The 105,520-nt window shown below is 33.6% G+C and overlaps 7 protein-coding genes across 13 annotated transcripts; 3 read left to right on the top strand and 4 right to left on the bottom strand.

Moving 5' to 3' along the window:
• The first annotated feature begins 1,953 nt into the window (after positions 1-1,953).
• On the top strand, positions 1,954-2,958 carry LOC140435440 (uncharacterized). The gene has a single exon (XM_072524174.1). The coding sequence runs from the start codon at positions 1,954-1,956 to the stop codon at positions 2,956-2,958; it is 1,005 nt and encodes a 334-aa protein (XP_072380275.1).
• Positions 2,959-5,080: 2,122 nt separating this feature from the next.
• LOC140436387 (uncharacterized) lies at positions 5,081-14,125 on the bottom strand. Its single transcript, XM_072525146.1, has 2 exons — positions 13,762-14,125; positions 5,081-7,585 (listed from the first exon to the last, which is right to left on the bottom strand). Exons 1-2 carry the CDS (start codon positions 13,979-13,981, stop codon positions 6,183-6,185), a joined length of 1,623 nt encoding a protein of 540 aa, XP_072381247.1. The 5' UTR covers positions 13,982-14,125; the 3' UTR covers positions 5,081-6,182.
• Positions 14,126-17,054: 2,929 nt separating this feature from the next.
• LOC140436386 (uncharacterized) lies at positions 17,055-56,641 on the bottom strand. 5 transcript variants are annotated; one of them, XR_011950277.1, is made up of 8 exons: positions 56,474-56,641; positions 55,638-55,736; positions 46,272-46,441; positions 43,285-43,491; positions 42,514-42,683; positions 40,286-40,543; positions 28,453-31,552; positions 17,055-28,404 (listed from the first exon to the last, which is right to left on the bottom strand). XR_011950277.1 is itself a non-coding variant. In XM_072525144.1 (8 exons), the coding sequence occupies exons 4-8, from the start codon at positions 46,424-46,426 to the stop codon at positions 31,362-31,364; spliced, it is 981 nt and encodes a 326-aa protein (XP_072381245.1). In that variant the 5' UTR covers positions 46,427-46,488; positions 51,668-51,728; positions 55,638-55,736; positions 56,474-56,509; the 3' UTR covers positions 17,055-31,361. The 5 variants fall into 5 exon arrangements, 4 of the variants coding, with proteins under 4 accessions (XP_072381245.1, XP_072381243.1, XP_072381244.1 ...); XM_072525144.1 differs by adding an exon at positions 51,668-51,728 and having other exon boundaries at positions 17,055-31,552; positions 46,272-46,488; positions 56,474-56,509; XM_072525142.1 differs by having other exon boundaries at positions 17,055-31,552.
• A 333-nt stretch (positions 56,642-56,974) lies between these two features.
• LOC140435462 (uncharacterized) lies at positions 56,975-58,523 on the top strand. Its single transcript, XM_072524195.1, has one exon. It carries the CDS (start codon positions 57,041-57,043, stop codon positions 58,352-58,354), a length of 1,314 nt encoding a protein of 437 aa, XP_072380296.1. The 5' UTR covers positions 56,975-57,040; the 3' UTR covers positions 58,355-58,523.
• Positions 58,524-64,414: 5,891 nt separating this feature from the next.
• Positions 64,415-67,880, bottom strand: LOC140435461 (uncharacterized). Of its 2 annotated transcripts, none has more exons than XM_072524193.1 (4): positions 67,446-67,880; positions 66,621-66,991; positions 66,049-66,140; positions 64,415-64,788 (listed from the first exon to the last, which is right to left on the bottom strand). In XM_072524193.1, exons 1-4 carry the CDS (start codon positions 67,723-67,725, stop codon positions 64,440-64,442), a joined length of 1,092 nt encoding a protein of 363 aa, XP_072380294.1. In that variant the 5' UTR covers positions 67,726-67,880; the 3' UTR covers positions 64,415-64,439. The 2 variants fall into 2 exon arrangements, with proteins under 2 accessions (XP_072380294.1, XP_072380295.1); XM_072524194.1 differs by lacking the exon at positions 67,446-67,880 and adding an exon at positions 67,255-67,416.
• A 5,217-nt stretch (positions 67,881-73,097) lies between these two features.
• LOC140436385 (uncharacterized) lies at positions 73,098-86,105 on the bottom strand. Of its 2 annotated transcripts, XM_072525141.1 has the most exons (5): positions 85,712-86,105; positions 83,897-84,261; positions 79,371-79,462; positions 73,633-74,034; positions 73,098-73,576 (listed from the first exon to the last, which is right to left on the bottom strand). In XM_072525141.1, the coding sequence occupies exons 1-4, from the start codon at positions 86,001-86,003 to the stop codon at positions 73,641-73,643; spliced, it is 1,143 nt and encodes a 380-aa protein (XP_072381242.1). In that variant the 5' UTR covers positions 86,004-86,105; the 3' UTR covers positions 73,098-73,576; positions 73,633-73,640. The 2 variants fall into 2 exon arrangements, with proteins under 2 accessions (XP_072381242.1, XP_072381241.1); XM_072525140.1 differs by lacking the exon at positions 73,098-73,576 and having other exon boundaries at positions 73,629-74,034.
• Positions 86,106-89,034: 2,929 nt separating this feature from the next.
• On the top strand, positions 89,035-103,644 carry LOC140436384 (beta-galactosidase-1-like protein 2). Its single transcript, XM_072525139.1, has 3 exons — positions 89,035-89,371; positions 93,633-94,286; positions 102,593-103,644. Exons 1-3 carry the CDS (start codon positions 89,125-89,127, stop codon positions 103,606-103,608), a joined length of 1,917 nt encoding a protein of 638 aa, XP_072381240.1. The 5' UTR covers positions 89,035-89,124; the 3' UTR covers positions 103,609-103,644.
• Positions 103,645-105,520: the final 1,876 nt, after the last annotated feature.

Here is a 105,520-nt window from a genome sequence, read left to right as displayed (position 1 = left end):
GAATATTGCAGATATGATTAAGTTAAGCTATGAAACGGAAGACATTTGACCAATGCGTTCTTCCTATTATGACACACGGAGCAGAAACTCTCACGCTCACAAAAAACAACAGCACAAAAAATGCAAGTGGCACAAAGGCGCATGGAAAGATCAATTCTCGGCGTGACAAAAAAAGACAAAATAAGGAATCAAGACTTAAGGAAAAAAACAGGTATCAGTGATGTCATCGAACGTTTAGCCAAGCTGAAATGGAATTGGGCAGGTCACATAGCGAGACTGAAAGACACAAGATGGACTAGAAAACTAATTGACTGGAGCCCACGAGAAGACAAACACAGCAGAGGACGACCACCAACACGCTGGATGGACGACATTAGACGAATATCCAAGAAGTGGCAACAAGAAGCACAGAACCGTGAAGAGTGGCGAAAAATGGGAGAGACCTATGTCCAGCAGTGGACAGAAGAGGTTGCATGATGATAATGATGATTAAGGTAAAAAAAATGTTCGGCATTATTATTCCTATTAATATTTAAGCAAAATGTTCGGTATTATTATTCCTATTAATATTTAGGCAAAATGTAGGATATTATTATTCCTGTTAATATTTAAGAAAAATGTTCTGTATTATTATTCCTATTAGTATCGAGTTTAATCCATCATTATTTCTTATTTAGATAATTGCTCTTTTTCGTTCTTTTTTAGTTTAAGTTGTATTTTGCACAAAAATAAAAAAATTAAACTTAAAAAAAGAGAAAATTAATTAAAATAACATAGAAAAACCGTATCCCATTTTACCCCCACGGGTTATCCCGTTTTATCCATACAGTGGGGGTAAAATGGGATTGTATTGGTGTCAAATTTTTGCATATAACTTTTTTATACATTTATAAAAAAAAATCTTTTTTTGTGCTTTTGATACAAAAATAATGAGTTTTCACTGTACCAAAATATGTGTAGCCTCCAATACAATTTCGGTGTTATACAGCCTCAAACGTTAAGTATCCCATTTTACCTCACCTTCCCCTATAGGGGAGAGGGGGGTTAGTGTGGACATGGGGTTAGTGTGGACATAGTTAATTATTTAAAAACTCGCATTTAAATCTGCCGCCCAGTCTGTTCAGGAAGTGACTATTAACGCCACCGAACACCACGTAAAAGTTGGTTGAAATATTTTCTATAATATGGCCGCCAGTGACAGAAAGTGATTTTGTGTGTTGTATCCATTTATTTCACACGGTAAGTAAAATTATACTAAAATTGAAGTTATTGAACTAATTGTATATCTAAGTTAGTGTATGGCTTCTGGAATATTTAATTACTAAATTTGATATGGAATGAGATAAAATTATCATTTTTCGAAACGTCATTCCATTGTTACTGTCAAACATGGCGTTCGGGGTTAGTGTGGACAAATCATCAGCTGTCCACACTAACCCCACAAATGATTATATTTCCAAAAATCATGTGATAAAAATCGCTTTTTTGTTTCAGATGAGGACTTACAGTAGAAAAACGGCGAGAGCTGATATTGATGAAAAAGTTGTAGAGCGTGCAATAAAGGATATCCTAAGAAAAAAAGGAAGCTTGAGAAATATTGCAGAGAAATATGAATTGAAAAAAAGTATGCTTCACAAAAGAGTCATTTTGGCTAAGAGGAACCTTCAAGATGCTAATATACCCTCTGGTGATGATTCAGGTAACGAAGATGAGTTAGAAATTGTTAGCTTGAATGTTTCTGGCGTCAATAAATTTCGAGGTCGCCAAATATTTTCTGATGAACAAGAACAACACATTGTCAATTATCTTAAGAAGGCGTCTCGATTACATTATGGCTTGACTTACAAGCAGGCTTGTACCCTAGCTTTTGAGTATGGTAGTGCTCTACAAATAGAAATTCCTTCGAATTAGACTAAAAATAAGATAGCAGGAAAGGACTGGATATATTCATTTATGAAACGACATGGAGATTTATCTCTTAGAAAACCTAAAAATACAAGCATAGCACGAGATGCAGCCTTTAACAAATCCAACGTGGATTTATTTTTTGATAATTACATTGGAGTTTTAGATAAATTTAAAGGAAGGCCAGAAAGGATAATAAATTTAGATGAGACAGGTATACCCACGGTCTTACCACCACCCAAACGTATAGCTGAAAAGGGAAAAAAACAAATAGGAGCTGTGGCCTCTCAAGAACGCGGTGAAAATGTTACAATGTGCGGAATTATAACAGCCACTGGACAAGCAATACCTCCAGTTTTCATATTCCCCAGGAAGAATATGAAAGACCGGTTCTTAGATGGTGCACCAATAGGGAGCATTGGTCTGGCTCATCAGTCTGGCTATATGACTGCGGAATTATTTTTAGAAGTACTAAAGCACATAAAAATGCACTTAAGTGCTTCTAAAGAAAACCCTCTACTGATATTAATGGATAATCATTCAAGTCATATAAGTTTGGAAGCTATAAACTTAGCTAGAGAATCTGGAATTACTCTTTTATCGTTTACGCCACATTGTAGCCACAAACTACAGCCGCTAGATGTTGCAGTATATGGTTCTTATAAAGCTGCATTACGGGTTGCAATGGGAGACTGGCTTCAAAATCATCCAGGCAGACCTATACAAATATATGATGTTGCTCAACTGTGTGGTATTGCTTTTCCTGTGGCATTTACAATGAAGAATATAACATCTGGATTCAGATCTGCTGGTTTATGGCCAATAAATCGTCTTGTATTCACCGATGAGGATTATGAAGCTGCCGAAACAACAGATAGGAATCAAGAACCACCAACAGCAATGAACCCAAGAAATCCTGAAGATCCTGAGCGAATATTAGAAGTTGCTTCAATCTCCACAAGACTGCTACCTGTAGCTCCCATTACGCTTTCACCATCAGTAGCAACTACATCAACAGCTGTAATTACTCCTGAGAGCTGCCGCCCTTTCTAAAAGCAGATCGCTCATCAAACTCCAAAGCAAGAAAAAATAAAAAGTCGACTATTTACACGAGCACACCAGTGAAAGATCAGTTGGAAGCTGAAAAAGAGGCTAAAGATTTGAAGGAAAGACGTGCGCAAGAAAGAGCTGAAATGCGAGAAAAGAATAGAGTGAAGAAATCTCTTTCCTATGAACCAAAAAGGAGTAGGAAAGAATCTTCCTCTTCCAATTCTTCTACAGAAGTAATACTTGAATCAGAGGATGAAGGCTGGATGGAAGATGATGGTCAGGACAACGATATTTTTATGGACAAACAAATGGAGAAAAGTGATTTCGTACTTGTAAAATTTATGGGTAAAAAATCGGTAACACACTATGTTGGCCAAATCGTAGATATTCGAGATGTGGAGGTACAAATTAATTTTTTAAGGAAAAAAGTGAATAATTTCGTATTTCCCGAAGTTGAAGATGTCTCAGTTGTCGACAAGAACGATATTGTCGGAATTTTGGAGCACCCAGTAGACACTGGCACGAAAAGGCAAGGAAGATTATTTTCATTTAATATTAATTTCAGTTCTTATAATGTATCGTAGTTTCTTTTTGTTAACATAAAGTTTTCAGTATTCCTGTATATGTTTTACTATGCGTCCACTATAACCCCATACTCTGTCCACTTTAACCCCACCACGGGGTCATTGTGGACAAATTATTGATTCCGATTTGAATCAAAATATTTGTTCTATTAAGAAAGATACAAATAAAATATTCACATCGAAAGTTGAGTTGATGTTTACAGTAAATATGTGAGGTAAGTTCAGCAATAAGAATCTTATACATATTTTTTAATTTGCTAATAAGTAAAAATGGACCACAGTAACCCCCTTCTCCCCCAATATAAAATAGAAATGGATTGAAAGTAAAAGTTACTGAAGCTTGGGACACAATTTCTCAATAGTACGCTAGAAAGTTGATCGAATCAATGCTTAGACGACTGTAGGCTATAATTGATAATGATGGAAGACCTACAAATTATAAGCAACCGTTTTTTAATGCGTAGTTGGTTTTCTTTGTTAATTTTCTTGTTTGAAAGTTTTCATATTTTAACTGTGACATCAAAATCGTACATAAAATAATTACATATTTATTGTTATTTAAGTCTGGTATATTGGAAACCCAAAAAATAGCTTATACTATTTTAAAAGACTTGTAATTTAATTTCAATATGTAATTTTTTTCTAATAAATATTTATCCATTAAAATAAGCTAGTTTTATTAAGTAGCTACTGCATCATTTAAGCTGTGAGTCACTGTATGTTTGATCTATTTTAAAGTCAATACTTCCTATCGCTCGGTATGATTTTTTTGCACGGGCCCGAAATCATATTTAGCGTGACTCGAAAAATCGAGACGCGTACAGTAATATACTTATAAAAATATCGTGACATTTAACAAGCGTCATATTATATTAGTTTTCTATGACAGCTCGAGAACGACTGCAGAAACCTTTCATGCAGCAGTTTCCAAAGCTACAATTACCATTTGGATCACCAACCTTCGAAATTATACGGCGTAATAGCCGTAATAGCGCTGCACCGTTAAAAGTTCTTTTTGGCTTACTGGGCAGCATTCCCTTACCCAGCTAAGGCTTTTTTTTTTCGCGAGGGCACCGTTCGGGGCTACTTCCGCGTAGCTATTCATCCCCTGGTAACGGTGCCTCACGAACTGAGATTGCGAATTTTTTATTAAAGTTAACTCATCTTGATTTGCGACGGTTTTTTGTGGTAATAGAGACAGCAATGCTCGTAGGCCACCTGTTATTCCTTAGTGCAGCTGCTAAGAGTATAGGGGTAATGTGGCAGCTGCTTACCCTACACTGTGTGGTGGTGAAAGGGAGGAAAGGTTTTTGATTGTACTTGGAGTTCAGGTATGGAAATTGGCAGTGGGGATCTTCAAATTTTCCACAGGGATTGGTACATCAGATGATGAGTTTTTTGAGGAATTTTTCAATTGACAGCAGTGTTATGAACAGTTTTTTAATTTAATGCTTGAATTCGTTTTTATCAAAACATCTATTTTATGTTATATATTCTTTCAGTTAATTTAACAAAAAAAATCAACTCTTTGAAAAGCAAATGCTCCCTCCTGAGCTTTTATATATTTTAAACTGACATTAGTTATAATTCCTTGTATAATTAAAACTCGAAAAACTATTATTTATTTTCAACTAAAATCAATTTACAATAGTTTATACGTGTATCTATCATTATTTGATATTATATGATTTTACACTCCGCTTCCAAGACTAAAAGTTCCAAAGTTCATCTGTCACAAACCACTGAATAGAAAAATAAATTTTGATTTATACTATATCAATATCCAAATTTCTTCTTCTCTAAATACCGTCTGTAATGGAGGTTTACGATGACTTAATTAGATCAAATTTTGAGTGATGAAAAACTGTGTCATTTTTAGAAATGTGTTTCTGGCCAGTTCTATTCTACATTTCACTTTTTGTTCTGAGCCCAAGGTCTCATTTATGCAGCATCCTAGATCAATTATTTTGTCATTTAATAAAATATGTGTATGTTTGTAGTATTCCTTTTCCATATCTCAAAAAAAGTTTTTTTCAAAACGAAACAAGTGTGAAATAACACAATTCAAATATATAAATTCAATTAACTTGAGTTTTTTCATGATGTCACGTTGGCGGTAGAGTCAATAGTCAAACGTAGAGCCAAACAGTTAAATGTAGAGTGAAGCAACCACCGATGATGGCAGTAAGAGAAAAAGAAATGTAGATAAAGACGAAATGGAATCTTTTCCAAGAAATAAAAAAGATGCCTGCAATACCAGTAAAAATAAGAAGTAAGGATCAGTCAGACAGGTTACTAGCAATGGTAAAAGATATAAATTAAGTAAATTGGAAGCTAGAAGAATTAAGAAATTAGCAAAAAGAATTTAAGGTTTGCGTCCATGTAAGTTGTTTCAAATTATAGACTGCAACAAATTATTTAAAAGAAATTTCTCCAGTATTTAATCTTATACGAAGATTCATATTAAATGGGAAGAAAACTGCTTAAAACAAATGTTACATTTATTTTTTCTTCACTGCATTTTCAAAATGTTTGCCAGAAAACGGCCTAAAACAAATTTTACAGTTTTTCTCCAGTATGCACTATCAAATGTGTTTTCAAATGAACTGCTTGACTAAACTGCTTAAAACAAATTTCACACTTTTAAGATTTTTCTCCAGTGTGCGATCTTATATGTTGTTTCAAATTACCTGCTTGATTAAATTGCTTAGAACAAATTTCACACTTGTATGGTTTTTCGTCAGTGTGCAATCTCATATGTGTTTTCAAATTATCTACTCTAGTAAACTGCTTAAAACAAATTTCACACTTGTATGGTTTTTCGCCAGTGTGCAATCTCATATGTGTTTTCAATTTATCTGCTTGACTTAACTGCTTAAAACAAATTTCACACTTGTAAGGTTTTTCACCAGTGTGCAATCTCATATGTCTTTTCAAACTAGCTGTATCACTAAACTGCTTAAAACAAATTTCACACTTGTATGGTTTTTTGCCAGTGTGCAATCTCATATGTGTTTTCAAATGATCTGCTTGACTAAACTGCTTAAAACAAATTTCACACTTATATGGTTTTTCACCAGTGTGCAATCTCAAATGTCTTTTCAAAGTACATGTTTGACTAAACTGCTTAAAACAAATTTCACACTTGTAAGGATTTTCACTAGTGTGCTCTCTCAAATGTGTTTTCAACTGATCTACTCTAGTAAACTGCTTAAAACAAATTTCACACTTGTATGGTTTTTCGCCAGTGTGCAATCTCAAATGTCTTTTCAAACTAGCTGTATCACTAAACTGCTTAAAACAAATTTCACACTTGTATGGTTTTTCACCACTGTGCGATCTTATATGTTGTTTCAAATTACCTGCTTGATTAAATTGCTTAGAACAAATTTCACACTTGTATGGTTTTTCGTCAGTGTGCAATCTCATATGTGTTTTCAAATGATCTACTCTAGTAAACTGCTTAAAACAAATTTCACACTTGTAAGGATTTTCACTAGTGTGCTCTCTCAAATGTGTTTTCAACTGATCTGCTCTAGTAAACTGCTTAAAACAAATTTCACACTTGTATGGTTTTTCGCCAGTGTGCAATCTCAAATGTCTTTTCAAACTAGCTGTATCACTAAACTGCTTAAAACAAATTTCACACTTGTATGGTTTTTCACCACTGTGCAATCTCAAATGTCTTTTCAAAGTACCTGCTTGACTAAACTGCTTAAAACAAATTTCACACTTGTAAGGTTTTTCACCAGTGTGCAATCTCAAATGTCCTTTCAAATGATCTGCTTTACTAAACTGCTTAAAACAAATTTCACACTTGTACGGTTTTTCCCCAGTGTGTATGCTCAAATGTGTTTTCAAAAAACATTCATAGGAAAACTGTTTAAAACAAATTTCGCACTTGTAAGATCTTTGTCCAGTTGCAACTTTCATATTTTTATTTAATGTTTTTCCTTCAGAGAGTTGACTCATATAATTTCCTTCGTAAAATGAATCTTCAGTTAGTCTCTCCATAATTTCCATTTTCTGATCTTCTTGGATGTAACCTAAAATATAAACCAGCTATAATATAAATATTTGAGTATTATAAGTAAAAATGAGTTCAATAAGCAAATTAAAGCATAATAAAATTGAAGACAGTTGAAATAGTATGAAATGTTTTAGAAACCTGTGTTAATATGTGTAATAGTCAGCCCTATTGTCTTTTACCAGAAGGACTGTGAGAATACATAGAATTCATTCCAGTAAGGGCCCATAAAGGTATTCATATTTGACATATAGTAGGCAGATGGTGGGGGAAATTTTTTTTTCCAAGATTTATTAATTCTTTGGCACTTTTAACTGACATTATATTACTGACAAAACCACATTATATAAAATACAGTTCTGACTGGTACTTTCAGTACCTCAAAAAATGTATCAATAGATATGAAATACATCTTCTTTTATTTACTACATTAAAAACCATGGTTTAATTTGTACCAGTGTTTTGGTCTGACTGTGTATAGATGTGGACCATTTCTCACTTTACACTTAAATTGTTCTTTAATTAATCCAACATTTTGCAAATATTTGATTAATTCCGCATCGAAAATAAAGTTCTGATGGGTAAAAAATGCACAGATAAATTAAACCCGGAGTGTGCAGTGAAAAAATGTACAGATACATATAGGATACATCTTCTTACATTTACTGCACCAAAAACCATGATTTTAATTTCAAATTTTAAAACAATTTCGAATTTTCTATTATATTGTTCATTAATTAATTAAACCTTTTGCAAATATTACAAATATTCTGTATCATATTTGTGTAATAATTGTTATATCAATAATAGAAAACACTGCCATTTTGTCAGACTTAAAATGCAAAACATAAACTATTACTAAACTTTTTTAAACTGTCAAAAAACTTGTTTCACATTGTGAAAAAGCTGATTTACATCATTTAAAATGTTTTGAAACAGAGAAACCTGCTACAAAAATTGGCAACCTGGCAAGTGGCAAAACACTGTCATCTTCAATTTCTTCAACGCAAATGTCACCTTAACCCTTAACTGGAGACGTGCCGTCTAACAGATTACAGCATAAAGAATTTTTAACACCCTGTACAAATAACTCCAGTTAACAGTTAACTTTAACAAGTTAACAACTGTTCTAGCCACAATTAATAAGAAGAAAGAAATTTGGATCTTAGGTGATCTTAATGCAAGAACCGGAAAGAGCTCCAACAGTGAAATAATAGGGAGATATGGAGAAGACATTCTGAACGACAATGGTCAAAGATTAATAGATTTTTGCGAGGCACATTCTTTGAAAATATTAAATGGTTTCTTCCCCCATAAGAATATACATAAATTTACATGGACGCAGCCTACCAGGAATTTAAAATCAATAATTGACTATTTCATTCATCGTAAAGATTCTAAACTAAAAACGAAGGACGTGAAGGTGTTTAGAGGGCCAGAATGTGGAAGTGACCACCATATGATTATTGCAAAAGTAATGGTGACATTTAAGAGAGAACAATCAAGTCACAAAAATGATGAAGTAACAGACATAGGAACAACCATAGAAAACATAAAATATAATCTGGAAAGCTTTAAACAAGATTCGACAAAGTTCTTATATAAAATTAGAATAGCTCAGAAAATAAAAAATATAGAAACAAAGGACTTAGACCCTGAAAGTCTGTATGAGGTAATTAAAAAATATATTCATGAAGCGGCAAATGAAGCACTGGGAAAAGTTGAAAATCGGAAAAAAGAAAAACCTGAATGGTTGTCAACGGAACTAGAAGAGAAAGTTCTCAAGAAAAAACAAGCATATCACATATGGCTTCAATCCAAAGATCTTCAAGACAGAGAAATATAAGCTAAATGGAATAGAGAAGTTAAAAAAGACGTGGATAAGGCGAAAAATATAAACTGGGAGGCTAAGTGTGATGAACTGGACAGATTTATGGGTGGAACAAAAGTGGCGCAAGCTTGAAAAACATTAAAACAGTTTAGGAAAAATGAAGACAACATTTCTCTCATAAAGTTAAATGAATAGGAAGAATATTATACGAAACTGCTGAAAGAGGATCGAGTAGAGTACAGATGGGAAAAGATAAGGGAATTAATAGACAACAGAGACGAAAGACAGGAAATCCCTATATGTAATAACATTATCTGAATTGACGGAAACCTTAAAAGAGGTTAAAAACGGAAAAGCCGCAGGGCCTGGAGACATTCCCATAGAGCTGGTTAAATATGAGCCGACTGCACTTTTAGAATTAATAGTAGACCTTTTCAATAAATGTATGTGTGGAGACCAGGAAATTTCTAAAGATTGGAATAAATCTTATATAAGCTCCATATATAAGAGAGGGAATAAAAGAAACTGTTCCAATTATAGAGGTATTAGTGTGACGAGCTCTGTGGGCCGGTTGTACGGCAGAAAAAAAAAGAAGAGGGTTGAAAGGCAGATACAAGATATTGAAGAACAAAGCGGCTTTCGTACCGGGAGATCCTGCCTTGATAATATATTTATCCTACGACAAATAATTGAAAAGCGTGTCGAAAGAAGTAGAGAGACCCATTTGGTATTTATAGACCTTGAGAAAGCATATGATAGTGTCCCGTTAAAGAAAATGTTTGAGGTCCTCAAAAGGTCCGGATTGGATTCGACGTATATCCGAGCGATATATAAATTGTACGAAAATGCAGTTAGTTGTGTAAAAATTGGAACCAGAACCTCAAATGAATTTAAAGTCACTAAAGGCCTAAAGCAAGGATGCTGTTTGTCACCGACACTCTTTAAAATATACGTCCAAGAAGCATTGAGGAATTGGAGAAATAAATGTAGATTTATGGGCATCGAAGTGGGACAAGAAACTCTGTATACATTGTTGTTTGCAGATGATCAGGTGGTGGTTGTAACCGATGAGGAAGATATAAATTATATGAATCGAAAATTATTTGAGGAATATACCAAATGGGGGCTTACTGTAAACATAAGCAAAACAGAATATTTAAAAATTGGAGGAAATACCACAGATCTGAGGCTTGAAAACGCAGTCATAAAAGGCTACAACCAGTATAAATATCTAGGAAGCATCATATCAGCAGATGGCAGAGTTAAGATAGATGTACAAAACCGAATAACCCAAGGGAAAAAATGCATCCGAATACTGAATTCATTACTGTGGTCTAATAAAATAAAGATGCATACCAAACTTCGCGTATACAGAGCAATTGTAGAACCAATTACCACATATGGTGCCGAATGTTGGACGATGACAAAGAATGAACGAGATAAAGTAGACGTTGTGGAAATGGATTATCTTAGAAGTTCATGTCGAGTATCGAGAATGGAAAGAGTCAGGAATGAGGAAATACGAAACCGTACAGGAATTAGGGATACTCTTTCAGATAGAATACAATGAATTCAATTACAATGGTATGGTCACGTGATGAGAATGGAGGAGGAGCGGTGGCCAAAGAAAGCCTTAATGTATGTTCCGCCAGAAAGAAGGAAAAGGGGAAGACCACCAAATTCCTGGAGAATAGAAATTACAAAAACAATGCAATCTAGAGGCTTAGAAGAGAGAGATTGGAGAGATAGGAAAAGATGGAGGCTGAAATGCGGGAAGCGGCAATCGCCGTAGGACCCCCGTTATATGATGATGATGATGACAAATAACTCCGCCCATCGGCACATCACTTCATCTATTCTTTATATTATTCGTTGACTATTAGTGACCCGACTTAGGTAAAGAAAAACGCATATTTGGAAAAGTTATAACCGAAAATCAATTTTAGTTAGTCTGTTAGACGGCACGTCTCGGTTCAGGTTACATTTTGTTTCATTGAAAACGTCGATTATTTGTTACAATCATGGCCGGTCCATAAAAAAAAATCGGTTTTACTCATGCTGATTTTGAAAATACAGCTTTGAAGTGGTTCGACGAATTAGATAGTGATGTTGATCAAGTACAAGATGATGTTTATTTGGAATCTGATAGCCAGACGGATTCAGACATTTCTACGGAGTGATGAAGAAAATATTTCGGAAGAAAATATAGTTGAGACTAATAATCAAACATATTTCTACGGAAAAAAAACGATTCAGGTGCTGTAAATCTGAAGTTTGACCAGTATCTCGTACAAGGAAACATAATTTAGTAACAAAAATTCCCGTCCTAAAAACAAAAGCACGAAGTCTTGAAGAGGAAGCTGATCCTCTAAAGGTATGGCAGTTATTACTTGATGAAAATATATTATGTGTTATTCAGTGGACCAATCATAAATTGAATTTAATGAAAATAAAGTATAATGAGCCAAATAAACATGACCTCAAGGATATTGACATAATGGAGATGAAAGCTTTCATAGGACTCATTGTATATTCTGCGGTATTCAAATCGAAGGATGAGAATATAAAAACGCTTTTTGCAACACATGGAGTTGACAGGGAAATTTTTAGAACTGTCATGAATCAAAAGCGTTTTGCAGTCATTTTATCAGCTCTTCGTTTTGATAATCCAGATTATTGAAAAGAAAGAAAAAAAACATGATCCAGTAGCAGCAGTTTCTTATATATTCAATTCTTTTATTGAAAATTGTCAAAACGCATATGGTCTAGGTCAATTGGCAACTCTTGATGAAATGCTTGCCAGTTTTAGGGGAAGGTGCTGTTTTAAAATGTGTATGCCTAATAAGCCATGTAAGTATGGCATCAAAATAATGGCTTTGTATACTGTGGCAAAGACTCGGACGGCTTAAGTCTTTTACCCGAAAAAAAAAATATTCAAAACCAACACAAGCAGTATTGCGGTTAACTAAACCTTTAATTGGCAGCAACAGAAACATAACTGCGGACAACCGGTTTTCGTCATTAGAGCAAATAGATGTTTTACAGAAAAATAATCTTATGTATGTAGGAACTTTGAAAAAGAACAAACGTGAAATACCTCCGTCATTTTTGGTCAATAAAACCAGAGAACCTGGTTCTAGTGTTTATGGATTTAGAGAAGAGTGTACAATGGTATCTTATTTGGTCAGAAAAAACAAAGCTACAATTTTAATATCATCAATGCATGATAGAACTTGTAATGATTCTTCAATAGAAAAACCAGAAATAATTCCATATTATAATGCCAAGAAAGGAGGTGTAGACTGCATGGACGAAAAATGTGCTAAAAGTTCATGTAGTCGAAGAACTTGCAGATGAACTCTTGCTGTTTTTTTTTTTCGAATAATAGATATTGCTATTGTAAATGCATACATACTGCACCAAAGTTACAAAAACAATTCTAAAATTCAAGAAAAATCTGCTTTTGCTAAAATATTAGCAAAACAATTAGTATAAGATCATATGAAGCGAAGAATGGGTAATTTTCGTGTACCGCGGCTAATTCATACTAGTATAGAGAGTATTTTTGTAATTCCTGAGAATAACTAAGTAGATAATAACGAGCCATTAGTACTAGAGAAGCGAAAAATATGTTATTTGTGCCCTCGCAAGAAGAAACATATGACAAAATACCTTTGTGGCCGATGTAGAAAACCTGTGTGTCTTTAGTGTACGAAACCAATTTGTACCAATTGTATGTAACTTTTACAGTTGCTGGATATTTTGTTCAACATCAAAATAATTTCGAGAGTTAATTTTTATGTAATCCAGTATGTGTTAGTGCCTTTCATATAAAAAAACTTACTTGATGTATATTTATTTTTTCACTGTAATGAAAAGTAAAAAATGTGACTGTCACGAACTGTAAATGATTAGCTGTTAGAAAGTCGTACTTATTTTTTAATTCTCTGACAATATTTTGAGTTTCTTTACTGTGTTCAATTGCAAATAGAAACAGCTTTTAGAGTACTATTAAATATATTAAAAAAGTTTGTAAGTTTAGTTCTTATCCCCTCTCCTACATTGTAGTCTGTCAGGCGGCATGTCTCTCTGTGTGTATTAAAATAGGGTCTCTCCAGTTAAGGGTTAAAAACAACAAAATTTTAATGAGCAAAATTTATGATTTTGTGTATATCAACCACTATTCTGTTATAATCCATTATTCTAATAAAAATTGGTAAATAGACCTATTATAGAAATATAATTCTAGTAGTAATATATGTTTGTTTTATAAAAATATTTCTCAAATTAGAATGGCTAATAAAGGGGCCAAAGTTGGCTAGGCTTGGGAAAGTTATTCCCATTAAAATATTCCCATTACTAACCTTTTTCAGTTTTTTGGTTTTCTTCAAATGAGTTAAGTTTATAACCATGTTGTTCTATTTCAGTATCTATGGGACATTTATTTAAGTTTAAATAATCATATGTGTAATGTGTACTTTGAATATTGGATTCTTCCTGAATTTCAAATTTAAAGCCATCCAATTCTTTATACTCTATTTCTATTTTACACGTTTCCTCGCTAATTTTTTGTTTTCCTTCCATTTTATTACACTTGATTTTAACCTATTAATTTTTAAATTTTTTATTGCTTGGATTTGAATTACATGTGTTTCAGTAAACACATGACACATAGATAAGAAGAAGGTTAGGTGTTCGGTGGTTAGGTGTAAACAAACACCAGAGATATGTAATGCAGACTTTACATTTACGAGTACTCGGATCCGAGTAGCTCGGATTTGAATTACGGTTACGAGCACAGACCACTAATAACGTTACGAGTAGAACTGCGATCGTTCACATTAAATCCGAGCGATCAGAGTTGTTTCAAAGAGAATTTAAAAATGGCGCCATCAAGAAAGAAACGAGCTGCTGTTGCATTAGTGGTATTAAACATTTTAAAGGAGAAAAATAAATGTGGTAAGTGGTATTGGTCATGATATCCGCAATAGTCTCGTACGCCTTATTTCTTTTGATAATGTCCCGATGCTCGTTCAGATTCACATTCCATAAACATTCAAAAGAACGGTAAAGATCGATAAATTGATCCATTTGATCTGCAGAAAATATTAGTTCCGCCATTTTTAATTTGGAATTTCCACCACTTTGGCCACAGTATATTGCTTAAAAAGAATTCTTTTTAAGCAATATACTGTGCTTTGGCGCTCGCTCGTACTGCTACTCGGTTTGCGTTCAACTTCAATCCGAGCTCGGATCCGAGTGACAAGAGGCTCCGAGTAGACGTTTATACTTCCGAGTTGCACTCCGAGTAGAGTAACTCGGATCCGAGTACTCGTAAATGTAAAGCGGACTTAACACTCTCTTATATATCTCTGACAAACACCAACATTTCGGACAACGCCACAAACCATACATGGTCTGTGGACAACGCAACAACTTTCGGTCTCTCAAACCCATTTAAGGCTATCTTCATAGGGCGGTACCAATGAGATATTTTACACGTTATTGGGCGGGACCAAATGTGAAAAATGTGAAAAATGTCCAATTTAGAACCAACACGATACATGATATCCAGAGAACAGACGAACACTGTGTTCGTCCACGGTTCGTAGACTTATTATGGTTGCCTCTTCCGCCTAACCAATGAACATTAAGCCCGAAACTGTACCCTCATGACGTAATTTTTCCCCTTCAACCAATCAACACTGCAATCGACCTGCCCTCTACCATAGTATAAAAAAGAAAATAAAAATCGGTTGCCTGTAAAGTCGGTTTTACGGGCGAAGATTTTACGTGACAACGTCTTTTTCTCGGTAGAATATTTATTGATATGAATATTATTAAATTGCACAATAGGAACAAGGAATTGAATGAAAATAAGAATTGCACAAATTTTAACTATAGAAATATATTTTGTTTACTAAAACATTGTACATGTAAACTTAAACTTAACTAATTTCTATTTGAGTGATTTTGTTGAGGATAGGACGATGATAGGAGAAATATGAAATCATGTTTGAGTGGGAGAGAGACGCAAGGCATTCGCCGGTCCGGCAGGCCTCTCTCTCGTTCGGTGACTCATCGTAACAGACGTGAGCGGGCGTTACACTTTTTCATGAGTGACTCCGAGCCACAATCTAATTTAAGACATTGTCACGTCAAAATGATTTGTGGGTAAACTGTGACGAACCGTGGATGAGAATCACATTTGGTGTCATATACCAGCATTTATAAACTTTCGGTTGGCGTTGGCGTTAAAGATCATTTCTAACCTTACATTTTTTATTTGGTATTATTAATTTTTGCTTGAAAATTAATACAATGAAAATGCTCGGGCCTTTGTTTGTTTGTAAATGCAGTATTTGAAAAATTACTGCAAATGGTAAAACCAAAAATAAATGTAAACTATCGCTCTGACGGAATTTGTAATATATAGGGAACATAAATTAAATTATCTAAACTATTTCACTTTATAAACAAGTGGAAATACAAACATAAACACATAATTTAGTTTGATTTGTCTGACAAACCTTGTCACTTTTTCGGTATTACCAAAGAATATAGACGCTTAAGCGTCTATATTCTTTGGTATTACCTGCGATGACAAAGATACAGTTTTTTATGTTCTGTGATCGTGACTACAATCACAGACGGGTTGGTGTATTCTGTGCTACAACGGCCAACGGCAAAAGATAAAGTTGGTTCATCTTGAACGGAACCGAACGCCAACGCCGAACGATGTTTATAAATAGACAAACGAGTTTCCCATTTGACCATGTTTTAACGCGAACGTCAGCGCCAACGTAAATTTTATAAATCAGCCTTTATGTTCATGTTGCTAATCTGATTGTGTGCTTATTTTTCCTTTTCTTTGCGTGGTTCGTCATTTTAGGTTCCGAGGCTTTCTTTTACAATGGGTAGGATGCTAACCTGGCCCATTAACCCTCTTGTTTTATTCGGGCTTGGGCATGAACGCGGCTTCTGAGCTACTCAATTCACCCAGTCATCGCGCTCATAACCCCCAGCCAGGCAATTTTCATTTCATGTAACTATATTAAGGGCTCTTGTCCAATGTTTAATTTTAGATGTGAGAGCAGGAAATAATTGACGATATGGCAACACTGACGTACGTTAAGCTTACATTGACTGTCAATGCAGGAAACCGATTTGCCTTCTACTTGTTTGAATACACTAGCAAAATTGTACTTTTAGTTTACAGTTTCTAATTGTTTCATAATCTACTCTTTGCGTTTGTTTTTTTTTACTCTTCCTTCTTGTCTGCTTTGCTGTAGTGTATATATGTATTTTGTTGTGTTCACATTGTTTTACTCGATAATATAAACTTTGTTAACTCAACAGAATTGAAAACAAGTTTCTTGTGGCATCTGCTGCTCATAGACGTACCGTAGCGCTGCTGCTGATTAAAATATCTTCTCCATCTACATACCATGAAACAATAGTATTAAATGTTATTTATGTATTGACTCTATAAAGGAAATATAGGAAAGTAGCTTGCATGCCTATCTTCCAACTTGTATTTAGCCTACCACTGTATGGTGAGCTTCGAACAAAAAGTTGGATATAACGGGCATGGATGATAGTGCTACGAGGATTTCTAACTACTTTTTGGTGGTTTTGTACGAAAAATAAGTGTAAAGAAGTACATGATTTGTTTTATTTTTATTTTAAATCACAATAGCTATATGTTTAAGCTAACATACCAAAATGTATATTAAACAGCCTATATAGTATATAGTGGAGTAAAGTACAAAAGACAATAAAAAATATTTCAAATTAGAAAGTGAAAAATAATGTCAATTATTATATAAGTCAAATAAGAGACCCCTGTAAAACAAGAAAAACATACAAGATAACTGTTTATACATATTTAATATAGCATTTATACAAAATAATGAGTGTTCCGATTATAAAAAGAAATTAATAATAATATTCTTTACTAAATGATTTAAAAACCGGTAATTGTTCTGCTATTTTTAAACTGTTGAAGGTGTATATTTGACGTTTAACTTTATTCTGCAAGTGCTGCGAAGGTCTGAAGGAAATTGGCTTTGGAAATGCTGTTAAAAATTGTTCACTGTATAGCTACATCCTTTTGGACACAAACCAAAGGAATCATTTTTAACAGCTTAACCCAGTGCTTCGTAGGATAAATAATTTCATACCTTCAATTTGCCATTTGTAATTTGAAAATTATCATTTTTTTTATTACATGATTACACGTCAAGTTTGTAACGCTTATCGTCTTTGCTAATAGATACTTTAGGAATTTTACTGATCTTGTAGTACAGTGGTTCCCAACTGGTGGTCCGCGAGGTATGGCTGAGGGGTCCGCAAGATATAAAAATAAATAAATATATGAAAAGCCAGAGAGAAAAACGATATAACTCCATTTTGAAAATTTTTTTAGGAGAGCGAAAACAACTTTTTCTCTCTAAATCTTTCAAATTAATAACATATATCGCGCAAACTTAGTTACAGTAGAACCCCTCTCGTCCGCCCTCGGATAGTCCGACGCTCCGGGTAATCCGACCTGCTTGGCTTCGCGGAAATCCCCGGCGGTCGATTTGTTTACGACGAAAATTTCTCCGAAAATCACAATCCATTCTGTCATCTGTCAGTATTATTTCGAACTTTGTGAGTTAAAGTGTGTACATTATTTTCAACATGTCAGGAGCAAAACGTAAACACGTTACGCGTTCGTTAACACGTTAATCGCCCAAATGAAGCGAAAAATATCCCACCCCCAGGCCCAACTTAGTTTTTCTAGTAAATCATTAGGTTTTTACCTGGGACATGATGAACTGGCTGTTATAAAGCGCTAAGTTAAAAAAGATATCTAAAAATGTGTTTTGAAGATGACACCCTACTTATGGGTTTCAGATCCTCTGACGACCGAGCGCCGCGAAACCCGAGTGTCGGTTGTCATTTTTTTAGAGTTCTAATAAGTCTGTGTGCGCTAAAATTGGAGTTGTTTTGTTTAGTCTACAATCCATTTGTTGAAATTACGGCGCGTAATAAGATTGATTGTGAATTATAGAAAATTGTATTGTGTTTTGTGTCGTAATAAAATGGAAAAAAGTTACGAAAAGAAGCAAGTGAGACTTTTGAAATTATGGAATGAGTTATTATCAGACGAAAAACAAGAGACTTTAGACTTCATAGATAATACTTCAGATGATTACTTGCCCAGTAATTCATCATCAGATATTGAGTCTGATGAAAGTGTATTGAATTTAGAAGCAATGAAGAAAAAATTAAAAAGGTAATTATTATGTGAAACATATCACCAAAAAACTTATTAACTTATTTTCCTTTTTGTTGTGTTGTTTACGGCTTAAGGATTAAATATTTGTATGTAGTTCAGTTCTAGTTAACCATTTTTAAATCTAAATAAAACGTTTCAATGTTTCTACAACTATAGTTTAACCTTCAGGATTTTTTGAACTAAAACATAATCACTTTTAGGTTCCCTATAAAAGCAAAGATTTCTATTGATGAGCTTCGGCCTAACACTTCAATACCTTCAGTTTCCACCACTAACTGCAAAACAGCTATAAACACTGCAAGGTCTAATGTATTACACTCCAATATATCTTCAAGTAGGGATTCTGATGATTTTTTAGAAGAAATAAATCCGAGAAAAAAAACTAAAATGTAAATATAGCAATTTTCCCATGCAAATTGAAACTGAAAATGATGAAGAGCTTTTACAGGATAAACTACACTGGTTTCCTCCGAATTGCTTGCATTTAAAAAATTTCAATTTTGATGTAGATCATGTCGGTATTACAACACCGATAGCTGAGAGTTTTATTACAAAGGCACCATATGATTTTTTCAAGATATATCTCAGTGATGAACTTCTTGATTTAATTGTAGTAGAGACCAATAGATATGGATATATATTTCTCGCGATTACACAGATGGAAAGATACTAACAGGGACGAAATTACCACATTCTTTGGAATTGTAATGTATAGGTAGAAAAAACAATCCAAAGGATGTAGAGACCCAAAAATTAAATAAAGGAGAAATTTACGCAACACAAAGTAATACAGGGGTAGTTGTTTGAGAATGGCAGGATAAACGTGATATTCTTCGTCTCAGCACTATTCATAGTGACACAACCACTAACATTCATAGATCTATCCGATCAGTTGAAATCATATTCTTCCCCTTTGCGTAAAGAGATCAAGTAGTATAGATAAGTTGCATTTGAAATATTACTTGACTTAGCAGTAGTAAACGCTTTTATAATATATAAAATGGTGAAAAAGGCCAAAATATCAATTACGGATTTTAGAAAGAGCATTGCTCTAAGTATGTTACAAATGCATGAAGTGGATGTCCCGAAGGTGCAGGAAAATGACAACATAAAGCATATTTTACATGAACTTGCTTCAAAAGATCGTCGAAAATGTGTAGTATGTTATGCGAAAATAAGCGCTGAAGAAGGCCGAAAAACCGTTCAGAAGAGGGACCAAAATCAAAATTTTCATGTGATGCTTGTAATAAGTTTTATTGTTTGTCATATTTTTTTGACGTTCACCATTATTCTGTATAATTAATAAAAACTCTTTGTAATATTTAATTAAAATAAAAATGTTTTTTCATAAATCCTTATATTTTTTTTGAAAAATCTTTAATGATAGTAAATACATAAAAAGTGCCAAGCTCAATCACTAGTATTACCTGCCAGGCCCATCTGTAAAAACTTTCATATAGATTAATGTGATTCGAAGCACGGCACTTGGGGTACAGGCTTTTATGTTAACGCTAGTAGTGAAGGTTGCCCTATGGGTGTCGGGGCGTATACGACCAAAGGATCTGAAACCCAAATGTCGGGTGTCATGGCGATTAACGTGTTAAGTGAAAAACTTGCAGTGCTTCAAAGGCTGGACAAAGGTGAATCACTACAAAAAATTGCCAAGGAACTGAATGTAGGCGTTACGACTATTAAGGATTGGAGAAAAAATCGAAAAGAAATTGAATCACATACAATGACGATAGTAGATGGAGAAAACGCTCTTAAAAAGCGAAAAACATTAAAAAAGCCTAAACTTGAACTGCTTGATAGTGCTCTATGGATGTGGTTCAGTCAAGAAAGAAGGAAGGGAACTCCGATATCTGGCCCAATTATAAAAGAAAAGGCAATAATTTTGCACAAAAAACTAGAAGTCGGAAGTGAATTTAAAGCCAGTGAAGGCTGGATTGATCGTTGGAAAACCCGTCATGGTATCCGGTTTGTCTCAATTTGTGGTGAAAAATTATCTGCTGACGTCGAGGCGGCTAAGGAGTTTTCTGTGAAGTTTCAACAAATTGTAAAAGAAAATGAACTGTTACCTTGCCAAGTCTATAACATAGACGAGACAGGCCTAAACTATAAAATGCTTCCAAACTAAACCTTAAGTGCGTCAAATGAAACCGTAGCGGGAACGAAACTCATGAAAGATAGGCTAACTGTTGCTCCTTGTAGCAATGCTGATGGAACACACAAGCTTTCGCTGTTTGTCATAGGCAAATCTAAGAAGCCCAGGGCTTTCAAAAACATAAACTTATCATCCGTGCCGGTTTATTATCGCAACCAAAAATCTGCTTGGATGGATTGCAATCTTTTCAAATCTTGGTTTTTTGACGAGTTTGTGCCATGTGTTGAGAAGGACTTGACGAAAAAAAATCTTCCTGTTCGAGCTCTACTGCTATTAGACAACGCACCATCGCACCCTTCTGAGGAAGATTTAGTAAAAGGGGATATAAAAGCTATCTTCCTCCCACCAAATGTCACATCACTTATCCAGCCTATGGACCAGGGCGTGATAGAATGTTTTAAAAGGCGTTATCGCCGAAAATACATAAGCTCGATTTTAGAAAAATCCGAAGAAGGATGTGATATTTTCCAAGCCATGAAATCACTCAACATTAAAGATGCTATCTATACAATGGCTGAGTCTTGGGCAGAACTAAATCCTGACACGCTAAGAAAATCTTGGCGTAAGCTTTGGCCAGAAGTTATGATCGAAATTGACCAGGTCGAAGATGAGCAAAACGACGTGCAGGAAATCGTTACCAATCTTCAGACCCTGGATGCAAATATACCTGCTAGTGAAGTTGAGGAGTGGATTGAACAATGTGACAAAAACTGCGAAACCAGTGAAGTGCTGAACGATAACGAAATTGTTGCCGCTGTTATGGAACGTGACGGTGACGGAATCGTGAACTCAGAATCCGACAGTGATGATGATGACGAGCCTCCTGTCCGGATTTCACACACCGATGCCAAGAATGCTTTTGAAATTGGCCTTCAGTACATTGAGCAGAACTCAGCATCAACACCGATGGACATCGTGTGGATGAAAAAATGGAGGAACATTGCAGCTAAATCCAGAATTTCATCTTGTAAACAAAAATCTATTACTGATTTTTTTACTAAGTAGGCCTACATAGGTAAGCACTAATTTTTATGCTACCTTTTTTGACATTATATATTTACATACATATTTAATAAATAATGTACAAACAAAAGCTTTCTTGTATTTTATTGAAATATAATTATTTATTATATCACTGTAGAGAATAATACAGTCTTTTTAAAAACACATACATACGTCATACACAATGACTTTTTCTGATAATCCGACCTTTCTTGCGTTCCGACCATACTGCTAGTCCCGAGGGTGACGGATTAGAGGGGTTCTACTGTATATCAAATTTTAGATACCAGATTTGGTGATTTTGTAACCCATTTGGTGATATGGCGAAAACTTTTTTAAAAAACTTAATATCTGGTGATTTTTGACCTTATCTACATATTATAAATTTATTTTAAAATTAAAAAAGTATGATTACATATATTATTTAAGTTTGTTATTTGTTATTAAGAATTACCTATCAGTATTATCAGTTTTATCTTTCTTGGGTCGGCTGTGCCATTTTAAGTGATTATGTAGGCTGAATTACTATTTTTCATATTTGTAGTTTTGTCACGTTTTGTGTTGGTTTGATCATCTAAAATCTCAAAGGCAGGTAGGTGTATTACTAACTATTTTTCAGTTTTAATTTATATTAAAAATTTGGTAGCACGAGCAAAAATTAAAAGGTGTTTCAACAAAAAGATTTGTTGAAACAAAGGTGGTCTGTCAGGCCAAGTGATTTTTAGCAAAATCTGGCAACTTTTGAAGCAATTATCTGGTGATTTTTAGTTTTTTGACCTGGCAACATTGCGCTGTCTGTTTGTATTACAGTTACACATCCATCGAGTTAGAATCTATGGAGAGGGCATCACGTGACTAAAAACGACCTCACTTCGGCCATATCGTTAAGATTGTTTTGACACTTTTGACAGATCGTATATGTTTGTTTACGTTTGTTGTTTTTCGAATATTTTTAGTTTTATAATACTTTTATAGAAACTGTAATAATATATTGTGATAGTGCATAATAATGGTTTCTTGTTCTCAACGTAGTTGCAGTGGCAGAAGCAATGTTAATAAAAAATCTTCAGGAATAACGTTCTACAGGTTAGTATACAAATATTTAAACAAAGTAATGGCCCGTACTTCAGAGAATAAATTAATAGTATTTGACTGTATTAATTTATCTTTATGTATAATATATCGTGTTTTTAGTGTTTACCGCGGGATAAATAAATCATAGTTTATTAAAAATGCATTTGACAGAGTAAAACATGACAAATTAATGACTCTAATGCAAGAAATTGGAATTGACAACAAAGATCTTAGAATTATCAGAAACATTTACTACAATCAAACGGCCAAAAACAAAATAGAAGACCAGTTAACTGATAAAATTGCAATAGAACGTGGAATACGACAGGGCTGTATTTTGTCTCCATTGTTGTTCAACATTTATTCTGAATGGGTATTTAAGGAAGCTTTAGACGGTTGTGCGAAAGGAATACTAATAAACGGCGAATGGTTGAATAACATTAGATATGCAGATGACACTATAGTTTTTGCCGATAATCTGAATGACTTACAGATATTAACAAATCGCATAACAGAAGTCAGCAACAGATACGGACTAGCTCTTAACATAAAGAAAACCAAATTTATGACAATTAGTAAAAAACCAATACTAAACGCTCATCTTACAATCAACCAACAGAATATCGAAAGAGTCGAGCAATATACATATCTAGGCACCAATTTAAATAGCCAATGGGACCACTCAACAGAAATTAAACAGCAAATAATAAAAGCAAAAGCAGCATTCGTTAGAATGAGAACCATTTTCAACAGTCGAGACATATCATTAAAAACAAAATGCCGTCTATTGAACTGCTACATATTCACAGTTCTGCTCTACGGAATGGAAGCATGGACACTGACTGTTGCATCTATGAATCGGCTCGAAGCTTTCGAAATGTGGTGTTATAGGCGCATCTTACGTATATCCTGGGTTGACAGAGTTACTAATGTGGAGGTCCTGCGTAGAATGGGGAAAGAATGTGAAATTCTCATGACCGTCAAAACTAAAAAGTTGGAATATCTAGGACATGTAATGAGAAATCAAGAACGTTACGGCCTTCTCCAGCTGATTCTCCAAGGGAAAGTAAATGGTAAGAGAGGACTGGGAAGAAGACGCATTTCCTGGCTTCAAAATTTACGAAAGTGGTATAACACGACTACCACTGAACTGTTCCGCGCTGCAATAAATAAAGTAAAGATAGCCGTGATGATCGCCAACATCCGAAACGGATAGGCACTTTAAGAAGAAGATTAAAAATGCATTGCACTTTGTAGATTATGATTAAATCTTCTGAATAACTAGTCATATTTTTATAGTAGTTTTAATATTATTGAGTCCGGCCATGATCTTACCGCCATATTGGTATCACCGTTAGCCACGCCTACCTACGCCGTTTTTAATACACACGTTAATATGCTCATAGCTCCTCCATAGATTCTAACTCGATGTACATATCCAATTCGCATTTCAGATATGTCAGTCAGTTTGGTAACGTGCGCAGCAGTAGAAAAATATCGGAGTCCAGTCGAAAAAATGAATTAATTATAAAACATCGCGACGTTATGTTGAAATTTACACTGGTTAATTGCAAATCAGCTAATCATTGTATTGTTATAAAAATCCTATGATCCGTAAAGTAAATTCCAAATCTGTATACCCAAGACAATAAGTATTCGACTAAAGGTCTGTCATTCGAATGAAGATGTCGTGCCAGTTTAAAGAACTCCGGGAGCGATTGGGAGGTGTGGTAACTATGGATGGAAAAAGAATCTTTGTTTGGAACATGTAAATCCAATTTGCAATGAATGTAACAATATTCCGGTATAATTTTATTACGTTTTTTGTCATCTATTATATTTTTTTATGATAAGTCTTAGTGAAATAATGTTTTATTTTTGTTTAAGATAGTTCTTGAAGACTGATATGTTATGTTCTAATTTTAAATTAATTGTAATTTGTTTAGTAAAAAAGAGAATAAATCAAACTATTACAAAAATTGTGGCCTATTTTTTGTGCTACGTAAATAAACATTTTAAATAAACAAAATATGTCAATAATAATATGTAATGTTAAGAAAAAACTACAAACAATCGATTATTTTATTGAAATTTAAACAAAATGTATCCAGAGAACTATTTTTATGACCGGTGTAATAGACCGTGTGCGACTATTGATACACAAAATTAAACTGCGTCTATTGAAAGGTTAATAATATTGACTTTATAAATGACAAAAACATCTTGCTCGGTCATTTGAATAACGGTTACAAACTTGCATAGAGTTGTAAGTGGACTTTTTGAGCATTTAATTTTTTTTCTAATTAACTCTTTTGGATATGCTGTATCATACAGAAATGAATACAATTGCTAAAAAGTAAACAACCTCCAGAAAGATGAAATGATGAATGGTGACAGACGACAGTTAATACTTTTAAAATCATCTAAACTTCAACTTCATCAGTACTGTGAAGATTTGTTTTACATTTACTTAAACTGAATACGTTTGGCGCAATTTTGAACGTACTAATGTATTGTATATAAAAGGAACACAACCAACTTTTAAAATTCTATATTTTTAAAGTAAAACGACCCTCTTTACTCCACTAAATGGATCAAAATACACAAGAATGTACAAATTTGCGTTAGCCATTTTGCTATAATTTACAGATATTCAAGTTTTTTTATTATTTACTGTTACAAAACATATTTTTTATTGAGAGTGCGAACAATAGAATATTGACAATTAATGGTAACGTGATAGAACAAGTAAAAAATATGAGTACTTAGGAACTTTAATCAATAAAACCAATGATCATACTGCAGAAATAAATAGGCGAATAGAGATTGATAGATCAGCATTTATACGAATGAAGCCATTCATAATGTGCAGAAATCTTAATGACAATCTTGGCCTTCGAACTGTGTTTATACCACAGAGTATTAAAAATACCATAGACTGATAGAACTACAAATAACGAAGTAGTGGGGAGTGTTGGTACAAAAACAGAACTAATCACCACTGTACAACTCAACAGATATAAATGCAACGCTCAGGGTCACTTCATCGATAAAGGTAGGAGCCAATAGTCAGTTGTATGCAAGCGCCCGAAGGGTAAACATACGTATACTTAGCATTGAACATAAATTTTAGTGCGTTTGCTACTTGTCAGATAACTTCGTAATTCGTGAAATAGATATTGTTTGTTGAATTTTCATATTAAAAACTATAAGAGGTGAAATAATTTTTTATTAAAATGAATCGCGTAAGTGCCGTAAAAAATCGGATTCTGGCTCCACAAGCTCGTGAAATTATATACTCGGTTTTAAAATTTACGCAACAGGAAGCAGGAGGAAATGTTTTTCTTATTGAGTTATCGAAAGTGCAAGAACGAGTAGCTGCTTTGACAGGTAAATTGATTGAAAAAGCAAAAGATAGAAAATAATCGAAAAAGAGGAAAAAGTTAATGACATATTTAATTGTTATAGATGTCGGTTTATCCAGCAGAAAAATCGCTAAAGAGGGTCGTGAGGTTGAAAATGGAGAAACCCCCGGATTCTCCACACCTAATAAGCGACAAAAAAGTCCTCAAAAATACCGCTAGATCTATGTGATCAAAGTATATTACGGAGACAAATAGACGATTTTCATCTTCCGCGATAAACAAGTTCTCACAATTAAAAAAGTTCACCAAAAATTTGTAAATGAATTGAATTATGCAGGATGTAGAGTAAGTATGAGGATAGAATTCCACAAACTTGGGTTTCGCTGGAAAAAAACAGTCGACAACAGAAAAATGTTGATAGAGAAACACGAAATTAGACATTTAAGGCTGCAATATCTGAGGAAAATCAAGGAAGCAAGAGATGCAAATAAATTTATAGTGTTTACTGACGAAATTTATTTACTAACGAGCCATAGTCAAAAGGGCAACGTTTAATTATTGTTGGGACAGGAAATGAACAAGGTTTTATTCCTGGTTCTTATTTGAGGTGGAAGTCGACGTCAAATCTGGAGACTATCATGATGACATGAACTATGCAAATTAAAAAAAAATGGCTGGAAGAACATCTTTTGTGTAACTAGCCTCCGAATAGTGTAATAGTGTTAGATAATGCTAACTAATAATAGACTACTACAGGGTTGCTCCACATCCCCCACCCTGTTCAAAATATTCCTGGAAAAAACCTTGAAACCATGGAAAAGAAAGTGCGAAGGAATGGGTATACCAGTAAGGAACGAATATCTATATACGCTAAGTTTTGCCGACGACCAAATAGTGATCGCACAAGACGAGAATGATCTCAGTTTTATGATGAGAAAACTGGAGCAGGAATATGCAAAGAATGGGATGGAAATAAACCTAAAGAAAACTGAATACCTAACAACGGAGAATACAGAAATAAAACAGCTGGAAATAGACGAAGGTAAATAAATCAAAGGAACAGACAAGTATAAGTATTTAGGCTTCATAATATCAAACAAAGGAACAACGGAGGAAGATATAAAAAATAGACTAGGACAAACAAGAGACTGCATACGAAAACGCGGTACTATGGGATAAGAACATCATCATGAAAACAAAGAAAAAAATATTTAATACCATGACAAGAAGTATCCTCACTTATGGGTGTGAAAATTGGACAATAAATAAGAAAACCAAAAACAAAAAAAAAACAACAGAGATGGAATTCCTAAGGAGAAGCTGCAGAGTAACAAGAAGAGATAGAATAAATAACATGGAGATTAAGAGGAGAATGGGAATGAACTCCGACATAATAGACTACATCGAACAGAAGAGGTTAACCTGGTACGGACATGTCAGAAGAGCAGACCAAAATCGGTGGATAAATAGAATAACAGAGTGGAGCCCGATAGGAAGAAGAAAGAGAGGCAGACCCCGAAGATCTTTCAGAGATGAAGTGGACGAAGCAACGAGTAGAAGAAACCTACAGGAAGGGGACTGGCTAAACAGGAAAAATTGGAGAAAACGGTTGAGTAAAGGAATACAGTGAAAACTGTGGAAATCCTTGTATACATGTTAGAGAATGCCCCATACCATAATACACAGGAAGATAGATGTCTGACATCCGCATCGAAGGAGTGTGTTATGCAGGAATGGCTTCGGGAGAGAATTATTGCATAAACCGCCTCTATGTTAAACCCTGATCTCTATAACATAATAAAATTGCATAAACCTCGTTATGTAAAATATGCAATCGATGAAATTATACGAGCACAAGGATATGATGTATTTAGACTCCCACCATACCATCCAGATTTGAATCCTATTGAAATGGTTTGGGCAGCTTTGAAATCATATGTGGGAGCCAGAAATGTAAACTTTACATTTACGCCAATCCAGCAGCTGTCAGACGAATTTTTTCAAACCTTCAGAGGTTTAATTCTTTGTAAGTAGGTATATTTAAGAAACCCTTAGAAGGGCTAAATTAAAATAACAAACGTTTTCGGAATAATAATTCCATCATCAGGTTAAAAGCCTAAAATAAGCATGAACCATTTAATTAAAGCAAAATGGTTATACTTACAGGTTAACATGCCTGAGCCACCAAAATATTAGGGTAAAACCCTTTACAGAAGTTAAAGTTGCCAAAAATGTACTTGTTGTTGTTAAAAATGAAGGATGTTTAAGATTTTATTAGATTTAACTTCAGGCAACATATAACCATGCCTCACGTGAGTATCAGCGTCCGGAGGGTAGACCTATTCAAAAGTTGGTACTCACGTGAGACATGGTTATATATTGCCTGAAGTTAAATCTAATATAATCTTAAACATCCTTCACTTTTAACAACAATATGTACATTTTTTGGCAACTTTAATAAATTCTAAGTGTTGTTTTCCAACAAACCTTAATCTTTTAATATTTTCAAATAATATGGAAATTCTTCATTGCATTTACAAACATGTTAAAATATGTAAAGTTGTAAATAGTATATAGGCATAATCTGTTAATATGATTTGAAAAAAAAACAAAAAAAGTATACCACAAAGTAAAACAAAAACAAAAGAAATAAGAAAATAGGAAATGAACAAAAAACAAAAAAATAAATTAAAAAAAAAGAACAAAAAAAAAGCAAAAAACAAAAAGCAACAAAACAAAAAAAAAAAGAAAAAAAAACAAGAAAATAAAAGAATAAAAAAAAGAAAATAAAAATATATTAAAACAAAATTTATGTATCAGACAAAGGCATTTTTCAGAAAAAAAAACTTATGTAAAGTGTTTTACCCTAATATTTTGGTGGCTCAGGCATGTTAACCTGTAAGTATAACCATTTTCTTTTTTAACCTTAGTCAACATTTCAATCACGTTTGCTTTAATTAAATGGTTAATATTTATTTTAGGCTTTTAACCTGATGATGGAATTATTATTCCGAACACGTTTATTTTAATGTAGCCCTTATAAGGATTTTTTAAATATACCTACTTACAAAGAATTAAAACTCTTTTTGTGATACATGGTATACAGCCATCTGCAGCAATTTAATTTCCTTGTGGATTTTATTTTTATAAGCTTATTACCACAACCGTTGGCGACAATTTATTTTAACTTAATATCGCAATTCTCAGTATGAAACAAATTTAGCTTTCTAATTTACGACTTCCATTTATTCAGTTCACTTTAATGATTATGACTAATAACCTCAGCAAATAACATATTTTATCAATTACCTCAAACATTTTAACTTTGATATTAGTGCTCTGATAATAAATATAATTATAATCTCATTAAAGTAATTATGAAGTATTAATATTACAGTTCAATACCTCTAAAATAATATTCGATTAGGCAACACCGCATCAACCAAGGTCTGTCGTATCTGGTCGTGTCAAATCGTCACCGTTACAGTTAAATCTGTTTAGCTGTACAAACAGACTTCTTGGTCAATCATTTATACACAGCTATTTAGATTGCTACTTTAGTATTTAATGTATCCTAAGGAAAATTTCTGTGTGGAAGCTTTGTTAAATCTACTTGGCATTCATTACTTGTACAACCAGCATGAATACTGTGGCTGAAAATTCTCCACCAGTCATAATAGGAACAACCATTGGTTTTACAAAATTTCACGAACCTGACTCAGTCATTTGGTGACGTCAATCTATGGACAAAACTATGAAAACAAAAATTTGCTGAAAAAAATTAATTGTCTGCAGTGCATTCTCATGGAAAGACAGAGTCAAAACTGTTTTTGAATTAGTAACATAGTTGGAGTATTTACTGATTTTCTTCTGACTTCCCTTCTTGTAAAATAGTTCTGTTTTTAGTATTCAATTATTTATCAGCTTTAATATTTACGTTGAGACAAATTATAAAACTGGAAGTTTTTTTACTTCTGGTTCCGAGATAGATAGAAAAAATATATCAAAGACGCTTCTGAAATAGTATATTAAGAAAAAATGGGTCAAAGTTCAATCTACCTCCAAAAATATCCTATAACATCGGAATTCCTAAACAAATGATGTAGAAAGAGGGCAGTTTTCTACAATAATCTCTTCAACTATTGGGTTTGTCATAGAACATGTTTTTAATGACAGTAAATTAAGCTGATACGAAACTTCACGCTTAATTGTCACACTTTGATAGCAAAAATTATTATTTATTATAAAAATTAAGATAATATGGCGCAGTCTGAGGATTAGTGCAGCCAAAACTGCATAAGACACAGAAAAACTAATAACAGATTCAGCTTTAAAATTTACGTGGAGACAAATTATAAAACTGAAAGTTTTTTACTTCTGGTTCCGAGAATGGTTCAAAGATGCTTCTGAAATAGTATATTAAGAAAAATGCAGCAAAAAATGGGTCAAAGTTCAATCTACCTCCAAAAATATCCTATAACATCGGAATTCCTAAACAAATGATTTAGAAAGAGGGCAGTTTTCTACAATAATCTCTTTAACTATTGGGTTTGTCATAGAACATGTTTTTAATGACAGTAAATTAAGCAGATACGAAACTTCACGCTTAATTGTGACACTTTGACAGCAAAAATTGTTATTTATTCGTTAAAAATTAAGATAATATGGCGCAGTCTGAGGATTAGTGCAGTCAAAACTGCAAAACACAGAAAAAATGATGATAAATTCAGTTTTAAACTGTATTACTTAGAGATAAATTATAAAAGTGGGAAGTTTTTACTTGAAATTCCAAGAAAATTAAACATGGCGTCTAATTAAATTCAAGACAGAATATTTTAATAGGTTCTTGTACGATTTCCATTTTGTTTTATACTGTATGGCATTTTCGAGACTAATTTGAATAGACTTTTTTAAATTTATCACCTTCAAGTTTTTTAACTTGTACAAGTCTAAGTTATTTTACACCCTTTTTGCACCAAACCTTTTAATTTTACTTGGCGAATAATTTAGATAAAACATGTTCTTTTTCTAAATTATAGCAAAACGGCTCTTCGTCTTACACTAAAGGCAAAGTTATCGGTTATAACTACTAAAGCCTAATCCGACGCCCCTCATCGTGTGCGTGGTAGTTCGCGCTACCTCGTATTGTTGCTCCATGGCGCTAAACATCTCGTCTTGCTTCTTGAGGACCTCCGTCGTGGAATTGCTGCCTTCGCTAGGAGTTTTTATGCCCATCAATCTCTTAAATTTGTTGGCTACTTTACCTGCAAATAGATTCACTGTTTAGTTGTGATTAAAACTTTCCTTATTTTATAGAACAAATCAAATCAAACAACGGGTTTCACGGGTGTCTGGATCGAGAGAGCAGACTGAATCCCACACACCAGAGGAGAGCGCAATACCCAAGTTTCTTGAGGTGCTGCAGTCTGCCCTGACGGTCTTATAAAGATTTCCTCCTTCCAAAAAAAACTCCTATAAAGATATCCTCCTCCCAAAAAAAATATAAAGATATAATGAAAATATCAGAACTGAAAACGGAGACCTTCTGACGGACTTCTGCAGCATAAAGGAGATACCTATTAATACATTTTTCCCTCACAAAGAACAATACAAGTACACTTTTGAAAACAGTAAAGGACAAAGATCTATGATAGACTATATTTTGTCGAATAGAGAGTTACAGTCCTCTCAAATCTTAGATGTAAGAGCACTAAAGTCAGCAGAAATAGGAAGCGATCATAAATTGGTACTGTGCAAAATCCGAATAAAAACACATGTGATAACAAAACAGCAGAATACAGCACAAAGATAAAAGTCAAAAGCTTACAGGATGATTCCACAAGATACCTATTCCAAAAAAGAATAACCGAAAAAAAGCATAAATACATATATCACAGAAAGTGATGGAGTCGAAGAAAGCTGGGCAAAATTTAATCTAATATCTTAGCCTCGACCAAGAACGTTCTTGGTTAAAGAAATATAAATAAAAATATATCGTTCTCAAGGCGAAGAACTCCATGGTTTTATACAGAAGCGAAGAAAAAATATAGAGAAAAGAAAAAAAGCTTACCAGAAATACATGTCAACCAAAACACACGAGGTATACCATAATTACAAGACAATTAGAAACGGTCGGAAATGGCGCTTCATAAGAGGTCAAAGAACGGAGGTAAAGGAACCAACAGAACCAAAACACACAATGATACGTGGATTGACTACCAAAAAAGATCTATGCAGAGGAAGAACAAACGAGGCTACAACCAAAAACACCAGAAATTACCACAAATGAATAACTTAATATAAATGTACAGGAAGTTCGGACAATACTTAAAAACCTGAAGAACAGAAAAGCACTCTGAGTTTCTGACAACCTTTAAAACACTTCCACATTGGACAAACACACTTGTCTATTAGGACCTATATTATTAGGTGTGAATGGTCAACCCAATACAATGACACTTGTGAATCATAAATTTTACATTTCCGACTAAGAATCATAAATTGTAAGAAGTTTATTGCGGGCGGCCCGCAGTTAAAAAGGGTATTTATTTATAGCTACTGTCGGGCCAAAACGTAAAAAACACGTTTTGCAATCTTATTGTCTCTCGTTATAAGCAAATTTACTTCGCTATATATACTGTATTATATACAGTATATACCGTTATATAATGTATACAGTATACTCCCTCTATAACGAACACGGTTATTACGAGATTTCGCTTATAACGAGATACATTAGATGTCCCGTGAAATTTCTATTGAACTATAACCGTCTATAGCGAGGCAAATTTGGTTATAACGAGAAAAAATAAGATCCTAAAACGTGTTTTTTACGTTTTTGGTCCGGTCGTGGCTATAAATAAATACCTTTTCAAACAGCCCCTCAATAAACTTAACTGCAGCCCGCAATAAACTTCTTTACAATGAATAAATACAACTGTTTCACATCTTTAGAAAATATGATAGAATGATACCGGACCATTTAAAGCAGTTAAAAATGACAGAGTTCTTAAAATTGCAGAAGCAATAGTTTATGTTATCCTTGAAAATACGCTTTATTTATACATTATGTAGTTGGAAAAACATATAAGTACAGATTTTTGTTTTAACGTATATCATTGATAATAAAAGTAAACAACTCTTTTATGTTTTAATATATTTCATTGACAATAAAAGTAAATACCTTTTTTTTCAAAAACGTCATTCAAACAATATTTATTAGCATCTTATATTGCTCCGAATGGCTTCACTATAGGAAGTTAATGGTTTAGAAAACTACAGATTCATCTGTATGCACAGTATTATTATTGTCTGATATAACCAGATCGGCTTATAACGAGGTAATTAGTCTGCCATTTCAGTTCTCGTTATAGAGGGAGTCTACTGTATATATATATATATATATATATATATATATATATATATATATACAGGTATAATCTTAAATACAGAGGTATAAACAAAAATTTTACAAGTGCTAATAAATCAAAGGATAAGTTTAGCAGATGAACAACAGGGTTTTCCTAGTGGAAGATCGTGTACAGATGTAATATTCGTTATAAAGCAAATTACTGAGAAATCACTAGAGTATAATAGACCAGCACTTCTGTGTCTGTTGACCTAAAGAAAGAATTTGACAGAGTAAACTCAAAGATGTAATCTATCTTCTGTATAATAGAGAAGCTCCCATTATAAATCCCATTATATTATAAAAACTATCGAAAACATCTACCAAAACAACAAAATTGAAGTCAGAATAGATGGACAACTTACAGAACTTATAGAAATAGGCAGCGGAAAAAGACAAGGGGATTCATTGATCCCCATGCTCTTCAATTTGATCATGGATGAAATCATCAAAAGCGTTAACAAAGGAAGAGGATACAGAATGGGAAACAAAGAAATAAAGATACTCTGTTACGCAGACGACACAATCCTGATAGCCCAAGATGAGATAGTCTGCAAAGACTAGTCCACAGTGTAGCGTTTTAAATTTTATAATACGTCCCTGTTCATTTATCTCGTTAGTACGCATTAAAAATTACCAGGAAATCTGCGTTTGTCTTTTAAAAGGGAATGTAAAAACGATCAATATATTATGGCATTTTAAGTTGAGATTCTAAATATCAAGTTTTGGTATTCAGTTGTTTTTGTCATTTGTTTACATTCGAGTCCCCTAATATAATATTGCAAGTCAGGTATACGGTTTTTCTAAGAAGTATTAACTGAGAATATTTTTTTTGTCTTTGTTTACATTAATATTCCCCTATTCTCTGTATGTATTGTGAGGTAAAAAATTTCCAGTTAACCAATTTAAAAGTAAATAATCAAGAAGTTTTTTTGTCAGTTCGTTGCTAAGAACGAGGTCAAAAAAGGGTAGATTGTTTGTTTTAAGTTTGTAGGCAAAAACTAGCTTTGAGGCGCGAGGGGAATTTATTTTGCGTTGAAATTTGTAAAATGTAAGGCATCGAGGAGTCAAGCGATAGATCTGAGACAGAAAATATGTTTTGAGTAATTAGGAATCGCGAGTCGATTCAATTTCTTTGTGTTATGTTTTAAGACCGGTTAAGGTGATAATACTCTTTGCAATATGGCAGTTTAAAACAGAGTAATCACTATAAGATTTGTGCACCGGCACTGAAGAAATTTTGTAAAATGAGTATATAGGATGTCCCCGTCGTCAGCTTGATTCCTCCACCCAGTTCCTGTTTCAATCGTCCCTGCCTAAGTATGGAAATGGTTTCCTTTTGTTCGAGTTGAGAGTTTTGTCCTTTGCAGCTCCAATCCCAGAGAAAGTAACAATTTTCTTTGAAGTTAAGTGAAACAAGTGAAATTAAGGTAACAATTAACATTTTAAATTTTAAAGTAAAGACAGACTTTTTTTGATAATTATTAATAATTGCTTTCATTAAAAATTAAAGGAATTGTAATATTTAATAAATTGTAAATTTTATGGTTTAACTTAGCTGTCATTTTAATTGTTTTTTTTTTTTTAATTTAATGTTAACATATGACAGGTAGCTTTATTTGTTTCTATATTAATTTGTTTTGTTTGTTTTAAAAAAAGGTTAATCTCTGTGCGGTAACATTTGTAAGTTTTTGTAGTATCTCCAACCCCTTTGTAAACGGAGTTTGTAAACGGACACATGTAAGTTTTTTTATTCTGTATTTGGCAACTATTTATGTAGTATATTTTTTGTGCCATTTATATGTTTGATAACTGTTGTTTGTATGAGACAAAAATAAACGTTTGATTTGTTTCTCTGATCCTTTGTTTATTTTATTTTAGAAAATCTCCTAACCCTTGTATATATTTTTTATTTTAGGATATTTTTCCTAAATCCAGCAGGAAGTTTTCTTAGAAGCGGCGTCCAAATTAAAATAGCTAGAGGTAACCTTGTCTGCCATATCTTGTTTCATTTTGTCCAGGAGATTTATGTAAGTAACCCCTTTATTTCATTCATTGTGTAGATACCCCAATCCGACCCATTTATTTCAACTTATCCACGACCCCAGCTCTCCAACAACCCCCTGAGTGCCGTTCGCATAGTAGCGTTTATTTTGCTTGCCCTATCTTCGCCCCCATAGTTTCTGTCCCCAATTTTCTACCCTATATTCTTACCCTGAGGTAGGCAAAATATAATTTCGTTACAACAGATTTAACATAAGAGCTAAAGAATTTAATATGAAAATCTCATCTCAGAAAATTAAAACAATAGTAGTCAGCAAAGAACCAACCAGATGTAAGATAGAAATTGATGGCATCAGTATTGAACAAGTAATGGAAATAAAATACCTGGGAATTACACTGTCTAGCTATGGAGGCCTGGACAAAGAAGTGAGAGATCAAGTACAAAAAGCAAATAGACTGGCAGGATGCCTTAATAACACTATATGGCGAAACAGACACATGAGACACAACACTGAGATGAAGTCAAGAATTTATAAAGCCAGTGTAAGACCAATAATGAAATATGCTCAGAAAACAAGACCCGACACAGCTACAACATAAAGGCGATTGGAAACTGCAGAGATGAGAGTACTGAGAAGAATTACAGGAAATACGCTGAGAGATCGAAAGAGAAGTGAAGACATTAGAAGAAAATGTAACATACAGTGTGTGATACACTACTACTACTATCGGTTTACAGCGTTCTCCGACGCCTTCCGACTCCTAACCGCCATTCTTCTCTATTCAGCCATAGGCCTGGAGGGATTTCTCTTTCCTCTAGTTCTTTTTCAATTCCTTCTCTCCAGCTTTTTCTCGGCCTTCCTCTTTTCCTTCTCCCTTGTGGTGTCCACGTCAAAATCTGTTTTGGAATCCTGTCATCTGGCATTCTCTGTACATGGCCGTACCATATTAACTGTTTTGTTTTTATGTCATCAACTATTGTATGCTTGACTCCCATCATTTCACGTATTCTCTCATTTGGTATCCGATCCCTTCTTGATTTTCCTGCTGTTCTTCTCCAGAAGTCTATTTCTGTTGCTAGTAACAGTTTCTCTGTTCTTTTTTTCATTTGCCAAACTTCGCTGCCATATGTGATTACACTTTTAAGTATGGTGTTGTATATGAGTTGTTTGTTCGCTTTAGATATTGTTTGGTCCCACAGAATTCCGTTCATCATGGATATGGCTTTTCTACCCTGTATGTTTCTGTCTTTTATAGCAGCATCGAGTGTTCCATCTTGAGTTATCTTCATACCCAGGTACTTGTATTCATCACAGTTTCTAATTTCTACCCCATCGTCTAATATAATGGACTGTTTTGTCCCTCCAATACACATGGCTTCAGTTTTCTTAATGTTGACTTCGAGACCCCATTTGTTATATTCTTCTATTAGCTTCCGAGTCATATAACTCAAGTCGTCATGATCCTGAGCAATCAGTATTTGGTCATCAGCGAAACATAAGGTCTACAGTGTAGTCTCGTCATTGAGAGGAATTCCCATGCCATTACATTTTCTTTTCCACAGCTTGAGTGCTTGTTCCAGATAAATTTTGAAAAGGGTAGGCGAAATACAGCAACCCTGCTTTAGTCCTTTCGTGACCTTAAATCCTTCAGATATCCTTGATCCAGTTTTAATTTTTGCAGTCGTTCCATTATACAGACTTTGGACTGCTTTGATAAGACCATGCTTAATGTTGGTTTGCTGTAGGGTTGACCATAGTTTACTTAGGGGTACACTGTCATATGCTTTTTGTAAGCCTACGTACATCAGGTGAACTTCTTTATTGACGGCTGTTTTTTTTTTTCAATAACTTGCGTAATAGAGTACAGGTGGTCTACTGTGGATCGCCCAGCTCTAAAACCAGCTTGTTCCTCTGCTTCGTAATCTCTATAGTCATTTTCTATTTTGTTCTTAATAAGTTTCCCATACATCCTACTTATTGTGCTGTTTACCGCAATTCCTCTGTAATTTTCACACTGATCCTTGCTGCCCTTTTTGTGGATAGTTGACATGATAGATAATTTCCACTCTTTTTGTAATTCGGCTCCATTCAAGCAGTCTTGAAAGAGTTTTCTTAACTGTTCCTGGAGTTTGTCTGTACCGGCTTTCACTAATTCTGCAGGGATGTCACCAGGACCAGGGGATTTTCCATTTTTCAGGGATTTGGTTATTTCTTCCATCTCTGATTTACTTATTTGTAATGGTGATGAATTTATACGTATACCTATCGTGTTGTCTTCCATGTTAGCAAATTCTGGTCTTTGTTCTGTTAGTAATTTTTTGAAATATTCTTCCCATTTTTCTGCTGTTATTGGTGATATAACGTCTTTTTTCTTATTATTTCTCATACTTTTAATCAATCTCCAACTCTCTGTGCTTCTTCTACCTCCTATGTAGGTGTTGATCTTTTGGCAGTTCTGTTCCCATGATTCGTTCTTTTTTTGAGTGATCTTTTTTCTTACTTTGGCTTGTGCTTCTTTGTAAATTGTTTTATCGTTTTCTGTTTTTGTTGTTAAGAATGTTTGGTATTTCCGACGTTTATCTTTAATTTCCTTCTCTATTTCTTCATCCCACCAGTATGGTTTTATTCCTTTATGATTTTCGTCACATTTCCCCAGTGCTTCTTCTGCTGCTAAATGAATCGCCCTTTTGATGTGTTCGTAGTGTTCTTCGGTATTTTCGAAATTACCCATTTCTAATTTCTGGTCTAATCGTTTTTTATACAGTAGCTTTACACTCTCATGGTTTAAACTGTCTAGGTTGTAGCGTACTTGTTTTATTAACTGATTTGACTCGATGTGCTCTTTTTCTTTTTCGTACCTGTTTGGAAGTATCGTTTTAACTTTTAGCAAATGAAGATCGGTGCCACATGATGGCCCTCTGGCTACTCGAACATCTTGTATTTTAATTTTAGTTCTCTGTCTTACAATGCTATAATCTATTATAGATTTCAGATCTGTTGTATCCACGTGTATTTGTGTATATCGCGATGTGGATAAAATCCATTTAATATTTTTAAGTTATTTTGGGTGCATTTTGTTATTAATCTGGTTCCATTATCATTTCTGGTATTTTCACCGTGTGTTCCTACCACTTTGTTGTTCAATTTCCATCCAACTCTGCTGTTGAAGTCTCCTAGAAGTATGATCTCCCTAGATGTTCCTACTTTTATAATTTCATCGTTCAGTTGTTCGAAAAATGTATCTTTACTGTTGACCAATGCGTCCTCATTAATTCCATATACACCTAGTATGGCTATTCTGCTTCCTTTTATCGTGATGTTCATTTTTATCAATCTCTGATTTATTGCTTCCCAAGAGGTAATATGTCTTCTTAAAGTTTTGCGAATAACAATAGCAACACCTTGTTGTGCTCTTTGGTCTTTAGTTACTCCACTATAGAACAGGTCATAGTAACCCCACTTTTCAGAACCCATACCTTTCTTTTTAGTTTCTGTAAGTAACGCGATATCTATCTCTGCATTTTTGAGTTTTGACATGATTTCTGGTGTTTTTCGGGAGATACCTTGTACATTCCATGTACAAAAATTCATTAACCGTTTTCTTTGCTGTTTTCGTCTACTGTGTTTCCAATCTTTTGTTCCGAGGCTTTGGTTAGGCTTCTTAACATTTTACGTGTTTTATGAGTACCGAGGAGTTGGCCCGGTGCCTCAACCCCCAACCTGGAGGGCCAGGGATTTTACATCAGAGTATCCTTCTCCTATGCGAGTTGCTTCCACTACAGCTAGAGAGTCTCACCTACCCTTCGATTTTAAACAAGCCCTAAAATCGGGGGCTGCCACTTCCGTCCTCCAGACCGTTGTGAAGACCTTCTTCTCCGCCCTGAATGCCGTTGTGGACTTCATCCGTAGCCCTGGACAAGGGACCCTTAGCAGGTACTAGTTTCCCGGGTCAGGAAACACCTGGAATCTGCGGAAGGCAAGGATTGATTCACTTTCCCTGATAGGACTATCCAAAAGGAGTTCCTACCCGCTACCTCAGTGTGTGATACAAAATAGATAAAAAAAATTGAATAACCACATAAACAGTATGGAGGAGACCCGTGTCGTCAAAATAGCCAAATAGCCAATAGTAGTCAAAAGAGATAAGTCACCAATCGGCAGAAGAAGTATCGGACGACCGCGCAAAAGATGGAGTGACAACCTTCCATAGATGTATTAATCCGCCAATGAACAAGTAGAATTGCTTAAACAGAGGAAGAATAGGAAGAAGAAAGAAAACTTTGCTGTTGTTTGGATAAACAAGATTTATTTGACAGAACTGGAAAAAAAGAGCGAGGAGGATGATGGTATATACCGTGAATTGTATCTCATGTAAACAGGAGGTTAACTTAATAAATACTAATATATTATCTTAATACCTTAATATTCATCCTTTAGCACAAATTTACACAATATTTAATCTATATTACTCTATTGTATTTTGCTTTGGAATTAGAATTTTGAATATATAATGAGATTACCGTGCTGTTAAACATTAAGAAATGTGGTATAACATAAAATTTACAGTATAAAAATAACCTTACCGTCTGTATCCTGTGCAAAAGTGGTCGCCTCCCACAACTTAGTTGCCCTTGGAGCGTTCGCTTGGTGCTTTGGATTTTGTCGAATAGGCACTGCGGGTCCAGCCTGTTCCGGTTCTGGTTCTTTCTTTTGCCATAACATTTTACGTTTTTCGATCTGGTCTCTAAACCGTCCAGTAATGCCAGGCATGAAAAATCTATCTTTGTTTTGGCTACTGTCGCCTTCTTGAGGATTTTGAGAAGGGTTTTTCGGATCAAAACCTAAAAATAAACGCGAATTACTATCTGTTTTTTCAAGAGGTATATATTTTTGAAGTAACAACGCTGTTGCTAGTCGCAGAAATTTTTACAACTCACACTCACAGACTCTTACTACTAAACCACCAAGCTACGATAATTCTGTATTGACAATTTTTGTATGCGACGTCTCAAATCATAGTAGAAATTATTCTTGATCAATAATTTATATTTGGATTAAAAAATTACTACTACGAGGGTGGATTGATATAAAACTAGCCTTTGATAGAAAAAAACTAGTTTTTTGTAATTAAATCGATTTATTTCACAACTATTATATATAAACTATTATAAGCTATTACTCTCACCATCCAAATAAGATGAAAATGAACCTTATAACAGGATTAAAAGAACGTGTTTTAAAACTTTCTCATCCAGATTATCTACAAGAAGATCTTCAATTATTAAAAAATATTCTAATTGAAAACTCTTATCCTCCAGATATGCTACATAGGATGCTTTTTTCTAATATTGGTAATATAAATAATTTAACACCATTTTTTGCTCAATCTCAAAACATTGTATCTAACAATCAGAACATCTATTATCATTCACTACCTTTTATACCATCATTAACACCTAAATTAATACAAACACTAAAGGTTATTGACAATATAAAAATAGCAACAAAGAACATCAAAACTATTTCATCTTTATATTCTAAAACTAAATATCCTATAGACAAATTTGAAAAAACGAATTTAGTATACAGCATTAGTTGTACTCAGTGTGAGGCTGAATATGTTGGTGAGACCGGAAGAAATCTTTCAAATCGCATTATTTCTCACAAAAGTGATTGCGGAATTAAAAAACCATCTTATGCTTTGGCAGAGCATGTAATCGATAAAGACCATATTATGGATTTTGATAACATTAAAATTTTATGTAGTGAAAGTAATAAATTTAAAAGGACTTTTTTGGAAATGGTTTGTATTAGCAAAAGTGATAACAATTTAAACAAAAGATCAGAAATTCAAAATTTAAGCAAAATTTATAATTATATTCTTTCTTTATGATTTATATATAAAACTTGTAAAATGTCATATTTAATTCTCCATATATCTATTACATTCTTTCAGACATCTGTCAACGGTGAATAAATCTTCTTCTTTTTGTTACTAAACAAAAAAGAATGTTTAAACGAAATTTTACTTTTGGCAATATAATTGTCAGAAATAAAAATTTTATGTTGGCATTTATGACATTGAGGCTATTTGTAATTGGTTGCTATTTGAACTTATTTATAAATTCAATTATTTTTGTATTAAAAAAATGTTTTCAAAATTATAAAAATTTTCGGAGAAACATTTATTGGATAAAAGCATTTTTATATTAAATATTTTGAAGATGTATTAGCAGTAATTTTTACTTACTAAACAAATTTTTATTTGGTAAGTTAACAAAAATTGTTTTTTCTTTTTAGTTCAACCTTGTAAGTATTTTGTCTTTTTTAGCTCTTGATAATAATTGTAAACACAATTGAAAGCTCGAGAATAAAAAAAATAGTTAACCAATAGCCCTTTTATTGACTCCAACCCATCCAAAACAGTTATATATTTGTTCCCAACGAGTCACAAGTACTTCTTTTTTCTTATATATATATATATATATATATATATATATATATATATATATATATATATATATATATATATATATATATATGTATATTATGCTCATAAATATATTTTTTTATATATATTTTTATAACTCACTAGCACACGTGCCACACCTGGCACAATCATTAAGGTCGCCGTTTTTCCCACGTTCGTCAAAATGTTTCCATCCCCAACGGCCCCATATTACGCCCAAGCATTTAGCAATTAGAAACTTTTGTTTATGAACAAGTTCCGTACTATTGCTCAAAATATTAAAAAGCTCATTTGATCACTCGCTACAACGCACAACGGATTAAATATAATAGTTTTTCTTACCTGGTTTACTCATTCTGCCTCCTCTATCAAATCTTCTTTGGAAACCTCCTCTGCCAGGTCTTTCTCTCGATCTCGAACGTCTCGGCGATCTGCTACGTCTTCTATCTCTATCTCTAGACCTGCTTCTTCTTCTGTCTCTGTCTGATCTGTATCTATCATCCCGACTATGTCTTAAGAAATTAAACAGTGAGACTGATTATAAGAAAAAATAGAAACATTGAATAATTGTATGAAAAGTGTTAAAAGAAAAGTACCAGGGTCAAAAGGAAAAACAGCACATAAAGAATTTAATAATAAAAACAATACTACAGAGTCAGCAGCAACTTTTTACCTATTAGTTCCATTAATAAAGTACAAGGCCAATGAAGACGCAAAACAAAAAACCATACAGGGAAATCTAGTTGAACAAATAATTATAATAAGACAGGACAAAAGAAAAACCCGCTTTAAAGTTTTGACAAACACACAAAGCATCGTAAAATTCTAAGTAAAATGTTGTCCAAAGGATTGTAGGGCTTAAACACGCCTATGTGTACATAAATAACACTAAACAAGGTTAAGGTAAATAAGTCCCTTATACATTTTGCAATTTGTGAATTGTAAACTCAGAAAAACTGTAATGCTTGTGCAAAATATGTGGTTTGCCATGCTATAGGATGCCTATAAACTACTTTCGGGTGAATCTAGCGTGCAAATTTTCAAGAATGAAGCTGTATATTACGACTAGAACAAAGAAATTAATAATATTACTATATGTGTGGAAATGAATACCTGTCTCTTCGATCATCCCTCCTATCCCTCGATCTGTCATCATCTCGACTTCTAGATCTATCTCTGCCTCTATCGTCATCTTTACTTCTATACTTGTCCTCTTTGTCATCACGATGTCTCGATCTATCGTCATCTTTGTCATCACGATGTCTCGATCTATCGTCATCTTTGTCATCGCGATGTCTCGATCTATCATCATCTCTGTACCTGTAAGAGAGATTAGTGGAAACCGAATTAATCTCAGGAAAATTTGACTTACAGGTCAAAGAAAAACCGGAAAGAAAACCGCAAATTAGTAGGTAGTATTATCAGAGTAACGGAAATTAGTACCAATTTAGTACTACAGTACAGTCGCGTTAATCCGAACCCAAGGTCGTCCGAATGACGCGGTAGCCTGAACGGGCCCGCGCGACTCCCCCTGCCATCCTCATGATTGAATCGACATAAATCAACATGACGAACATTGCTTTCTACTTTCCTTGCCCACCTACATATTATTTAGTTCTCTTAGCACTTTCGTATCACGATGGCTCCACGTAAACACGTGACTTTAACTCTCGAATAAAACACCAACATTCTCAAGTTGATACAGTAAGGAACCTAGCTACACTTTCATTTCAAAACAGTTCGGTATTGGCAAATCTACCCTTACGGACATTAAGAAGAACAAAGAAAAGATCAAAAACTTCGTCAGCGAAACGGAAAGCGGTCCAGGAAAGAGGAAAACCATCAAAACCCCCGAATATCTGAAGGTAGAAAGTGCGTTGTTCATGTGATTCTTACAACAGCGGAGAAAGCATGTTCTGGTGAGTGGTGAAATGTTGTGTGAAAAAGTCCGTCATTTCCATCGTGAAATGTCACCAAATCACCAAGCTCCTAGCGTATGTAAGGGTTGGTTGGACAACTTCAAACGACGTCGTGGAGTTAGACATCTCAAAATTACTGATGAGAAACTTTCGAGTAATGCCAACTGCATCGAAGCCTTCCGAACTGCATTTGAAGAACTTCTGATTAAAAACAATTTGATACCTGAGCAAATTTACAATGCAGATGAAAGTGGATTATTTTGGCGCATGTTACCAGACCAGACATTGGTGTCATCTCAAGAAAAGAACGCTCCTGGTCGAAAAATTATGAAAGCAAGAATCACCTTTATACCTTGTGCAAATGCTTCAGGGACTCACAAACTTCGTTTGCTTGTTGTGGGGATGGCTAACGAGCCTCGTGCATTCAAATCTGTTGATCTTCCCGTATGTATCGAGGACAAAAAAGTGCAAAACGGCAAAAAAGTCCCTCAGGAGGCAGTGTTGCTGCTGGACAACTGCCCTGGTCATACATCCGCTGATGAACTTCGTAGTGAAAATGATAAAATTTTTGCCATGTTCTTACCAGCCAACACTACAGCTATGATTCAACCAATGGACCAGAATGTCATCCAGAATACAAAACTGCGCTATCGAAAAGCTTCACTCTCCACCATTCTTGCTGACGAGCAAAGTGGAACGGATCTGGTAGTAGCTTTGAAGAAAGTTATCTCAAGGACGTCGTTTTCAATTTCAACAAAAGATATCATTTTAAGCCCTCTTGTCGCTCAGCTGGCTCAAGACAACACGACAATATTTACTGAATCTGAGGTTCGAGAATGAGCATCAGGTGGCTATGACAAAGAAATTGACACCCAAGATATGCTCACGGATGAAGAAATTGTAAGGGCCATTCAAAATGAAGAAACGAAAGAGGAGGATCTCGACAATGAACCACCTGCTTCAAAAACTTCTGCTGATGAAGCTGTTAAAGCTCTGAGCAAGGCCATTAGTTGGGCAGAAGACAACATGAGGAGATTATGATGCTGAGGCGTATAAGAGAAAGAGCGTTTGATCAGCACGTCGAGACTGGTGTCCAGAAAAAAATTACAGATTTTTTACTGCTCCCCATTAAAATTTATATAGATAATATGTACTTATTGTATAAGTATATATTTCTATAATATAATATTTTATTAATATACATAAAGCAGTTTCTAGAGGTTTCTAGGGGTTTCAAAACATTCAAGCTTTACGGCCATACTGATCACTCCAGTAAGTTCCATGGGCTAAAACCGTGTTAATTCTCCTGCCAATGTGCCAATTTCTAGAGTAATCGCCAAGTACGATTCACGTGAAGGTACTGGCAGTGGAATTATACTAACCAAACTAAGACGTATATATGAGGAAATTACGATCGTCGAAATTGTTGCAGTGATGGACTGGAACCCATGTGATAAATAATAAATTGCATCGGTGCATAACAAAAATGCATTTTAAGTGCATCTCGTTTATATTTTCCAAAGTAAACATTGGTCCCCAAAGTAATGCACATAAAAAAAACGGGTATTGCAGTCCAGTGAGACTGCCGGTAGAAGTTATACTTCTATACAAGCGTTCGTCGTTACAAATTTATATGGGAGACAATCTGCACAATCATTACATATGTAATGCTATAGGTAAGAGAGAGCAGAAAGAGAAAAAGAATTACGTATACAGGTATATGGTGCATCGTTTGCTGTATATAAACATTTGACCTGTAATAGGAGTATAGTAAGTAAATGAAGGATTGAATCAATATTATTTTCATATATGTATAAAAGGAGTTGAATGCAAAAAATTTTTTTTACACATACTCTACAGTAAAATTCATTGTTAATTTTGTTATTAATATAAAAATACAATACAATACACTGCCACATAATAAATATGTTTACAAAAGGAACATTTTATTCTCGAGAGAGAAAATATATCTTCTGTCTCTCTCTTACTCATATCTTACATATGTAATGATTTCACCGATTCACTCCCGTGCAAATTTCCAACGTCGACCGCGCGTATAGAAGTATAACTTCAAAAATGTTTCATCGCCCAAGAAGACAAAAGATTAATTGTTTAAGAAGTTTATACAAATAAGTTTACATTAGTCTTTGTAATAGTTAAGAAATTAAACAAATTTATTACCTGCTGGATCGATCGTCGTTCCTATCTCTTCCGCCGTATCTATCCCTGTCTGACCTATCGTCCCTCCTATCTTTATCTCTCACGTCTCTGCTTCCCCTAGGACTGGAGCGTTTATCGTCACGATCTCGGTCTCGATACTTCGACGACGATCTCATTTCAGCATCAGAGTCCTGGAGGAAAAAGACTCTCTTACCTATTGCTGGATTTACCAAATCATCTAGCGAACAGGATAACAATGAATTTTTATATAATGAAGTGGAATCGTTAAAAGAACACTTAGGTAATCAAAAAACGGTCGTATTTGTCTAGGATTTTTGTAAACTTTAACTCAATTGCTTGTTTACTAAAAGGCATACGAACAAATACACACTTTTCGGTAGCACGATTATTTGTAAGAAGTTTTTTCAATAAATATTTTGAGAATTTTTCGAAACGATTTGTAAAGATAGGGAAACGTGGTAGAGGCGTTTTTCATTTCTTTTTTCTTTAAGGGTTATGTATTATTTTATAATTATTTGGAATATTGTGTACTATTCAAAAATCAGATAATTGTTTACTTTGTAACTTGAAATGTCCAACGTCATAGTCCTTGATACACGTCTCTCGCGTGTAAGCAATTTGCGTGATTGCAAGAATATACTTTTACATTCAATGGAAAAATCAGAATAGTCATAGTCTTCGTCAAATAAATATTTGACCTGATTCTCCCTTAACTACTTAAAATCGAAAAGAACCGACCCCTTGCTCCTAAATAATGACTTTCCTCCAGTATTATTACATTAGATCCGGGCGGTTTCAGCTACAACTTTAACACAGAAAACCAATTTCTCCCTGCTCGGTGTACAGTAAAAAAATAAAACAGTTAAATATGACAATTAACCTTTCAGTAGACGCAGCTTGTCTAGGAGACGGGTGGGACTCAATGACGGTCAATTCTAAAACCAATCGGAAGTTTTCGAGTTTCTTCGGCTCTGTACCTTCTTTGATCGGTACATTAAACATTTATCGACTGTGTATCATTGCAGTGTTGATAATCAAATGTAATTTGTAAAACCGGTGCAGTGGACCGTGTGCGTCTAGAGAAGTAATAGAATTTTGTGACTTAGTCCAGGAAATGAAGCATTTCACCTAGCAATTTTTTCGTCCTGCGTGGATTGACTTGAAATTTTAACAGAAGGTAGGTAATAGCCTAAGGATCAAAATCTATATCGAACCAAAGTGCGCCAAAGCCTTGGAGGTGGTTGCCACCCCATCTCGGGGGTGAAAAATTTTTTTTACGTTTTAACCACAGATTTCGATTAAAAAAGTGATTCTAAACAAAAAATGTTCTATACATTTTTTTTGTAAAACTGATATTTTGCAAGTTATTCGCGATTGAAAGTAACAACTTTTAGACGAAAAAATCGACGTTTTTAAACGATTTTTCGCGAATAACTCGAAAATGGTGCATTTTATCAAAAAAATTGTAGAAAACAAATTTGTAGCTTTTAAAAAGACAAATACAATTCATTTTTAAAAATGTTTTTGCGATATAATAGGAACCGAAATACGGCCTATCAATGTTCAGCGGTTTTCTTCAAATGCCAAATTTGAAAGATTCAAAGTCAAATATCGGGAAAATTATGCATTTTTGGAAGAAAACTCATAGAACCTTTTTTAAAGAGCATAAATAGACCTATCATAAAAAAAAGACTAGCTCAAAAATTGAGTGAGTTATGATGAAAATAAGGTCAATACCTCATTTTTTACGAAAAAATCGATGAAAATTTCCTTGTACACTCTTCAAAATTCTCTTTGTACACGCATTGTTAATACGTCCAAGAAGTTTGACCCATTTAAAATGCTTAGTTTTAGAAAAAGTACAGCTTAAAGCGAGAAACGATTTACAATTTCTATCCCCGAAAATACTGAATATATGAAAAAAATAAAAATGTACTAGACTGTAGCTTTTTTAATGACTAAAATTTTCCTTTATTTAGATTTGTTGTACAATGAATATTTGGCGAGATATAGCCGTTTAAAGCATCGATTTACGATCAAGCACCATCTTTTTCGAGCCCTTTAAACTCACCCCATTTAAAAACCAAGGGTTCCAAAAAGATTTTATTTACAGATCCTTGTAGCTCTTAAAAACCTCTACAAAATCGTTTTTGAAGAAACACTCTATCGTTACAAATGAAGGAAATACGTTAAAAAAACCAATTAATGTTTTGAAATAGGGTACCCAGATAGTTCAAAATTAATAGCTTTTTCCCATGCTTTTACTGGCTGTGATACTGTATCTGCTTTTTACAATAAAGGTAAAAAAATTTTTTTTGATATTCTTCAAAAAAGACCTGACATGAGGGAACATGCCGAAATTTTTTACAGTAGTACTGCTAAGCTTGAAGATATTTTAGATGCTGGCAGATACTGTGCAATAATGTTGTACGGAACTGTTAAAGACACGCAGCTTACTAAGTTAAAAAAAAAAATAAAAGATTTGGAAGCTTTTCTCGAGCAGATGCGGTACGAACAGTTCATCAAAGCTACAACGAAAAACTGTGCAGTTAAGCTATCATCCCTTCTGCCCACTGTTGATGCCTTAGATGAGCATTCAAAAAGATGCTATTACCAAATTCAACAGTGGCTTGGCAATGTGACAGTGACTGACAATGAACATTACGAGATTTAGAAATTTACTAAGGTACATGCGAACTGATGATATCAATACAAGGCATGATAGAGTCGTTTTGGATAAATTAGCGCCAATAAGACATCTTATTACCAAGTGGAACGAAAATCAGAAAAAAAATGTTTCTCTTATTCGCAATACGTAACCGTGGACGAAAAATTGGAGGCTTTTAGAAGACGGTGCTCGTTCAGTCAGTACATACCAAGTAAATCCAATACATACGGTATAAAAATATTTGTACTGTCTGATGCGAAGATATTTTATACCAGTAAGTGAGTAGTCCATACTATCTAGACACTAGTACCAAGTCAGTGGCGGAACGGGCCTGTCAACATCTACGGATCTAAGAGAAATGTTACCTCCGACAATTGGTACACCAGCGTATCTTGGTATAAGCTTGAAGGAAAATGGTTTAACTCTCTTGGGAATATTAAGAGTAAATAGAAGAGAAATTCCTGCATATTTTTCCAAACAATCAAGGGCGACCTATTGGCTCTACATTTGGATTTGGTTCAAGAGAAACACTAGTGTCATATAAACTAAAAAAAACAAAAACGTTCTGATATTCCACTATACACCATGGAGATGACGTTGATGCTGTAACTGGAAAACCTGAAATGGTATTTGCATATAACAGCACAAAAAGCGGAGTTAATACCTTAGATAAAGTATGCGTACAATATGATGTGGCACATTGTAGTAGAAGATGACCTATGATTGTTTTGTAAGTCTTTTAAATATTACAGCAATAAATTCCTGTTATTTACAATTGTAACATTCCAAATTTCAGAAAGACCCGACGAGAAGTTTTGACAAATTTAACATTTAGCCTTATGTACAACCACCAGAAGAATCGAAGCCAAAATGTCTATATACCCAGGACAATAAGGATTCGAATAAAGGACATCTGTCATTTGGATGAAGATGTCGTGCCAGTTCAAAGAACTCCGGGAGCAATTGGGAGGTGTGGTGAGTGTGGATGTAAAAAGAATCGAAAAAAAAACATGTTTGTTCGATTTGTAAAAAGTATCTTTGTTTAGAATATATAAATCCAATTTGCAATGACTGTAACAATATTCCGGCTTAATTTAATTATGTTTTTGCCATCTCTTATATTTTTTTATGATGCCATCTCTTATATTTATAAGTCTTAATGAAATAATGTTTTATTTTTGTTTAAGATAGTTCTTGAAGACTGATATGTTATGTTCCAATTTTAAATTAATTGTAATTTGTTTAGTAAAAATGAGAATAAGTACATCAAATTTACAAACATTGTGGACTATTTTTTGTGCTACATAAATAAACATTTTAAATAAACAAAATATGTCTGCATCCAGAGGACTATTTTGATGACCAGTGTAGTAGACTGTGTGCGACTACTGATACACAAAATTAAACTGCTTCTACTGAAAGGTTAATAAAAAGTCGAGCAAACGAGATGATTAATGATATATAATCATGTCAAGAATATAAAACGTGAGGCGAATACATTAGGGCAAGTAAAAGATAAAACATCTCAAGCAATAAGCAATGTTTCATAAATGCAGTTTCATTATTTGTCTGCTTATTTTCTCCTGAGTAGTACAGTATGAAGTTTTTCTTTTCTATTTTCCCCTCGTTTTTCCATCTTATTTTCCGAAGTTCTAAGATATCTAGTTCATGTTTTTTCATTTGTTAGAATAATTTCTGCATTTTCCCCACTTTCTTAAATTTTTAAACATATTTTAACAACCGGCAACGCCGCATTCAATTTGGTCAAGACGCCTTTCCTTATCTTTTGTCAAATTTCTCAAATGTCACTTTTTTGTATTTCGTAGAGTTTGTTTTTTATTAATATATTATATTATTATTAAAGTTATTTCTCACTACTTTTTCAGAAAATCGGGATACACACAGGTGAGAATTTATCACACATTTATTTCACACAACGCGCTGTTGCCGAATCCGTCAGTATAATTAGCTCTATTAAATCTGTCGCAAAGTATCTAACGACCTCGCTAAAATAATCCTGGTAAATCTGAAAATCAGTCAGAAATTCTAGACACTTACCACAAATACCACAGTAACAGCAAAATTAGAAATGAATCAAATAGAAACAACAAGTGAGGGGCTACTATGATGGCTTGGTCATATACATAGAATGAATGACAATAGATTAGCAAAAAAGTACAGTCAGGAATGCGATTATAATCGGATGGACAAGTTACATAAGAGGCAGAAAAACAAGGAATATAATAGACAGATCAGGCATTTTGCATAAGATAGGGCAGCATGGAAAAGAAAAATCAGAGAAACAACACAATAATAACAAGGAAAACACCTAATATAAATAGTAAATTACAAATGTATTGTATTTTAAAAAATTAAATAAAAATGGTGTGTACTATAAAAAATTATTTCAGAAATAATTTGTCAAAATTTTAACTGAGACGAAAAACAGTTTTAAAACCATTGACTGTTTTTACTAAGTCAACAGGAAAGTATAGATTTGAGTACTATTTTTTTAATTCTTTTGTAAAACATTTAACAAAAACTGTGAAAAAAAATGACTAATAGCAAAAAAAAAATAAAAAGAATAAGTTAAATTACTAAGTGTTCCTTGTCGCCTTATCCGAAAAATGCACTTTTAAAATTAAGGCAGAACAAATCATATTTTACCTGCATGTCTCAAAGCTGACAAATATTCTATAACTGTCACCTTCCCTAATTTGATACTCACCAAAGGATTGTTGTTGTTGACCACTTTTGACTTTTCTTTGTTGAGGCTCAGGTTACAAGTTCTTTATATATATTAACAGAGTAAGTTAATATCAGAAGATTCAACTTCATTTAAGTAGATAAAAAATCGTTTTATTTTTAAATTGACAATGGCTGATATTTTTTAGACTTTATTGTTTGCGTTCCGTTTGGTGTTTTATAATAGCATTACATTGTTTATTTATTAACAAAAAACAAGCATACCTCTTATTTTTGTAAACAACTTTTTTGCTACCCCCTATAATAACAAATAAAACACAATCTGTCACTAAAGTAACAATCAAAATTACATTTGTATCGTTGACAACCATACCAATTTCATGGTTTACAATACTGTGAAGATTCAGTATGGATCACATCAGCAACTCCATCATCACCGCCGAAAGAATTGCCAAAATTTGGTGAGACTAGCTTCCAATGTTGCATAAATAATCGATGGCAGTTGAACGGAGAAGATATTATAATATTGATGAGAATAAATTAATAGACCAACGAGCTAAATGAGCCAACTGTGCCGCACGATACTTGCGCCACTAGAGCTGCTTTAACTATGGTGCAAGTGCAGCAAGCAGAAAACACCATTGACAAGATGATCGAAAATCCAAATATTCAAAATGTACCAACTGTTAGCCACACAAAACCTGATAAGCACAAAACATGATAAACATATTCCAGGCACGCCACTGATATATGACGCACAACAATATCAACACACGGACGAGGTTAGTAACGAAAATAATGGATGGAAAACAGTTTAAAAAACGGTTCAATGATCTAAGCCAAACAAATAAACCTAAACCACTCAAGGGCTCAAACTAAAATTATATACTAAGGGCAGCACAGAAAATGGCATTCCTCTTCGTCACTGGATTAGCTTCAGAGATTGACCTGAAAACATTGAGGACTTTCTGCATTCCGGTGATTTGGGTGCTAACTGCAAGTGCGAGCGAATAAAAACTAGAAGAGACAAATATTGCAGCTCATTCAAATCAGCAGTTCCAGTGGAAGACCATCCTAGGTATTTATGTTCAGAAATATGGCCTGATGGAGTAACTGTTAACCATTTTCTGAATCTACTGAACCAGAGTAAGGTGCCCTTAAAATCCCACATACCATACATGAAACAAATGTTAACCTAAAGATTCTATGTGTAAATGTGCAATCATTATGGAATAAAGTTTATGAACTGACTGGTACTGGAGGCTTTTATGGCAGATAAGAAAATTGATGTTCTTTGTATAATGGAACATTGACTGAAGGAAGAGGAGATTCAGGCAGTCCACTTACAGGTATTTTAAACTGGCAGCTTTTTCAGCCAGATTGGATTCAGTTGGAGGAGGAACATGTATTTTTGTTAGGGTGGGGAGAATTTGAATTTTAATGTGTTTAATTGTAATGTGAATTTTAAGTTAGAAAAGTGTATTGAATATTGTGTATGATTGTTTTAAAGAAGGTAAATGTAAGTATTAAGCTCATCTGGCTCTATTTAACATCTTTAGGTGGACTTTTGGAAAGTATTGGTATGGGGAGACCCACTGTCTTGGCAGGTGACTTCAATGTTAAATTTTGTATTACAACTACAGTACAAGATGTACTGTAGTTGTATTGATCTTGATAGGAGAAAACTGTCTTGATAACATTTTCCTGGATTCCTGGAGTATGTGAACTGGGTTTCTCGGACCATAAAGGACAACAGGTTCGTTTTTCATTGCATTAAGTTAAGTATCAAGAAGAAAGATCAGATTCAGACCAATTACACAGAGAGGTCTATTTATGTTTCATAATAGAATATTTGAAATAAGTTGTGACTTTGTGAAGGTGAGAGAAATGATTGTGAATGAGGTTTAACAGATTTATGAAAGATTTTATTTTATAGATACAGATTTTATAAAATTTACATTGTTTCCCATCTACAACTAACTCTAAGACTCTCTAATATTTTTAATTGTAAAAAGAATTATGGTACCCATTTTATTGGCACATTTACTTTTGAAAGTGATCATTACTGTAACAGCAAAAGAATGCAATGCTTTTTATATCTATTAGAAATATTTGTGGATATCTGGAATCGCACAATAAAATCCAAAAAATATTAACTTCAAATTTATAATTTATCAAACAATATATAAATGAATTGAAAGTAGAAAGTGAAAATAGTATGAAAGAGAAGCATTTTACATTGTACATTGATACATGTTATCCATTTGGTATCAAAATAAATGTAGATGTTTTAACATTATTGTTTTGTTTATTAACTTGAGTGGTAAAAATTAAAATATACCTTTTTTGTGTATAGCAATGTTAAGACAACTAATTTATCTGGAAAACTTCATATAAAACATTTTTTTGTGTAAAACTTTATTTAAAATTGTAGAATAATTACTGGTATTATCAAAAATTTCACAAATTAAGTTAATATTGGATGTTAAATCTTTTATTTCAAGGAAAATTATGAGGGACTCACAAAACAAGAAGATTGCTGAAAATATGGTAAAGCCTAAACAAGCTCTATGATTTCATAGAATTATTTTTCTTTAAAGGATTCATTGAAGTTGTCACACAATGTTTGTCACTTTGCCATATTTACTATAATGAATCATTAGGAATAGGGAATATAGTTGTTTCTATCTCCCAGAGGCTATCTTCTTTATTTCTAGCTTTTTGTCACTGTACATTTAATGTATACTTCTAATTTGTTCTACATGTCTGTAATTAAGTCAGTAGCAGCTGAGACTGTGCTTGAATCATATCTAAAACCATACTGCCTGTTAAATCAGTAGCTGGATAAATTAAAGAACTGTACAATTTGGTTATTTACACATGATTCCAAGATTTTTGACATGGCTGTTAACAGAGATATTGGCAGATAACTTCCAGGTTGCTTTGAGTCCACTCCTTTATACAACAGTACCACTATTGCCATTTTCATAAGTATTTTATGGTAATTAAGTAATTTAGTTAAAATTGGTAGCAGCTCCTCTGCAAACTCTAATAATATCCGCACTAAAGCCATAGCAGCCTAGAGATTTTCCTTTTTTTTTAATTTTCTTATGATTTCTCTAATATGGTTTTCTGAGACTTATTGCCATTCGAATTGTATTTTTCTGGCTATTGGAGGTTTTATGGAGGTGTTGTTATTTGCTACAGATTTTCCTACATGTGCAAAGTATTGATTTAATTGATTAGATATGTCCTCAGCTCTATTGATTGTAAAATTATGATATTGTAACTCATGAATTTTTACTGTATTTTTGGTATGTGATAACATGATACACCAATGATAACCTTGATAACATTGATGAAGACATGTGAAATATGGGAATACATATAGCGGAGGAAGGCGATAGATGGGGACAACTGGAGAGAAATTGTTGAGCAGGCTAGGACCCACGCAGAGTTTTAAAGCCAGAATGATGATGGAATTCATGAATTTAGGCCATTTCAGTAGGAGATTTTGTGGTTATGGTCTTTATTGCAGCAAATATACTTTTTTGTGTTTGAAAACAAATGAGATAACTTTCCTTTTCATTTTATTTTACAGCTAAACATTCCCAAACTACCATGGCTATACATTTTGTATTAATGATTATGAAAGAACAGATAGAAGGCCGTAGGATGATATTAAAAATCACAAGAAACAAGAATAATTATATTTTAGTAAGCAAACACAACAACAAGTTGTTTATAACTGGAAATAACAGTGCTACCGAGATAGATCACATTATGAAGAGTAAAATACTTCTCATCATCTCAACCTTCCTCTACCTTTTGTGATTTACTGCTTCATTTAAGAATTTTAAATAAATTACTACACACAAAAATGTTGCATGATGAAAAAAAAATTCAATTGCCAAATTTTTGGTTACAATTTAATATAAAAATTATTCAAAAGAATTTTTTCAGTTAACTAAATACAAATGATATATGTTTACCTCGCTGAGGCTCATCTGGACTTCATCATAGTTGGTGTCATCATTTGGCTGGGCACTTGAGGGCTTCCTGAAGTTTCTGGTGCTGCCACCATAGGGATCCTGTCAATAATTGTGGGTGATGATCGAACTATTTTTTGGCAAATAATTAATTAGTATACAATAAAAGCAGATTGAAAGATATACTCTTTTAGAGATATGTTTCAAAGATATTTTCCATTCTGTTCAAATTTAAAGATTTTTATAGAAAATGATCAAAAAATATATAAGATCTATTACTGTGGGTATATTACTTTTGTTGTGATACTTTTTGTATAATTATATGTTACATATTACTGAATGAAAAGAAGTCTGTAGCAAATTTAGAATGAAGGAATGGAATTAATTAGAAATAAATTTATTAAGTGTATTGAGCACTAACATTAACGAATCAGTAAATAAATGTTATTCTAGCACTATTTTAGGATTCCAACCTAGGATTGTCTGTAACTGAATTAGATCAGTTTCTCATAATAAATAGGAACTTCCATCCATAGGAATAAGTGTTAACTTGGTATTTATTATAATTATGTAATGCAATGTTTGATTTTTTTATGTTTACTAAATAATTTTGTTTATTTCTTTTGAGTATCAGACTGCATATAATAGTAATTAAATATGCTGTAACATTACATATTCAACATATGAATATGCCTAAATATCTGAAAACCCAATTAATAGTAAAAATAATTGTATATTTAGTCGGTAAAACGATTTAATAATTAATTCAAAATAAGTTGATCAATATCAACATGGACAGAAGCCGTCCAACTTACTAATAAAAATAATTTGACACATACCACAGCAGCTTCTTCGGCAACATCATCCAAGTCATCATCGCTACCATAATTCATCAATGAATTCATTTTTGGTTAATAATAGCTTAAATTATTTAAATTGTATGAATTTATCACACTGGTTTTCTTCCTTCCAAATTACAATTAGTCGGTCATTTTGTTTTTTATGCCAATGCCATGCCTTTGACGTGACGTCACCTGTCTTTTCTATTCTATTGTCAAATGTCTATTTTTTCTCCGAGGATATGCAGGCACCAGGATAAAAGAAGGATGATGCAGGTTGAAAGATAAATATTTATTCCAATGCAAGATTGTACTTAATTGCCGGGTTATTTTTATTTTAGTTTTTCTTATTGTATATTAGCAAGTGTTTTATCCCTTTCGACACTAATGAACAAATAACATTAAAACGTCTCTTAATTATCGATCAAACAAATACCTATCACTTTATTCATTAGCATACCTTATATTTGTTGTTTTTATACGAGAATAATAAATAAATAAGTTTATTTTGTCATATTTACTGTTACATTTGACATATTTTAATATATTTCAACATTCTTCACGGACATGGATGGTGACTACGATTATGATAAGTACACAGCAATTTGTGCAAGTACAAATGAAGAGGAAGATCTACCTGATATAGACCACGTAAATTATTTAGATAATTACCTACAAAATTCGACTATTCCAGGATTCACAACCTTTGGCTTCGACTATGAAAACCAGAACCAGAGTACTTCTAAAATAACAATGGCGAACGAAAATCAAACCACCGAAAACTTCTTAAAAGAGTTTCATTCCTTCTATTCTGAAATGATGGGTAAAGTTAAAGGACTGAAAGATACGCCAGTATTACAGAATTTAGTATTTACAGAAGAATTAGATGTAGATGAAGAAAAATTATTTAAAAATTTAAAACACACACCTGAAGTTCAAGAACAACTAAGTAATATTAAGAAACTTGATGATGGAATCAGCACAATGATAAGCGAGTATAAATTAGAAAAAGAAGAAAGATTAAAAACCCAATTCGAAATGTGTAACGAAATCGCAACAAGTCATAAACTGGTGGGAAAAGATGACGAATTATTTTTAAATCTATGCCAATTTGAGTTTCTGGATACAGACGATGAAAAGGACAATAACGCTGGTGCTTGTAGTCAGAAAAAACATATTAAAGAAGTTTGTAAACCTAATGATTTTATTATGAGAAATATCGGACTAGCAAAGGCAGGTATGCTTGCAAATTCATCATTAACCGACGAAGAAAAGTTTAAACTGGAAAACTTACTGGGAAATGACGACTTTGAATGTCCCCAGAACAGTAATAAACCCTCTTTCTTCACGGCTACCTTAAACAAATTGAAAAACGCGTATATGTTTAATGAAGATGACGAGAAAAGATTGAAAGATATTAACTTTGAATTAGAAAAGTTTACACTTGATGAAAAGAAAAACGAAAAAGATATTGACACAAATAAAGAAGAAATCGAACAGCTAAACAGCTTTCTGTTAAAAGAACGACTCCAGTCGTTAGATACACAATTAAAGACATTGCACAAGGAAGAAGAAAAACAACAGCTAGAGTTTAAAGAAAAAGCTTCTTATTTGCAATTGGGGGAAGAAGACGGATTTATGCAGCTAAAAGAACTACTTGTAGGTGAAAGTATGTCTGAAGATTATAAATTAGAAGGGAATAAAATAGAGAGTGAAGAAAAAACTGATGAAGACTTTGAGGAAATGTACAGGAAGATCATGAGTGAAACTGACGATGGAACAGACTTTGATAATGCTATGGACACGCCCAAAAATAAAAAAATTATAGAAGAGGAAGAAGTTATTGAGGATTCTACAAAATCTACATTTGGTGATGACTAACTTTTTGATAGTACCTATATTAAAATAATAGGCAATTAAATTATTAATAATGGTTCAATATTAGGCCCGAATTTATTTCAAGTTAATCTTATACTTATTGGTTTTGGGGTTTTTTACGCTTTTTTAGATTCTGTAAAATTATTAACAAATTAATAAAGGATTTTTCAATTATTTACATCATTTTGTTTTCTTTTTTACTTTCAGAAACATCCAAATCAGCGATTATTATTTTGATGTTGAGTGACCATTTTATGATATGGTCTCTCATTTTGGCATCAATTGGCGCTATCTCTACTCTTCTAATATATAAATTCTTAATTTTATCCTGTTTTCTAATTCTACTCATCATCATCATTTTTGGCTCTACAACCCTGTGTGGGTCTTGGCCTGTTCAAGAATTAGTCTCCACTCCCCCCTATCTTTCGCCCTGGCTTTCCAATTTCTGACCCCTAGATTCCTCAAGTCATCTTCGACTTGAGTTTTAAATTTAGATCTTGGCCTGCTTCTCTTCATGGTTCCTACTGGCTCTTGATATAATATCTGTCTTTGGGGTCTCCAGTGTCTATTCTTTCAAGATGTCCTAGCCACCTTACTATTGATTTTAATAGACCGAACGATGTTGCATTTTTCATAGCATTGATAGGCGCTCAAAATTGTAGCGCCTATCAAAACGGCTTAACAGTTCTTCGTCGCTTTTTACCATAGTCCATGTCTCTGACGCGTATGTCAGGACAGGTTTAGTAAGAGTTTCATATATTAGCATCTTGGTTTTTCTGCTAATTATGTGTGATGTAAGAGCTGCTGTAGTCCAAAGTAAGCTCTGTTCTCCAGGTATATTCTTCTCTTAATTTCTACGCTTACTAGGTTGCTGTTATATAGTTGTGATCTAAGATATATAAACTCCGAGACCCCTTTGAATATGTGTGCTTCTGTCACCAGATCTTGTGGTGCCGCTATTTGTGTGCTGTTTCGAAGAATGCTTAAGATCCCGTGGACTGAGCGAGTCACAAATGAGGAGGAGGACCTCAGAAGAATGAATAAGAATCGAGAAGTACTGACCACCATCAAATCTCGAAAGTTACAGTTCTTCAGACATATTACGTAAAATCTTCTTCTTCTTACTTAATAAATAGGCTTAATGCCTGTTTTACTTCGGTTTTTAGCCTCAATTGACGTTGTCTGACCATCTTTTCCTCGGTCGTCCCAATCTCTTCTTTTGGTCCACGCGTTTATTTCCTCTATACCACATCTCGCTCGTATTTCCTCACTTCTTACTCTGTCTTTAATTAGAAATTGGTTTGTTATTTTTCGTAAGACTTTCATTTCTGTTGTTTCCAGTAGTCTTTCTGTTTTCGCCGTATCTGCTTTTGTTTCCGCTGTGTACGTCATTATCGTCTTATTGTTGATTTATATATCCTGGTTTTCGTTTCCGTTGTGAGGTAATTGTTTCTCCAGATAATGTTGTTGAGACATCCTGCTGCTCTGTTTGCCATGTTCACTTGTTTTTGTACTTCTTCCACTTTTCCGAAGCTTGACAGTTTTATTCCCAAGTATTCAGTTTCCATCACTTTTTCTATTATTTTGTTATTTACGACTAGTTTACATCGTTTCGGTTCCACTGATATCATTATGGTGTTAGTTTTCTCTGTTGAGATCTCCATGAGCGCTGTATATTCAAATTCTTTAATTAATCTTTGTAGGTCATCTTCATTTTCAGCTGTTATTATGGCGTCGTCGGTGTAGCATATTATCCTTATTTCCTTTTCTCCCATTCTATATCCTCTTCCTTTTTTAACTTTCTTTATGATTTCATCCATTATCAGATTAAATATTAATGGGCTTAGCGAATATCCTTGTCTAATGCCAGTTTCATATTTGATTGCGATAGTTTTCCTTTACATCTTACCATACCATATTATGCGAAATGAATTCAGATATGCCCTCCTTCAAGGAAAAATATTTGGAAAACGAGGTCCAGGAAGAAGAAGAACATCTTGGTTAAAGAACCTCAGAATCTGGTTCAATACAAAATCCGTGCAGCTTTTCCGCGCTGCTGCAGATAAGATAAAGATTGCCATGATGATCGCCAACATTTGTAACGGATAGGCACATCAAGTAGAAGAATCGAAACTTCATAGTGGCCAGTCAATGAAAGGGATAGATTGTAAATACAAAAACTGCATACGAAAGCTGAACTCTTTACCTTTAAAACGCATCTTGACTTTTGTCGATAATATACTTGAATCAAAAGATATCGAATTTTTACCGTCGAGCCGATACAAATTTTATTGAACATTGATTTCGCGCGCGTAACTGACATTTAAAATCGACGTTCGCTTCAAGAGTTGTTTGTGGGAGAACGCTTCATTCTACACAAAAAGTGATAATAGACATTTTTGTTTAAAATTATATCAGCTACATTTTTTATTTACGGCGTATTGATTCTTGGTAAATCGATTTTTTTGCGTTTTTACCCCCCTACGAGGGGATCTTTAGCAAGAAGCCTGGTGGTAAACCTTTTTGCATCTTTTTTGGGGTCCCAAAATAAATATTCTCAGCAAAATGCAGCTTGTTCGTATGATTTTCAGAGGTTCAGTGGCATTTTTGTCCCTGACGACTGGAGTAACATGCATTTTTTTTTAACTGCCCAACATAAGTATCGTTCATTACAACCTGACATGATGACAATTTTATACAACTTACCTTTCAGTTTTATTGAAATATTTCTCTGGTACAACAAACACACCACTCGCTTCTTTCCATTTCATTTGCCCTAACTCTACACTAGACATTTTCATCTATTTCCCCATTAGACCAAGGCAGAACCAGAGAACAACCGAACACAGAGAAGCGACAGTGGGCATATCACACAATATAAATTCTTAAGAGCGTAGGCGCAAAATTTCGGGCCAATGTTTTTTAAATGCATTCATTTTTTTCGAATCCTGAAAAAACTAATAAGTATTTTTGAAAAATTTAAACGCAGAATGAAAGACTACATTATTACTGAGGGCCGAAAGTCCCTGAAAACACCTATAATGTTTATTTTAATAAGTTACAGGGGTAAAAAAAAGAGAAAATTTAGTGTAATTTTTAATTTCAAATATCTCATTCAAAAAAACTTTTTGTTTATTCTAAGGGACTTTCGGCCCTCGGTAATAATGTAATCTTTCATTCTGTGTTTAAATTTTTCAAAAATATTTGTTAGTTTTCTCAGGATTCCAAAACAATGTTAAAAAGCATTGGCCCGAAATTTTGCGCCTACGCTCTTAAACGAAACAAAGACATTACTAAAATGCTCAAACTAAAAATTGTTGGAAACAAAATTAGACCGATAATTGGGAAATCTTAAAATTACAATAGAACAAGACTTCAAATTTTTTTAAAAAAGTTTATTTTTTATAGCTCGGACTGACACGTCGGCGTCGGCTTACTGTTCGAAAGTCAAACCAATACTATTATGTAATAACTAATAATAATTACAAAGCAATAGTAATTACCTGTTATTATTCTTAGGAAATCTAAATAAACTTATTCCTTTTCCTGTCACAGATGAACATCCGCGAATCGCACAAATATATCCAGACATTTTAAATATAAATTAAACTTCTAACTATAAACTATAACTATAAACTTATATATTTAACTATAACTATAAACTATAACTATAACCTTTTAACTATAAATAAATTATATAAATGGTCAAATGCACTTGTGTCGAGTATTTACCATAGACGCCTACGGACTATCGAAAACAACCAGAATTAAAGAATAAGCACGTGTTTTTGACAGTTACACAACCAGAATCGGGCATGCGTATACAAAAATGGTACACGCTTTTGGACCGTTGTGTCGCTTCTATGTGTTCGGTTTTTCTATGGCAGAACTATGAAAAAATTACTACATTTGGATATGGGATCCTGGTTTTTGCAGAAAAAGTTGTGTGATAACTTCATTAATAATAATTGATTTATCCTCTCTCTCAAATAGGTCGGGAATATTAAAAAAATATTTAAAAATTACTAAAAACATCGTTTTTTTCTACTTTGCTCGCTTATAACTTAAAAATTATTCATTTTGGAGCAAAATCGTAATGAAACAAAATCCCAATAACCAATAATTGAACTTTCTATAAGATAAGACTGGTTTAAAATGTTTTAATTGATTACCCCTGCTACAAAATACAAAAAAAATGTGGGAGGGGGAAACAAGTCTGTTCTTATTTTCAATTTTATATATATATATATATATATATATATATATATATATATATATATATATATATATATATATATTGCACTTAGGATCTTCATAATTGCCTAGAAAATCTTTATAGTATAGTAAAACAGTGCACCTAATTTCATTAAAATCGATTTAATAGATTTCGCTTAATAATTTTATAATTTAATTTTTTTTAATTGAAATTCTTTAAAAAGTATTTCAGTTTTTTTATTTTTAGCCCTATTGTAATGATTTTTTTAACAGTACCAGTTAGTCGAACCTGAAATACCAGGGCCCACACTAGCTGAAGTAAATTCCGCAATTTCGTCCCTAAAAAACCATAAAGCCCCAGGCCCAGACGGCATACAGGCGGAACTACTAAAAAAAAGTGGGAGAAAAGCTCAACCTTGAGATATATTATCTTATAAGAGAAGTCTGGGAAAGAGAAGAAATACCGAAACACTGGCATAAAAGCCATATAGTACCTATCCACAAAAAGGGAGACAAACAAATATGTCGGAACTATAGAGAAATATCGTTAATCAACACAACGTACAAAATTATATTCATAATACTATCTAGAAGGCTAACTCCATACGCAGAGGAAATAATAGGCGACTACCAAATCGGATTCAGACCGGGAAGGTCGACCATAGACCAGATATTCGTCCTACGGCAGGTGTTGGAAAAAAACTGGGAATTCAACCGCGATGTACACCAAATCTTCGTGGACTTTAAACAAGCTTACGATTCTGTTAGCAGAGCATTGTGGGAGACCATGGTAGAAATGAGAGTACCTGGAAAGCTGGTAAGATTAGCACAGGTGAGCACACAGAACGCTTCCGCACGGATCAGAATTGGCAGCACCACGTCGAAGGAATTCCTCTCGCCCCCCTGCTATTTAATTTTGCACTGGAACATGCGGTAAGGAAAGCTCAACCACAACTAACAAACGGATTTGTCGCCCAAGGATCAAAAATACTATTGGCGTGTGCGGATGACGTGGACACAATTGCACAGTCCACCAGAGATGCAAAAGAAGTTTTCACCCTATTCGAAAACGGAGCCAAGGAAGTTGGTCTGAAGGTCAACGAGGATAAGACCAAGTACGTGGTGGTTACGAAGAACCCAAGACCAAGGGTTAGACAAAACGTAACAATCAATGAATACAACTTTAAAGTCGTCAAAGAATTCAAGTACCTGGGAGCGATCATAACATCTGAAAATAAATATGAAAAGGACGTGGCAGCCAGGATCATTACTCATCAACAGGATCAACAGGGCATATTACTCATTAATGACCGTACTTAAATCAAAAATACTCTCAATACCAGCAAAAATAAGAATGTACAAGACAATAATTCGTCCCACAATAACGTATGGAAGCGAGACATGGACTCTGAATCAGCGGGAAACGACAAAATTACTGGTACTGGAAAGAAAGATACTGCGGACTATCTATGGGCCTTGCAGAGAAGAGACACTAGGTGAATGGAGAAGAAGACACAATGATGAACTCCAGACAGTATACAGAGATGAAAACACAGTATGCTACATTAAAGCAAACCGAATAAGATGGGCGGGCCACGTACTAAGATCGAGTGACGAAAGACTCCTGAACGCCACATTCTGGGAAAGGCCCGATGGTAGAAGGTCAGTTGGTCGCACCAGAAAGAGATGGAAGGACGCAGTAGTCAGTGGTCTACGCAAAATGGGAATACAGCAATGGGAAATAGCTGCTCAGGACCGACAAAAATGGAGGGAAATAGTAAACGCGGCCAAGACTCACATAGAGTTGTAGAGCCAAATGATGATGATGATGAATAGAAAAAACTTGGTAAATAAAATATTAAGATAACTAAATCTAGTTTTTATTTTTAACGTTTTGACATTGCACTGCAAATTTCATTTTTTCTATTTCTAAGTCCTTCGCATGAAGTTCTTTCAAATATGAAATTTCTAAATTTTTGAGTTCAAGCTGATGATCCCTCTCCTTCATTTTATTTTCTATAACCAGAAGTTTGGCTTTAAGTGTATTTATATCATCTGTTGAAGAATCATAGTTGTTTCTTCCTCGTGTTATATCCAACATTCTTTTGAGCCAAGCATCTTCGTCTTCATGGACCACTTTGGCGATTTTATTTGCTGGTTCTTTGACGTCCTCGGAATGAGGTCTTCTTAAATTTGGCTGACGTTCTGCGTCATTTAAATGTCTAAAATAAACATATTTTATAAAATACAAAAAGGAGAAAATAGCTATACGATAAAAAAATAGGCTAGAAAAATTTGAAATGGAGTAAATGGTAAATAATATAAAAAAAGGATGATTAACTATTTCGCGCCACAAAGTCTCTATCGGGGACAAGTCGGGACTATTAGAAATTCATTCCAGAAGTGGTATGCCGTGGTCTTCAATCCATTTTACCTAAACTATTTTTTGAGGTATGACAACCTGCGCCGTCCTGTTAAACGGTGTTAAAAGACAAAATCTTCCGCTGATGTTAAACGGTGATCCATAATCCCTAAGAGATTCTTCTAAAATATTCAAATATTTGTCTGTGTTTACAATCCCATCGATAAAATGTAACTTTCCCACACCTTTAGACGACATTCTGTCCCAGACAGATGCAGGAAATTTGACTTTTCTCTTCAGATAGACTCCTACTGTCCCCAACACACACTTCAAATCAGGACTCATTACTCATGTATTGAATCCCATTTATTTTACATCACAGTCACTCATTGTTTTACATTCTCCCACCTTTTTAAAATACCAAAAATTGCTATTGATCCTACTACACACAAAACACAATTCTTCACTAAAAACGGCCTATTCACAAACTTAGGCACAATGACTTTTGCTCCTAATACATCATTCCACTTGACATTGACGGGTACTAACTGATTTTTCATACCATCTTTCTACTATCAGTTAGCCCAAGACTCCAGCACAGATCAGAGGTAATGTAAGTCGATAAAACCTCACCAGCTACAGGGGGTCATGTAAGATGCCCCCATTTTCAGTTTTTATTAATCAACAATTTAACAGTCTATTGCATTTACCTTTATAAATACCATGAGAATTGTTTTTTAAAACGGATGTCCTTCCAATGTTTTTATGTGGCCATACAATTTTAACAACTTTTTATGTAAGTAGTAAAAAACCAATGTGTTCTTTCTATATATTTAAATTTTAACTTACTTGTTTTTTTAATATTGGTATTTTTACTCTCTTTTAGTAAACTGATGATGGAATGATTCAACTCCGAAAAGATCTTCTTTAAAATAAAAATTTTAAGCTTTTAATAAGCATTTTTTATACCTTAATACACACGAACACCACATGCTTTGTATTCAACAGGTATACTAGCCACTCCTGGATATCTCCACTTCATGGTTTGTTCCAGTTTCACTTTTAATAGGCTTAATGATTAAGGTTACCAATAAATTTCTATTAAAATAATGTAACTTACCCTAAGGACGCTATATCCTCTAATGTAGTAGGGCATTCTTGATCTTCGGTAGAAGCTAAACTTTCTAGGATTTCCAGTGAATGTATTTTAGCCTACAATTTAATAATTGGTAAAATGTATCACGAACATAAAAAGTTGACGTTTATAGAATATTATATTAACTCAGTGCTGTCATTATAACTGTTTATATGGTAAAATAAACTTGTTTTCTTTACAATTTCATATTTTATACCTTTTAAACCTTGCTTAGACTTCTACAGATATGTAAAAATGTAAAATGATGTTTGTTAAATGTCACTTAATTTTTATATATAGATTTTTACATTACCTACAACTGTAGAGGTAAATTCTTATAAAAAATCTTGACTTTATAATTAAAAAATAAGAGTCATTCATTAAAATAAAAAATATCCTATCACTTAAGTTGGACCAAACAATATACTTTCACAAAATTTCATTGGAATCCGTTAAGTGGTTTTGGACATTAATGTAAACAAATATAGTGACACGAAATTTTTATATAATATATAAAAATTATATTATATATTATATTATATAAAGATTGTACTTACATCAGCCATTAATTCGTTCATATCCAAACTGAGGTTCTCAAAATACTTCGGAAATAAATAAGCAAATATATAATCTAGTTTTCTGGGTCTTACGCTATTTCTTTGAACATAAAAACTGTTTATATTCGACATTGCCTGAATTTTAAGAGGCAAGTAATTATTCGCTAACTTTTCAGCTGGCCTTTCGTAGCCTTTCTCTTTGAATATTTTCGACAACTGGGTCCATTTATCATTTATTGCAGCTTTAATAGTGTATATAGATTCATAATATTTATGTAATTGAAATTTGCTAACACACTGAAGTAATAGTTTTTTTTCATCGCCACTTAAAGTTTGGTGGTTTCTCACCTTTCTTTTGTTTCGACAGTTTTCTACAACAAAAAGTTAACTACCTAGTTCAATTTATAAAAGAATTCAATTTAGATAGTAAGTGATTTGTACAAGGATGTATTAAAAAAATCCTACTATAGAAAGAAACAACATTTGGGTTTAATTTTTTTGCCATTCATTATCATAAGCCAAGAATTTTTACAGAGAGCTGATAGAAGAAGGCTTGAACTTGAATTCAGGCACTTAATGATTTCAAAAATAAGATTTTTTACTTGTAATACTTGAAAACTTTACAGTAACAGACCTTTTTTGTTCATAATGATCCAAAAAACCTCAAAAAAATTGATCAGGACGGAAAGAATTTATTGTTATCACTTAAAAAAATTTGAACTTGTCTGACAGACCTCTTGAACCTTATTTTGGGGTATCTCAAGAAAGTGATCTAGGAAATACATACTAAATTACAAAAGATAAAAACTGTAAGTAGGTTCATACCTTCTACTATGTTTGTTTCACTGTCGTTTTTTTGTGAAACTGTTCGTTGTCTTCTTTTGTGCCTTTGACCGTTTTTGCGTGGATGTGCAAAAACTTTATGAGAATTAAACAAGTTTTTATTTTTGGTAATAAAATCACAAAAGTAACACTCGTAAAATATTTCTTCTTCATGTAGTTGAAGTTGACCGGCAAAATCTGTTTCTACAAAGGTTTCATCTAATGTTCTTTCACTTTTCCCATCCACCTCTTCGATGTTCACGGTACTAGATTCTAACTCCATTGTTCTTATTGAATAATGTTTGGACAAATAAAATTGGTCTATTGATTACAAAAATGAGAATTCTTGGAAAATACCTGTCTTTTACACCAAGAAATTCTTTGCCAAGAATGTAACATGTAAACACTTCTTTCTCTTTCTGTACATAAAACACATGTAAACAATCATGAATGTCAAAATCACAGAATAAGATATTCTTATTCCGTGGTCAAAAGGTTGAGTTTTGAGTTGCGCCAAGTGTACGCAACTTACATTTCCTAATTCAAATACTTATTTTTCTAGTTCTACTAATTTGATGTAAATCAATCATGCTGACATTGTATTGTCTGGTAAAGTTTATTTCCACTCCCTCTTTTTTATTGCTTTATTAATCAGTCCTTTACAGTTCATCGAAGATTAGATGAATTTGGTTTGCAAAGTTGCAGACCAGCAACTGGGCGCAATTACTTCCACAGCACAGAGTGGCTAGACTACAATTTTCCAAGGAACATTTAGGAATTTAGGACAATGGAGTAATGTTCTTTTTACGGACGAGTCGAGATACTGTCTTCACTCATCAGATGGGAGAGAACGAGTATGACGTCGAAATAGAGAGAGATGGAGTGCGCTTTCAGTCCTTGCGTTAGCCATGGAGGGCGTTCGGTGATGGTATGTGCTATGGGCAGGGATATCCCGAGAGGCACACACTGAATTGGTATTTATTGAGGGTTCGTTGACTGCACACCGGTATATTTAGTAAATTTTAGCGAATCACGTATTACCTTTTCTCAATATATCGGCGATGATTTTCTATTAATGCAAAATAATGCGCGACCCCACTTTGAAATGTGTGTCACGCAATATTTAGAGGAAGTTGGTATTAATAAAATGAACTGACCAGCGTGTTCGCCAGATCTGAACCCAATAGAGCACGTTTGGGACATGCTTGGTAAAAATATTAGAGGTCGCGAAGTCGCACCAGCCTCAATTACGAACTTCGTTTGGCTCTAGAAGGGGAATGGCAAAACATCCAGCAAGATGATATTCGTAACCTCATAGACAGCATAAGCCGACGTGTACATGCAGTTATAGAGGCTAGGGGAGGCAATACAAAGTAGGTATTAAGTTATTCTTTAGGAGTTTCTCTTTGTTATTTGCGTACTTAGGCTAAGTTACATTTAAGTTGTTTTTTTTATGTTTTGTTATTGCTATCATTATAGTCATAGTCATCTTTATTGATCCTTTAAGACATTCAAAATAAATGTATAGGATACGTCACTACAGAATTTGGTATAAAAAACATTAATGTGTATAATACAATATTCACAGTGTAAAAAAATTGACAAAACATAAAATATATAAAATAACATTTTTACAAGTAAACTATGAAGCTATTGCAGTTTGTCCTCAAGATATTCATTTATAGAATAATATGCTTTTCTTAAGAGTAAATCTTTAACATTTTTTTTAAATTTAGAGATAAGTGGTATTTCTTTCACAGTTTTTTTCAAATTATTGTATAAGGTCAGTCCCACATATCTGAAGCAATTTTGAAATTTGGATGTTCTGTGTTTAGGAACTCGCAAAGATTCAGCACTTCTTGTATTGTAGTAGTGATTGTCTGAATTTACTGGAAATGTATTGATTTCCTCTTTGACATAAAGTAAACATTTATAGATATATAGGCAGTAGAAAGTTAAAATTTGATGTTTAATAAAAACTGGTTTACAAGACTGTTGATAATCCAAATTAAAAATTTTACGGATAATTTTTTTTTGGTTAATGAACACTTTGTTACTATCTACTGAGTTCCCCCACAAAATTACATTGTAGCACATGTGGCTGTAAGCAAGGCTATAATAAACGTTCATTAATGCCGAGATGGGTAGTGTGTTTTTAATTCTAGATATAGCATAAAAAGCTTTATTCAATTTCATGTTCACTGAATTCACTTGCTCTGACCATTTGAGATTACAATCAATGAATACACCCAAAAACTTTGTAGAGTGAGTGGAAGATAACATATTGTTTCTATCGTGGATGGTTAAGATATAGTCATATTTAGATGAGTTGTATGAATGAAAATAAATAATTTGCGTCTTGTCAATGTTTAATATTAGTCTGTTGGTATTACACCAGCGTATAAAGCAGTCAACAACAGTCTTCATTGTCATTTTTAATTCCTCTAGTGTATGTGCAGAGACTATTAACGAGGTATCATCAGCAAACATTGATATTATAAGTGCCCTTATGTGATCTGGTAGGTCATTAATAAAAATTAGGAATAATAATGGTCCCAGCACGGATCCCTGTGGTACTCCTTTATTTGTCGTGTATGGTTCTGAGCTTGATTCTTTCATCTTAACAACACTCTTCCTGTCACTTAAGAAATTTATTATCCATTCTAGAAATATCCCTCTAAAACCAACGTTATATAATTTATTGCGAATAAATGTTATGTCTAAGCAGTCAAAAGCACGTGATAGATCAAAAAATAGTCCTGCCACGTGGTTTCTACTATCTAATTCATCATAAATACGCTCAAACAAGCTGCATGCAGCCGTGAGTGTTGACTTTTTTGATCTAAAGCCGTGTTGGGTTGGAGTTAATAAATTGTATTCTTCTATAAAATTTAACATTCTGTTTTATACAACCTTCTCTATTACTTTTGAAATTATGCTAAGGACAGATACTGGTCTATAATTTGAAATATCATGAGGGTCATTCTTTTTGAAGATTGGAATAACTTTTGCCATTTTAAATATGGATGGAAATTGGCTTTTTGTTATTGAGAGATTAACTAAATGGGTTAAAGGAATCGATATATTATCACTTATCAGTTTTATTATTTTTACAGATATGTTATCAATATCAGTACTAGGCTTATTTTTTAGTTGATCGATTGTATTTTTTATTTCAATTGGAGTTACGGGTAAAAAGAAAAATGTTTTGTTACACATTTTTGAGGTAGTACAAGAAGAAGGTAACGATGTGCCAAAATGAGTTTGAAGATTGTATTCTGTAAATGTAGCAAAATATGAGGCAAACGAATTAGCAATATCACAAGACTTGGTAATAATTTTATTATCATAATGTAGAATAATATCAGACCTGTTCTTTTGCCTACCAGTTTCACTGTTTACTAAATTCCAAATTGTTTTTGGTATATTGTAAGATTGATTAATTAAGTCACTATGAAAGTTTTTTTTAGTATTTATTAATAGAGAATTATATTCTTTTTTTGCCTGTTTATAGGTATCTTGAGACTCGAGACTCCCTATATTTTTTGCTATCCAGTGTAGATTTTTTAGTTTTTCACTAGCGTGTCTTACCTCATTTGTTACCCATGTAGCCTTATTTGTTTTGTGTGCTTTATACCGTGTTTTTATTGGACAATATAAATTTAGATTGTAATCTAAAATGCTAACAAATGAATTTGTGGCATATTCAGCATTCAATTGTGAATAAACTTCATCAAAAACTGTAGAAGAAATCCCTGCTTTAAACATCAGCATATTTTCATCTGACATATCCCTGTAACTGATGGGTTTTTTATCTTTTTTCGATACTTTATTGGCTTGCAAATTTACACTAAGTGAAAATACTTTATGGTCACTGAAGTGACCCTCGAACACATTTGATTTATAAAGATGTGGTTCGATATTTGTCAATATGTAATCCAATTTTGTAGATGATGTTTTACCTACTTTATCTACGAAAACTCTTGTAGGAGCCTCAGATGTGACTCTCAGATTATAACTTACTAAAAACTCGTTAAAAGATTGCTTATTATTAGACATGACAAGATAATCAATGTTTAGATCCCCACAAATATAAATATCATGATATGACTTACTGCATAGCTCCAATATATTATGTAATTTACACAGAAAACTCTGAACTTCTCCTGATGGCGAAAGATAAACATTAATAACACAAATTTTCCTATTGGCTATAAACAGAGAAATCGCACAGCACTCACACACCATTTCTTCACTAAAGTTAGAGACATCTAATGTTTTGAATTTAATATCAGTTTTGATGTAGATGATGGATCCTCCATGGATATGGAACTTTCGACAAAAATAAGAGGCGATGTTGTATCCATTCAGGGTCATAAATTGGATGTTTTCTTCAGTACACCAATGTTCTGATAGACAAATTATATCAGGTGTTTCCTGCAATGTTAAGACTTCAAGTTTGAGTAACTTATTTGTCAAAGATTGAGCATTTAGTTGCAATATTTTCAAACAACTGTCTGGTGATGATAAAAGTAACGTTTCTCTTGGATTTACTTGACTAAAAAAGAGTCTGGTCTATCTTCTCCAGTTGACAGACCTCTATTATGATGTTCTCGATCTAATAATCTTCTTCCTAACCTAAAGTTAAATCGTTCAATGCCAATTTTTTTCGGCCAAAAAGCAGGATTGTAAATTTCTTCCCTTAAGTCAGGTAGTACACCTATCATAAAACATTGATTATCCCTTCTTTTATGGTCAGTTGGTAACAATTTTACTTGTATATTCTCAGTTTGTCTTAGTTATTATGAAACTCTTGATGTGGTCCTCATTTACACTATCCGGAACTTTTGAGATGAATAGCCACAATTTTTTGTCTGGTTTTTCGGATTTTCCATGGAAATCCTTATCACCAATTCCAGTTCCCATTATTTTCTTGCGTCTTGTCACAATCTGATATCCTTCATCGTCGGCTTTATTCTCTGAACTCCCTGTTGTGATATGATTAAGATTTATTTTTGTGCTTTCCTCATTCTCAACAACTCAATTTGTAATGTAGTCACATGTTTGTTTGGTTTGAATTTCCATTAATTGTGCATTTAATTTGTTTGCAGTAATTTTTGAAATGCCCTGTATATTGGAATTCCTTTCAACATGTTTGGTGTTTTTATCATTAAAATTTTTATTTGAGTCAGATTCATTGTTTGTTTTGTATTTAGAATTAGTCAACTGGACACTGGCCGTCTTATCTTCATTACCTTGAGTTTTTATTAAACCCTCATTAACAGTTGAGTTGGGTTTTTGTGAGATTGTGGTTCTGGTTATTTCTGATTTCAATAAATTTAATTTTTCTAGCAAGTGTTCATTATTTGATTTTAATAGATTATTGTTATTTAATAATAAATTGTACTTATCATCTTTTTCAGCTAACAGCCTTTTTAACCACTGATTTTCTATCGCTATGGCACTAAATGATTCGATGGGTTGTCCATCACTATTTTGGCAACAAATTACACGTGAATCTCCTATCTTGAAGAATTTCACTTTGTTTTTCACAGCACATGAGATGTGATAACTATTTCCACATACTATACAAACGAGTATTTTATTAGGCTTAGTTTGACAACATTTAAATGTATTGTCTTCTAAATTGTTCATTAAAATCACGATCATGTCATTGCTTTTAATCATTATTTAAATACAGTGCTTCTGGGATGTCGATATGACATTCCTTCGATATCAGTCACCAAAGCCCCCATCGTCGTATTACAAATTAATACAAAAGATAATAATACGAAATAATAGGAAAGGTAATAATAGGAAAAGCCGTAAATTGTGGATGGAAAAGTCATTTCGCTCTTAAAAATGAACCAATCCATATTTTCACATGAAACAAAAAACATAATAATTAGAAAACATAGTTGCAACCGAAAAACAACAGGTTTTACGAAAATCCGCCAACGGAATTATTCTACAGGATGTTTCAAAGTTTGCGTTTCTTTTTTTGCATCTGAGTGTATATACAAAATGTATAGTGATATGATCTTTAGTAAAACGTGCCGAAATAAAATGTTTTATCGCAATTCTTATTCTGTTATGTTAGGACAAATCTTCCTGGATTTCTTTAGACGAAACATCTAAAAAATATGGTAATAAGCTAGTGTACAACACGGTAAAAAAATACTTAAGTTACATCTAAAGCTAGTTTTTATTTTCCACGTTTCGAGCATCCAGTGCACGTTTAACATTTTCTATTTCTAATTCCTTCGCGTGAAGCTCTTTCAAATATGAAATTTCTAAATTTTTGCGTTCAAGCTCATAATTTTTCTTCCTCAGCTCGTCTTCTGCAACCAGAAGTTTTGCTTTAAGTTCATTTATATCATCTGTTGAAGAATTATTTTCAATCGGTAAAGATTTAGATGAAGTCACTTCACAGTTTTTTCTTCCCGTTAGTCCCCGTGTTATATCCAACATTCTTTTGAGCCAAGCATCTTCGTCTTCGTGGACTTCTTTGCCGATTTTATTTGCTGGTCCTTCGGTTTCCTCGGAATGACGCCTCTTTAAATTTGGTCGAAGTTCTATGTCGTTTAAATGACTGTAAAATAAAGAAGAAATATAGGCTAGAGACGTTAGAAAGTAAGGAAAAGGTAAATAATGCAGTAAAATTGTATGAAAAACGAAATGAGATCAAATGTAGATATAAAATAGGATGAGACAATAAAACTAGGAAACAAAACAGGCCTTAGTAGCAAATAATACGTCTGACGTCACAACGGGCGGGACTTAGAAAACCTTTCCTAACATTTCTAATTCCTGTGTATTTGTCCCATAAGAAGGTGGAAACATCGGTTTTTTTAATTGTTTGAATAGTAAATAAGGACTTTTGGTTATAACATTGTTCATGTTTTAAGGTTATGTTATTGTTTGATTAAAACTTATTATTTTTTTTTACTTTATTTCAAGCTATTTGGTTGTTGTTTTTATCAGGGTTATTTCAAAATAAATCAATAAATCATTGAATTTCTTTACGAAGTTAAAAAATATTTAAATTAATGTTGAATGATGTTTTTGAGTGTTAAAATATTATTTTTTAGATATAGGCATATAATAGCTAGTAAACATGTGTTGAAGATATCCAATATTACCGAATTTTTCAGTAATGACAACAAAACTACTATTAACTATTTAAACTAAGAGAAAACGAATATATTTAGTCTTTTGCAGGATAAAATCACTAGCACCCAAAAAAGAATAAAACATTAATATAAATATTTTTTAACTTCGTAAAGAAATTCAATGATTTATTGATTAATTTTGAAATAAACTCGATAAAAACAACAACAAAATACCTTGAAATACAGTAAAAAAATAATTAGTTTTAATCAAACAATAACATAATCTTAAAACATGAACAATGAGAGTCAATATCTTAATATTTTGATATTCTTACCTCACAAATTCACAAACAACAAGTAATACCAATCAAACAGAATGAATGTTCATAACCAAAAGCCCTTATTTACTATTCACACAATTAGAAAAACCAATGTTTCCAGCTTCTTATCGGACAAATACACACGAATTAGAAATATCCACAAGGAAACTAAGTTCCTGTGTTTGGCTGTATACCATATATTAAAAATTTTGAATAAAATCCTTTGTATAAAAAGGTATATAAAAAAAAAAGGTATATAAAAAACCCAGTTGGGCTATGTTAAATTGGCAAAACGTTTTCGGAATAAGTATTCCATCATCAGTACCCTAAAAGTATTTAACCACTTAATTAAAAAGAATTGAAATAATTTAAGTTTTGACTAAGGTTAGTGTAAAATGTGGTTAATACTTACAAGTTAATACATGGATGTAGCCACTAAATATGGGGTTACAAACCCTTTAAAAATTGCTAATTGAAATTTAGTTTACATAATGTCTGTTTTACAATTTAGATGGTAAAGTTACCGTTGGATTGGTAACATGGCGACATATGACTCTGCAATAAGTTGCAAGTCCTGAGACGGTATGTCTACGAGGACTTCAATAAAGCAACTGATTAAAATGACAATCTTGGCAGGTTATGACGGAAGTTGTGACAGAGCAGTCAGTGTAACTATATGTGTCTATTTAAGACAAAAGCCAACGTTATTTAAAAATTGTGAAAAATTGAAATAAAATAAAATTATAACAGTATCAACCATCAATGTTATTGTTGTAAATTATGTATGTAAGATAAAGTTATGGTGAGAAAATTATGTGATTAAAGTTAGGCAACCAACTATACAGTGTCAAGTGGTGTGATGAAAAGATTCTAATATAAGGCCCTTTATGTTTTAATAACATCTGGTACCTGGAAAATGGAAACTAGACACAGGTGGACAGTTGGGTTCTTGAAAAGTATAGGAATTAATATGTTTGATATGTGAGAATATTATTCAATGAATGGAATAAAACTATTGTAGTATAAGACAGATGTAAAAATTGACTTATAACTCAATTATATTAGGCCCTGTATGTCAAAAAACAACATTTGGTACCTGGAAAATGTAGAATTTCTTGAGTTGCAAGTTCATAAATGTAATATCTGATTGGGTGTTAACAAACTGAGTGATGTAGTTATATTTTGGGTGTTGACAGGTATCTGAAATGGACAAAAATTGATGGTTGGAAGTGGTTTTATAATGTGCTGGTCATAAAGTACTCAACTTATAACTTGAGAAAAGGCCCTATCTGTTATAAAGCAACACTAGGTACATAAGGAAAATAAAAGATTAAGTTATAAGTTGGTAGGTTGAATGAACTATTGGTCTATATTGAATATATTAGTAAACTGAAATTGTTGTTGGTGGCTCTGTTCAGTTTGAGTAAGGAGGATAAAAAATTAAGGTGTTATTTGAGAGAATTGTGATAAACGGATAGACTACGGAAGGCTGAGGTCCCCAGAGAACCGAAGCCAAACCCTGAGGGAATTGTGTGGAGAAGTAAAATAAGAATTTAATAGTCTGGAAGGGGTGGGGGATGATGGGTGATCTGATCTGAATTTGGAAATGACGAAATAGAGGAATGTAAAGTATTGGTTATAGTGGTTAAGAAATGAAATTTGGTTTGAAAAGTAAAGAGTGTGATAAATGGAGAGTAAAGTGTATTGGAAGAAAAGTTATTAGAATTAACTAAGGAGGATGATAGACTAATAATGAGTATGGATTTTTAATTATAGAAGTAAATTGGGAATGTGGGTTAGGAGAATAGTTGGCGATGGAGAGGGAGAAAATCTCGATTGAATGAAACATGGCGATTAACGCAATTTGGGCTTTTTTGTTTTTCTTTAAGAATTTCAAGATCTTCATATAAATCTAATTTGAGGAAATTTTTTTGAGAGATATTGTGGATAAGTGAAACGTCTTCTGGGATATTGAGGGTGTGGTTGTGTTCTTTGAGATGTTGGGAGAAAGTGGAAGTGTTTTCTCTTTTTATGTGCTCTAGAGAGCGTGAAGAAAGAGATCTGCATGTTCTACCTATGTAGGTGGCATTGCAATCTGAACATTTAAGTCTATATACTCCACTCCGGTTCATATAATTGATAGGATCTTTGGAAAGGATAGGATCTTTCCAAAGATCCTATCAATTATATGAACCGGAGTGGAGTATATAGACTTAAATGTTCAGATTGCAATGCCACCTACATAGGTAGAACATGCAGATCTCTTTCTTCACGCTCTCTAGAGCACATAAAAAGAGAAAACACTTCCACTTTCTCCCAACATCTCAAAGAACACAACCACACCCTCAATATCCCAGAAGACGTTTCACTTATCCACAATATCTCTCAAAAAAATTTCCTCAAATTAGATTTATATGAAGATCTTGAAATTCTTAAAGAAAAACAAAAAAGCCCAAATTGCGTTAATCGCCATGTTTCATTCAATCGAGATTTTCTCCCTCTCCATCGCCAACTATTCTCCTAACCCACATTCCCAATTTACTTCTATAATTAAAAATCCATACTCATTATTAGTCTATCATCCTCCTTAGTTAATTCTAATAACTTTTCTTCCAATACACTTTACTCTCCATTTATCACACTCTTTACTTTTCAAACCAAATTTCATTTCTTAACCACTATAACCAATACTTTACATTCCTCTATTTCGTCATTTCCAAATTCAGATCAGATCACCCATCATCCCCCACCCCTTCCAGACTATTAAATTCTTATTTTACTTCTCCACACAATTCCCTCAGGGTTTGGCTTCGGTTCTCTGGGGACCTCAGCCTTCCGTAGTCTATCCGTTTATCACAATTCTCTCAAATAACACCTTAATTTTTTATCCTCCTTACTCAAACTGAACAGAGCCACCAACAACAATTTCAGTTTACTAATATATTCAATATAGACCAATAGTTCATTCAACCTACCAACTTATAACTTAATCTTTTATTTTCCTTATGTACCTAGTGTTGCTTTATAACAGATAGGGCCTTTTCTCAAGTTATAAGTTGAGTACTTTATGACCAGCACATTATAAAACCACTTCCAACCATCAATTTTTGTCCATTTCAGATACCTGTCAACACCCAAAATATAACTACATCACTCAGTTTGTTAACACCCAATCAGATATTACATTTATGAACTTGCAACTCAAGAAATTCTACATTTTCCAGGTACCAAATGTTGTTTTTTGACATACAGGGCCTAATATAATTGAGTTATAAGTCAATTTTTACATCTGTCTTATACTACAATAGTTTTATTCCATTCATTGAATAATATTCTCACATATCAAACATATTAATTCCTATACTTTTCAAGAACCCAACTGTCCACCTGTGTCTAGTTTCCATTTTCCAGGTACCAGATGTTATTAAAACATAAAGGGCCTTATATTAGAATCTTTTCATCACACCACTTGACACTGTATAGTTGGTTGCCTAACTTTAATCACATAATTTTCTCACCATAACTTTATCTTACATACATAATTTACAACAATAACATTGATGGTTGATACTGTTATAATTTTATTTTATTTCAATTTTTCACAATTTTTAAATAACGTTGGCTTTTGTCTTAAATAGACACATATAGTTACACTGACTGCTCTGTCACAACTTCCGTCATAACCTGCCAAGATTGTCATTTTAATCAGTTGCTTTATTGAAGTCCTCGTAGACATACCGTCTCAGGACTTGCAACTTATTGCAGAGTCATATGTCGCCATGTTACCAATCCAACGGTAACTTTACCATCTAAATTGTAAAACAGACATTATGTAAACTAAATTTCAATTAGCAATTTTTAAAGGGTTTGTAACCCCATATTTAGTGGCTACATCCATGTATTAACTTGTAAGTAATAACCACATTTTACACTAACCTTAGTCAAAACTTAAATTATTTCAATTCTTTTTAATTAAGTGGTTAAATACTTTTAGGGTACTGATGATGGAATACTTATTCCGAAAACGTTTTGCCAATTTAACATAGCCCAACTGGGTTTTTTATATACCTTTTTATACAAAGGATTTTATTCAAAAGAATTAGAAATGTTTGGAAAGGTTCTCTAAGCCCCGCCCATTGTGACATCAGAACTTAGGTAGTCCATACAGTCACTCCGCTGGATCTTTGCACAAGTATGGCATTATTCACGAATTATTTTTTATGTTACGTCTCTTTCCTACTCAAAGACACTAAATCAATGAACTTAAAGCGCCTGTCCATACACAACACCATACATCGAACAAAGACAGCCATAGGGCGATGGTCGCTGATGGATTCCCCTACTGGCAATTGTAAGTTTTGTTTTGACAGCGTTTGTAGAATGATTATAAAATATTTTCATATTTTACATATTTAATTATATTTTTAATTACCTAATAACTTAAGGATTAAGTGTTAAGTTTAGAAATCAAATTGATTTAACATAATATAACTTACCCTAAGGATGCTATATCCTCCAATACAGTAGGGCGTTCTTGATCTTCGACGGGAACTAAATATTCTAGCATTTCGTTTGAATATATTCTAGCCTACAATTTAATAACCTGTTTATTTTATTTAGCGTATGGACTTTCTCAGTACGATAAATATACAAATACAATATTTTTATTTACACACTAAAGATAGAATGAATGACACTAAATATTAATGTCCAATTTACATAGCCATTCAATTGCTTCTGGGGAACATTCCGCAAAGTCCTGGAGGTTTCCACGGTAGGCACGATTCAAGCAGTCTGAAACACAATGGCTTATGGTCTGTCTAGATTGTCCGCAATCGCACTGTGGACTTTCTGCACGACCCCACCTGAACAGCGAATCAGCACATTTACCATATCCGGTACGTATACGATTAAGCCTTGCCCAAGTGGACCGGGGCAGATTTGATCCGATGAAACCCTGAGTTGGGGTGGATATCTTAATATAGTCCGATTCTACTGTTGGCATCCATCTTGTTGTCCATTGCCTATGTATATCATAGGAATTACCAATTTTTCGGGCAGATCGTATTGGAGGATTTCTAGATCTCAGTCGCTGGTGCTCTTTTGAGATGTCTGGGATATCTTGATGTATTGGTAATTGTACGTTGGCTATAATTTTCTGGTACTCTCTCACTAATGCTGCTGTACGGCGTAGATCTGGTGGAGCAATATTGCTCAGAGTAGGCAGCCATCTCACTGGCGTTGGTTTTATTGTTCCAGTGATTATTCTCATGGTTTGGTTAAGTTGGACATCGATTTTGCTTGTATGTGCACTATTTAGCCATACTGGTGCACAATATTCTACCACTGAAAAAACCAAAGCTAGAGCAGAGGTCCGAAGAGTATCTGCAGAAGCACCCCAAGTTGTTCCGGCAAGTTTTGATATTAAGTTATTTCTTGTTCTTAGTTTACCGGCTGTGTTTGTAAGATGACTTTTGAAGGTGAGTGTTCTATCAAGTGTGACGCCTAGATATTTGGGGTTGTTGTTATGTTTGATAGCTGTATCATTTAGAGTTACATTGAGAGTATCGCCCGCAAGTTGATTCGACAGGTGAAAGAGACAGGTTTCAGTTTTGCTTGTGTTAGGACGTAAGCGCCAGTTCTTAAAATAGTTACTTAGTGTAGTTAAGTCCTCGTTTAGAGCTCGTTCTCCTGCTTCTTTACTATTATCTTGGAAGCCAATGGCCAGGTCGTCAGCATAAGCAAATTTTCTTGATTTTGTTTCAGGTATATCTGCTGTATAAAGGTTAAATAATAAAGGAGCTAGCACTGAGCCTTGAGGTAAGCCGTTGTTAAGTTTTCTAACGTTACTCTGTGCATCATTCATATATACCTGAAACAGTCTGTTAGTCAGTAGATTGTTTATCAGCTGACAAGTTTTGAGGCAAGGTATGATTTTCATCAGCTTATAAATAAGGCCCTCTCTCCACACAGTGTCATACGCAGCCGTGAGATCTATAAATGTTATGGCAGATTTTTCGCGCCTTTCAAAGCCAGCTTCAATAAATGTAGTTAAGGACAGCACTTGGTCACAGCAACTTCGTCCTCTTCTAAATCCAGCTTGTTCAATTGGTATCGCATCCTCAATGGTGTCACATATTCGGTTATATAAAAGTCGTTCTAGTAATTTATAACAGCAATTGAGTAAGGCAATAGGCCGGTAACTTTCAGGCAGCTTGTTGTCTTTGCCAGGCTTCTGGATTGCGATAATTTTTGTTCTTTTGAATTCTGGGGGTAGCACAGCTGTATTCACAATGTCGCTAAAGAATTTTTTGAGCCACTGTCGTGTTTTTGTACCAGTGTGGACTATAAACTCAGGATACATTCCATCGAAGCCTGCTGCTTTTCCTGTTTTAGTTTGATTAAGCGCTTCGTTTATTTCATCCAATGAGAAGGCACGTGAGTATTCTGATGTTGCGGGAGTATTTGCTTTAAGTTGTTTAAGAGCTCTTTTTACGGTAGATGTATGAGTTTTCTCAGATGGAGCTCGGGAGTTCTCAATTATTCTATTGGCTATTTTATTTGGCTCAATTGTTGATTTGTTTAAGTGTTGCGCTCTGCTTGCTTCGCCCAGTTTGCGGATCAGTCCCCATGCCTTTCGACTGGAACGTGAGAAATCAATATGTTCTACGGTAGACTTCCATTTATTAAGTCTTGTTGAGTCCAGTGACTTCAGTAAGTTGTCACCAATTTCGGGATCTTCTGATTTCAAAAATTCGTCATATAGTTTTTGGCTTTCTTCCGTCCAGCTTGGGATGTACTCCTTTCGGAAACCTCGGGGGATATGTTTTTTGGCGATAGAGATAACCATTCCTAAAAAACGGTGATAATTGTTGGCCTTTGGGTCAATGAAGCGAATGCAGGTGTCCAGCTCTTTGGTGAATTCGGGCCAATTTCCTTTATTAAAATTCCAACGGGGTCTCGGCGTGGATTCAACGATAGGAATTTGTATGCCTAGTTCGATTATGACAGGTCGATGTTGGCTGTGAGGGAAACTGGGAAGTACAGTTCGAGAGCGTGGAAGTGGTTGCATCTGTGAGTTAGTGGAAACCCAGCATAGATCAGGGTTGTAGCCTTTGCGCCATCTTCTAGAAAAGAAGGTTGTTTTATCTTTTAGACTATGGATAAGGTGAATATTATTTTCTTCGGCCCACTCCAGTAGTTTCTCCCCATTTTCATCATTGTTTTCATATCCCCATTTGTTGTGGTGACTGTTAAAGTCCCCAATGTAAACTGTAGGTTGGTTGTCTACAGCTTTTATTACATCTCCTGGCCATTTAGTTAATGGTGGTTTGTAGATGTTTTTTATGATTACGCCATTCACTTCTGTAGAGACTATGGACACATTATTTTCGCAGCTGCAGTCCGTCATCTTAGCATTTTGTATAAATAACCTGTAAAATGTATCAGGAACATAATGATGACGTTTATAGGCTATATCATATTAAGTACAATTGTCTCAAGAATGAAGCATGTCACAGCATATTTAGTAATTTAATAAAGGAATATTTAAATAAATTATTTTATTAGTGTTAATAACTGAATGAAAAGTATCCAAATAATAAAAAAAAACTGGTGAGCATCTTTAGACATCACCATTATATTTTAAATATAAAATTTTAATCAAAATATCCATGTGCAAATTCAAATTATTCAAACAGTTCCTGTTAAAATTTAAAAACCGTGCTGAAATAACCACATTAAATTTTGTTTTGGTGTGAGGCATTTAGATTGAGAAACGAAACGCAAATGGTGTAAATTTGTTCTGTTGTGGAACTAAGCGGGAAAACGCTATTTTGGTTAGTGCTGCAACTGCATCTGCTGGTAGACTCCGCATTTCAGCCGTTTGTGAAAACAGTCCCCTGGTAAGTTGTTTTCTTACTATTTTAATAGTTTTAATAACAACAATTTGTTTAAAATAATTGATTTTCTAGTAGTGATTTAAATAATTTTGTTTTATTAGGTATACACGAAAAAAAAAAGTTCCCTGTCATATGAGCACAGGGAACTGAACTGTTATTTTTACATGAAAACCTAATAAAACAAAATTATTTAAACTACATAGGAAAGAATTAATTATTTTAAACAAATTTTCGTTATTAAAACTTTTAAAATAAAAAAAAATTATTACCAGGAGACTGTTTTCATTAACAGCTGAGACACGGGGTTCACCACCACATGCAGTAATAACACTAAACAAATTAGCAGTTGCCTGCTTTAGCTCCACAACAGATTTCTAATGTCAGCTTTGATCAAATATTGCAAAACTTACAAGATCCAGATTTATTTCTAAATTGAAGAAAATTATTTTATTATTTTTCTATATCTGTATCAGTTTTTGAGAAATAAGTTAATTTAAAGCTTTTTCTTGAAGTACAATGTTGACACAGAATTTTTTGTAACTCATATAATTAATATTATTTAGTTACTTCAAAAATAACAATTTTTCAAAGTATTATGTCAACCTAAAATATCGGTAGCAATAATATTGTGATAATTAATTAGTAGAAGTAATGTTTTATTATCTTTTTATTTTATTATAAATTAGAGTGTCATAAAATTAGAGTCTTAAAAAATAATGTCAAATTAAACTTAATTAATTAAAATAATTGTTTTTATTCATAAAAACATTCCCCGGATGGCTACAATAGTCCCCTGTCATGGGTTTGCATAAAATTGTTCTTAACTCAAAAACCAAAATGAAAATGTAACGCTTTTTTAAAGATATATATTTAATTTACTATTGCCCTTCATTTTATAAAACCCATCCTTAACACTTAAGAAAATTTGCTTAGGACTTTTGTTTTTTTTTTATTTCAAACAAATTGATTGTTTTATTTTGTTACGTGAATAATTTTTTGTTATTGGCTATAAGCACATATGCTTTGTAGTTTATATTATATATTCACTTTATGCACTGCTAGTCAATCAAAAGTTACCAAACATAGCAAAAAATAATTACTACTACTAAAATTGTACTTACATCTGCCATTAATTCATTCATATCCAAACTGAGCTCCTCAAAATGCTTGGGAAATAAATTTGCAAATATATAATCTACATTTCTGGGTCTCACAGCACATCTTTGAATATAATAACTTTTCATCCTCGACATGGCTTGAACTCTCATACTCACAAAGTATCCTCCTAATTTTGCAGTTGCCCTATTATAACCATTCTCTTTAAATATTTTCGACACCTCGTACCATTTATTATCTAATGCATTTTTAATAGTGTTCACAGATTCATAATATTTATTTAATTGTAGTTTGCTGACATACTGAAGCAGTAATATTTTTTCATTGTCACATAAACTTGTTTTGAATTTCCTTTTGTTTTGACATTTTCCTTAAACAAAATGTGAGTTTATTGAGTAAATTGTAAACATCAATTTCAATTCAGATAGTAAGTGATTTGTCCAAGAATATACTGAAAAATACAAGAACACAAAATTTGCAAACCTAAGTAATTTATTATCCACTCCTTTTATGACCTTGGAAACCCAAATGAACAAGTACAGAGACTGTTTATATTCTGTGGAGACAATAAGATGATATTGCAAACACTTGGTATAAACTGTCCAAATGAGGCATATAAGTACTTGGGAATCCCCATTTGATGTTGGCAATAATCTTGAATCTTAAGAGCGTAGGCGCCAAATTTCGGGCCAATGCTTTTTAAATGAATTCATTTTTTTCGAATCCTGAGAAAACTAATAAGTATTTTTGAAAAATTTAAACGCAGAATGAAAGAATACATTATTACTGAGGGCCGAAAGTCCCTGAAAACTTATATAATGTTTATTTTAATAAGTTACAGGGGTGAAAAAAGAGAAAATTTAGTGTGATTTTTAATGTCAAATATTTTATTCAAAAAAACTTTTTGTTTATTCTAAGGGACTTTCGATCCTCGGTAATAATGTAATCTTTCATTCTGCGTTTAAATTTTTTAAAAATATTTGTTAGTTTTCTCAGGATTCGAAAAAAATGAATGCATTTAAAAAGCATTGGCCCGAAATTTTGCGCCTACGCTCTTAAAGGAATAAAATAGCTTATAATCTTATAAATGAACATTTCAGGAATACTATCCGAAGAATCTACTAGAAAACTAAAAAATTATAAAGAGAAAAAAGTAAGTTTACATCATAGAAGGTTTGAAAATTATTTGCATTATATCAATAAGATACTACCCCATGCAGACTATATGTCCATTCTGGATATTTTCATGAATATATAATGTATTACGCAGAATTCTTTCAAGTAGTCCAGGCCATCATGATTAAGATTAGGTAAATAATAGATTTGAAAATGGTACAAAATATTTCTAATAAATCAACAGGAAAAAGAAATGAAACAGGGGGAGATCAAATGAAGAATTACCTGCTACACATAGATCAATGCTTTACAAGGCAACATCTTTAAACTAGATGAAGAAAAAATTTAAAAACTAAAATTCACTAACAGAAAATAGACACACAGATTGCACAGACATTAAAAACACTTTTGACAACAAAGTGTAAAAGTTTGGGATTATTAGGCATATAAGGAACATATTTCAGAAAATTCTTTCATCAATGTTAAATTTTTAGTTATATTTCTATTATAACTATATGCTAGAAACAAATCCCATTAAAGGTTTCATCAATGTTAAATTTTTAGTTATATTTCTATTATATCTATTTGCTAGAAATGAATCCCATTAAAGTATTATAATGAACAGTGTTTTTTGTAGTAAAAAAATCTTGAAACTAAGAACTAAATGACAAATATTTCAAAATAGTAAGCAGTGTCCCTCATACCCTCAACTATGTTTTTTTCACTGTCTGGTGCTGGTTCGGTGCTGTCGCTTGGATGTGCAAAAGCTTTATGAGAATTAAACAAGTTTAGATTTTTGGTAATAAAATCACAAGAGTAACACTGGTAAAATATTTCTGCTTTATGTTGAAGTTGTTTGGGAGTTTCTGTAGCTTCTTTAGAGGTTTCAATATATTCTTTGGTTTCATCGTCTAAGGTTTTATCATTTTGCTCATCCACCTGTTCGAATGTCGAGCTACTAGATTCTAAGTCCATTATTAGTGTTGAATAGTCCATTACAACGAAGGGACAAATATAATATGGGTTAGAAAAATTTAAAAATTTTGTATCAGTTTGTTTTAACCTATGAATTGATATGAACGTCGAAAGTCAAAACCACAGAGTTCTCTGCCACAGATCCACAGAATAAGTATTAAGTATAAGGCAAAGGCATAGATGTATGGATACTATGGATTGTAGGATGACAATAAGTGAAGCCGATTTTTAAAGTTTAATGTGCGTGTTATCCGCTAGGTGGACACAAATAAGCGGGTAAAAAATGTACATATCACGTAAACATTCTTTAAAATTTCACTTGTTTACTTACCGTGATAATTATATGGCATTTTGTATTATACGAATATTTATTTTTGTGTGTATTTTTAAATCGTAATGAAATTATGTCGTCTCCTATTGCCGATTGTATTGTATGGGATTATCTAAATAACAATGAAAATGAGGAAAATGTATTCCAAACAGAGTGAAGAAGAAGAAAAAGAACACCTATTTGTTGAAGATAATGAAATATACACTGATATAGATAGAAGATTTGAACATTGGTAGGAGATGAGAAATCTAAATTAAATGATTGTATCCCTTTTTATATGTGTGGATTTATTATTACGAAAATTGTTCCCAAACTAAAGTGTTTAGATTGTATTCAATTTTATTTAAACCACAATCCGGTCATGCGTATGCTTCTGTTTATTAATATTGTTTTGTTAATACATATACCTACATTATTGTAATATATAATACAAATAATAAATATCCAAATTCAACAATCAACAATTTTCCCCTTTTTTCTCCATTTATTTAATTTCTCAATATTCACAATGTATTAACACATTAAACCCGAAGGATAGGTATCATTTTGATAATTGTTTTGCCATAAAACACGATCGTTTTGTTTGTTTACAATTTTTAAGTTGATAAACGAAAGAAAGTCTCAAACTTCATTATTTATTGATAAAAATCATAAATAAAGTAAACATAAACGAGATCTTTTAAAATTTTCTTTATGCAGTCAAGCGTAATTTTCAAATTTTTGCCCCCTTATTTTTTTCCGCCGAAAAATAGCGCCCTCTAGCTGGCTTCAATTCTGTCTTAATACGATCATAATGGTAAAAAGTATATTTTATTCTGTGGTCATAAAATAAGCCTTATGAGATTCACATAAGATGGATGACATGCGCCACACATAGGCAATTTACAGTTCCCCGTTTCGCGAGTTTTAATATTTCCTAACATTTATTAAATGTATTCGTTGGTTTGTAAATACTTTGCTAAATTCTGTTCTATCTGAAAGAACTTTCTGGTTGTCCCCATTATACAATTATACAAAACTTAGATAATAAATTTACGAAGATATATACAAGTATTATGTGATCACTCGAGAAAAGCAGTTTATGTAATAGTAGAAAAAACTCTTGAAGAGTAAATATTAAAACAAAGAGTTACAAATTACACTATCCTCCTCTGCGTGGGTCCTAGCCTCCTCAAGAATTTCTCTCCGGCCGTCCCTATCCATCGCCTTCCTCCGCCAAGCACGTATTTCCTTATTTTCATGTCTTCATCGACATTATCAAGGAACCTTGTTCTGGGTCTACCTCTTCTTTTCTGACCAATGGATCTATCAAGGAGCCTTTTTCTAGTAGGGTCAATTTGTTCCATCCGAATTACATGCCCTACTCACCTCAGACGTCTTATCTTAATATGTTTTAGGATATCTGGTTCCTGGTATATTCTAAATGTTCAAAGTCGTATCGTCTTCTCTACACTCCATTGTCATTCACTGCTCCATAGATTCGGCTTAGTACTTTTCTTTCGAAACATCGTAACATGTTTTCATTACTTTTTGTTAGAGTCCAGGTCTCTGAACCATATGTTAGTACTGGGCGTATTATTGTTTTGGAGAATTTAATTTTTGTATTTCTAGATATAATTGTGGATTTAAAGAGAAGATTGAACCCAACATAACATCTGTTTGCCATGCAAATTCTGCGGTTTGTCTCTGCGGTAGCATTATTTTAAATCTTAAGGAACGCTCCCAGTAATATAATATATACAGTACATATAATAAGTAGAGAATATAAAAAAGAAAACAAATACTATACTAAAAATAGCTTACCAAAGAAAAATTTAGAGTCCTTTCAACATCAAACCATAATAACGATATCGATACGTTTTTTGAAGGTATCTCTTGAGTTAGGAAATTATTCGAAAAGCCATTGAAATCGAAAAGCATCCCAATTTTCTCAATAAAAGAGATGACGTATCTAGTTGCCTTTTACATGGAAATCTCCTTGTATTTTCGCGCGATAGAACTTTCTGGAACAAGCCAGAAGAAAACTTACGTACTTACAAAGGCGAAAGGAGAATAAAGGATTGTATGAGTGCTTTTTCAAATAGTGTGAATTATGAATGTTCTTTTGAAAAACACTTTTTCAAAAACACGAACACTCAAAATAAACTTTTATTTGCACTAGCAAAGATTTTAGTTACAACTCAAAATATATTATTCAAACGTCAAATACAAATATAACAGATTATTATAACAGTAATGTCAGACTAAAAAAAGGAGGTTTTACAATGCTTTATTTATAATAATTCCATTTGATGAATTTGCTGTTTTAGTAAGTCGCAATTGATGTTGTAAGGCTCCGGAATATTCGGTGCTGATATGCGATAACTTCTTATTAAATTCGCGTGGTCGAATATACTGGATTCTAGCGGTCATCGTACTATAACTATATAGCTATCACTACACTATAAGTGTTTTTGAATGAACCAAATATGCTTGAACTGTTGTTTTATAACGTACTAATTTTATAAATACATTTTTATTAAACAATTAAAAAAAATCTTAGAAATATCTTTACAATATTGAAAATTAACCCTGTCACAGGGGGACACTGTTAATAATATGTATTGTTTTAATTATAATTTTTAAATACCAATTTTATCTGGTTCGATATATTTCAAGTGTTTTGTTTTAAATAGCAAAGCAGATAACCTTCTTATCGAGATTAATTCATTTTTATTAAAATGTAAAAATCTGATATACCTATATAACAGTTTTGTTTTTAATTGCAATTTGTTATAATATTTATTAGACAATACATCTAATTTATTAAGTATGGCATTAGAAACCTCTCTACCTACATTATACGAATATTATACCGGAAATGGTATTTCAGAGGGGTTGTCTGATAAACAACCATATTTCACCCTCAACAATAAAAATATTACGATATATAGCGGGGCTTTCCACTATTTTCGAGTACCGAGAGGACACTGGAGAGACAGACTGAGGAAAATGAGAGCAGCTGGGCTTAACGCTGTCGAGACATACGTCCCTTGGAATTTGCATGAATCACAACAAGGTATATATAAATTTTTAATAAGTTATTTTGCTATTCATAGAAAAAAATCTTAACGTTTTCCATACGATGACTTTTGTAAAACAAATTATAGTTTCATTATTCCTTCTTTTTCTTCATCACATGATTTATACACCAGTCTATCTGGAAAAATTCATTGATTTCGCGTAAAAATCTTATAAAAATATTTGAAGGTTCTCAAAGGTATATCCTCCTGAGACCTGACCTGATCTTTTTTTTTTTTATTAAATAATAGAAGTAGTATGATTTTTAGTATAAAAACACATGTAAATTTTTCTAAATTTTTATTTTTTTGCTAAATGTGAAAAAAACATGTCCATTCAAAAGGACATCAGCATCGCATCAATACAAAATTATTGTAAATGAAATTATTTAAAGCAATTGTTATTTCCCGTTAAACATAAAAATATGTGACATAATTCACAATAAACTTTTGTTTTATCCTTACAACCTGGAAGATTACATCTAACAGAATTTTTTAACTCGGATGCCACTGCAGGAATATGTTTTATCTTTCTCTTAGTAGACGTTTAAGATGATGTTCTAGCTTGTAACTGTTTCTAGTAACCAGTGTTATCTGATCATCTTGTCAATTAAATCTATTTTCCCCATGGATTCGTTGTACTTTTTAACAATGTTTGGTCTAGGTATCTCAACATATCGGGAGCCCTTTTTTGACCATCGCTTACATTCATCTAAAGGTTTTATTTGGGACGTGTACGAACTCATCACTATATAGCCCCTCATAAAATTATTAGACCCTCGGAGATATAGTAAACTGATCACTGGCATCCTTTGGAGATTGGTAAATTCATCACCGCAGATAGGTAAACTCATCACCGGGATTTTTGCCTCTTTTCTAATGCGAAAGATTGCCTCTTACCTGTTATACTTCGTTACCGGTTCGTTAAACAACATGAATTTTATTAAGACCTGAGAATATCCACAATTCATTTTTTTTTTTTTGACAAACCGCGTATACAACTTTTTTCAGGATGCAGTCTATTATCTGACTTGTGGGATGTAATTGGGTGAACATGTATTTAAAAATGGACATCAGATAGATTATAATAACATCAAAGTAGTAGAACAGGAAAGTAACATCACCAAAAGACTTTTTCTTGAAATGGCCTACATTTGCCAAAATAATAATGCAATGAATCATAGAACAGATATTGGTCATCTAAATGAAATGTTCTCCTATTTGTTACTACTAGATAAATGCAATAATAACACAAACAATAATTTATCAATTGACATTTAAAAGAATTTTGTCAGAATAATGTCATGTATTTATTTAGAATAATTAAGTGTTTTTGGATGTACAGTAATTTTTAAAATTTTTAAACATAAAAATAGGTTTTATATATTAAAAAAGATGAAAGACTATGATAAATTTTATCAACATTATAATACATCTTCGTTGATACAACCTCATTAAGTTTGTAAGTAGTGAATTTTTTAATTAATTATACCAACGCCAACAATTTATTCATCACATTTGTAGCTCCCTGATGAAGGACATAACCAATGTCCGAAAGCTTGGAATAAAAATTTAAAAGAGTACAAGTTTCATTTTTTATTGCTGCAAACCCACTATTTAACGTTTACTTCCTTACGTTGTCAGCAAATACTTCTGGTTCATTATATATATATATATATATATATATATATATATATATATATATATATATATATATATATATATATATATATATAACAATGTGACTTTAACAATTTAATTAGAAATCTCAAAATATAATATCAGAAAAGGTAATCTACAGCATCATCATATACAGTTAACTTAAAGAACTTAATTACACTGATTTTTTTCTGTTTGATCAGGATGATTCGCGAAAACCAGTGCGAAACAACTAAACAAAAACGGTATAACATTTCTACTCACCAGTTGTATGACATTTAGCCTTACACCCTTTCGTCGCACAAGTCCACAAAAGGCAATTCGATTTTTTTAGAGTCTTTCGCAATCAATTGAAATTTGAAATTATTGATAACCATCATTTTTCAAAAACCAATAAATTGCAGTTGCATTTAAGACATCTTATTTGATGGATTTGGATTATTCTGTGAAATTACCAAAAACTAGCCGTTTGCTGGGATTTTATGGTCTATACCTGATCCAGGCTGCAGGTAGGCCAGTGATCAGTTTACCAATCTCTTAGGGTCTATTTTGAAAACCCTACTTTTATGGCGGTGATGAGTTTGTACTATGTACGAGGGTATTTATGGTAATTGGTGATGAGTTTACGTGTACCCTTTATTTGCAGTGTAGTTGACGCTAGAATAACTGATTTTATATCATACCATTGGACTATGTTAATTTTTCCATCAGATCTTACATCTTGCTCAGAAGAACCAGGACCTAACCGACTCATCAGCTTATCCAATGTTACATGAACTGCTTTGGGTATTTGGAATCTCATTATTGTATCAGTTAAAAAAATATTTTAGTTTAATATGTACTGAAGTAAAGGTCTTCTTCTTCTTCTTCTTTTTATATAGACATGACTCTGTCTGTTTTTCAATGTGCCTCCAGGCAAGTAAGATGTCGTTCCATAATTTTCGTGGTCTTCCTACTGATCGTCTTCTAATTGGGGAATCGTCTCTTGCCGTCTTCACTAGTCTATTTGTTGTTATTCGGCTTATATGATCCTTCCATTCTACTCTTCTATTTCTTACTTAGTTCTTGATGTTCTCCACCTTGCATCTACGTCGTATATCTGTACTTCTAGATCTGTCCCATAGTGTCTTACCATCAATTTTACCATCAATTTTACCAATACCATCAAGTGTTTTTATCTCTGCTGTTTCTAACATCCTTTTTGTCCTCTCTGTGTTAGGTCTTGTTTCTGCCGCGTATGTCATTATTGGTCTGATGACTGTTTTGTAAATTCTGCCTTTCGTTTCTTTCCCGATATTTTCTCCATATTGTTTCATTTAGGCAGTCTGCGGCTCTGTTTACTCTATTCACTTGATCTTTCACTTCTGTTTCGAGCTTTCCGTATCTAGATAATGTGATGCCTAGATATTTAAACTCCATCACTTGTTCTATTATCTGACCTTCCAACTCCAATTTACATCTTAGTAAATTTGCTGTTGTAACCATGAATTTTGTCTTTTTTGGGGAAATTAACATGTTAAATTTTCTGGCGGTTATATTAAATAGCTGCAGCATACTTTGTAAATCATCTTCACTTTGAGAGAATAGTATTGTGTCAACTGCATAGCAGATTATTTTAAGTTGTTTTTCTCCCATTTGATATCCTTTTTTAGTTCTTACTTTTTTTATTGTTTCGTCCATAATCAGGATGAACAATAGAGGACTCAGGGAATCTCCCTGTTTTATCTTATTGCCAGCTTCAATAGGGTCGGTTAGTTCTTTTACTTTTACTTTTTTTGTGTTGTTTTTCTAGATATTTTCGATCGTTTTTATTATTCCTAGAGGTATCTCTCTTGTATACAGCAAGTGGGTAACGTCTTTTAATTGAAGTTTCATGCATAATAATACATAATACTTTATGTATGCCTAAGGACCTGACGTCCATAAAAATGGACATACCTGTTTTAGATAAAAAAACAAACTCAAAATGGGTTTCTAAGACAACTACATCACATAAATATATTTATAATATCGTATGTTATTGGACTAAACAACATTTAGGTTAATAGTCTAATAAAATTAGCTACTTATCATGAATTGTTTTTTCACAACTGCCCGCCATGTCTGTCACTTGCGATTAACAGGTTAATTAAGTTAAAATGTGTTTTCCGCAATACGGTGCGCTGTTGTCAGATTCACTAGTGTGTAATCTACGATAGACCGTGTGATTTAGATTTTGCTAAAAAAATATATAAGTAAATGTCCATTTAATTTGATATCACATCTCAGGAGGATATGAGGGTGAAGCAAGTGAGTAGGAGTGGTAAACTTTTGTGCATCTTTTCTTTTGGGTCCCAAAATTGACATTCTTAGTAAAATTTAGATTGTTCTTATGATTTTGGGAGGTTCAGTATTATTTTCATCTCTGACGACTGGAGTAAAGTCGCCTTCGATCGTAATATTTAGAGGACGAAAATCGTCTATTTCAGTTTAGTGTATTAGTAACAAACCTCCCTGTATATTTTTTTCATAAAATCCATAATACATGGAAAATGTATCTTAAATGTTAGAATAATACTAGAATCTCTCAGCTGTTATATAGTTTTTTTGCTTTATTTTTAGGTGTATTTGATTTTGGTAATGGTGGAACAGATTTCCAAGATTTTCTTCACTTGGAGGAATTTCTTAAAACCGCCCAAGAGGAAGATTTGTTTGCCTTGGTTCGAGCTGGGCCATACATAAACAGCGAATTCGATTTTGGCGGTCTTCCTAGCTGGTTAACCAAAACGGTAAAATATATGAGAAGATCAGCCGACCAGTATTTCCTGAATCATGTCAGAAATTACTTTAACGTGTTATTACCAATTCTGGCGTTGCTTCAGTTCCAGAAAGGGGGTCCTATCATAGCAGTACAGGTAGAGAATGAATTTGGGAGCAAACATTTCAACGACACGACCTATTTGGTTGCCTTAAAAAATATGATGTTGGAACATGGAATTATAGAGCTCCTTTACACGGCGGATCCTCCTCGAAATGGGAAGTTCGGTGCTATACCGGGAGTTTTACAAACTGCTAACTTTAACGGAGATCCAAAGGAGATGTTTGATCTGCTTAACACTTTCCAACACGGCAAACCTAACATGGCGATGGAGTCGTACACTGGATGGTTCGATCATTGGACTGAGACTCACCGTCATAAAAGACCAAGTGAATATAGAACTCAGCTAGAAGGAATTTTAGATTATCCAGGCTCAGTGAACATGTACATGTTTATTGGTAAGTTTATTATTTATATCTTCCGTTTGTTCTTCTGTAAGTGCTATTTTCGTTATGAAAGTTTGCAAACATCATCATTATCAGTGGCATCACAACTCGTTATAACACAAAGCTTTCTACAGAACAATCTTCCATTCGTCCTTGTATCTGGAAACTCTTCTCCATGCTCTAGTTGTATCTGTTCCGTATATGTGTCTTATTAGTTTAGAGAAATAAGATTTTTCTCATGACACTGACTCCGCCAAGCAAACAACAGTTGTTTTGAGTAGTATGGACTTCTAAAAAAGGACCTATATTTTTTTTCAGTCGATTTTTTGGACTTGATTAGTTATTAACAAATTAAATTCAAAAAACCGTAACTTTTGCTTTTTTCATCTGTCAGCAAAAAGTGAAGCATTTGAAACAAATTTGAGGATAAAAACCTTCAAAATGTCGTTTTTTAAATGTTTCTATTCCTATTTGTTGCTTAGAAACTTGCAAAATAAGTCAGAAATTTTCTTTTTTTAATAAATGGTATTAACTTTTTTAAAAATAAGCTTAGAACCTTCGTATTACATGAAATGTTGAGACTTGAAGTGCCTAAAATATGTTCAAAATTTCAAAGTGATAGGTTAAATAGTTTAAAAGTTATTTTATTTGTTTATCCCAAATAAAAATTTTTTGAACAAAATAAGTCAGAAAATAATGAAGTTATAGTAATTCTACGAGAAGCTCATGAAAGAAGAAGATTTATTATAACAATATTATTAAAAAAATGAAGAAAACAATTTTAAATATTGCAAAATCATTTTGCAAACGAATGTCGATTTTTTTTCTCATAAATAATTCGAATAACTTTTTAACCATTGCCTACAGAAAAATTATCTTGTCATATTTGGAAAGCTTCAATTTTTCACAAATTTAAAAAACGAAAAAATTGTCCTAATACAATTTGGGACGAAGTTAGTCCCTTTTTTTAATAATTCACAGCAGCTTTGTTTATAATAATTAAGATGTCTAATTAGCGTCATTTGAAAGAACGTTCTTTAAAGTTTTAGTGTACCAAATTTGACATCGTTCACAATCGAAATCGTCCACAAAGCTTCAAACTGTGGTCCTCAATGGATATAAGAAGAATAAAAGATAAGGAAACAAAGGAGACAATCGCAGGGATTCTTTCAGAAAAGCTAAGTAAAATGGAGCAATCATATTATTCAAAGGAATCACTTCAGAATATATGTGAAAACTTTAACAAGATCAGAGAAGAACATCTAATAGAAAATAAACAGAAGAGGAAAAGTTGGATGAATGACAATATACTGCAGCTCATGGAAGAAAGAAGAAAATCAAAGAATAACAAAAGCATGTACAAACATTTTCAGAGACAAATAAGAACCGAAATACGAAAGGCCAAAGAAAATTGGTAAAAAAGACAGTGTGAAGAGATATAGTTGTTGGAACAAAAACACGATACATTTAATATGCATAAGAAGGTAAAGAAGCAGCTGGTCTTCAAAAATCCAACACAGCTAGCAAACTGCAAGATCAGCAGGGGAACATCCTCACAAATAAAAATCAAGAAATTTGTATATGGACCAAATACACACAAGAACTGTTTGATGATCATAGGTCCGAATAATCTCCGTCCTCAACACCTATTACATATTATGTAATGACCACTTATCAATCACATCAGATGAAGTGGAAAAAGCAATATCACTACTAAAAGATGACAAAGCCCCTGGAACTGACAATGCGTATGCTGAATTCATAAAGCTATTTAATACCGACGGTACTTAATGACTAACAAAAATATTCAATGACATATATTTAAACGGAGTAATACCAAGATCATGGCTGAAGTCAACGTTTATTCATCAAATTTCGAAATTCAAATTTTATCATCTTGCAATGATTTCCGGAGCATCAGCTTAATGTGCCACATTTTAAAGTTATTTCTAAAAATCATACATCAAAAGATACGAGCCGCTTCCTATATCAGTTAGCCCACCTTTGGAATTTGCAGTTTAAGTCGATTACTGTATGATATAGCTTAGGTTGGTTGGCAGCACTAGGTGTAAAGGCAGGGAGGTCAGACATCAGCTATAGCAGGTTGACTAGGTTAGGATATACGAGGCGTGTTTTTTAAGTAAGTACCATTTTGGAATTAAAAAAAGACGTGCAAAGATATGGCAATAATTTTATTTTTACATGAAAGCCTGTACCTTAATCTACTTTTCTACATAATTTCCGTGAATATTGAGGCACTTGTCTTAACGTGGCACCAGTTTTTGAATACCCTCCTGATAAAATTCTGCCGCCTGACTTGTTAACCATTGCATCACAAATGTTTTGACTTCGTTATCGTCTTGAAGACGCTGACCGCCCAGGTGTTTCTTCAAGTGCTGGAATAAATGGTAGTCGCTGGGCGCCAGATCAGGGCTGTATGGAGGATGATCTAGAGTTTCCCATTTAAATTATTTGATGAGATCTTTGGTCTGATTAGCCACATGTGGACGGGCATTGTCATGCAGCAAAACGATACCCTTACTCAACTTGCCACGTCTTTTGTTCTGGTTCTGGATTGCACGACGCCGATTTTTCAATGTCTCACAATAAGACGCTGCATTGATTGTCTCATTACGAGGCAGAAACTCCACTAGCAATACTCCTTTTCTGTCCCAAAAAACTGTGCACATGATTTTCCGGGCAGAAATTGTTTGCTTAAACTTCACTCTTTTGGGTGATGATGAATGTCGCCATTCCATGGATTGTTGTTTCGATTCTGATGTGACGTAGGCCACCCACGTTTCGTCACCAGTAACAATTTGGTCTAAAAAATCTTCACCTTCACTGTGGTACCGCTCAAGGAAAGTCAATGCACTGCCTAAACGTTGAGTTTGGTGCAAATCCGTCAACATTTTTGGAACCCAACGTGAACACAATTTCTGGTAATTCAAGTTCTCGGTAACAATGCGATACAAAACACTACGAGAATACTGAGAAAAGCAGTCGGACAATGATGAAATTGTAAAGCGTCTGTTTTCTCTCACCTTTTCGTCCACTTTCTGCATCATATTTTTATTAACGACCGAAGGACGACCACTCCGTTCTTCATCATGCACATTTGTGCGGCCATCTTCAAATGCTCTCACCCATTGTCTTACCATTCCATCACTCATAATGTTTTGTCCGTAAACTTCAACGATCTCACGATGAATATTGATCGGTTTTACGCCTTTAGCACTAAGAAATCGTATAACAGCCCGTACTTCACAATCAGCGTGACTCACGATTGTTGGAGGCATCTTAAACACTGGAGTAAACAAGTATACAATGAAGAATCAGACTCTAATGGCGTCAGTGCGTAGACAAGAAATGTAGGTAACCAGCGCTCATGCGCGGAACGCCGACCGTAGCGCTGCGGCGGCGAAATCGCAAAACGGTACTTACTTAAAAAACATGCCTCGTAGAACATAGGTTATAAGATGAACACGTTGTGAAGAGACATAATAAAATATAAAAGTTAATGTGTGTGTCATTACATGACCATAATAAACATAATACATGGTGTCAGGTCTATAAGAACACTAAATTAGAATTCAGTTGTAAAGAACCTATAAAATGGAGTCTGCCAAGGCACCAAAAAACATCGTGTTCGATCAACACACAAGTCAAAATTATGAGAAGTTCATTAATAGTTTCTCTATTTATCTAACGGCAACTGGCCTGTGTAATAAAGATGACGAAATTAAAATTGCAATTTTCTTGAATTCAGCTGGCGAAGATGCTCAAGACATTTTCAGAACGTTAAAGTTTGTTAGTGACGAGGGAAAAAACTACGATACAGTAATACAGGCGTTTGAGGAGTATTGCAAGCCACTTCGGAACGAAACATATGATAGATATAAGTTCTTCAACAGAAGTCAAGGTGAAGATGAAGAATTTGATAGGTTCATGACAGACATTAAAATGTTAGCAAAGCTATGTAATTTTGGAGTACTAGAAGATTCGAGTAGTGAGTAGCATTCGAGACCAGACAATGCAAGAGAGATTATTAAGAGTTCCAAATTTGACGTTGAGCCAAGCCGAGACTCACTGTAGAACATCAGAAGCAAGAAAGTTTCAATTGAAAGATCTTAGAAGAGAAATGGAAGTTAATAGCTTAAGATGCAGAGGAAATAATAGTTTTAAAAATTGTGCTATAAGGAACATAGGTGCAGATAATAGTAATACCTCTAACAATCAAGATTACAATTGTTTAAAATGTGGGAGACGGACATGGTCCAAGAAGCTGCCCAGCTTATGGCAAAATATGCAAAAAATGTAATAAACCAAATCATTTCCAGGTAGGATGCAAGTTTTCTAATTTAACTAATGCAGGAGTAGCCTCTAGGTCTGCTAGTACTAATCAAAGAGTCTATAAGGTTACACATGATAGTTATGACACAGCTGTAGGTGATAGACCATATATAGACAGTATCTTATTATTAGATAATATAAATTGTAAAAATAATAAAGTCAACCAATTGACAGCTGATGTCTGATCTCCCTGCCTTCACACCTAGTGCTGCCAACCAACCTAAGCTATATCATACACCTAAAACAACCTAAAACTCAGAAATCTGTTCTTAACTCATGGCATTCCTAGCGGTCTTGTTGCAGACAATATGCCATTTGGCAGTTGTGAGTTTAAAATTTTTTGTGAAAGTTGGAATATAAACCTAATCACATCTAGTCCATTATATCCAAGGTCAAATGGACTTGCCGAACGTACTGTAGGAATCTGTAAAGGCATATTAAAAAAATGTAATGACTCTGGTAATGATGTGCAGCTAGCACTCTTAGAATATAGGACCTCGCCGTTATCAGGACTAAATATTTCTCCTTCAGAATTGTTATTTAATAGACTCTTAAGAACAACATTACCAGTATGCAGTAAAATTTTAGAAGACAAGCCTACAGTGGAAAGAAATGAAATAAGGAAAAAAGGGTAGAGAGGAAGCATTATTATGATAGACAGGCGAAGGAAAGAGATGGGTTTTATAAGAGACAAAGTGTAATGCTTGAGAAAGACAGGGTCTGGGTGCCTGCAGAAATTATAATAAACATGAGAGTCCCAGGTCCTATATTGTAAAGAATTTCGAAAATAATGAATATAGAATATAGACCGTTTTTCGACTTTCGACTTGTTAATAACTAAATCCAAAAAATCGACTGGAAGGCTTCTACGAACAACTAGAAATCTTAATTAAGGCAACCAAAAAGAATGAAATAACACTTATAATGGGAGATTTCAACGCGAAAGTAGGACGAGGCAAAACAGGAAAGGTAGTGGGAAATTTCGGACTTGGTGAAAGAAACGAAAGAGGAGATCGTCTAGTTCAATTTTGCCAAGAACACAACCTAGTACTTACTAACACTCTCTTTAAGCTCCCGCACCGTAGACTCTATACCTGGAAATCACCGGCAGACTCACCTGGTAAAATAATCAGAAATCAAATAGATTATATCGCTGCACCAATCAGGTTTAGAAACTCCATCAAAGCCGTAAAAACTTACCCGGGTGCGGACGTAGCATCAGACCACAATCCGGTGGTATGTAAGTTTGAAGTAAAGTTAAAAAAGCCAAATGTAAAGAACAGGCTCGAAACGCTAGATATTAGGAAGCTTTCCAACAATAATATTAAACAACAGATGCAGGAGAATTTAAATACCGAAATATCAAAAATCCTTAAAAATACCAATGAACCGCTGGAAAAGTGGAGTGAAATTAAAGAAGAGATTAGGACTTCAAGCACTAAGTTTTACTACCTGATAAGAGAAAAAAGAAAGACTGGATAACTGCAGAAATCCTTGACATGATGGAAGAGAGACGGATATATAAAACTAAAGATACTGCCAAATACCGCGAAACCCATAGACGAATTAGAGCTGAGATAAGAAAAACTAAAGAGAAATGGTTCTCGGAGAGATGCGAAGAAATCGAACAGTGCGAAAAGGTATACGACTATCACAATATGCATAAGAAGATAAAGGAACTCACAACAAAGAAAAGCTACAATATTTTATCGAAAGGGCTATGCGATGATAATGGAAATCTACAACTAGACCCCGACAAAATAGTTAGAATCTGGGAAACTTATGTGGAACAACAATTTAATGATGACCGTCCTAGTGGGTATACACTGAGCAATGATGATACTGGCCCTTCTATTCTAAAATCAGAAGTGGAGAATGCTATAAAGGGTCTTAAAAATATCAAAAGACCAGGCAACGATAACGTATACGGGGAAGTATTGAAAATGCTGTGCGAAACAAACAGTCAATTTCTAGACTCACTCGTCAGACTCTTTAACAATATTTATAACAGCGGGGAGTTTCCTGAAGACTGGCTAGAGTCAACTTTTGTTGCCATACCGAAAAAACCAAAAGCAAAGTCTTGTGATCAACATCGGATGATAAGTCTAATTAACCACATTTCGAAGGCATACACCAAGGTTATTTACAACAGAAAAAAATGCGAGGATAACATTGGAGATTCGCAGTTTGGGTTTCGGAATTCTCTTGGGACAAGAGAAGCACTTTTTAGTCTACAGGTACTCATCCAGCGCTGCAGAGATATGAACAAAGACGTGTACATATGCTTTATAGACTACGCAAAAGCATTCGATAACGTAAAGCACGAAAAGATAATTGAAGTTCTCCATAAGATCGGAGTCGACTACAGAGACATTCGAACAATAGCGAGTCTCTATTGGGGCCAAACAGCTAAAGTGAAAGTAGGATCTACATTGACCAATAAAATTGAGATCAAGAAAGGGGTACGACAGGGCTGTATCTTGTCTCCTATTGTCTTTAATATATACTCAGAAGAAGTATTTAAGACAGCGCTGGAGGAAAGCACAGAAGGCATAAAGATAAATGGAGAAATAATTAATAACATAAGGTATGCTGATGACACTGTGATTCTAGCAAGTAGCATGGAGAAACTGAGTTGTCTAATGAGTAAGATACAAAAAACAAGTGCACAATACGGACTCAGACTAAATATCACAAAAACCAAATGGATGTTAGTAAGCAAAACCCAACAACCACCACAGCAACTGATATTAGACAATGAAAGAACTGAACACGTGGATTCGTACATCTACTTGGGAACAACAGTTAACTCAAATTGGGATCAAGCGAAGGAAATACGTATAAGAGTAGAAAAGACAAGAGCATCGTTCACTAGCATGAAGCAAATTTTCACCTCTAAAAGCCTCACCCTACCTCTCAAAATTCGACTTCTGAAATGTTATGTATTCCCGGTTTTGTTATATGGAATGGAGGCGTGGACAATGACCGCAACATTGATGAAAAAAGTAGAGGCCTTCGAAATGTGGGCTTACCGACGTATATTACGTATATCCTGGACTGAGCATGTGACCAACGAAGAGGTACTACGCCGGATAGTTAAAGAGAGAGAGGTAGGAATAAGTATAAAGAAAAGAAAGTTGGAATACTTGGGTCACGTTATGAGACATAATAAATATAGGGTACTACAACTGATCGTTCAAGGGAAAATAGACAGCAGAAGGGGTCCAGGGAGGAGAAGACACTCGTGGCTCCAAAACTTGCGGCAATGGTTCGGATTGTCATCTGCTGAACTATTCAGATCTGCCGTAAACAAAGTCAGAATAGCCATGTTGATTGCCAACGTTCGGAACGGACAAGGCACATGAAGAAGAAGAAAAAATCGACTGCAGGAAACATAAGGTTCTTGTTATAGAGGTCCATACTACTCAAAACAACATTCGTTTGCCTGGCGGGGTCAAAGTCACAAATAGGGTGCTTTTTTGCTTGTTTCCCTGAACTATATCAATAAATGCAAAACTATCCTATTTTTACAGGCTACTATTCTGGGTTTGAATTTTTCGCTACAGCTGTTTATCTGTTGGTAGAATCTTCGCGAGTCTTTTCTGTTATAGTGGTTAACAATCTCATTTAGAACGTTTTCGTATTGCTTTTTTTTTCCTTCTATACGTTCTTTTTTCTTCTCGTCGAAGTTTTTTATATTCTTCCATGTTAATCTCGTTCTGTGTTGTAAGTCTCTTATATGGTTCATTTGATGTTGGCTAATAGATATACATTATTTGTCGAACCAATCTTCGTTTCTTCTGGCCTTGTTAGATTTGAAAATGCTGCTATGTGCATAGTTTTTTTATACTCGTTTCAGTGTTCTTCTATGCTTAGATTTATATCGATTAGATCTTAGGGGCGTAGCAGGGGCTACCGTGACAATATTTCTGATGTTTTCACTAAATCTTGAATTTAATTTTTAGGTAGTACCAGTTACGGTTTTACTAATGGAGCGACATTGTCCAAAGATAATGATAATTCTGGATACCAACCAGATACCACAAGTTATGACTACGATTCACCAATTACCGAACATGGCACATCCACATTAAAATACGACTTAATCAAGGAAGTAATAGCCGCCCGTAATAAGGTCCAAACTCGTCTGCCAAATTTTCCTGATCTTAAACCTCTCATAGCATACCCCGAGATAACACCAGTAGGACAATTACCGCTTTCTCAGGCAATAAATCAAGTACAAACCAAAGTGCAAAGTACAGATATTTTACCCATGGAAAAACTAGATATAAATAATGGTAACGGACAAAGCTTTGGATATATTGTCTATAGGAAAACAAATGTCGATATTCCAGCTAACGCTGTACTCAAAATTTCTGGGTACGTAAGAGATACCGTTTTGGTACTTATTAATGGAAAGTTAATTTCACCTACCCCGAAAAGTGCTGCTGATATAGATGGCTTTGGATTCTGGCGAAAACCTGATTCAACCCTTACTCTTACTAATACAGCGATTCAAGGCGCCACTCTTGAGTTGGTTGTCGAAAATTTCGGAAGAAGCACCTTGGCTGTGTATTCATTCAAAGGCTTAACTGAAGATGTTTCGATTAATAACATCAAACTTACTAATTGGGAGATAATTCCTTTGGAATTTAAAAAGAACTACAACCTAGCTTTGTACAACTGGCAGTCAGTACAACAATGCGAAGATAATCCTGCGTTGTACAAATTTAACCTCCATATTGATGGCGAACCTAGTGACACCTATATAGACATGCGTGAATGGAAGAAAGGAATAACTATAGTTAATGGATTTGTTCTTGGGAGACATTTCTTCGTCGGGCCTCAACAGACTCTCTACTTGGCTGGACCGTTGTTAAGATCTGGCGATAACGACATCGTTGTGTTTGAACACTATACTGCTCCGTCTACCTTGAAATTTTCAGATGAACAAATATTCGGAGCACCCACTCAAAATTAGTTGTATTCTTGACTAAAAATATATCGTTCCAGATTTTGTCTAGTTTATTTTTGGTTACCTTTTATACGACAAAGTTATACAAGGAGACCAAGGTATGTTGTACCAATAATTCTTTACCCCGCAATTATTTCTTTACTTATGTTTTTTTTTCGCATACATGTATTACAATCCAGTATCCATCATTTTTGTCTCAACAAAAGCATGATTCAATCATCAATGTATAAATAAGAGAGTTACATTGTCGAACTAAACAATAACATGAAGACAAATACTATAAAAAATGTAAAATATATCAGAAACTCATTGTCGATAGCTTATTTATATTTATTAATTTTCAATTTATATAAATATTTCTCTTCAGAGTGAAGGATGATGATGACCTACCAGCTTTTTTAAAAAGCACATTTCGTAAGATAATAAATGACATGGGTTTTGAATATGGTAAAAGAGGTCGAGATTCGATAATGATGGAGAAAAAGATATCATATCCTGTAGACACAAGTACCTCAGACAAATAAAAACATTGAAGAAGAAGGATAATGTAAGCCTTGTTTATATCGACGGGTCTTGGACTAACGTCGGTGCTACAGTCAAAAAGAAATTGAGGGACACAACGATCAATAATAAAGCTCCAATCCAAAGAGGTCCTCGGTTTGTTCTTCTTCAATTTCATTAAGATAATCCACTTTAAAGATTGAAAACGCAAAAAAATTACACTTGGTAAATAATCAAAAATGTTTATTATCTACACAGATATGTTGCAGATCGAACTATAGTTTTTTAATTTTGGAGACAATTAAGTTCTATGCCTCTACAGAATTTGATTAAAAACCTAAGATATCTAGTTGTTGCTGAAAATCTAGGCATAAAAAAAAGATATCCATTTTTAATCGCAGGTAATTAAACGCAAATCACCTACTAAATTAAACATTATTTGGAATAAAAAATGAACAAAAGTAGTTTAAATAAAGTTAACACAACTCAAATGTCAATAACACCAATGCCATTTTCGTAAATTTCCATAGTATAAGGCCTTTGACGTTGGTCTCCTGGAAACGGGAGACTTTCAAAAAATGTTTGATACTCGCTAGGGAGAGCCTACTTCGGCGACTAAAGGGATACTTTGTTCCCAAAGTACATAAATATAATTATATAACCTCACTTTGCATAATAACCAGTCTCTATTGGAACCAAAGTGCTGAGATAAAGATAGGCAACTTACACAGTGGGAAGATAGATATTGAAAAGGGTGTACAACAGGGATGCGTCCTCTCGCCGCTCCTGTTCAATATATACTCTGAACAAATCTTCAGAGAAGCACTGGGAGAAGTTTCGGAGGGTATCAAAGTAAACGGAGAGGTAATCAATAATATTAGATATGCTGACGACACAGTTATTATCGCAAATGACTGCAACGAGCTTCAAAGACTCATGCAAAGCATACACACAGCAAGTCAAGAATATGGTTTAGAACTCAATACAACCAAAACTAAATGCATGCTCATCAGCAGAACACAACAACCTCCGATGCAATTGACATTAAACAACCGAAAAATAGAACAAGTGGAGACATACACATACCTTGGAACCACAGTCAACACAAAATGGGACCAGTCAACAGAAATAAGATCACGAATTGAAAAAGCGCGAAACGCGTTCAACAATATGAAAAAGTGGTTCACAAGCAAAATCTCAATGGAACTAAAATTAAGACTGGTCAAGTGTTATGTCTTCCCGGTCTTGTTCTATGGAGCAGAGGCATGGACCACAACAGAAGCCACCCTGAAGAAACTAGAATCCTTTGAGCTGTGGATGTATCGCCGTATTCTTCGGATATACTGGACAGACCACATAACTAACGTGGAAGTAATGCAGAGAATAGGAAAAAGCAAAGAAATAATCTTCACCGTAA

The sequence above is a fragment of the Diabrotica undecimpunctata genome, chromosome 3 (genome assembly GCF_040954645.1).
Source record: "Diabrotica undecimpunctata isolate CICGRU chromosome 3, icDiaUnde3, whole genome shotgun sequence".
In the NCBI taxonomy this organism is placed as follows: Eukaryota; Metazoa; Arthropoda; class Insecta; order Coleoptera; family Chrysomelidae; genus Diabrotica; species Diabrotica undecimpunctata.
Note: the sequence above shows the minus strand (reverse complement) of the source record. Positions and strands in the feature narration are given on the sequence as shown.

Bases quoted from the DNA above. Each gene is read 5' to 3' on its own strand.
- LOC140435440 (XM_072524174.1), top strand. From the start codon at position 1,954: ATGAAACGACATGGAGATTTATCTCTTAGAAAACCTAAAAATACAAGC.
- LOC140436387 (XM_072525146.1), bottom strand. From the start codon at position 13,981: ATGGAAGGAAAACAAAAAATTAGCGAGGAAACGTGTAAAATAGAAATA. The intron at 7,586-13,761 runs GTTAGTAATGGG...TTTATATTTTAG, and splicing joins AAACCAAAAAACTGAAAAAG to GTTACATCCAAGAAGATCAG.
- LOC140436386 (XM_072525142.1), bottom strand. From the start codon at position 56,539: ATGAATTCATTGATGAATTATGGTAGCGATGATGACTTGGATGATGTT. The intron at 43,492-46,271 runs GTAATAAATTTG...TCTCTCTTACAG, and splicing joins AACGACGATCGATCCAGCAG to GTACAGAGATGATGATAGAT. The intron at 40,544-42,513 runs GTAAGAAAAACT...GTTTATTTTTAG, and splicing joins AGGCAGAATGAGTAAACCAG to GTTTTGATCCGAAAAACCCT.
- LOC140435462 (XM_072524195.1), top strand. From the start codon at position 57,041: ATGGATGGTGACTACGATTATGATAAGTACACAGCAATTTGTGCAAGT.
- LOC140435461 (XM_072524193.1), bottom strand. From the start codon at position 67,725: ATGGAGTTAGAATCTAGTACCGTGAACATCGAAGAGGTGGATGGGAAA. The intron at 66,141-66,620 runs GTAAGTACAATC...ATTAAATTGTAG, and splicing joins TGAACGAATTAATGGCTGAT to GCTAAAATACATTCACTGGA. The intron at 64,789-66,048 runs GTAAGTTACATT...TGTTTATTTTAG, and splicing joins GAGGATATAGCGTCCTTAGG to ACATTTAAATGACGCAGAAC.
- LOC140436385 (XM_072525141.1), bottom strand. From the start codon at position 86,003: ATGGACTATTCAACACTAATAATGGACTTAGAATCTAGTAGCTCGACA. The intron at 79,463-83,896 runs GTAAGTACAATT...ATTAAATTGTAG, and splicing joins TGAATGAATTAATGGCAGAT to GCTAGAATATATTCAAACGA. The intron at 74,035-79,370 runs GTAAGTTATATT...TTTATTTTACAG, and splicing joins GAGGATATAGCATCCTTAGG to TCATTTAAACGACATAGAAC.
- LOC140436384 (XM_072525139.1), top strand. From the start codon at position 89,125: ATGGCATTAGAAACCTCTCTACCTACATTATACGAATATTATACCGGA. The intron at 89,372-93,632 runs GTATATATAAAT...CTTTATTTTTAG, and splicing joins TTTGCATGAATCACAACAAG to GTGTATTTGATTTTGGTAAT. The intron at 94,287-102,592 runs GTAAGTTTATTA...TTTAATTTTTAG, and splicing joins GAACATGTACATGTTTATTG to GTAGTACCAGTTACGGTTTT.